This window comes from Ranitomeya variabilis, chromosome 4 (assembly GCF_051348905.1).
Source record: "Ranitomeya variabilis isolate aRanVar5 chromosome 4, aRanVar5.hap1, whole genome shotgun sequence".
Classification (NCBI taxonomy): Eukaryota; Metazoa; Chordata; class Amphibia; order Anura; family Dendrobatidae; genus Ranitomeya; species Ranitomeya variabilis.
The window spans coordinates 649,147,329-649,291,507 of NC_135235.1; the positions used below are offsets into that span (position 1 = coordinate 649,147,329).

Consider the following 144,179-nt stretch of genomic DNA (forward strand, 5'->3'; position numbering starts at 1 on the left):
CAATGACTCCTTGGTCCATAGGCTGTATTAGGGCAGTGGTATTAGGTGGAAGGTAAACCACCTTGACATTACGGTTAAAGTCATCCAGACGGGCAGGGTGTCCAGGGGCATTGTCCAGAATTAGCAACACCTTAAAGGGGATATCCTTGGAGGTACAATACCGCTCCACGCCTGGCACAAAATGGTGGGTGAACCAGTCATCAAACACTGCGAGTGTCACCCATGCCTTCCTATTAGACTTCCAGATGACTGGTAGTTGACTCTTTGAAATGCCCTTGAGTGCCCTTGGATTCTCAGCCTGATACACCAGCATGGGCTTCAGTTTGTAGTCGCCAGCAGCATTGCCCCCAAGAAGCAAAGTCAGTCTCTCCTTGCCGACTTTATGACCTGGTGCTGACCTCTCCTCCTTGGCGATGTACGTACGGTTAGGCAAACGTTTCCAAAACAAGCCTGTCTCATCCACGTTGAACACTTGTTGAGCACAGTAACCACCCTCCTCAATTATCTCAGCCAATGCTTTAGGAAACTCAGTTGCTGCTTTCTCATCAGCACTAGCAGCTTCACCTTGCACTTTAATGTTATGGAAATTGGCACGATCCTTAAACCTCATAAACCAACCCCTACTCGCCACAAATTCTTCACTTTCACTTTCTTCCCCCTTATCTCTTTTCAACGCCTCAAACAGTCGCCTAGCCTTCTCCTGAATAACCATAAGGCTCACAGGGATACGGCGTTGATTTTGGTCTTCCAACCAAAGCACCAATAATCTTTCCATCTCAATAATAAGCCCACTCCGCTGCTTTGTTATCACTGTCGCTTTCATAGGAGCAGATCCTTTCACATGTTCAAGGATACGATCTTTATCCTTGATAATTGTAGCAACAGTCGAACGACTAAAGGTACCTTCACACGAAGCGACGCTGCAGCGATAGCGACAACGATGCCGATCGCTGCAGCGTCGCTGTTTGATCGCTGGAGAGCTGTCACACAGACCGCTCTCCAGCGACCAACGATGCCGAGGTCCCCGGGTAACCAGGGTAAACATCGGGTTGCTAAGCGCAGGGCCGCGCTTAGTAACCCGATGTTTACCCTGGTTACCAGCGTAAAAGTAAAAAAAACAAACAGTACATACTCACCTGCGCGTCCCCCAGCGTCTGCTTCCTGACACTGACTGAGCTCCGGCCCTAACAGCACAGCGGTGACGTCACCGCTGTGCTTTCACTTTCACTTTAGGGCCGGCGCTCAGTAAGTGTCAGGAAGCAGATGGCAGGGGACGCGCAGGTGAGCATGTACTGTTTGTTTTTTTTACTTTTACGCTGGTAACCAGGGTAAACATCGGGTTACTAAGCGCGGCCCTGCGCTTGGTAACCCGATGTTTACCCTGGTTACCAGTGTAAAACATCGCTGGTATCGTTGCTTTTTCTTTCAAACACAACGATACACAGCGATCGGACGACCAAATAAAGTTCTGGACTTTATTCAGCGACCAGCGACATCACAGCAGGATCCTGATCGCTGCTGCGTGTCAAACGAAACGATATCGCTAGCCAGGACGCTGCAACGTCACGGATCGCTAGCGATGTCGTTTCGTGTGAAGGTACCTTAAGTCCTAATGACCTGCCAATTTCTGTTGGTGTTTCCCCCTTATCAGATCGCCTTAGGATATCCACTTTCACCTCCATGGTGATGGCCTTCCTTTTCTTTGATTCACTGCTGGTGTCAGATGAGTCTACCTTGCATTTGGGAGCCATAATGAAGTGTGTTATGGTGTGCAGGAGGCTCAGTTTCCTCTGTAACCGGGTACAGTGTACAGTAGTTCCGCCCCTGCACGTAGTTCGACTTACGACGCAAAACGTCGTAAGTCGGAATGAGGCGTCGTATAAAGCGTCGTAAACACGAAACGACGTAACCCGAGACCGTCGTAAACCGAGGACTACCTGTATATTATTGTAGATACAGACTGTATGGGCTCCTGTCAGGTATATATTATTGTAGATATAGACTGTACGGACTCCTGCCAGGTATATAGTATTGTAAATACAGACTGTACGGGCTCCTGTCAGGTATATATTATTGTAGATACAGACGGTACGGGCTCCTGTCAGGTATATATTATTGTAGATACAGACTGTACGGGCTCCTGTCAGGTATATATTACTGTAGATACAGACTGTATGGGCTCCTGTCAGGTATATATTATTGTAGATACAGGTTGTACGGGTTCCTGTCAGGTATATACTATTGTAGATATAGACTGTACAGGCTCCTGTCAGGTATATATTATTGTAGATACAGACTGTACGGGCTCCTGTCAGGTATATATTATTGTAGATACAGACTGTGCAGGCTCCTGTCAGGTATATATTACTGATGATATCAGAATGTATGGGCCCCTGTCAGGTGTATATTAGTGAAGGCACGTTTCTGCTTTTTAGACCATGGAAGAAAGTTGTCAGTCAGAAACTCTATTTACTTTGCTGAGGTCATTTTCACACCTGCAGGAACCTTAAAGGGTCCTACCAGCTGGTTCCCCATGATTCCAGCCCAAAACATGACTCCTCCACCTCCTTGCTGACGTCGCAGCCTTGTTGGGACATGGTGGCCATCCACCAACCATCCACTACTCCATCCATCTAGACTGTCCAGGGTTGCTCGACACTCATCAGTAAACAAGACTGTTTGAAAATTAGTCTTCATGTATGTCTGGGCCCACTGCAACCGTTTCTGTTTGTGAACACTGTTTAGGAGTGGCCGAATAGTAAGTTTATGCACCACAGCAAGCCTTTGAAGGATCCTACACCTTGAGGTTCTGGGGACTCCAGACGCACCAGCAGCTTCAAATAACTGTTTGCTGCTTTGTAATGGTATTTTGGCAGCTGCTCTCTTAATCCAATGAATTTGTCTGGCAGAAACCTTCCTCATTATGCCTTTATCTGCATGAACTCTGTCTGTGCTCTGTTTCAGTCACAAATCTCATCAGAGTATGATGATCACTCTTAAGTTTTCGTGAAATATCTAATTTTTTCATACCTTGTCCAGGGCATTGCACTATTTAATGCTTTTCAGCAGCAGAGATCCTTTTTATTTCTCATATTGCATGAAACCTGTGACCTACTTAATAATGTGGAACATCATTTTTAAGTAGTTTTCCTTTAATTAGAATCACCTGGAAAACTACTTATCACATGTGTTTAAGATTGATTTCAGTGATTCATTGAGCCCTGAGACACAATACCATCCACAAGTTTATTTGAAAAAACAAAACAATTAAACCTTTATGACACTTAAATCCAATTTGCATAATAATTTGGAACACAGTGTATACCTGCATGTCATCTCCCCTGTAAATAGTATATACCTGCTGTATGTCATCTCTTCCTGTATATTGTGTATACCTATGTGTCATCTCCTCCTGTATATAGTATATACCTGTATGTCATCTCTTCTGTATATAGTATATACCTATATGTCATCTCCTCCTATATATAGTATATACCTGTCATCTCCTGTATATAGTATATACCTGTATGTCATCTCCCCTGTATATAGTATGTGTGTCATCTCTCCTGCATATAGTATATATCTGTGTCATATAGTCATCTCCTCCTCTATATACCTGAGTCATCTTTTATATAGTATATACCTGCTGTATGTCATCTCCTCCTGTATATACAGTGGGGCAAAAAAGTATTTAGTCAGTCAGCAATAGTGCAAGTTCCACCACTTAAAAAGATGAGAGACGTCTGTAATTTACATCATAGGTAGACCTCAACTATGGGAGACAAACTGAGAAAAAAAAATCCAGAAAATCACATTGTCTGTTTTTTTATCATTTTATTTGCATATTATGGTGGAAAATAAGTATTTGGTCAGAAACAAACAATCAAGATTTCTGGCTCTCACAGACCTGTAACTTCTTCTTTAAGAGTCTCCTCTTTCCTCCACTCATTACCTGTAGTAATGCCACCTGTTTAAACTTGTTATCAGTATAAAAAGACACCTGTGCACACCCTCAAACAGTCTGACTCCAAACTCCACTATGGTGAAGACCAAAGAGCTGTCAAAGGACACCAGAAACAAAATTGTAGCCCTGCACCAGGCTGGGAAGACTGAATCTGCAATAGCCAACCAGCTTGGAGTGAAGAAATCAACAGTGGGAGCAATAATTAGAAAATGGAAGACATTCAAGACCACTGATAATCTCCCTCGATCTGGGGCTCTACGCAAAATCCCACCCCGTGGGGTCAGAATGATCACAAGAACGGTGAGCAAAAATCCCAGAACCACGCGGGGGGACCTAGTGAATGAACTGCAGAGAGCTGGGACCAATGTAACAAGGCCTACCATAAGTAACACACTACGCCACCATGGACTCAGATCCTGCAGTGCCAGACGTGTCCCACTGCTTAAGCCAGTACATGTCCGGGCCCATCTGAAGTTTGCTAGAGAGCATTTGGATGATCCAGAGGAGTTTTGGGAGAATATCCTATGGTCTGATGAAACCAAACTGGAACTGTTTGGTAGAAACACAACTTGTCGTGTTTGGAGGAAAAAGAATACTGAGTTGCATCCATCAAACACCATACCTACTGTAAAGCATGGTGGTGGAAACATCATGCTTTGGGGCTGTTTCTCTGCAAAGGGGCCAGGACGACTGATCCGGGTACATGAAAGAATGAATGGGGCCATGTATCGTGAGATTTTGAGTGCAAACCTCCTTCCATCAGCAAGGGCATTAAAGATGAAACGTGGCTGGGTCTTTCAACATGACAATGATCCAAAGCACACCGCCAGGGCAACAAAGGAGTGGCTTCGTAAGAAGCATTTCAAGGTCCTGGAGTGGCCTAGCCAGTCTCCAGATCTCAACCCTATAGAAAACCTTTGGAGGGAGTTGAAAGTCCGTGTTGCCAAGCAAAAAGCCAAAAACATCACTGCTCTAGAGGAGATCTGCATGGAGGAATGGGCCAACATACCAACAACAGTGTGTGGCAACCTTGTGAAGACTTACAGAAAACGTTTGACCTCTGTCATTGCCAACAAAGGATATATTACAAAGTATTGAGATGAAATTTTGTTTCTGACCAAATACTTATTTTCCACCATAATATGCAAATAAAATGATAAAAAAACAGACAATGTGATTTTCTGGATTTTTTTTTCTCAGTTTGTCTCCCATAGTTGAGGTCTACCTATGATGTAAATTACAGACGCCTCTCATCTTTTTAAGTGGTGGAACTTGCACTATTGCTGACTGACTAAATACTTTTTTGCCCCACTGTACGTGTGTCATCTCCTGTATATAGTATATACCTGTATGTCATCTCCTCCTGTATATAGTATATACCTGTATGTCATCTCCTCCTGTATATAGTATATACCTATATGTCATCTCCTCCTGTATATACCTGTATGTCATCTCCTGTATATAGTATATACCTGTATGTCATCTCCTCCTGTATACAGTATATACCTGTATGTCATCTCCTCCTGTATATAGTATATATGTGTGTGTCATCTCCCCTGTATATACCTGTATGTCATCTCCTCCTGTATATAGTATATACCTGTGTCATCATATACACATACACACACACACACACACACACAGTACAGACCAAATGTTTGGACACACCTCATTTAAAGATTTTTCTGTACATTCACACTGAAGGCATCAAAACTATGTGGAATTATATACCTAACAAAAAAAGTGTAAGACAACTGAAAATATGTCTTATATTCTAGGTTTTTCAAAGTAGCCACCTTTTGCTTTGATGGCTGCTTTGCACACTCTTGGCATTCTCTTAATGAGCTTCAAGAGGTAGTCACCGGCAGGGCCGGCGTCAGCGGACGGCAGGGTCGGGCAGATGCCGGGGCCCCCTGACTTCTGGGGGCCCCCCTAGGATCCGACGGCAATTTTTTTTTATTTTTTTTTTCTTACTTGGGACTGGCCGCCGACTCGCCGATCCAGAGACAGAGGGGACGGAGGAGACGGAGTCCCCGCTGAAAGCCCCGCCCACAGGGGTGGGATTCAGGCTGAATCTTACTAAGTTGCTGTGTGGTCGCTGGGGAGCTGTCACACAGACAGCTCTCTCCAGCGACCAAGCGACTTCGGCATCGCTGAAACTGTCTTCAGCGATGCCGAAGTCCCCATGTAAAAAAAAAAAAAACACTACATACGCACCTTCTGTCGTCCTTCATGTCCCTCGGCGCTTGCCGCACTGACTGTGTCTCAGCACCGGCCGGCCGTAACAGCGGTGCCCAGCGGTGAACCGCTGTTACTGCAGGTTCACCGCTGGGCTCTGCTTTACGGCCGGACGGCGCTGACACAGTCAGTACGGCAAGCTCCAGGGGACGTGACGGGCAACAGACGGTGAGTATGTAGTGTTTTTTTTTTTTTACTTTTAGGAGGGGGCAGAACGCTGGACACAGGAGGGGGCAGAACGCTGGACACAGGAGGGGGCAGAACGCTGGACACAGGAGGGGGCAGAACGCTGGACACAGGAGGGGGCAGAACGCTGGACACAGGAGGGGGCAGAGCGCTGGACACAGGAGGGGGCAGAACGCTGGACACAGGAGGGGGCAGAACGCTGGACACAGGAGGGGGCAGAACGCTGGACACAGGAGGGGGCAGAACGCTGGACACAGGAGGGGGCAGAACGCTGGACACAGGAGGGGGCAGAACGCTGGACACAGGAGGGGGCAGAACGCTGGACACAGGAGGGGGCAGAACGCTGGACACAGGAGGGGGCAGAACGCTGGACACAGGAGGGGGCAGAACGCTGGACACAGGAGGGGGCAGAACGCTGGACACAGGAGGGGGCAGAACGCTGGACACAGGAGGGGGCAGAACGCTGGACACAGGAGGGGGCAGAACGCTGGACACAGGAGAGGGCAGAACGCTGGACACAGGAGGGGGCAGAACGCTGGACACAGGAGGGGGCAGAACGCTGGACACAGGAGGGGGCAGAGCGCTGGACACAGGAGGGGGCAGAGCGCTGGACACAGGAGGGGGCAGAGCGCTGGACACAGGAGGGGGCAGAGCGCTGGACACAGGAGGGGGCAGAGCGCTGGACACAGGAGGGGGCAGAGCGCTGGACACAGGAGGGGGCAGAGCGCTGGACACGGGGGCAGAAAGCTGGACACGGGGGCAGAAAGGAGAAACGGCATGATTGGAGACAAGGGGCAGGATGACAGACATGGCGGCATGACTGGAGACACTGGGGCATGACTGGAGACACTGGGGCAGGAATGGAAACAGATGGGGCAGAATTGAGACACAGGGGGCATGATTGCAGAAATGGGGGCCTGATTGGAGACGGGGCAGAATGGTGATACGGGCATGATTGGAGACACTGGAGGCAGGATTGGAGACAGATGGGGCAGGATCATGGGGCAGGATGGATACGATGGAGACAGATGGGGCAGGATGGGGAGATCATATGGTGCAGAAAGGATACTCATGAGGGCAGGATGGGAGAACATATGGCTGACGCCAGGAATGAGACACACGGGGGCCAGGATGGGGAATATTATTACCATAGGGACTAATTAAGGGATATTATTACTGCAGTGATGTATTTATTTTTTGAGGACACTGTTTTAAATGAGGGGGCGGTCCTGTTACTGTGTAGAGTGACACTATGTCGCCTCTTTTTCTTTATGCGGTGTAATGTAGAAGTTCGGAAAAATTAAGTAATGTGTTCTACAAGCGGAGCGCGAGATAACTCTGTTATTTCCTGCAGAGACGAGTCCTGGCTGGAAGACATGATGGCGGTCTGTGCTGGATGAAAGATGAAGGACTTAACCTAGAGACGTCACTGGTAAGTCAGTGTTACCTATACACTGACACTATACACTGTATACTATATACAGAGCTCCTGTGTATAATCTCACTAGTGATCACTGTATTACCTCTACACAGACACTGCATACTAAGTACAGATCTCCTGTGTATAATGGCACTGATGGTGATAGTGTGGTGCTTTTTTTTTATTACTGATCAGAATTGTAGTATTCAGTCACTATGTGGTGGTAATATGTGGTCTGGACATGGTGTTGCGGTATTTGTCCCTTGTATGTGATATTATTCGATCACTGTGGTGGTAATATGTCATCTGGTCATGGTGTAGCGGTATTTGTTCTTTGTATGTGATATTATTCGATCACTGTGGTGGTAATATGTCATCTGGTCATGGTGTAGCGGTATTTGTTCTTTTTATGTGATATTATTGGTCATTTTAAAAATTGAAAAATAAATAAAAATATACCTAAATTGTATTGCATATTTTAACAAATATTTAATAGGTTACAGCAGAGTAGGGCCTCACCAAAAGAGTCTACCGTGTTATGGTGGCGGCTTACAAAATCTTTTGGCCAAAACAAAAGCTGCCGGCTAGATGTGTGATCTGGTGATGGGAACGGTTAGGGTATGTGTCCACGTTAAGTAAACGCTGCGTGTTTGACGCTGCGTGGGGCCACAGCGTCAAACACGCAGCGTCCAGATGTTCCAGCATAGTGAAGGGGATTTTATGAAATCCCGTCTCCGCTATGCGTGGTAACACGCACCCGGCGGCCCTGCGACTCCGGACATGTGGCGCTTCTTTTAAGATCGCAGCATGTCCGTGTTCCTTGCGGCAGTCTTTGAATGTCTTTTACAAAAAAGTCAAAAAAGTCTTTTACAACTTACAGAGAAGCAAATTTATCAAAAGTTTCCCTGATATATTGCACTTTCTCTATTTTGCACTAGTGTTTTTATAAAGTTTACATAGTTTTTTTCTAAATAAAATATTTGGGTCTCTGTGGTCCCTGCTGTTTTACTGTCGCCACATGATTTGCTCCACAAGGGGGCCCACTGAGGTTCTGTCGCCCAAGGGCCCATGAAAACCTGGAGCCGGCCCTGGTCACCGGAAATGGTCTTCCAACAATCTTGAAGGAGTTCCCAGAGATGCTTAGCATTTGTTGGCCCTTTTTGCCTTCACTCTGCGGTCCAGCTCACCCCAAACCATGTCGATTGGGTTCAGGTCTGGTGACTGTGGAGGCCAGGACATCTGGCGTAGCACCCCATCACTCTCCTTCTTGGTCAAATAGCCCTTACACAGCCTGGAGGTGTGTTTGGGGTCATTGTCCTATTGAAAAATAAATGATGGTCCAACTAAACTCAAACCAGATGGAATAGCAAGCCGCTGCAAGATGCTGTGGTAGCCATGCTGGTTCAGTATGCCTTCAATTTTGAATAAATCCCCAACGGTGTCACCAGCAAAGCACCCCCACACCATCACACCTCCTCCTCCATGCTTCACGGTGGGAACCAGGCATGTAGAGTCCATCCGTTCACCTTTTCTGCGTCGCCCAAAGATGCGGTGATTGGAACCAAAGATCTCAATTTGGACTCATCAGACCAAAGCACAGAACTTTTGGTCTGTAGTGTATCTCTCTAGATTTTATATACACCTATACTGTGTGTATATATCTAATCTATTGTAACCTGTCAGTGTGATATTACTGTACACTGCACCTGAATTGACGGCCTTTCAAAGGACACCGTTGTGTATTTCTCGCAAGTCACACTGATGGCCCGTGTGGTGCGAGTTTTTCTTGCACAAATAGACTTTCATTGGCGAGTCTCGGCTGATATACGGTGCAAATCGCAGCATACTGCAATTTCACTCACACATATAATACGGCCGTGAAAAAAAAAAAAAGTGATGGGAGATTAACATTGGTCCGAGTGCTATGCGATTTTTTTTTCTCGCATAGCACTCGTCCGTATTCCTCTCTAGTGTGACTCCGGCCTTAAAGGGAAAATCATTCAAAATTTCTATGTTTTAAATTTGTAAAATTTCTGATTTTTTTACAAATTAAAGCAAAACATATCAACACAAGTTTACCATTATCATAAAGTCTAATATGTCCCGAAAAAAAAAATTAATCTCAAAATCAATGGGATGTTGAAGCATTCCAGAGTTATTACTATATAAAGTGACACTGGTCAGATTTTAAAAAATTGGCCCCGCCACTAAGGGGGTAAGAGCTTGTACAAGTGAACATTGTTTCAAAAGTGGTTTACCTGTCTCAGGCAGGTTTCACTTCAGCGTTTGGCAGCCTTCTTCCTCCGTTAAGCCCTGTCCACTGCTGCACCTCTTCCTTCAGCTCCGCCTAAGTCTGCATGCGTCCCCTATCTTTAACATTGGGTACGCAGGCATGCCTCATTTTAACGATGCGTTGAACTGCGTCGAACACAACATGTTGCATTTTATTGCGGTCGGCGCAGCGTTAAAACAACGCATGCGGAGGCATCCGCTTGGCCTGCGTACCCAATATTAACGATAGGGTGTGCAGGACGCATGCAGACATAGGCGGAACTGAAGGAAGAGGTGTGGCAGTGAGCGGGGCTTAGGCTACTTTCACACTAGTCCGTCGGTACAGGCCGTCGCAAACCGTCAGCCCGACGTACTGTGTGTTTTATGTAGCACAAAGTGGGCAGCGGAGGCAGTTTTACAACGCATCTGTGGCCCATTGTGAGTTCCGGGGAGGAGGGGGCGGAGTTTCGGTCGCGCATGCACTGTTGAAAATGGCGGACTCGGCGCACCAAAAAAGTTACATGGAACTTTTTTTTGTGCCGACAGTCCGCCAAAACACGACGGATGCGACGTGTGGCAATCCGTCCCAATGCGTCGCTAATGAAAGTCTATGGAGAAAAAAACGCATCCTGCGGGCAACTTTGCAGGATGCGCTTTTTCTCCAAAACAATGCAGTGAGACGTGCGTCACACAACGCTAATGTGAAAGTAGCCTTAACGGAGGAAGAAGGCTGACTTCCGCAGCTCTGCCGAATGCTGGTGTGAAACCAGCCTTAGGCCGGAGACACACTGCTGCGAGATACGGCCGAGTCTCGCTGGTTAAAAGCAAGCTGTGGCACCTGCACTCCGGAGCGGAGCGTGCAGCTCCATGTATTGCTATGCAGCAGCACGCTCCGCTCCGGAGTGCAGGTGCCACAGCTTGCTTTTAACCAGCGAGACTCGGCCGTATCTCGCAGCAGTGTGTCTTCGGCCTAAGGCTGTTATTATAGCACCTTCCATGTGTTACACAGATACATCATGGGCTTGTCCTGCTCTACACATGAAATGAAAGGCTAAAATACAATGTGGAGACTTAATCAGAGCAATGTTTTATTTACATTCAGAACTGGTTTAAGAGGAACAAATTACCATTTCCCACAGAAATCTCAGACTTTTACTTATAGAAATACTGGATAAATATCATTTTAACAGTCGATCTGGAAACATTTCTAATTTTATAAAACTGCATTTTTTTGCATTGAATAACTTTATGTCTTTGCTTGTTTCATTGTATGCATTTCTACAGTATTGTAAAACTGTAATATGCTGTTGGTGCATGCGGGCAGAACTGTCGGTAGGGTATGTGGATCTACCCCCCCCCCCCAGGCCTGCCTCCGGTGTCCGAGGTTTCGGTGTCTGGGACCAGAGACCATAATACCGGCCTTGAATAGTGAAGGACACGGCAGCCAACCCTGAGAAACATCTAAGGTGGGAAAGCCCCATCATGTCGAAGAGAGTCTGCTAGATCCAGGCCTAGCAGACCAGTGCTGGTGGGTTCATGGATGCCAGGAGGGGGCTGGCCTAAAGGAAGGTCTCTTCTTTTCCTGGCGGGTCGGAGAGTTGTCCCGTCGGTTTTTTGGACAGAACATTTCCAAAACAACCAAGCAGATCTCTTGGGAGGCAGACTTTAGTCCTCTGTTGCAGAAGTGAAGTACTCTTAAACTGATAGGCGAAGAGTAGGAGGCACTAGAAAGTTGGCGTGCATGATTGTTCAGGGCACTGGCGGTGTGGACCGGTCACCAGAGAAGGCCTAGACCGAAGCCTGGATATTTTAAGAGCAGGGTCACAGGAGCCTCTGGAAAACATGGAGGCTGCATGAGTAGGAAGGTTTCCCCAGGAGACGTCCATATTGCTCTGGGGAAAACTAGGACATATTTGTCCTGTCCTTTCCATTTTTTTTTTAAAGTAGCCCCCTCACTGCCTGGTAGGATATACCTGTCCTGAAGATCACACATCATTCTTCGCAGACCGATGATGAAGATGGGCATGGAATAACCTGGACGCAGACCTTTCGGCGGCTGGCACACAACGGATTCATCTTCCCTCCCTACTCTATCTGGCTCTGGGGGGGCGAGAGGGTAGGGGGATTTGTGGCATGGACCGTCCTCTGGGGAACCACAAACACTTGATGTGTTAGGGCCTTGCCTCGTAGACCACAGATGATATGGTAGTGACAATTCTAGGTGGGAGATTAGAGTGACAATTCCACTGTCGCCCTCAAAAGCCATATCTGAAAAAAACAATTAAAGAGAAAAAGGAAAGCCGTTAATAAAAAAAACCCCAAAACCTAAGTCAGAAACTGGGCTGGGCGGTCCAGACCCATGTCTGCCTCCTACTGACATTAAGCTAAAACGGATTAGCTTCGTGCCAGTTGGTGGTGTAGTGTTGTGGATTCTGTTTTTGGGCTCCCTCTGGTGGTTACAACTGGTACTGGGTGACTTTGGTGGGTTGCGGCCTCTGGTTTCCACCTGTCCATCAGAGGCTGGGTGTTTCCTATTTAACCTGGCTTTCCTGTCATTCCCTTGCCGGCTATCAATGTATCAGTGTGTCTCTGTTACCTTTGCTACCTGCTCCTAAAGCCTTCAGGACAAGCTAAGTCTGATTCCCCTGTTTCATGTTTGCTTTCATGCTTTTAGTCCAGCTTGCAGATATGTAATTCTCTGTTGCTGGTTGCTCTAGTGGGCTGAAATTACCACTCATGTACCATGAGTTGGCACATGAGTTCAAGTAATTTCAGGATGGTATTTTGCAGGATTTTTAGCTGACCGCGCAGTTCACCTTTTGTATCCTCCGCTATCTAGCTTAAGCGGGCCTCATTTTGCTGAATCTGTTTTCATAACTACGTTTGTGCCTTCCTCTCATTTCACCGTCATTATATGTGGGGGGCTGCTATTTCTGTGGGAATATTTATCTGGAGGCAAGACAGGTCTATTATTCTTCTGATAGGGGTAGCTAGATCTCCGGCTGGCGCGAGACGTCTAGAGTCCTCCCAGGAATGTTCCCCGGCTGCTGTTAGATGAGTGTTGAGGTTCAGGATCGCGGTCAGCTCAGGTTCCATCACCCTAGAGCTCGTCCTGTATTTTCCCGTGTTATGTGTTTAATTCCCTGCCATTGGGAATCATGACAGTATAGCCGGCCCACAAAGTGTTAATTGTTTGGGCTGAAGCAGGAGAAAAAGAAGTGTTGAGGGGAATTTTTTTTTTTTTTTCCCTCAGAGTTTTGCTGCCTAGCCCTTAATTGCTGTCTAGCTGCTTCTTACCTCCTCTTAACCCTTGAATGGCTCTGACCTTAGCTGTTTAACATGGATGTCCAGAGTTTGGCTTCCAGCCTGAATAATCTTGCTGCAAAAGTTCAAAATATACAGGATTTTGTTGTTCACACTCCTATGTCTGAACCTAGAATTCCTATCCCAGAGTTTTTTTCTGGAGATAGATCTACCTTCCTGAATTTCAGGAACAATTGCAAATTGTTTCTTTCTTTGAAATCTCGCTCCTCTGGAGACCCTGCTCAGCAGGTCAAGATTGTAATATCTTTCCTGTGGGGCGACCCTCAGAATTGGGCATTTGCATTGGCTCCAGGGGATCCTGCATTGCTCAGTGTGGATGCGTTTTTTCTGGCACTGGGATTGCTCTATGAGGAACCTAATCTGGAGATTCAGGCTGAAAAGGCTTTATTAGCCCTCTCTCAGGGGCAAGATGAAGCGGAAGTATATTGTCAAAAATTTCGGAAATGGTCGGTGCTTACTCAGTGGAATGAGTGCGCCCTGGCTGCAAACTTCAGAGATGGTCTTTCTGAGGCCATTAAGGATATTATGGTGGGGTTCCCTGCGCCTACAGGTCTGAATGAGTCTATGGCTATGGCCATTCAGATTGATCGGCGTTTACGGGAGCGCAAACCTGTGCACCAGTTGGCGGTGTCTTCTGAACAGGCACCTGAGACTATGCAATGTGATAGAATTCAGTCCAGAAGTGAACGGCAAAATTATAGGCGGAAAAATGGATTGTGTTTTTATTGTGGTGATTCAGCTCATGTTATATCAGCATGCTCTAAACGCGCAAAAAAGGTTGATAAATCTTTTGCCATTAGTACTCTGCAGTCTAAGTTCATTTTGTCTGTAACTCTGATTTGTTCACTTTCATCCATTTCCGTCGATGCCTATGTGGATTCGGGCGCTGCCCTGAGTCTTATGGATTGGTCATTTGCCAAACGCTGCGGTTTTAGTCTGGAGCCTCTGGAAGTTCCTATTCCTTTGAAGGGAATTGACTCTACACCATTGGCTATGAATAAACCGCAGTACTGGACACAAGTGACCATGCGCATGACTCCCGTTCATCAGGAGGTGATTCGCTTCCTTGTACTGTATAATTTACATGATGTACTAGTGCTTGGTCTGCCATGGTTACAAACTCATAATCCAGTCCTGGATTGGAAAACAATGTCTGTGTTAAGCTGGGGATGTCAGGGGGTTCATGATAATGCACCTCTGATTTCAATCGCTTCATCTACTCCTTCTGAGGTCCCTGCGTTTTTGTCTGACTATCGGGATGTGTTTGAGGAGCCTAAGCTCAATTCGCTCCCTCCTCATAGGGATTGTGACTGTGCTATAGAATTAATTCCTGGCAGTAAGTTCCCTAAGGGTCGTTTATTTAATCTGTCAGTACCAGAGCATACTGCTATGCGGAATTATATTAAGGAGTCCTTGGAAAAGGGACATATTCGTCCATCTTCGTCCCCTCTGGGAGCAGGGTTTTTTTTCGTGGCTAAAAAAGACGGTTCCCTGAGGCCTTGTATAGATTATCGCCTTGTGAATAAGATTACAGTCAAATATCAGTATCCATTGCCATTATTGACTGATTTGTTTGCTCGCATTAAGGGGGCTAGGTGGTTCACTAAGATAGATCTTCGCGGTGCGTATAATCTTGTGCGGATAAAGCAGGGTGATGAGTGGAAAACCGCATTTAATACGCCTGAGGGCCATTTTGAGTATTTGCTAATGCCTTTTGGACTTTCTAATGCTCCTTCAGTCTTTCAGTCCTTTATGCACAATATTTTCCGTGAATATCTGGATAAGTTTATGATTGTGTATTTGGATGATATTTTGGTGTTTTCTGATGACTGGGAGTCTTATGTTCTACAGGTCAGGAAGGTGTTTCAAGTCCTGCGGGCCAATTCTCTGTTTGTGAAGGGCTCAAAGTGTCTCTTCGGAGTCCAGAAGATTTCTTTTTTGGGGTACATTTTTTCTCCTTCTACTATTGAGATGGGTCCCGTCAAGGTTCAGGCGATTTGTGACTGGACACAACCTACATCTGTTAAGAGTCTTCAGAAGTTTTTGGGTTTTGCTAATTTTTATCGTCGGTTCATTACTAATTTTTCCAGTGTTGTTAAACCTTTGACTGATTTGACTAAAAAGGGTGCTGATGTTGCTAATTGGTCTCCTACGGCTGTGGAGGCCTTTCAGGAACTTAAGCGCCGGTTTTCTTCTGCTCCTGTGTTATGTCAACCAGATGTTTCACTTCCTTTTCAGGTTGAGGTTGATGCTTCCGAGATTGGAGCGGGGGCGGTTTTGTCACAGAGAAGTTCCGATGGTTCGGTGATGAAGCCATGTGCGTTCTTTTCTAGAAAATTCTCGCCCGCCGAGCGCAATTATGATGTGGGTAATCGGGAGCTTTTGGCCATGAAGTGGGCATTTGAGGAGTGGCGTCATTGGCTTGAGGGTGCTAGACATCGTGTGGTGGTCTTGACTGATCACAAAAATCTGATTTACCTTGAGTCTGCCAGGCGTCTGAATCCTAGACAGGCTCGTTGGTCGTTATTCTTTTCTCGTTTCAATTTTGTGGTTTCATACCTGCCAGGTTCAAAGAATGTGAAGGCGGATGCTCTTTCCAGGAGTTTTGTGCCTGACTCTCCTGGAGACTCTGGGCCTACTGGTATCCTTAGGGATGGGGTAATATTGTCCGCCGTCTCCCCAGACTTGCGACGTGCATTGCAGGAGTTTCAGGCGGATAAACCTGATCGTTGTCCACCAGAAAGACTGTTTGTTCCGGATGATTGGACCAGTAGAGTCATCTCCGAGGTCCATTCTTCTGTGTTGGCTGGTCATCCTGGAATATTTGGTACTAGAGACTTGGTGGCCAGGTCTTTTTGGTGGCCTTCCTTGTCAAGGGATGTGCGCACCTTTGTGCAGTCTTGTGAAGTGTGTGCTCGGGCTAAGCCTTGCTGTTCTCGGGCCAGTGGGTTGTTGTTATCCTTGCCTATCCCGTAGAGGCCTTGGACGCACATTTCCATGGATTTTATTTCAGATCTCCCTGTCTCACAGAAAATGTCCGTTATCTGGGTTGTGTGTGACCGCTTTTCTAAGATGGTTCATTTGGTACCCTTGCCTAAGTTGCCTTCCTCCTCTGAGTTGGTTCCTTTATTTTTTCAGAACGTGGTTCGTTTGCATGGGATTCCGGAGAATATCGTTTCTGACAGAGGATCCCAGTTTGTGTCTAGATTTTGGCGGACGTTTTGTGCTAAGATGGGCATTAGTTTGTCTTTCTCGTCTGCATTCCATCCTCAGACGAATGGCCAGACAGAGCGAACTAATCAGACCTTGGAAACTTATTTAAGGTGTTTTGTTTCTGCTGATCAAGATGATTGGGTTGCCTTTTTGCCACTGGACGAATTTGCCCTTAATAATCGGGCTAGTTCTGCTACTTTGGTTTCTCCTTTCTTTTGTAATTCGGGGTTTCATCCTCGTTTTTCCTCTGGTCAGGTGGAGCCTTCAGATTGTCCTGGAGTGGACGTGGTGGTGGACAGGCTACATCAGATTTGGAATCAGGTGGTGGACAATTTGAAGTTGTCTCAGGAGAAGGCTCAGCAGTTTGCTAATCGCCGTCGCCGCGTGGGTCCCCGGCTTCGTGTTGGGGACTTGGTGTGGTTGTCTTCTCCTTTTGTCCCTATGAAGGTATCTTCTCCTAAGTTCAAGCCTCGGTTCATCGGTCCTTATAAGATCTTGGAGATTCTTAACCCTGTATCTTTTCGTTTGGATCTCCCAGCATCGTTTGCTATTCATAATGTGTTCCATCGGTCGTTATTGCGGAGGTATGAGGTGCCCGTTGTTCCTTCGGTTGAGCCTCCTGCTCCGGTGCTGGTGGAGGGAGAATTGGAGTATGTTGTTGAGAAGATCTTGGATTCTCGTGTTTCCAGACGTAAACTCCAGTATTTGGTTAAGTGGAAGGGTTATGGTCAGGAGGATAATTCCTGGGTGGTCGCCTCTGATGTTCATGCGACTGATTTGGTCCGCGCCTTCCATAGAGCTCTTCCTGATCGCCCTGGGGGTTCTCGTGAGGGTTCGGTGACCCCTCCTCAAGGGGGGGGGTACTGTTGTGGATTCTGTTTTTGGGCTCCCTCTGGTGGTTACAACTGGTACTGGGTGACTTTGGTGGGTTGCGGCCTCTGGTTTCCACCTGTCCATCAGAGGCTGGGTGTTTCCTATTTAACCTGGCTTTCCTGTCATTCCCTTGCCGGCTATCAATGTATCAGTGTGTCTCTGTTACCTTTGCTACCTGCTCCTAAAGCCTTCAGGACAAGCTAAGTCTGATTCCCCTGTTTCATGTTTGCTTTCATGCTTTTAGTCCAGCTTGCAGATATGTAATTCTCTGTTGCTGGTTGCTCTAGTGGGCTGAAATTACCACTCATGTACCATGAGTTGGCACATGAGTTCAAGTAATTTCAGGATGGTATTTTGCAGGATTTTTAGCTGACCGCGCAGTTCACCTTTTGTATCCTCTGCTATCTAGCTTAAGCGGGCCTCATTTTGCTGAATCTATTTTCATAACTACGTTTGTGCCTTCCTCTCATTTCACCGTCATTATATGTGGGGGGCTGCTATTTCTGTGGGAATATTTCTCTGGAGGCAAGACAGGTCTATTATTCTTCTGATAGGGGTAGCTAGATCTCCGGCTGGCGCGAGACGTCTAGAGTCCCCCCAGGAACGTTCCCCGGCTGCTGTTAGATGAGTGTTGAGGTTCAGGATCGCGGTCAGCTCAGGTTCCATCACCCTAGAGCTCGTCCTGTATTTTCCCGTGTTATGTGTTTAATTCCCTGCCATTGGGAATCATGACAGTGTAGCCTACTCTACAGGGAAATACCTAAATTTTTTTTTTTGCATAGCATAAGCAGCATACATCCATTTTTTTTTCTGTACCCCAATCAAGCATTAGCCCCCCCACATCAACCAGAGGGCCACACAGCATAACCTCGCTCCCCCAGTCAGAAACCTCCACCTCACATAAACCAGCGGACCCCACAGGATAAATCCAAAGCCCACCAGACATTCCCTCCCCTCAAGCGTAAATCCAAATATGACGCCCCCTGCCCCAACCATAAATCCCATCAGACACCCCCTAATCGAATGCCACCCCAGCTTAAACCCTCATCGGATGTCCAACCCCCACAAACCCCCATCGGATGTCCAGCCCCCATCGGACGTCAAACCCCCATCGGACGTCAAACCCCCATCGGACGTCAAACCCCCACAAACCGCCATCTGAAGTCCAACCCCCATCAGACGTCCAACCTCCACAAACCCCCATCGGACGCGGACCCCCCCACCCAGCACAAACCCCCAGATGTGGACCTCCACCCACACAAACCCCCAGATGCAGACCCCCCACCCAGCACAAAGCCCCATCGGACGTGGACCCCCCCACCCAGCACAAACCCCCATCGGACGTGGACCCCCCCACCCAGCACACACCCCCGTTGGACGTCCAACCCCCCCACCCAGCACACACCCCCTTCATATGTCCACTCCCCACCCAGCTTAAACCCTCTTCAGCCTCCCCCCCAAACCCAACCTATAAGCAGGTCGCCCCCCAATAAAAAGGATCCCCCAGTAAGCAGCAGGTCACCCCCCAATAAAAGGGTTCCATCCATAAGCAGCAGGTCGTCCCCAAATCCCACCACGGGATCCCCCCCAATAGCCAGAAGCAGGTCGCCTCCCCACATTCCACAACAAGCAGGTCGCCTCCCCACATTCCACGACAAGCAGGTTGCCTCCCCACATTCCACGACAAGCAGGTCGCCTCCCCACATTCCACGACAAGCAGGTCGCCTCCCCACATTCCACGACAAGCAGGTCGCCTCCCCACATTCCACGACAAGCAGGTCGCCTCCCCACATTCAACGACAAGCAGGTCACCTCCCCACATTCAACGACAAGCAGGTCGCACCCCACAAGCAGGTCGCCCTCAAATCTCACCACAGGGGTCCCCCCAATAGCCTGCAGCAGGTCACCCCTCACATGCAGGTCGCCTCCCCACATCCCACCACAAGCAGGTCACCCCCACATCCCACCACAGGGGTCCCCCAATAGCTTGCAGCAGGTTTCCCCCCCCCCCACAAGCAGGTCGCCCCCCCCACATCCCACCACAAGGGTCCCCCCAATAGACAGCAGGTCACGCCCTCCCAAAACACGACCACAAGCATGTCGCCCTCAAACCCCACCACAGGGGTCCCCCCAATAGCCAGCAGGTCGCCCCCACTAAAAGGGGTCCACCCTGTAAGCAGCACATCACCTCCAAACCCCACCACAGGGGTCCCCCCCAATAGCCAGCAGGTCACCCCCAAACTCCACCACAGGGGCCCATCAATAGCCATCAGCAGGTCACCCCTCCACAAGCAGGTCGACCCCACTAAAAGGGGTCCCCCGCAAGCAGGTCACCCCCAAATCAGACCACAGGGTTCCCACCATAGGGGTCACCCCAATAGCCAGCAGCTGGTCTCCCACCCCAAACAGGTCACCCCATAAGCAGCAGGTCACCCCCAAATCCCACCACAGGGGTCCCCCCAATTGCCAGCAGCAGGTTGCCCCCCACTAAAATGGGTCACCCCCAATAGCATGCAGCAGGTCGCCCCCCACAAGCAGATCAGGGGTCCCCCAATAGCCTGCAGCAGGTCGCCCCCCTCACACAAGCAGGTCGCCTACCACAGGGGTCCACCACAACAGCCAGCAGCAGTCCCTCCTCCAAAAAAAATCCCACAATAGCCAGCAGCAGCAGGTCTCCCCAAAATCTCACCACAGGGGTCTCCCACAATAGCCAGCAGCAGCGGAGCCCCCCAAAATGCCACCCCAGCAGTCCCCCACAATAGCCAGCAGCAGCGGAGCCCCCAAAATGCCACCCAGGGGTCCCCCACAATAGCCAGCAGCAGCGGCGCCCCCCAAAATCCCACCCCAGGGGTCCCCCACAATAGCCAGCAGCAGCGGAGCCCCCAAAATGCCACCCAGGGGTCCCCCACAATAGCCAGCAGCAGCGGCGCCCCCCAAAATCCCACCCCAGGGGTCCCCCACAATACCCAGCAGCAGCGGAGCCCCCCAAAATCCCACCCCAGGGGTCCCCCACAATAGCCAGCAGCAGCGGAGCCCCCCAAAATGCCACCCAGGGGCCCCCACAATAGCCAGCAGCAGAGGAGCCCCCAAAGTGCCACCCCAGGGGTCCCCCACAATAGCCAGCAGCAGCGGAGCCCCCCCAAATCCCACCCAGGGGTCCCCCACAATAGCCAGCAGCAGCGGAGCCCCCCAAAATGCCACCCAGGGGTCCCCCACAATAGCCAGCAGCAGCGGAGCCCCCCAAAATCCCACCCCAGGGGTCCCCCACAATAGCCAGCAGCAGTGGAGCCCCCCAAAATCCCACCCCAGGGGTCCCCCACAATAGCCAGCAGCAGCGGAGCCCCCCAAAATCCCACCCCAGGGGTCCCCCACAATAGCCAGCAGCAGCGGAGCCCCCAAAATCCCACCCCAGGGATCCCCCACAATAGCCAGCAGCAGCGGAGCCCCCCAAAATCCCACCACAGGGGTCCCCCACAATAGCCAGCAGCAGCGGAGCCCCCCAAAATCCCACCACAGGGGTCCCTCACAATAGCCAGCAGCAGCGGAGCCCCCCCAAATCCCACCACAGCGGTCCCCACAATAGCCAACAGCAGCGGAGCCCCCAAAATAGCCAGCAGCAGCGGAGCCCCCCAAAATCCCACCACAGGGGTCCCCCACAATAGCCAGCAGCAGCAGAGCCCCCCAAAATCCCACCACAGGGGTCCCCCACAATAGCCAGCAGCAGTGGAGCCCCCCAAAATCCCACCCCAGGGGTCTCCCACAATAGCCAGCAGCAGCGGAGCCCCCCAAAATCCCACCACAGGGGTCCCCCACAATAGCCAGCAGCAGCGGAGCGCCCCAAAATCCCTCCGCAGGGGTCCCCCACAATAGCCAGCAGCAGCGGAGATCCCCAAAATCCCACCACAGGTCACCCCACACACAGACAAGTAGGTCGACCACCGCAGGGCCTCCCCCAATAGCGATCAGCAAGTAGCATTTTTTCACCCTGAAACCACTAACCTCCATGGCGTCCACAAGCTGTCATCATGCTGCTTTCATTTGCCGCCTTGGTAAAAAGAATACGCCCATGATGTGAACTCAGAACACGCCCCCTCCCGATAGGACACCCCCCCGAAAATGACGTCACACCTGGAAGGAGCCCATACACTCTATCATTTACCGCCATATATGTGGTGTGCGGCTCTGCAGGTGGAGGTAGGTGCTGTAGATTCACCATTACTGGGCACAGGGGGCAGTAACCCCTCCATTCCCGGAGATAGTGCCCCCCCAGCTCTGCCATGTGTATATAGATATCTGTCAACTATAAAAGATGAGAGGGACAGATTGTGGTGAGTGCAGGAACAGGAAACAGCTGGGGCAGATTCATTATTAGACACACACCAGCTGAGTCTGGCTGTCCTCCCTGACTATAATGAGCTCCATTAACATTTTGTCAATATTCCCATCATATGTCACATCTAAGTTCTTTTTCTGATAAGTCCACACTCAGGCCTTCTCCTCAGTGTTCCTCTCTGACCTCAGGCCATCTCCTCAGTGTTCCTCTCTGACCTCAGGCCATCTCCTCAGTGTTCCTCTCTGACCGCAGGCCATCTCCTCAGTGTTCCTCTGTGACCTTAGGCCATCTCCTCAGTGTTCCTCTGTGACCTTAGGCCATCTCCTCAGCGTGCCTCTGTGACCTTAGGCCATCTCCTCAGCATGCCTCTGTGACCTTAGGCCATCTCCTCAGCGTGCCTCTGTGACCTTAGGCCTTCTCAGTGTTCCTCTGTGACCTCAGGCCATCTCCTCAGCGCTCCTCTCTGACCTCAGGCCATCTCCTCAGCATTCCTCTCTGACCTCAGGCCATCTCCTCAGCGTTCTTTTCTGTCCTGAGGCCATTTCCTCTGTGCTTCATTTCATCACACAGGAAATTGGAAATAATAGAATAGCTGTTAGATAATGTAGTTAGAGAATGGCCGGGAGTTTTTAATACAGGTATATTAGAAAATAGCTTAGATTACGGCACTAAATATATGAGGATTCAGTATGAAATTTATTTTGACTTCAGACCACCCTTCTAACTTTAATGATGTGCTCTGTCGGACAAAATTTTCAGAAATATCCGTCTTTTTCAGGTAGGAACTGCCTTCATATTATATTTCATGAGAAAAGAAACCTCTACATGTTGTATCTCCTCATTTGTTTCCCCTTATTATCTCTAGTAATTTTGTTATTACATGGGATCTTTATGACGTTACATCATCATCTTCTTCCCATTTAGGTCCCTACAATATCGGATCCTTTCGGGGAAGATCTTCTATAAGAATTTTCCTGACTGACCTGTCAAGCATGGATAGTGGCAGGAAAGAGATGGCAAAGAGGCTGTTAAACCTCACCCTAGAGATCCTCTTCCAGCTTACTGGAGAGGTGAGAGATCAAGGGAATAGCAGATGGACAAAACTGGAGAGGTGAGGACTCTGGAAATGTCTGTAGTGAGATTTATTAATGTGTCTCTCCATAAACAGGATTACACAGTAGTGAAGAAGACCTCTAGTGAGCGCTGTCAGGCCCCTGTGTCTGAGGGATTTGAAAGTCCCCTGAGCCCAATCACGGGGCCTTCACCTCACCCCCTGATACATGAGGACATCAATGATCTGAAAATCCTAGAACTCACCAACATCATGATTCAGCTGCTGACTGGAGAGGTGACGCTGCTGGGAATGATGGGACATATTACAGTAACGCTATGGAGGGATCGGGGTGATTATGTATCATTGTATGTGTCAGGTTCCTATAAGGTGTCAGGATGTCGCCGTCTATTTCTCCAAGGAGGAGTGGGAGTATTTAGAAGAACACAAAGATCTGTACAAGGATGTAATTGTGGAGGTTCCCCAGCGCCTCACATCACCAGGTAATTGATATGAATAAATTTACTTCTTTAATAATAAATGCTGAAGTAAAGCTAGTTTTACAGAATTTTCAAACACCCAGGTTCTCTAAACCTATATAATGAGTCTGTAAATTTGTTTACATCATTTTGTGATGGCTAAAATAATAATTATATTTTTTTTATTTCTATTGCACCAACATATTCCACAGTATTTTACAATTCATTAGGGGACTTGTACAGACAATAAAGATATGACAGAGTAACACATAATTCTACACACACCAAGAGAAGTGAGGGCCCTACTCACAGTCTTACAATCTATGAGGAAATAGATGAAACCACCAGAGGTTAATTTAACAAACATTAATTTGAAGGGTATTCAAATAACGCTGCATGAACTGGTCACCAGCACAGAGTGCTACTAAGTGTATGGAGGGTGTAAAAACAGATAAGACCAGTATCTGGGGAAAATGTAATAAGGACAAAGAGGAAATAGTTAGTTTGATACTGGTAATTAATCAAATTGTCTATAGTAGTTCACTCGAGACCTAGTGCAGCACAGGAGACGTTTTGGAGAAAGCAGAAGGAGGTTCAGATTGTTAAGGTTGTTAGTCTTAGGTCATTAGTGAAATAGAGAGCATAGCGAGGGTGGTAGACAGATGAGGCAGAAGATGTTGGATGGCGCTTAACTGTAAAGAGCTTAGAGAGTGAGGATAATAAGTTTATATTGTATCCAGTAGCGGAAGGTCAACCAGAGTAAAAAGTGATTTTGTGTTATACCATGCCTGATGAAGAGACCTGAGTCGTGTCAAAAACTGGCTATTTGTTACCTTTTAATGGCTAACCACTGAGGACTCTCAAATATTAATATTTTTCAATCTACTGGCTAACACGGTACAAAGATATATTTTTCTTGTATTATGAGCAACAATAAGAATTTTTGAACAGACAAATTGTAAGGAAATTTCAAATTTTAGAGATATTTTTGAGATACAGGTGACATGAGCAAGTGAATGATCGGATATAGGTAGTAAAAGAAAGATCTGAGTCAAATGTAACCTCAAGTGATCGGGCATTCTGCTTGGAAATTGTGGTGAAACCAGACATGGAAATGGTAATATTGGTTTAGATAGAGTAGTAGAGGGGGAAAATACAAGGAGTTCAGTTTGACAAATTCGGTGTTAGAGGAAAGACATAATTAAAGTTAGAGATGACAGATAATCGTTGATATTTTGTAGTAATGTTTGGGTGATGTAAAGAGAAGTGTATAATTTGGTATCATCAGCATCAGAGATGGTACTGAAAAGCGAATCTGCATATGGTTTGTCCAATAACGTCAGTGAGGTGAGGAGGAGGGGAAGAAAAGCCAGTAATTGGTACATCAAAGGAGCTGTCAGATTGGTAGGAGGAAAAACGAGAGCAGTATCATTGATGACAATAGCGCGGAGCATAGTGAGAAGGTGACTCACTGTATCAAATGCTGCAGAGAGAACCAGGAGAATCAGTAGAGAGTAGTGTCCATTAGATTTTTATTTTAGTAGATTATTAGAGACTTTAGTAAGTGCGGTTTCTGTAGACTGTAAAGGGCGGAAACTGAATTGTAAAGGGTCAGAGATATCTGAGATATAACACACTAGACGATAGTGGACCAAGCATTCCAGGAGTTTAGAAATAAAGAGGAGTTTAAAGATATGTCTGTAGTTAGCAGCGCAGATCTGGTCAAGGGATGTTTTTTGTAACTAATGTATGTATGCTGATGTGTTTGAAGGAGGGAAAGATAACGGATGAATCAGAGAGGTTACGTATTTTAGTTACGTTTTTGGTGACAGCCGGCGAGAGGCACTGAAGGAAGTGAGAGGGAATAGGGTCAGTGGTGCAGGTAGAAGGGTGAGAAGACGTGAGAAGCCTGATAACTTTGTCAGTTCACTGCAGTTCAGCCCGACTGGGAACGCAGCCTCACTGACCGGAGGTAACCACGAAGATGTCACTGCTGCTCAATTATGCTGCACTCGTAGCAGCTCATTCACCAGTAGTTCTCAGCCTGGACGGTCAAATCTTGGCACCGTCCAGGTTGAAAACTATATATCCCCCAGACACGAATTATAGCATGGGACAGAAAGATTTTTTATTTATTTATAGTAGTGTTCCCCAACTCCAGTCCTCAAAGCCCACCAACAGGTCATGTTTTAAGGATTTCTTTAGTAATGCCCAGGTGATAATTGCATTACATGTGCAATACAAAGGAAATCTTGAAAACATGATCTGTTGGTTGGCCGTAAGCACTGGAGTTGGGGAGCACTGATTTATAGCACAGGCAGCCACTCCTGATGTCACTTTTATTAGAGGCAACAGGTGTAGGCTGATGAGGTTAATAGTCCCATCAGCCGCCATCTGCTGTTATTGTTATCACTGGAATATAACTCTCATCATTCTCCTGTGATCACCGTCAGAGCAGGGAAGAATGATGAGAGCAGTCTCCAGCGCCTGAGAACAGTGCTTACTGTAACGCTTCTTCCCTGGGGCCGTACATGTGGTACTGATGAGGCACATGGTTGCCACACATGTGCTCCAAGTATTACACTCATGGACACTGTCGTCTCTGGTACAGTTTTTTTTCCAGTACCAGAGATATCAGGACGTATGAAACCGGCTTAACATGTATGAAACGTTTTTTGGATTTGTAAGGGTACGTTCCCACGGGCTGGACGCCCCGTACATCCGCAGCATCCAGATGTTACAGCATAGTGGATGGGATTAAGAAATCCCATCTCCACTATGCGGCCAGAGACACCTGCAGATCACCCACGGAGATGGACATGCGGTGGCATCTTTCCAGACTTCAGCATGTCAATTTATCTTGGGTACATGCGAGACTCCACAAGATAAATGTCACCCATATAATGTAATGGACTCGGTGATTCCGCACGGTTCAATTAACACATGCGGAATCACCTGCGTTCAAAAGCCGTCAGTGCTTTGGACATAGTGGACATGTGCTGCATCCAAAGCGCTGCCAATTCCTGACAATGTGCACATATCCTAAATGTTATTCCTTGCTGATGAATGAAAAAAACTAATGTCATATGGATGGAAAACTTAAGACGATAGAGATGAAAGTCTGTTTTTTACCCTTCGCCACGACAGCACCTACTGGAGAGATAGGGATCCGCCCCAAGGAACAGGAAACCTACAGAAGAATAAAAGGGGCGGTCCGCCTCTCCTCCTCAGTTTAGATTTCCTGTTCACCGGGGACAGGTTTCTCTGGATTCTCAGAAGATCATACCTGGGCCAGGGGCATCCGCCTGTGCGGTCTCTGCGGGAACGGCAGGGGATGCGGTCCAGATGCAGCGTCGGGGGAGTTTCCTTTAGACGGCTCCCCCCCTCGTCTGACCGGCACAGTGAGGGCTGGATCCAGGAGAGGCCACCCGGTCTCACTGAGGAGCGCTGCGGTGAGGTGCGGGCTAAAAAGAGCTCCGGGACGTCGGACGGCATATGGGGTTCCGGGGGCGGCCGCACGGTCGCCAGAAGCAGCAGCAGCCGGGAACACTGCTCCATAGCGTGGGCCGAGGTGAGACGCGGCCGCGCATTCGCAGTCCGATGAAAAGCTCCATTACCTGCCCGGAAGTGATCTTAGCACTTGCGGGGCATACAGCACAGCGGTGGGGAAAGCGCGGTTTCGCGCATGCGCAGTACACCACTAGAAAAAAAACCCCCGGATCTTATGCTTTAAAAATGGGGATGGTTGCGGGCGCACAGGCGATGCAACATGTCATCCTAAGGCAAGACGGTGGACCCAGCGGGTGATTCAGCCAGCAGGAAGTCCTTGGACGTCAGCCGTAAGAGTGATGCCACGGATTCAAGGTCCAGAACGGCGTTTCGGCCACCTGATCTGGTACCATACAGCTTCACTGGGTGAGTGTAAAAACCCTCTACCTGTTAAGCTGACACTCTTTTCCACAACATTTTTCCCCCAGGCCAAAAAGAAACAAAAATCCAAACATAAACAGTGTTCGTTGTGTGATCAACCTCCCCCAGATTCCTACCCTAAAAAACTGCAAGCAATGTATTAGTGAAACCATGCAGGGTCCATCTATGTCCGTTACGGATATACGGGCCATAATCAGGGAAGAGTTACAAGCCATCACCCAAGCCAACGTACCCCTTAAGAAAACTAGGAGGGAAAAAATAGCGTCCAGCTCTGAGTCCGATGATGATCATGCAATCAACTCGGACTCCTCACAAGCATCATCCTCATCTTCATTACCATCAGATATTGAAGGTCAGTCTTGTTTTCCCCTTGATGGGGTAGACAACCGAGTAAAATCAATTAGAAACACAATAGGTTGTGAAGATACAAAGGATGACCAGACGGCGCAAGATATCATGTTTGCAGGGTTAGCGGAGAGGAAAAGGAGAGCTTTCCCAGTAATCCCTGCGGTTAAAGCATTAGTAAAGAGAGAATGGGAAAAACAGGACCAGAGAGGTTTTCTCCCGTCAGCCTCCAAAAGGAAGTACCCCTTTAGTAATGATGAGCTTATATCATGGACTAAGATCCCTAAAGTGGACGCAGCTGTCGCCTCCACTTCAAAACAATCAGCTTTAATAGTTGAGGATTCAGGCCTACTCTCTGATCCCCTAGATCGGAAAGCGGAATCGTCATTAAAAAGATCATGGGAAGCTTCCACAGGCATATTTAAGCCAGCAATTGCCAGCACATGTACTGCTAGATCTATGCTCCTCTGGATTGATCAGTTAGATCAACAGATTGAACAAAGAGTCTCTAGACAGAAATTGCGGGATGCTATACCATTGATTAGAGGGGCAGCAGCCTTCATGGCCGATGCATCAGCTGACTCTCTACGCCTTGCAGCAAGATCAGCAGGTCTAGTAAATAATGCCAGTCGAGCCTTGTGGATGAAGAGTTGGAAGGGGGATACGCAGTCGAAGACCAAAATCTGTGCTATCCCGTGTGAGGGTGAGTTTCTCGTTGGGAAAGCTTTGGATGATATCCTTAAAAAAGGAAAAGAAAGGGAAAAAAGCCTTCCCTGACCCCTCAATTCCTTTCTAGAGGAAGACTTTCAGGAGGAGACCATTCGTGAAAAGGGGACAAAATGAAAAACCAACGCGGTGGGCCACAAAAGAAGAAAAACAAAAGGGTACTATGTTTAAAGGACCCGCCTCCCGCAGAGACAATAAATATTAGAACACCAGTCACCCCAGTAGATGGTAGAATAAAATTATTCCTCCCTAAATGGGAAATAATAACATCAAATCCGTTGATTCTAAATATCATTAAGGAAGGAATTAAGATTGAATCGTGGGGGATTTGGAGGAATTCTTTCATCATAACAACCCTTAGCTCACCGATACAACAAAGGGCCCTTAAGCTTGAGATACAGAGCCTGATAGATTAAGATGTTTTAGTAAAAGTACCAAAGGGATGAGGGTAGGGGGTTCTACTCTCCATTATTTCTAATCCCAAAGCCCGACGGTTCATTCAGAACAATTATAAATCTTAAAAAACTCAATACATTTATTAAAAATTATAAATTCAAAATGGAATCCATTAGATCCGCCATTAAGTTACTTTATCCAAACTGTAAAATGGGGGACATTGATTTAAAAGATGCTTACTACCATCTCCCTATCCATAACAGATATCAAAGGTACTTCAGAGTCGCAGTAATCCTCGAAGGGGAGGTTCATCATTTCCAGTACACGGCCATGCCCTTTGGCCTCTTCACGGCACCAACAATCTTCACCAAAGTAATGTTAGAGGTGATGGCCTACCTTCGTCAAAAGGACACTTTAATCATCTCCTATTTGGATGACTTTTTAGTTGTCGGAAATTCATCTCTTCAGTGTGCTCAACGCTTAGCTTACACTGTCTCATCTTTACAGGACCTGGGCTGGATCATCAACTCCGAAAAATCCAGACTTATTCCACTTTCCCTCCAGACATTTTTAGGGTTTCATCTAGATTCTACAAAATAAAGATGTCTACTCTCTCAGGTAAAAATATCACTAATAGAGAAAAAAGTAACTGCTGCAATTCATAAACCCCGAATGTCCCTGAGGGAAGGAATGTCCTTATTAGGATCCCTTTCTTCCTGTACTCCAGCTGTCCAGTGGGCACAATTCCATACCAAAACATTGCAACACCAAGTTCTTCAGGAACAGAAAAAACTCTTTGGCCACCTGAATCTAAGATAACCTTGTCGCAAGATGTTATAGCCTCCCTGATATGGTGGTTAGAAAGTAGACATTTATCGGAGGGGGTCCCTTGGGTAATTACACCATCCCACACTTTAACTACTGATGCTAGTCCCGACGGGTGGGGCGCACATATAAGAGATAGTTTCTGCCAGGGAATATGGAATGAAGAGGAAATTAAATATTCATCTAATCTGAAAGAACTAAATGCGGTAAACTATGCATTACGTCAATTTCTTCCACAGCTTCAGGGAAATCACGTCAGAATCTATTCAGACAACACTACGACAGTGGCTTACTTAAACAAACAAAGGGGGTACTCGATAGAAAGCTTTAATGTCTTCCGCAGAGGACACCTTGAACGTGGCCGAAAAACATCTGTTGTCTCTCTCTCTGCCCTCCACATCAGGGGAGAGAACAATCAACAGGCGGACTTCCTAAGTCAACACATTCTACATCAGGGAGAATGCTGCCTAAATACTTGCATCTTTTGCAAGATAACATTATTATGGGGCCATCCTCAGATAGACCTGTTTGCTAGGAGACAAAACAGACAAGTGGAGAAATTTGCATCTCGGTCCCGTGCAGATCACCCGGTCGTTCTAGATGCTCTTCAAATACCCTGGCAATTCAAGCTGGCATATGCCTTCCCTCCGATAATTCTGCTTCCACAAGTAATACGGAAAATCAGGGAAGAACAGGCCAGGATAATATTAATAGCACCATTTTGGCCCAACAGACCATGGTTCTCATGCCTGCAATCAATGTCAGTGACAGACCCATGGGTCCTTCCCTCAATCCCAGACCTACTCTCTCAGGGACCTTTCCACCCCCAAGTGGACAGCCTCCACTTGATGGCCTGGAATTTGAAAGGCAGATACTAAATTCTAGATGTTTTTCAAGAGGTCTAATTGATACACTCCTGCTTAGCAGGATACCATCCACTACAAAAATCTATACCAAAATATGGAAAAAATTTCTTCAGTTCCATACAGGTTCCGACCCCTCAGAAATTCCAATAAGACCTATCTTAGAATTCTTACAAAAAGGGAAAGGGTATGGACGTAATACAATTTCTTCTAGGGTCTTTCCTCCTCCCCCTCCCCCACTATCTCTTTTGTTTACTTGTTAGTACGTTAACTGGGTATATTCCCCTTTTCTTTGTTGTATACCGTAATATGTAAATATACCACAGTATTGTTTTTTTTCCCTCTGTACCATATTTGCAAATTTCAATAAAAATTTATTGATTAAAAAAAGAAAGGGAAAGAGTTAGGTCTTTCTGTTAATACGCTAAAAGTCCAAGTATCCGCTCTAGGCGCCCTCTATGGCCATAATGTTGCTGGGAATAAATGGGTGTCCCGTTTTATCACGGCCTGTGAACGAGTTACTCCTGTCTACATCCCTAGAGTATCTCCTTGGGATTTAAGCCTATTCCTAGACTCTCTTACAGAACCTCCGTTTGAGCCTATAGATACAGCGTCTCTAAAACACCTATCGTTAAAAACGGCCTTCTTAGTAGCACTAACATCGGCTAGAAGGGTCAGCGACATTCAGGCTCTGTCAATAGATCCACCTTTCCTTTTAACATATCAGGACAGGCTAATTTTAAAACCAGACCCTTTATACCTCCCTAAGGTAGCGGGAAAATTCCTTAGATCACAAGAGATACATCTTCCAACTTTCTTTAAAGACCCCTCCACTCCCGAAGAACAAAAATTTCACACTCGATGTCAGGAGAGTAGTTTTACAATATATTGAAAGAACTAGTAGTTGGAGGCAGTGTAGGGCTCTGTTCATATCCTTCCAGGGCAAAAAGAAAGGGTTTGGAGTCACAAGAGCCACATTTTCCCGATGGATTAGAGACGTTATCCGGCTGGCCTACTCCATGAAAAATAAGGAACCTCCAGAGGGTATTTAAGCACATTCCACCAGAGCTATGGCATCTTCCTGGGCTGAATGGGGAAACGTTCCAATAGAGGACATATGTAAAGCGGCAACGTGGTTGGCTCCTTCTACCTTCTACAACCACTATAGGCTTGATCTTTCATCAACTTCTGACCTACACTTTGGCAGGTCTATCCTCAGCACGGTGGTCCCCCCCTAGGTGTTGGTCTCTGGAAATCTCTCCAGTGGGTGCTGTCGTGGCGAAGGGTTAATAGCCGGATTACTTACCGGTAATGCTCTTTTAATAAGTCCACGACAGCACCCAGTCACATCCCTCCCTAATAAATTAAAACCAATTGAATTACTACTTTTATAGAGTAAATAAGTTTAAGATATATATTGTAAATATTTGCCTAATACTGGCAGTCCTATGGGCACTCTGAAAATTAAACTGCGGAGGAGAGGCGGACCGCCCCTTTTATTCTTCTGTAGGTTTCCTGTTCCTTGGGGTGGATCGCTATCTCTCCAGTGGGTGCTGTCGTGGACTCATTAAAAGAGCATTACCGTTAAGTAATCCGGCTATTCTGGTTATGTAGTTATGTAGGTTGAAAAAATGCAAAGGTCCATCCAGTCAAACTTTCTCCATCAGTTCTACATTCTCTATTATGATTACTTATAACCCACAATGCCACTTGTGACAAGCATCGAGCCCTTTTTTAAATGTTGTTGTAGTATTTGCCATTATTGTCTCCTACGGACAGCATTCCACTGTCTTACTGCTCGAACTGTGAAGACTTCTTTCACATTTAGCTGCCAGAATCGTCTTTCCTCCATCCGTAAGGAATGGTCCATGGTCTTTTGTACAGTCTTTGGAAGGAATAAGTAATGTGCCAGTCCTTTGTATTGCCCACACTATGTACTTATGCTTGAAAATCAGATTTTTTTTATACTGTTGTGTGAACTTGGTTTTATCGTGAGATTGTGATCTGTTTAAAACCACCGTTTTAAGTTGGACATGGTATTGCTATAATTTGAATGAAGATTTCCCAGTTTTTTTATGACAGAAGATGTCAGAAAAAGAGGAATTTAGCTGATAGTTTTCAACATACAGTACTTGATCGTTTTGTGTGGAAGGGTTAAACCTCCCATTCTCAGAGTGGTCAGTAGGTGTCAACCTAAAATGTGTGGTAAGACTTAGGCTACTTTCACACTAGCGTCGTGCACTGCACGTCGCTATGCGTCCTTTTGTAGAAAAAACGCATCCTGCAAAAGTGCTTCCTGGATGCGTTTTTTCTCCATAGACTTGCATGAGCGACGCAGTGCGACGCATTGCCACTAGGATTGAGCGACCTTTGCTTTTTTTAAATCGAGTTGGGTTTCGTGAAACCCGACCTTCTCGAAAGTCGGATCGCGTGAAATCGGACGATTCTAGTCAAAAGTCGGGTTCCGGATTGTAACACGAAACCCAATGCAAGTCATTGGGAATTATATTTTTAAATTCATCCTCTCTCTCTCTCTCTCGGAAAAGACGGTCTCGACGCACCAAAAAACGTTACATGCAACGTTTTTTGGTGGCGATGGACCAACACAACCGTCGCACGACTGTTGCGACGTGTGGCAATTAGGGTTGAGCGAAACGGATCGGTCATTTTCATAAGTCGACGACTTTTGGTAAAGTCGGCGTCTCATGAAACCCGACCCGATCCCTGTGTGAGGTCGGCCATGCGGTACGCGATCTTGGCACCAAAGTCGCGTTTCGCGCCATTTTTTCAGCCAATGAAGGAGTGTGGGCAGCGTGATGACATAGGTTCCGGCTTGGTTTCTGCGGCGTCATAGAGCCATATTACTGTTTGGGTGGGAGAGAGAGAGAGAGAGAGAGAGAGAGAGAGAGAGAGAGGGAGAATGAATTTAAAAATATAATTCGGTACATCGCAACAACGCAATTCGTGTTGCGTCGTACGACGCTAGTGTGAAAGTAGCCTTAATCTGTTAATTATTGAATTGTGCTATATGCTTTGCAAATCCGAATGTTTAAATGATATAACAAAAATAAAATAAAAAAATCTCTTTTATTTTTGCTAGGTGATCATATAAGAGGCTTGAAAAAATATGGTATATCTACAGATTTTACAGCAGATCACCGTGGTGTCCCACAAAATACATATGAACCGCAAGTCATTGCCCCATCTATACCCGCAGCCACTCAGAAGGTGTATAAATTATGTTACCCTGTCCAACTGGTCTTTGTTCCTAATTCACCACAGACTGTTAATCAAATTAAAAATGAAAATAAGGATGTTGAACATCAAAGAATTCAAACGGGAGAAACTTCATGTTCATTTTTTCAAATGACATGTGTTCCAGAGGAAAGTCATGTTAGAAATGAGAAAAGTCACACAGTGGGAAAGACATTCCAATGTTCCAAATGTGGGAAATGTTTTGCAGATCAATCAAGTCTTGTTTTACATGAGAAAATTCACATACGGAAGAAGCGCTTTTCATGTTCTGAATGTGGGAAATGTTTTAAACAGAAATGTGATCTTGCTAATCATCAGAGAATTCACACAGGGGAGAAGCCATATTCATGTTCAGAATGTGGAAAATCTTTCAGCCAGAAAACACATCTTAATAGACACATGAGTGTTCACACCGGAGTGAAGCCGTATCCATGCCTTAAATGTGGGAAATGTTTTGCTCAGAAATCAGTTCTTGAAATACATGAGAAGAGGCACACAGGGGAGAAACCGTTTTCATGTTTAGAATGTGGCAAATGTTTTCTCTTGAAAGTGCATCTTGTTAACCATCAGAAAATTCATGTAGGGAAGTAACCATTCTCCTTTTGGTACACATTTGTGTTATTGACAAGTAAAGTAATAAAGCATACAGCAATTATAGTCAAGTAATATTATGTGTTATACATTACAAATGGAGCGAAATGTCAGTCCCTAAATAATTATTAAAAATTATTTTCTGTTACCAATAAACAACTTAATTCCAAAATCTAAATAGCACCCAGGAAACACAGCTATATATCAGCCAGGTCTCTACAATTTACAACATTAGTTGATATAACTACAGTTGAAACTTCTGTTTGCCAATTATTATTAATTGTTTGTTAGAAAAATGTTGAGCTATCTTTTTTTTATAATTTACATGCATACCTCAGAGTCTGGAAATCAAATCACCTTAGAAAGAATATCTGTTATTACAGTCCAATAAGTGTGACTACACGAACAGTACCATACTTGACTCCATAAACTTTGTGTGCACCTGCAGTAGCATACATGACATTTTAATGCCCAAACTCTAACCACTTTGAAAGGCCCCATTCAAATGTCTGGGGGGGGTTTGTCCCCTTTTAACCCCTTAATGACCATCAATACGTCTTTTTACTGACCTGAGATATAAGAGAATATGGGATTTGGATGTTTCACACTCAGCAGTTCGCCCCGGGTACATTTACTTCACCTGTGGGACGTTATACCATCCAGCTGCCATACAATCACCCCAGAGGACCCTTTTAAGCAGCATCGGTCCCTACTGACCGAATACCACAGGTTGCGTCATGAACAAACTTAATTCTTAAACTCCCTTTAAAGACCTTTCCCTTTACTTGGGCGCCCAGGGCCTCGTCCCGGGTCACAGCCACCGTGACATCCCCTTCATGTACCGGACCTGGTACCGAGTACCCCACTGCTCTGGCGGGCGACTCAACTTGGCATCACGAACAGGATGTACCCGTGGGGGGGGGCGAACTGCTGGGGGTGAAACATCCTATAACCAGAGAATAGCATCCCCATACAGGTGACAATCCAGTAGCTGTCGGCAATACACTATAGCTGACAACTTGCTGCATTAGTCATGATCAGTGTTGGCACCATTCATATCTGTTTAACCTTATAGATGCTGCTGTCAGTAGTGACCTTATCATATAAATGGTTAACACAAGGTGGGGGCTTCCTCTTTATCTCCATTGGCACTCTGAGATCCTGATTGTGTGGTCCTGATGTTTGCCATGGCAATTCATGACCAAATAGTGGCCTTAGAGTCTGCCGGCTACAGAAGCTTGTTCAGAAGTTAGCAGCATTTAGGTGGCAAAAATACACTTTTTCTTTCCTGTCATGTCACTTTGCATTAATTACTGAAAATCACGTGAAGGGTAAATAAACTGCCCGACAGCAGTTTTCAATATGTCACGGGGTGCTGTTTATAAAATGGTATCACTTTGAGGGGTTTTCCAATATATAAGACCCTCAAAGTTACTTCAAGCCTGGATAGGTCACTAAAAGAATAAATTTTGTAAATTTCCTTAACAAAATAAAAGAACATTTTACAAATGGTGCTGATGTAAAGCAGACATGAGGGAAATGTTATTTATTTTTATTTTTTTCTGTGGTATGACTATCTGGATTAAAGGGATAATCATTCAAAGTTTGAAAATTGCACATTTTTTCACATTTTTGTCAAATTTCTGATTTTTTTTTTATAAATAAACACAAAACCTATCGACCTGAATTTCCCATCATCATAAATTATAATGTGCGACGAAAAAACAGTCTCAAAGTCACTGGGATTTGTTGAAGGTTTCCGGAGTTATTACCACATAAAGTGACACCTGGTCAGATTTAAGAAATTTGGCCCGGTCACTAAGGGGGTTAACAAGTAGGATGTGTGTCCATGATAGTTTGTGGGCGCATTTTCATGGATTTTTTGTATTGCAGCCCATTGGTCCGTCATAGTGATAACCGGACGTAATGACCAAGTTTCGTTTGATTCTTGAACCAAAGTCTAGGGCAAAGAATGGGTTAAGGAAATAGTCGACAGTACATTGATGTCATCTGTATTACATCAATGTGCTGTCCGTTAAAACCTTACAAAGGACCTATTGCCAATCAGGGATTGCCCTTTTTATTTAATAAAAGAGTGGGTAGCCCCAGATTGGTGATTATATTGAATATAAATTAATGTAATAAGGGCTACTAATGTCCCCCAAAAGAATTATTATTATTTTTTTTAACAAAGTCAGGCTCGAATTTCCAGGCTGTGGGATCCAGGCATGCAGTCCTCGATCCTACAGGCCATCTTGCAGGGAAAGAGTGATATCTCGCTCTTTCCACTAACTCAGTTCCGCATGTACTTTGATGTTTTAAATTTTCAAATATTCACATACTATGGGTAAGGACGAATATGACGAAACTAAACTTATATTGTTGTTTTTTGTTTTTTTTTTAAACTGTTTTTTATTTTAACATGAATGAACATACAGGGGGAGCGTGGCCTGGCAATGGACTAGTGAAGATACACAACCTTCTTGCTCCCGGTCCTGGATCGCTTATCAGCATGATCACAAGCGTTCAGACCAACATACACCGGAGTATGAGCAGCAAGAGACCAGGGAAACTATGGAGGCCCTCTTTACAGGTCCTCAGGGGCCCTAAAACCTCTATTCGACAGTTCTTTTCTGAGCAGAAGCAGGAGCCTTCTAGCACAGGGAGATCAAGGATGGCCACGGTGTCCAGGAGAGGAGCGAGGAAAGAGCCTTCCACAGCAGCTGCAGAGTCATCACCTCTGAAAGAGAGCGGAGTAAGCACACACAGTAAAGCTTAACCCATTCCAGACATTCCGGAGTCTCAACCAAGGGCTCCAGAAGTCATCCAGCAGATCAGGAGGAAGCCGGTCATAACAGGTACCTGGAAGCTGCAGACAGCCCTCCCATGTTGCTCCCTCAGAGGGCAGCTGCTGGAGCAGGGGGGGAGGAGTGGTATACCCCCGACCAGACCACAGTAGATTGCCCTGGTGGGTCCTGCAGGGATCATGAGCGTAGCAGGGGCTGGAGAGGTGGTGGGAGAGCCCCTTACTGACTTTGCTTCATGTGGAATTATAATGACACCTGTGGGGGGACAACCAGCAGGCCCCCTCATGAGCTCCCAGTCTGCTCTCCATGACCATTTAACACCCTCTTGGGCAGCCTGCAGCCCTCTGGGGTCATCCCAGCAGGGACAAGGAGTTTTGGCTGAACTTGCTGACCTGGGGGCACGCATGGCCTCTATGCCCACGAGGGAGGATTTATGGAGTCTTATAATAAAGGACTAGAGCTCGCCTACCGCAGTGAACTATCCAGCCTAAGAGGTGAAGTAGAGAGAGTAGATACTCGGGGTCAGGACCACTCCAGCAGAATGCTAGCCATGGAGGAGGCAAGCAGGTCTCAAAAACAACAAATAGACAAACAATCATGTCAAATCCAATATCCCGTAGACGCCAGGGATGATGGCGAAAATAGAGGCGGCAGGAGCAACATCAGGGTGAGAGGCCTGCCAGAGTCCTTTGAGTCAAAGGACCTCCCCCGGGTGCTGCAGACTTAATTCAACGAGATCCTGGGTGACCCCCCTAGAAACACAATTGAGATGGACAGAGCACATAGGGCTTTGGGCCCTAAACCCAGAGACCCCGAGAGGCCAAGGGAAGTAATTTGCAGAGTCCACCATTATGTCCTGAAGAATGCCATTATGAACAAGATCCGTAATGGGGTGACCAGTAAATTTCATGATAAGATCATCAATACTTCCGGACTGACTCTGCAAGAGTGACCAAGACATGCCTTATAACTGGGGCTCCCCGTTTAGGCTCCAGGTGCATGCTGATGGTTGCACCCATGTCCTTCAGAACCCGGGGGATATTCCTGCATTCACAGCTGCCTTGGGTCTTCCCCCAGTACTTATTGAACAGTGTCCAGATCTCCACTTGGGATCCCTGGAGGGTCTATCCCAGATGCCTTGGGGTTCCCTCCGTTCGGGAGAGGTGAGGAATAGGGGAAGAACCCCCCTGAAGCCATCCAGCTATTGCTATTGTAGATGGTTAAGGGCATTGGCTCTCGCTCACTGTTAAACGGGACATCCTAGTGTAGATTTACAACTGAGACTCTCAAAAAGGGAGGATGGTGTTCTCCCTGGGTTCCTTCTGATAACCCGTATGGTCCAACAGTCTTTTTACCTGTTATGTTGTGATAAGTTATATTGTTCTCTTGCTCCCCCCTTCCTTCCCTCCCTCCCTTCTCCATCCCCCTCCACCCCTTCCCTTCCTCCTCTTTCCTCCCTCTCCCCTCTTAATGCTGTATACTATAACTTGTTATATATACAGGTCCTTCTCAAAAAATTAGCATATAGTGTTAAATTTCATTATTTACCATAATGTAATGATTACAATTAAACTTTCATATATTATAGATTCATTATCCACCAACTGAAATTTGTCAGGTCTTTTATTGTTTTAATACTGATGATTTTGGCATACAACTCCTGATAACCCAAAAAACCTGTCTCAATAAATTAGCATATTTCACCCGTCCAATCAAATAAAAGTGTTTTTTAATAACAAACAAAAAAACCATCAAATAATAATGTTCAGTTATGCACTCAATACTTGGTCGGGAATCCTTTGGCATAAATGACTGCTTCAATGCGGCGTGGCATGGAGGCAATCAGCCTGTGACACTGCTGAGATGTTATGGAGGCCCAGGATGCTTCAATAGCGGCCTTAAGCTCATCCAGAGTGTTGGGTCTTGCGTCTCTCAACTTTCTCTTCACAATATCCCACAGATTCTCTATGGGGTTCAGGTCAGTAGAGTTGGCAGGCCAATTGAGCACAGTAATACCATGGTCAGTAAACCATTTCAGTGGTTTTGGCACTGTGAGCAGGTGCCAGGTCGTGCTGAAAAATGAAATCTTCATCTCCATAAAGCATTTCAGCCGATGGAAGCATGAAGTGCTCCAAAATCTCCTGATAGCTAGCTGCATTGACCCTGCCCTTGATGAAACACAGTGGACCAACACCATCACTGATTGTGGGTACTTGACACTGGACTTCAGGCATTTTGGCATTTCCTTCTCCCCAGTCTTCCTCCAGACTCTGGCACCTTGATTTCCGAATGACATGCAAAATTTGCTTTCATCAGAAAAAAGTACTTGGGACCACTTAGCAACAGTCCAGTGCTGCTTCTCTGTAGCCCAGGTCAGGCGCTTCTGCCGCTGTTTATGGTTCAAAAGTGGCTTTACCTGGGGAATGCGGCACCTGTAGCCCATTTCCTGCACACGCCTGTGCACGGTGGCTCTGGATGTTTCCACACCAGACTCAGTCCACTGCTTCCTCAGGTTCCCCAAGGTCTGGAATCAGTCCTTCTCCACAATCTTCCTCAGGGTCCGGTCACCTCTTCTCGTTGTACAGCGTTTTCTGCCACATTGTTTCCTTCCAACAGACTTACCATTGAGGTGCCTTGATACAGCACTCTGGGAACAGCCTATTTGTTGAGAAATTTCTTTCTGGGTCTTACCCTCTTGCTTGAGGGTGTCAATGATGGCCTTCTTGACATCTGTCAGGTCGCTAGTCTTACCCATGATGGGGGTTTTGAGTAATGAACCAGGCAGGGAGTTTTTAAAAGCCTCAGGTATCTTTTGCATGTGTTTAGAGTTAATTAGTTGATTCAGAAGATTAGGGTAATAGGTCGTTTAGAGAACCTTTTCTTGATATGCTAATTTATTGAGACAGTTTTTTTGGGTTATCAGGAGTTGTAGGCCAAAATCATCAGTATTAAAACAATAAAAGACCTGACAAATTTCAGTTGGTGGATAATGAATCTATAATATATGAAAGTTTAATTGTAATCATTACATTATGGTAAATAATGAAATTTAACACTATATGCTAATTTTTTGAGAAGGACCTGTATCTATCTGTTTTCTGGTTTAATAGTCTTTGATATGGTCCTGGACGGGAGGTTTCTCGGTAGAAAGCCCCTTCCCTACTTGGGACTTCCGACTGCACTAGCGTGTTGGTTGGTTTCTTTTCCCACTGAATTTAGATATTCGCTAACACTACAATTAACCAGAGTTTCCTTTGTAATCCTTAGGACACAGGTTACCAGACACCTCTTCTCTTTTCTTATTCTTTCTGCTCTATTCCCCCCCCCCCTTTTTTTTTTTTCCTCTACATACCTTATCCTTCTGAGTCGCCTTATTCCTTCCCTTTCCCTTGTTTCTTCCTACAGGTCATGACTACAGTTTGCGGGAAACGCAATTGCACTAATATTTCCTACTAGAAAGGGTTTCTCCAGGTCCGAATCACTCTATCAGTCGTTTTTACACTCCAGATAGACTGGCCGCTTTCATAAGTTTGTTCGGGAATTCTTCTTCTTAGAGATGTCCCTGGTTAAGTGGGATTCCCTAAATGTAAGGGGGCTTAACACCCCCAAAAAAGAAAACAGATACTCTAAGATATGCACAAGCATAGGGTTCGTATTCTACTTTGCAAGAGACCCACTTCAAGCTGGAGCACATCCCTGGCATCAATGATCGCCACTACACTACATGGTTCCATAGCCCTAATCCAGAGACTAGATTAGGGGAGTGTCAATAGTATTCCATAGATCCCTGACACATTCAGTCTTAGACACACTTACAGACTCAGAGGGCAGATACATCTTCCTAAATATCAGGGTGAACTCTGTGGTCTTTACAATAGCTAATTGGTATCTGCCCAATAGAGAACCGATATCCGTATGTATCTCTTTCCTCTCCTCCCTTGTGGGACATGGTATCGAACGCATGCATACGCATGTTCTTGTGTACCAATGCGTTCCCATAGACAGTAATGCGTTTTTTGGATGCAATCATCCACAATCGTCCACATGCGGAAGATTGCAAAATAATTGACGCCTCAAAAAATGCAACATGTTGAGTTTGCAGGATCCCGCCGCACACCTCAAAATGACGTATGCGTATGCATCCGCATGTCAACGCATGCAAAAACATGTCACTGCATACATAATGTTAAAGATATGTATGCATGATGCATGCGGATCATACGCTGTGCACACAGAAGCAAATGTGAACCTGGCCTTAGCCAGGATGCTCCATCCCATGGGAAATCCAGGACATATTCCCCAACTTAGAAAGCCAGGTGAGGTACTAACTCAAAACCCTGATTAGATTCTGGATGTTTTCCAAAAATTCTGTAGTAACCTTTATAACATCACAGGCCAATATAATGACATGGATCCCCGACTGGTTCAGGACAAGATCAGGACATATGCAAATGATACGTCATTGTCGGTCCTTGACCCTTTGGATGCTGACTCTTTAGAAGCTGAGTTTTCTGAGGCAGAGGTCTTGGGCCCCATTATGGGTTCTCCAGGTGGGAAATGCCCAGGACCAAATGACTTTACCTTTAAATTCTTTAAGCAATTTGACCCCCAGATTGCGCCTTTTTGATGAGGGTTTTCAATGCGATTTCGCTTGAATCCTTATGGACTCCCCAATCATTGGAGACTCATATTAGTGTTGTCCCTAAGCCAGGAAAAGATCACACAGAGGCTGCTAACTATAGACCTATATCTTTAATTAACATTGATATCAAATTATTTTCTAAAATCCTAGCAAATAGGTTGGCAGTCCTCCTTCCTGGAATTATCCATAATGACCAGGTGGGATTTGTTAAAGGTAGAGAGGCTAGGGACAACACTAATAAACTACAACTTCTCATGGCTCGGTTGAGGGCCCAATCAACTCCCATGTGCTTACTTTCAGTGGACGCAGATAAGACATTTGACCGGGTCAGCCAGAGATTTATGAAGGCCTCGTTTGAGCAGATCGGTCTGGGGACTAGATTCCTAAATTGGATAGCCTCTCTATACACTTACCCCTTGGCAAGGGTTAGAGCAAATGGCTCCCGTTCTCCCGCTTTTTCTATACATAATGGCACATGCAAGGGGGTGTCTTCTATCCCATTTGCTATACATTATCATAATGTAACACCTTGCAGTTGCCATAAGGCGAAATCCCAATATAGGGGAGGGGGGGGGGGGCGAGTCGGACACATTACAAGACTGCCTTATTTGCTATTTACTTTTGTTTGTGTCTCAGGCTTGTACTACCTTCCCCAATTTGATTAACGAGTTTGAAGAATTTGGAAGTCTTAGTAACTTTAAGGTTAATTTCACTACGTCTGAGGCATTGAATATCTCCCTTCCTTCTGATTAACAATTGCACTTAGCAGATACTTTTTCATTTAAATGGCAGAATTCAGCCTTGAAATATTTGGGAATTGTAGTTCCTAGGAACCTCACCCAACTGTTTGGTCTTAATTTTCTCCCTCTGCTTCAGAGAACACTTTGAGATCTGAAAACGTACGATAAACGGAAGTTTTGTGGTTTGGTCGCATTGATTCGATAAAAATGGACGTGCTTTATCGGTTCTTGCTCCTGTTCCAGTCAATCCCTATAGGTATCCCTGACTCAATCTTTGTTAAACTCCAATCGGCTATTTCAGACTTTATTTGGGGAAATCATAGACCCATGATTGGAATCAAAACCTTATATAGACATAAACACCTTGGAGGGTCGGGCCTCCCTAACTTTAAAAAATACCATAAAGCGGCCATCCTGTTACAGTTGTTGGACTGGAAACACCATCGAGAATCCAAACAATGGTTTGTATTGGAGCAGTTAGATGTGGCGACCCCCTTGTGGTGCTTGCCCTGGATCTCCGGTGGCAGGGACATGACTGGCTTTGAGACAGGTATGTTGGCAACAACCTTGAGGCTCTGGGATAGAGCGGTAAGGATGGGCAACATATCCTCAGGCATAGGCCCCCTTACACCACTTTCCCATAATCTGGACTCCCCACCCCCCTTGAATTGGCTGAGAGGCTTATTTACAGACTAGTTTTAATAAGTTTAACAGATACGGAAGACTTCCTAAATACCTTAAGTGTAATTGTAATAATAACGGAGTCCTGTATCCAGCTACTGACGGTTTTGCTTCAAAACATCGTGAACTCTTGAGTGAAATCGTGAAAATACTCTATCAGGATTCATATTAGAATTCTATAGTTGTTCACTTCCTCTAAGTTGACAGGGATAAGGAAATCGAAAAGTTGCACTGTTGGTATGCCTATAACTTGTAATGTTCTCTACGGTTTATGACGGTATGAATGTTCCCCTTTTATTCTCTGTTATGTTTAATAAAGAATAAATGATAAATGAATATACAGAATCACAATATGCTTGCGATGCTAAGCTAAGTATCATAACAGTACACTAAAATGCTATAGTATAGCCTGTAATTAAACTTCCATTAACATCTTTTATCCAGTGGCGTAGGAAGGGGGGTGCGGGGGGGGCAGTCCGCCCCGGGCGGCACAATGCGGGGGGGCGGCACAATGCGGGGGTGAGTCAGTGGCGTATCTAGGGGGGAGCAGCCGGCAGGGGGGCGCAGTCGGGCCACCTAAAGCGGCGGTCCGCAGTGTCTCCCCCGGCGGCTGCATTCTGTCACCCCCCGCACTGGGAGTCAGCTGTTCTCTGTGCCGACTGTCAAGCTGACAGCCGGCACAGAGAAGCTGCAGAGCACCGGCTCCCAGTGTTCAATTGTACTCGTATCTGTGATGCGAGTACAATTGAAGCTCTGACTGCCGGGTCAGAGCGACGCCAGCAGCGTGATCAGGTCATGTGATCACGCTGCTGACGTCACTCACCTGCGCGGCAGAGCAGGAGCTGCAGATCGACCAGGAGACACAGAGCGGTGGTAAGTGCTCCAGTGGAGCTGAAGACACCGAAGGTGCAGGGGGGGGGATTTACTGTGAGTGGGGATGGGGGAAAATATTGTGGGGGGGATTTACTGTGAGTGGAGCTGAAGACACCGAAGGTGCAGGGGGGGGATTTACTGTGAGTGGGGATGGGGGCATATATTGTGGGGGGGGGATTTACTGTGAGTGGGGATGGGGGCATATATTGTGGGGGGGATTTACTGTAAGGGGATGGGGGCATATATTGTGGGGGGGATTTACTGTGAGTGGGGATGGGGGCATATATTGTGGGGGGGATTTACTGTGAGTGGGGATGGGGGCATATATTGTGGGGGGGATTTACTGTGAGTGGAGCTGAAGACACCGAAGGTGCAGGGGGGGATTTACTGTGAGTGGGGATGGGGGCATATATTGTGGGGGGGATTTACTGTGTGGGGATGGGGGCATATATTGTGGGGGGGATTTACTGTGAGTGGAGCTGAAGACACCGAAGGTGCAGGGGGGGATTTACTGTGAGTGGGCATGGGGGAAAATATTGTGGGGGGGATTTAATGTGAGTGGGGATGGGGGGCATATATTGTGGGGGGGATTTACTGTGAGTGGGGATAGTGGGATATATTATTGGATTGGGGATATTTTATATGAGTGGAGATGGGGGGATTTATTGTGGGGGGAGATTTAAAGGGGTTGTCCACTACTTTCAATTAACCCCCCAATGTATCCCCCCGGGGCCCCTGATGAATTGTGCAAATACCTTTTGTTGCCGTTTTTGCCTGTGAGCGGCGCTGTAGCGGCGGCTGAGTCCGGGTCACGTGACCCCCAGGCTGCAGCCGCCGCTTATTTCCGCGGACATCACGTCAATTTCCAGGCTCTGGAAATTGACGTGACGTCAGCAGCAGGTGTGTCCCAGCCGCACAGTCAGCAGTCACTCATCAAGAGTGACTGGGCTGTGGGCGGGGCTGGTGGGTGCCTGCGGGGCTGTGCTGGGGGCGGGGGGGGGCTAGGCAGGGATGATGAAGGTGCGGGCGCTGGGGTCTGTATGTTCGTGCCGGCGCCAGTGCTCTGCGTGCCAGCGCCGGTGTAGGTACGGCGCCGGGGCTCTGCGCCGGCATGTGGGGGTGGGGGCCGGCGCCGGTGCCCTGCGTGCCAGCGCCGGTATGTGGGTACAGCGCCGGGGCTCTGCTGCCGGTGCCGGTATGTGCTGGGTCTGCTGCGGGGGGTGGGGTGGTCTTTGGTGTGTGTGTGTGTCTCTCTGTGTGCAGGCATTGTCCGATGAGACTACAAGTCCCATCGGGCTCTGCCTGCTACAGTAACAGTCAGTGACACATTAGCCAATGATGGGACAGTAGTAGTCCCATCATCCGGCTAATGTGTTGAATGTAAAAAAAACCACACATATACAGTACATACACACATACAGAACATGCGACAACATGCGCCATGCGACGACATGCACCATGCAACAACATGCAGCATGCGATGACATGCTCCATGCGACGACATGCGCCAACATGCAGCATGCGACGACATGCAGCATGCTCCATGCGACGACATGCTCCATGCGACGACATGCGCCATGCAACGACATGCAGCATGCGCCGACATGCTGCATGCGACGACATGCTGCATGCGACGACATGCTGCATGCGACGACATGCGCCATGCGACGACATGCTGCATGCGACGACATGCGCATACAGTACATACATACAGTACATACAGACATACAGACATACAGTACATATAACATAGATTACATACTCGCCATCACTTGTCACTTTGATCCCCGAAGCCATTGTCATCTGTAAAAAATATTAAAATAATAAACAAACAATATACTCCCTGATCCGCAGAAATCCAATTAAAACGAGTGTCCCACGACGATCTCCCGTGGAGAGCAGGAGCCTCTGCTGATGCAACCACTCTCCAGGGGCTCCAGGAACACAATGAGGGGAGGAAGGCATCCTTCCACAATGTATTCCCCACAATGTATTCCTACGCCCCTGTGAGAAAATAGTCCCTAGTCTCACTTTATGGCATGCTGTATGAGAAAGTTCCCACGCAGCTTTTTGCCATAAAGTGAGACCAGTGAACTTTAGTAACCTCAGTGATACACTGCAGGAGCCATTGCCTCCTGTCAGTGTCACTGAGGGTCCTATAGAGCGGTGACATCAACCCTAACCCTAACCGTAAACGTGACTGACATACGTGGCACTGACATACGTGGCACTGAAATACGTGGCACTGAAATACGTGGCACGTGGCACTTCCATACGTGGCACTTAAATCCGTGGCACTTAAATCCGTGGCACTGAAATACGTGGCACTGAAATACGTGGCACTTACATAGGTGGCACTGAAATACGTGGCACTGAAATACGTGGCACTGAAATACGTGGCACTGAAATACGTGGCACGTGGCACGTGGCACTTCCATACGTGGCACTTAAATCCGTGGCACTGAAATATGTGGCACGTGGCACTTAAATACGTGGCACTGAAATACGTGGCACTTACATAGGTGGCACTGAAATACATGGCACTGAAATCCGTGGCACTGAAATCCGTGGCACTGAAATCCGTGGCACTGAAATACGTGTCGCGTGGCACTTAAATACGTGGCACTTACATACGTGGCACTTACATACGTGGCACTTACATACGTGGCCCGTGGCACTTACATACGTGGCACTTATATGCGTGGCACTGAAATATCGTGGCACTGTCATAAAATGTTCATTAAACGGTTAGGGGTGAGGTTAGGGGTAGGGTTAGGGTTTGGATCCCTTTATCACCCTGATGGGGGTGGGTGGTTTTTCAGTGTTTTTTCTGTTTTTTTTCTATAAAAACGCATGCGTTTTTAACGCAAACAAACGCGCGCGTTCAAAAACGCATGCGTTGCCGAAAACGCGTCAAAACGCATGCGAAAAACGCATGCGTTTTTAATGTTAAGTATAGGAAAAAAACGCATGCGTTTTTTAGCGCTAAAACGCAGCGTCCAAAAACGCAAGTGCCGGAATTGGCGCATCTAAGGCTACGTTCACATTTGCGTTGTGCGCCGCAGCGTCGGAGACGCAACGCACAACGCAAACAAAAACGCAACAAACGCACGCTAAAACGCTGCGTTTTGCGACGCATGCGTCCTTTTTGGCCGAAAGTTGGACGCAAAAAAAATGCAACTTGCAGCGTCCTCTGCGCCCAACGCTTGCGGCCAAAAAAACCCATGCGTCGCAAAACGCAGCACAATGCATGTCCATGCGCCCCCATGTTAAATATAGGGGAGCATGACGCATGCGGCGACGCTGCGGCGCCGAACGCTAATGTGAACGTAGACTTACAGATGCGCCATTTCTGGGGTGGCTGCGGACTGGTATTTGTAGCCGGGGGGGACCAATATCCATGGCCCATCTCTAGGCTATTAATATCAGCCCGCAGCTGTCTGCGTAGCCTTTCTGGCTATAAAATATAGGGGGACCCCACGTCATTTTTTTTGGGGGGTCCCTCTATTTTAATAGCCAGTAAAGGCTACGCAGACAGCTGCGGGCTGATATTCATAGCAGGCTACAAATATTGGCCTCGGCCGTCGGCTTTCCCCCTCTGGCGCAGAAAATTGCGCGGGAGCCCACGCCGTTTTTTTCAGTTTTTTATTAAATTAAACGCTCATTAAGCCTTGCGTGTGCACGGGTCCATCGCTATGCGTTGGGCCGACGTACCGACGCACGTTGTGAAATTTGTGCACGTCGTGGGCAGCGGATGCAGTTTTTCAACGCATCCGCTGCCCATTCTGAAGTCCGGGGAGGAGGGGGCGGAGTTTTGGCCGCGCATGCGTGGTAGAAAATGGCAGACGTGACGGATGTGCCAACGGTCCGCCAAAACACGACGCATCCGTTGCACGATGGACGCGACGTGTGGCCATCCGTCGCGATCCTTCAGTAATACACGTCTATGGGTAAAAAACGCATCCTGCGAGCACATTTGCAGGATCTGTTTTTTTTCCCAAAAAGACGGATTGCGAAAAACGCAAGTGTGAAAGTAGCCTTATAGAAACATCGGCCTTTCTATTATATATCTATGGATCTATCTATCTATAGATATATTTATCTATAGATATATCTATAGATACATAGATGTATCTATCCATATATTTGGGTGCTTTCACACATCAGGTTTTTGCCGTGAGGCACAATCCGGCGAGTTTTGAAAAAAACGGATCCATTTTTTTCCGACGGATCCGTCTTTTTCTCATAGAGTTTCATCCTTTTTTTGCCGGATCCGTCAAAAAAGCTGTTTCAGCCGGATGGAAAACACATACAGAGGAACGTTTTTTCTGTCTGGCGAAAAAACGCACAGCGACGGATCCGGCAAAAAAAGTATGAAACTGAGCTGTGAAATGATGAATCCGGCCTTGGAATCCGTTTTTTTCATGCATGTTTCCATTCAAATCATGCACATTTTCCGTTTATTTACTTATTTCCAAAAACGGCATTAAAACCGCGCATAAACCGCACCAAAAAAAAGCATAAAAACTGCACCAAAAACTGCATCAAAACTGCACCAAAAACTGCACCAAAACCTGGTGCAGTTTCGCAGTTTTGGTGCGGTTTTGATACAGTTTTTGGTGCGGTTTTGATGCAGTTCTTGGTGCGGTTTCGGTGCGGCCTTTTCCGCAGCATGTGCACAAGTCTGCGGCTCCCATAGACTTACATTGGTTGTACACTACACTGCGGATTTGATGCAATTCAGTGCAGCAAAAAACGCTGCGGATCTGCAATCAGATCCGCAACGTGTGCACAGCCTTAGCATTTAGTGAACCTAGCCAAAAAGCCAAGCAAAAAACAAACGTGGGATTGCACTTTTTTTGCCATTTCATTGCACTTTGAATTTTTTTCACATTTTCTGCTACACGACATGGTAAAACCAATTATGGCGTTCAAAAGTAGAACTTGTTCCGCAAAAGATAAGCCCTCACTTGGCCGTATTGACGGAAAAATTATGGCTCTGGAAAGAAGGGGAGCGATAAACGAAAACAAAAAAGCTCCAGGGGGTGAAGGGGTTTAGAAACATGGATATGGACATATCTATGGAAATAGACACAGATATATATCTGTATCTATCTATCTATCTATCCCATATCTATCTATCTATCTATGTATGTATGTATGTATCTATCTATCTATCTATCTATCTATCTACTATCTATCTATCTATACATCCCATATCTATCTATCTATCTATCTATCTATCTATCTATCTATCTATCTATCTATCCCTCTATCTGTGTGTAATGGAGTGTGGGTTGGACAAATGTAAAAGAGGAGGTCGGACAGAAATGACATCACAAATCTTTCTGAAGCTAGAGGAGGGAGAGGAGGGAGGGGTTGGGGTGTGTTTTGGAGTGGGTGTGCTAGGTTCAGGCTTAGTAGCAGTGCAATGCATCATGGAACTTGTAGTATTAGAGCACAATGACTCAGGAGAAAGGAAGTTGTCGATTAACCCCATGAGAGCTGAATCCAGCACTAAAATGTGCTGCTACAGCATGATAAAAGGTAATATTGCTAAAATAAACACAGTAGATGTTTTCAGTGGCCCATAATAGCAAGATTTATGAAAAAAAAAAAAAAAAAGGTTATAGTAGTGGACAACTTCTTTAATGTGAGTGGAGATGGGGTATTTATTGTGTGTGGGGAGAGATTTGTCATGGGGATGGGGGGATTTAATGTGTGGGGGAGATCTGAGGACACAAAATGAAGAGCAAAGGGGGAGATGGGGGGGCATATATGAGGAAACAGTATGGGGGATGGGTGCAGACAGCTTGGGGTCAAACGGGGGAATATATGCGGACACAGTATGAGTAGCGATGTGAAAAACGTATGTGGACAGAGTACAGGGAGTGAGGGTGTTGGGATGTGTGCATGCGTAGTATGGGGGACAGTGTAAGGGCACAGCCAGGAGGGGACAGTATACAAAGGAGGGGGAGTGTGATGAGAGTACAGTATAAATACTGGGCCCTATAGGGGGGACACAGTGTGAGAGGTCAGTGTGAAGAGGGGTCCGGTATGGAAAGGGGAGGTCCGTGTAAAGAGCGTGTACCATAAGAGGGACAGTGTGGGGGTCATATTTTATGCAGACAATATAGTGAGGGGAAATTTTTTATTCAGGAGCATTATAATGACACTTGTATCTTTAAGGGCGTCATGTGGAGATTTTCTGCAAAAGAGCGGAGAAGATGGAAGTCTGCAGAGACGGCTGTGGATGAGAAAACTCGTCATGGGATCTGGACAAGATGAAGAAAAGAAGAACGGCTCCAGAGGCGACGTCATCTATAAGGTACCTGGATGTAAATGTTATTTGTGATACTGACTAACTCATGTTTTTATTTATGTTAGGAGCATTAAAGGGGATGTCCAGGTTTGTAATGAGTCTGCAGTCATTCTTTGTGACTGCAGACTTCTGACTTCTCACAGTGCGCCCTGCACACTGTCAGGATTCTCTCGTGCTGGCGATTCACATACATGCGGTCACATGCTGACTAGACATGTGTGGCCTCACTCTATGAAAATGAACTGAGCGAGGCCAGGCACGTCTAGTCGGAATGTGGTCAGAAGTATACAAATCGCATACTTGTGCTGACATGACCGTCCACCGGCAAGGGAGAATCCTAAAAGTGTGCAGTGCATGCGTTGTGAGAATTCAGAAGCATGCGATGTCAGGATTCAGCTCTGCAGGTTCCAGTCGCCGACACATGGACACGTCACTCATATGCGATTTTCATACTCATGGTCCTGTAACAACGAGCTTCTCTTCTGCTTCTCTCAGTTTTTCACTGAACATTGGGAGCTTAAGGGAGAGGAGCTCGTCGGTACATGACTAAGTGTGAAAATCGCATACGTTCTGGGGGGGGGGGGGGGCGCCAAACTCGGGAACAGCCCCGGGCGGCAAAAGCTCTAGCTACACCCCTGCTTTTATCCCTCCCTCTCTGCAGGCATCACTACTCAAACAATTCTTATTAAATTGGCGTATGTCCACCAATACATTGTAATACATTTCAAATTGCTTTTTAAGTCTGTTCTTAGGCTCTAAATCAAGAGTGGGAATAAAAGACGACTATCTTGTAAAAATTTCTCAGTCGATTTTTCTTTGTCAAAGTCTCCAACCAGTGCATCCTAAACAGATAATGAATCTTTGTTAGTATTAATAATCTCGATGGTGCATCCAAATTAACCACTGATGCAATATACTTTTCCTGACCGCAGAGGCCCAAATCACCAGTATGGCCTTCAAATGTGTAGGTAGTGATCTCTGAGACTCCTCCAAGACACTGAAAATTGCCCACTGTGGGGAGAGGGGAATCTCAACCCTGCAAATATGTTGCAATTCAGAGTGGATATCATGCCATAAGTTTTGAATTTTAGTAAAGCTCCACATTTGATGAAATATATCAGTATTATGTTGGTCACATTTTGCACATTGATATGAATTCATGGGGGACATCTTGAACTGTATATAAGGGGTGATATAAGCCCTGTGCATAAGTAATAAAGCCATATCAGTATAGCTACTGTATGGAATAACTTTTCTTTGTGTCATAGTAGCTTCAAAGATAGCCCGTACCTCCAACCCCCAATGTCTTTTGTCCATCTCGCCGGGCCTATATCCTTTGCATTCCATGACCACTCTCTGTGTAAAACAGAATATATGTTACTTGTTGATTTCAACTGTGTTCTGCCTTTTCTAAAGGCCCCGTCTCACATAGCGATTTACCAACGATCACGACAGCGATACAACCTGGCCGTGATCGTTGGTAAGTCGTTGTGTGGTCGCTGGGGAGCTGTCACACAGACAGCTCTCTCCAGCGACCAACGTACAGGGGAACGACTTCGGCATCGTTGAAACTGTCTTCAACGATGCCGAAGTCCCCCTGCAGCACCCGGGTAACCAGGGTAAACATCGGGTTACTAAGCGCAGGGCCGCGCTTAGTAACCCGATGTTTACCCTGGTTACCAAAAAAAACAAACAGTACATACTCACCATCTGATGTCCGTCAGGTCCCTTGCCGTCTGCTTCCTGCTCTGACTGACTGCCGCCGTACAGTGAAAGCACAGCACAGCGGTGACGTCACCGCTGCGCTCTGCTCTCACTGTACGGCAGTCAGTCAGAGCAGGAAGCAGACGGCAAGGGACCTGACGGACATCAGATGGTGAGTATGTACTGTTTGTTTTTTTTGGTAACCAGGGTAAACATCGGGTTACTAAGCGCGGCACTGTGCTTAGTAACCCGATGTTTACCCTGGTTACCAGTGAAGACATCGCTGGATCGGTGTCACACACACCGATTCAGTGATGTCAGCGGGACCTCAACGACCAAAAAAAGGTCCAGGCCATTCCGACACGACCAGCGATCTCACAGCAGGGGCCTGATCGCTGGTATGTGTCACACATAGCGAGATCGCTACTGAGGTCGCTGTTGCGTCACAAAACTTGTGACTCAGCAGCGATCTCGCTAGCGATCTCGCTATGTGAGACGGGGGCTTAAGAATGATGTCTAGCCTGTTTCCCCAACCATGCCTTTGTCTACTATTAACATACTTAAGGGCCAGGCTGCGTGCCTGAAGAAAAAGAAACGGTCTGCCTCTGAATAAGGGAACTGCCTCCTCAAAAGTGAGCATAGAAAAGCAATGGTTCAATAGATCTATCTATCTGGTTACTTTTTAAAAATAGGGGGTTGTCTAAAAAAGGTTGGAAGGGCGACACTCCACTCTTCAATTGACACATTCTCCTTCCTCTTCTCCATGATAAAATAGTTTACCATAATATCGGATGGTCTTTAATATCCTTAGGAAGATCCTCATTTTTCAAATGCACCAAGGCCATCAGTGAAACATGAGGATAAATTTGCCTCTCTAGATGAACATTAGCAAAGTGAGAGGACCCCGGAACCAGTTAATTACATACCAAAGGTTAGCTGCAATATTATATTTACTAATATCAGGAAAGTTAATACCCCCCTCATTCCTTGGTAACTGCAGTTTACATAGCCCAATACGTGATCGGCCTCTTAATTCCCCAAATAAACTGCCAGAAGGCTTTGTTCAATAGATTGATGTCAGAATGGGGTAATAATAATGGGAGTGTTTGAAATAAATGTAATAACTTCAGGAACACTATCATTTTGAGTAGGTGACACCTTCCCGAGATGACAAAGTAAAGTGTTTCCAAGAGTAAATTAGTGATGAGCGAGTATACTCTTTGCTCGGGTTTTCCCAAGCACGCTCGGGTGGTCTCCGAGTATATGTTAGTGCTCGGAGATTTAGTTTTTTGTTGATGCAGCTGCATGATTTACATCTGTTAGCCAGCCTGAGTACATGTGTGGGTTGCCTGGTTGCTAGGGAATCCCCACATCTATTCAAGCTGTCTAGCAGCCGTAAATCATGCAGCTGAGGTGACGAAAACTAAATCTCCACGCACTAACAAATACTTGGAGACCACCCGAGCAACGAGTATACTCGCTCATCACTATTAAGGAGGTTAGTTATTTTAAGAATAAGGGGTTTATAATTAAATCTATATAAAGCGTGGGGATCCGCTGGGAGCCGTATACCCAAATATCCAATAGATATCATCCTCCACTGGAAAGGAAAGGCGCCATCAGATATCCCACCCAATCTACATACTGCCAAAGCTTCTGACTTGTTATAATAGAGTTTAAACCCGGTAAGATCTCCAAAAATGTTTAATGTCGACACTATGACTGGGATAGCCTGGGTCGGGATGGCAGCAAATAGTAGAATATCATCAGCGAAAGCTAGTAATTTAGTCTCCACGTTCCCGGAGTGTATCCCTTGAAACTCTGATAAATTTTGAAGAGTTCTTAACAGGGGATCTAACACCGAATTAAATAGTAGTGGAGATAGCGGACATCCCTGTCTGGTAACTCATTAGATTTCAAGAGACAATTATAATGTATTGATTATAAAAAGCCTGGACGTGGGATCTCTATATATCAACCTGATTGCAGTGCAAAACCATGAGCCAAACCCCCTTATTTCTAGTAATTTATGTAGATAATTCCACTAAACCCTATCAAAAGCATTGTCTGCATCTAGAACAACAACTATGTTCTTTTTACAATTACTACGTTTACTACAAGATATTGTGCCTATCGCTGTTCTGATATTATAGGTTATTGACTTCCCGTGCACAAACCCCGTCTGGTGTGGTGAAATTAATTCAGGACGGATTTGCTGAACCGTGTTTGCTAATATTTTTGTGGGAAGCTTAAAGTCAGAATTAAGTAACGAAATTGGACACTAACCCTCTACCTGTATGTGATCCTTTCGAGGTTCCCAATAATACAGGCTTCGTTGAATCTATCTGGAATATACCCCTTCTCAATAATTCAATTAAACACCCCACACAAATGTGGACCCACCGAAGGACCCTAAATTTTATAATATTTGCCACTAAACCCATCTGGACCCTGTGCTTTATAACTCTTAATTGTAGAGATGGCCTGTAACATCTCTGTGGTAGTAATGGGCACATTAAGCAAACTTTTATTGTCCTCCGTAATAGTAGGAGACACCTCGCTCTGAATGAAACACGAGTCCCCAGTGGTCTCTACTCCCCCGGCTCCATACAGAGAGCTAAAAAATTGTCTAAACTCATCTATTATCTCTTCATTATCTGTTATAATTTTACCATCTTGTTTACATTATTTCATTAATTCTAGTCGCATTTCTATACGGTTTAGTGAGAGAGGCACGTAACTTCCCCGGCCTGTTCCCCCATTTAAAATATCTGCTGCACATAGAAAATTAGAGAATAAGGGCACTCACCATCCAACGCCTTTTTCAGTCCTTTATTGTGGCTTAAAAAATTGTTGTAGCAAGGTCTTACGGGAGAACGACAGGTGTCATGAGACGACGGACCGTTTCGCGCTTGTGCGCTTCTACAGGTCTGAAGTAAGACTGGAGGGGAGAGGACTCATAACAGCTGGAACGCCGCGATGCCTCCGCCCCTACCCCAGTATTAGAACCACCTGAGCTTACTACTGAATAAAAGAACAAACAGTAAAAACAATGATTTACAGACTCACAAACACTTCTCTACTTATAATGACTATAGTACATATGTATAATGCAATGAACTTCACAGAAACATAGACATGTCTGTCCTCTCGTTTAAACCTGTAGGGCCTGTGGCGTTAACTCTTAGTATCCATCTACCTTCTCTTTGAAGCAGCAATTTGTTGTGATCTCCTCCTCGTGGTGGGAGTATAACTCGTTCTAAACCGGCAAAACGCATGACTTCTGCGTTACCGTCATGATGGACACGCAGGTGATTTATCAGGCGGGGGACCCCTTTGCCTGTTCTAATCGAGTTGAAGTGTTCTCTAAATCTTACAAACAGGGGGCGGATAGTCTTGCCCACATAATAAAAACCACAAGGGCAAAACACTACATAGACTATGTGCGTTGTTCTACAAGATATAAAATCTCTGACTGTATGGTAAACCGGCCCTATATGTATTGTCTTGTCAACTAAATGGTAATCACAAAAATTACAGTGTCCACATTTGAAGTTTCCTCGTGGAATGCCTGCTTGTAACCAATTTTGATTTTGGGTGACTACTCTGTTTTGTACCAAAATGTCTTTTAAATTCTTGCTTCTACGGCAAGAGAACAAGGGCCCCCGACTGGTTAATTCTGTAAGAACAGGATCTCTTTCTAAGATATGCCAGCTTTTTCTGATGGCCGATCTAATGCAGTTATCCATGGGGCTGAATTTAAAGCTAAAAACAAACCTTTTATGTGCAGCATTGCTTTTTGTAACATTTATACTTTCATGTGCCTCCGCTCTTGTTTTTGCTTTATTTGATACAGACTGAGGATAATCTCGTGCTCTAAATCTATCATAGAGTTCTTTCGATTGCCTGATGTAACCTTCTTTTTTGCTATTTAGCCTCTTGACCCTTAAAAATTGACTAAAAGGAAGGGAATTTTTTGTGTAATGAGGATGTGCACTTTTATAATGTAGGAGGGAATTAGTTGAGGACGATTTTCTATAAACCTCGGTTTGTATAGAACCATCACTGATCCAAAGTTTTACATCTAGAAATTCTAAATTTAACCCTCCAAAAACGGAAGTAAATTTCATGTTCATAATATTAACTTGTTCTAGATAATTTACAAATCCCTGGAACTCCTCCTTTGACCCATCCCAAACAATAAAAATGTCATCCACAAATCTTAGAAATAATTTTATGTTGCCCAAAAACGGATTAGTATCCGCATACACATAACGATTTTCAAAGACCGCCAAAAAAAGGTTGGCTAGGGTACATGCAACGGGCGTACCCATTGCAGTCCCTTCTATTTGCCAAAACCAAGTAGAATCAAATTGAAAGGCGTTGTGTGTTAAAATGAATTTTAATCCATCACAGATGAAATTTACTGTTTTTATTTCCGTTGCAGTGTGAGACAAAATTTCACGAACTGCTTCCACTCCTAGTCTTTGTGGTATACGTGTGTAGAGGCTTTCGATGTCCGAGGTGGCAGAAAACACAGAGTCCGACAATCAACGCAAAAGGAAAACAGTCTCGTGGAAATGACAGCGATTACATCACTAACCTGCGCCGGCTGTCAGGAGATGAGTGGGTGCTCAGAGCTGCAGAGGAACCAGGAAGAAGGTGAGAATTTATTTGTTTTTGGGGGGCTGCCTTATACTACAGGGTCTGCCTATAGGGGTGCTGTCTTATACTAACAGGGTCTGTCAATGGGGTGCTGCTTTATACTACAGGGTCTGCCTATGGGGGTGCTGTCTTATACTATAGTGTCTGCCTGTGGGGTGCTGCCTTATACTACAGAATCTGCCTATGGGTGCTGCCTTGTGCTATAGAGTCTGCCTAAGGGTGCTGCCTTGTGCTATAGAGCCTGCCTATAGGGGTGCATTATACAATATAGAGTTTTCCTATGGGTGCTGCCTTGTGCTATAGAGTCTGCCTAGGGGGGTGCATTATACAATATAGAGTAGGTCAATGGGGAGTTCATTATACTATATGGAGGCTTATGGGGAGCGCATTACACTATATGGATGCTTATGGGAGTGCGTTATACTACATTTAGGATGATCTGTGTTATGACCCCAATGGCAAGGGGTCTCAGAGAAATATGCAAGTCTGCAAAACACAAAAATCCAGCTCATAGGGCAGTGGTAACTGGATTGACCATATAACTACTCCTAACGCCAACCCTAAAAGTAGCCGGGGAACATGCCTACGTTGATCGCTAGATGTCTCGCGCCAGCCGGAGGACTAACTAACCCTAGAAGGGAAAAACAAAGACCTCTCTTGCCTCCAGAGAAAGGACCCCAAAAGTAGGATACAAGCCCCCCACAAATAATAACGGTGAGGTAAGAGGAAATGACAAACGTAGAAATGAGCTAGGTTTTAGCAAAGAGAGGCCCAATAACTAATAGCAGAAGATAGAAAGGTAACTTATATGGTCAACAAAAACCCTATAAAAATCCACGCTGGAAATTCAAGAACCCCCGAACCGTCTAACGGCCCGGGGGGAGAACACCAGCCCCCCTAGAGCTTCCAGCAAGGTAAGAATACAAATTGAGTACAAGCTGGACAAAAATGCAAAAACAAACAGATAGCAAAAAGCAAAAAAGCAGACTTAGCTTAATCTAGCAGGAACCAGGATCAGTAGACAAGAGCACAACAGATTAGCTCTGATTACAACGATGCCAGGCATAGAACTGAAGGTCCAGGGAGCTTATATAGCAACGCCCCTGAACTAAGGGCCCAGGTGAGCATACAAGGAAGACAGACACTTCCAGAGTCAAATCACTAGTAACCACCAGAGGGAGCCAAAAAGCAAATTCACAACAGATCAGGTGCATTATACTATATAGAGGCTATCTAGGGGGGCATCATACAGTGTGAAAATTACTGTGAGGGGGACATCGTACAGTGTGGGGATTACAGTGTTGGAGCCATCAAACAGTTTGGGGGCTACTAAGGGGTCAGTATACTGTGTGTGTGGTACTATACATTGAGGAGGCATCATGTTATGTATAAGAGAGCATCATACTGTGTATAGGGGAGCTGTACAGGGGGAGACTCGGGACATTATTAAATGTAAAGTGAGCACTTATTGTTATAGGGGAACTCGGGTTACTGTAACTATCGAAGAGGCACACAGGGCATTATTACTTTCTATGGGGCACTGTTTTCTAGGGCACTTGCATCCGGCATTACTATATTAAAGAGGGTTGCTTTAGAATTTAGAAGGCACATAGTAACACACAGCAGGTGCAGTAATAGGGACACATACCGCAGCAGCGGCTCAGTATTGGAATATCGGCAGGATGAGGAGTTTGTGCAGGTTGGGAATAGATGGTGCTGGCTGGAATGTGAGAAGTGAAATGGGTCTTTGTTGTATTCTCTGCAGCTGAGTCCTGGGTGGAAGAAATTGTCATGTCGGTCTGGGCCAGATGGAAAAGACGGGAAAATGAACGATTCCATCAGAAAGAACGTCAGCGGTAAGTCATTATCTGTAACTGTGCTGTAATCTCTTATATGTTCTGTAGGAGTGGTATTAACCACTGACCATATGGCGGCAATATCCCTGTTGGTCTTTATATAGAGATTATATTCAGTAACAGCATGGTCATCTGCTGTGGTACTCCTCCACTATTAGGGAGCGTCACCCAGTTGTAATCAAGGTTACCTGGCTAGGAGCCCACTCAGAAGCTTCGCCCTTCCCTGAACCAAAACCCTAGCTACGCCTCTGATTGATAATCAACCCGGCTTGGACTGGCTCTGTTGGGCCCCTGTAGGAATGGGCAAAAAAAAGCTGGTATAAAGCATCTCATGGTTCTCATTAATATAATAGATGATTACCGTAATTACCAAACAGGATCAGACAGGCTGACCAAGTAACAGCTGATGCTCCCAGGCTGCTCCTGTGCAGGAGTGAATGTGACCCCTAACATGAGCAGTGTTTGGCACAGCCAGCTCCAGTTTATTTATTATATAGAAGCACAGGCAAATTTGTGAACCAGGGTCAGTGACCACGGGTGTACATAGAAAACATGGGGTCCCAGAGCAAAAGTCTATTTGGGCCCTTCCCCCAACAAGAAAAAAATAATAATCACCGGGGCCACAGAAGACCATATCCCAAAACTTTACAGGACTTACAAAGTAAATATGTACCTATATGTTCCCACACACTAAGATACCCTTTTCACTGTGCTCCACAAAGTATGATGCAAATGTGCCCCCCACCAAACACAATGTGACGATATTGGGTGTGGACGCATATGTAGCAGATGGTGCCAGCTTAGAAAACGGTGAATCCTTGCAGAGCACAGTGCGCTTGAGTTATTCAGTTACACAGAGTGATTGCAGACTTATCAGTTTAGGCCGGACAACCTCTTTTAATGGTGATTTTGTTAAGGTCCCAATAATCAATACAGGGATGTAGGAAACTATCTTCTTAGTCACGAAGAAGCTGGCACTAGTAGGAGAAGAGGACTTAAGGTTGAATTGGAGCGCCCCAGAGTCCTGGTCGTTGCAGTACTGTCGCTCCGCCACTAAGGGGAGTGATGGTACGTCTGATGGCACTAAAGGAGTTCACCTGACCAGGTATCACAGTCACACATAACACTTCAGACTCTGGCCACCAGGGGGAGCAAAGGATTCTATGTATTAGGCCACTCCTCACACTCTGGTAAAACTGGAGGTTGGATAGGAAGTTAGGGAGAAGCTGGCTGGGTTTTGCCCAGGTAACATCTAGTGAGAGGAGAGTGTTGCTTGGGAAGATTCAGGGGGGTTACAGTCAGGGGTTGGATCCTGGCAGAGGCCTTGCAAAAGGACAGATTGTTACGGAGCAGCACCTGCACTTCATTGCGGCGGCATCTTAAGAAAGGACACGAAGTGAAGTATATTGTGGAGAAGTGAGAAACGAGATCACAGCACAAAGGCGATAGAACCAGAAGGAGTCGTGCCCCGAGATCGGCAATATCCTTCTGAGGCGCATAGCCGGTGGCTGGAACGCCGAGGAAGTATTAGGCTCTACGCATTACTTCAAGCCAACGGCAGGGCAGTTAACTTTAGGTTGGCTGTCTCACCTTTTACACCTAATGAAGACAACGGAGGCAATTGTGGGAGAGGGGCGTCTCTGGGGTCCCAGAATAACTCCAGGCCTACCCCGTCATACATATCATCTGGGGGACGGAGAGAAAGAACATCAGAAACAGATACGACAGTTGTGAGGACTATCCCGTGGTGCTCAGCAGGGAAGTACTACAACACCCAGGTGCTAGTAGGTAGGCTACTGATTTCCACCTGCGAAGGAAACTCTGGATGTGCCTTCGGACCGGCCGGTCTCAGCCAGCCCTGTTAGCAGTGCTCTGGATTGCGGATGCCGAAGCCTTCAGTAAAGAGGTAAAGAGACTGCAACCCTGTGTCATTTACTGCGACCTACACCTGCACCTACATCTTTAATTGGGCACCCCTTAGCAGGGCCACGGACCGGGTCAGGCCACCGTGACATCCCCAGAACCGAGAGAAAGACCCGGTACCAAGTACCCCGCTGCCCTGCGTCTGGGGGCCGCTCTAGAATCCCTTGGCTAAGTTTTGTTGGATATATTCCAACACGGCACGGCAATGTAGTGGAGGAGTGCCTGACTGAAGATTGATGGAACAATCGGAAGGTGTATAGGGTGGCAAAATCTATTCCTTTTCACAAAAGATGTCTACTAAGTAATGATAATAGGTGGGCAGGGAAGAAATGTTCGACGGCATGGAAGGTGAGCCTTGAGCAAGACCTTGACAAAGCAGTTGATAACACAAAAAGGTCCCCACAGAAGCTTCTGGCCACTGGACCACTTTACAACCAGCATGTGTAAACGCAACCATGGAAGGACCAGAAGAACAGAGTTTACTAATTGATGGATGATATTAGCAGTGGAGCCAAAGTCTAAATAAGATTCCGTAGAGAGACATGTCTCTCCCCAGACCAGGGTGACCTCAGTCAAGAGTTTTTGAGAGCAATACTTCTCACCTAGGGTCATCTCTCCGGCGCACCCTAGGTGCTAGAGTTTTACGGCCTCATTGTGCACTGACTAACATAATGCCATTTGCGTCCACAGTACATGCATTTGTTCTCTCTATACCTTCGCTGTCTTTCATAAACAGAAAGTTTGGCCCTTTAAAATTGGCTCTATAACAGGAGGTGTGGCTTGCGGCAGCAAGGTGTACTGGAAAGTGGGTGCCTGCCTGAGTTATCTGCCACTAGAGGAAACTTGAGGTTGCTCCAGAGCTCACTCATGGAAATGGAGATCATTGCTAGTAGCCAGATGTATAAGAGCATCCAGGAAGGATGGAAGATCTCTGCCTGCCAATTTATCCTTGGTACGACTGGACAGACCCTGCCAGAAGGTCACCACCAGAGCCTCTTCATTCCAAGCCAACTCTGCAACCAGGGTATAGAAATGTAAAGCATAGTAAGCCAAGGTGTTGGTGCCATGTCTGTTATGATCTGGTGGCCTAGGAGCAGCATGAGACGTACTCTGGAGAAGGTGGTACCTGTACTGACCGCGGACCCTGAACTTAACACCGCAACTAGAAGTAGCCGTGGGATGTACCTGACACTCCCTAGACAGCTCGTCACAGCCGGAGGACTAAATACCCCTAGAGAAAGAAACGGAAAAACTATCTTGCCTCAGAGAAAATCCCCAATGGATAGACAGCCCCCCACAAATATTGACTGTGAGAGGAGAGGGAATTAACATACACAGACTGAAATCAGGATTTAGCAAAGGAGGCCATTCTAGCTAAACAGAAAGGATAGGACAGAATACTATGCTGTCAATATTTAAACACTAGAAAATATCCACCACAGAAAATACAAAATCTCCACATCTAACTAAAGATATAGAGGGTATATCTGCATCTCCAGAGATACCAGCTTGGATGAGCAAGTCCTTATACAGACCAAGCTGGACAAGACAAAACATAGAAATGCACTGAACTATAAGGCCCACAGCATGTGGACTGCAAAAACAAAGCCAGAACTTATCTTTGTTGAAATGAACAGCAAAGCAGGAGAGACCAGGCAGAGATGTGAATCCTCCAGGAACAATGGACAACTGGTACTGACTAAAGGGTCAAGCAAAACTAAATAGCCCAGTGGATTGCATTAAGTGAACACACCTGATGAAATGCTGCGATCGAAAACAGCAGCGCTACCACTTATAACCACCAGAGGGAGCCCAAGAGCAGAATTCACAACACATGTCTTAGAGTCAAAAGGGATGAGGCCACCGACGAGGTATGGCCTGGTACATTGAATACCGCTCGGAAGCTCCCTAAGACGGGTATCTCTGAACCCCATGCTCCCAAATGGGATTTAACGAAGCGTGTTCACACAGAAGAGACCATAAGTGCAATCTTGGTTTTGTCTCCTGGAAACAGATGGGTATGGAGCATGAAGTGGCAAAGTTGCAATGCTCCTTTGGGTCTCCATGGTAACAGGACAGAAACGAAAGATGGAGTTTAGCTGCTCCACCCGAAGGTGAAGCTTACAGATGTGCCTTTTCTGGGGTGGCTGGGGGCAGATGTTTTTAGCCAGGAGGGGTCCTATAACCATGGTCCCTCTCTAGGCTATTAATATCTGCCCTCAGTCACTGGCTTTCCCACTCTGGCAGAGAAAACTGCACGGGAGCCCACGCCAATTTTATTCTGGGATTTAACCCTTTAGTTTAATAGCTAGAGACCCCAAATTTTTCATAGAGACAATGGTTACATTAGTAAAGAGGAATATGTAATAAAAGAAGGGATATGAGATGGTTTACTGTATGTAAACCATGTCTCATATCCTGTCGGGTTTGTGAAGGAGATAGGAAAAGCCGGCAATTAAATTACCGGCTTTTCTGCTATCTAGCGCTGAATTAAATATATATATATATATGTCTCACTGACATGCCGGCTTTTCTAGAGAACACCGCTGCGTATTTCTCGTAAGTCACACGCATGGTCCGTGTGTAATCCGTAATTTTCTCGCCCCTATAGACTTTCATTGGCGGATTTTTTGCGCAGTACGCTGACAAACGCAACGTGCTGTGATTTTCTACGGCCATACAAGACTGTATAATACGGATCCGTAAAATACGGCAGATAGGAGCTGGGCCATAGAGAATCATGGTACCATATGCAATCCGTATTTTCTGCGCCTCTCATACGTCCGTAAAACACGCTAGTGTGACGCCGACCTTAGTAATGGAGAGGTGTTAATAAGACGCCCCCATTACTAACCCCATAGTCAAATGTAATAAATACACATACAGAGTAAAGTTAATTGAAAGAAACACAGTGTTTTATTTGAAATAAACACTCCCCACCCTCTTTTACCCATTTATTAATGTAAAAATACAAAATAATAAAACACCATATGCCTCACCTATCCATTGATAACCCCTATCTGATGGTGTTCCTGGAAAAGCTCCAGCTCTGCTACATCTGGGTGGTTTGTAGAGCGGTGGTTTGACGCGATCACTCAGCAAGCCAGCGAGAACACATTGGGACTACAGTAGTGATGAGCGAATATACTCATTACTCGAGATTTCTCGAGCACGCTTGGGGATCCTCCGAGTATTTTTTAGTGCTCGGAGATTTAGTTTTCATCGCCACAGCTGAATGATTTACATCTGTTAGCCAGCATAAGTACCTGTGGGGGTTGCCTGGTTGCTAGGGAATCCCCACATGTAATCAAGCTGGTTAACAGATGTAAATCATTTAGCTGTGGCAATGAAAACTAAATCTCCGAGCACTAAAAAATACTCAGACACCAGAGCGTGCTCGGGAAATCTCGTGTAACGAGTATATTCGCTCATCACTAATTGAGACATGAGAGTGAGAACGCCCCCCCCCGGCAGTGTTTAGTGCTGACGTAAGGTCACCGGATGTCAGATGGATGGTAGGTGAGGAAAACCACATTGTACTCGAATGACACTCGTCCTACTTTTCAGGAACAACATCGGACCTATTTATGCTGATGAGTGTGAGCTCTAAGGGGAAAACTCTGATATCATAGAAACAACAGCAACTAAAAATTGTCATTGTCAGAATTGAATTCATGAAGTCAAAATCATTAAGAAATGGCTCATTTCATGACTTATTATGTAGAACAGTGTGCTCAATTTCTCACAGTACACATCATACACACACGGCTCCACTAGGTACACAAATGGCACCACCCTGTACATGTCGTATACACGGCTCCGCTCCGCATAAGTTGTACCCACACACGGCTCCGCTCCGTACACCTCGTACACACGCGGCTCCGCTCCGTACACCTCGTACACACGCGGCTCCGCTCCGTACACCTCGTACACACTCGGCTCCGCTCCGTACACCTCGTACACACACGGCTCCGCTCCGTACACCTCGTACACACACGGCTCCGCTCCGTACACCTCGTACACACACGGCTCCGCTCCGTACACCTCGTACACACACGGCTGCTCTCCGTACACCTCGTACACACACAGCTCCGCTCCGTACACCTCGTACACACACGGCTCCGCTCCGTACACCTCGTACACACACGGCTCCGCTCCGTACACCTCGTACACACACGGCTGCTCTCCGTACACCTCGTACACACATCGCTCCGCTCCGTACACCTCGTACACACACGGCTCCGCTCCGTACACCTCGTACACACACGGCTCCGCTCTGTACACCTCGCACACACCGCTCTGCTACATCCACCCTGTAAACCCCTCCTGACCCCACACAGAAACTTCCCCTCATCCAGCACCATGACAACCAGCACAGCAGAGTCCTGCATACACTGAGGCCCCTGATCATGTGACCCCTGACTCCTCCCCTCTTGTGACCTCATCACAGGTCCTGTGCGCACAGAACAGCCATATATGTGGTGTGCGGCTCTGCAGGTGGAGGTAGGTGCTGGAGATTCCCCATTACTGGGCGGGGGCAGGGGGCAGTAACCCCTCCATTCCCGGAGATAGTGCCCCCTGCGCCCAGGTCTGCAATATGTAGATAGATATCTGCCAACTCCAAGAGCAGGGACAGATTGTGGTGAGTGCAGGAACAGGAAACAGCTGGGGCAGACTCATTATTAGACACACACCAGCTGAGTCTGGCTGTCCTCACTGACTATAATGAGCTCCACTAACATTTTGTCAAGTTTCTCATCATATGTCACATCTAAGTTCTTTTTCTGGTAAGTCCTCACCCAGGCCTTCTCCTCAGTGTTCCTCTCTGACCTCAGGCCATCTCCTCAGTGCTCCTCTCTGACCTTAGGCCATCTCAGTGCTCCTCTCTGACCTCAGGCCATCTCCTCAGTGTTCCTCTCTGACCTCACACCATCTCCTCAGCGTTCCTCTCTGACCTCAGGCCATCTCCTCAGCATTCTTCTCTACCCTTAGGCCTTCTCCTCAGTGCTCCTCTCTGATCTCAGGCCATCTCCTCGGTGCTCCTTTCTGACCTCAGGCCATCTCCTCAGTGTTCCTCTCTGACCTCACGCCATCTCCTCAGCGTTCCTCTCTGACCTCACACCATCTCCTCAGCGTTCCTCTCTGACCTCAGGCCATCTCCTCAGCATTCCTCTCTGACCTCAGGCCATCTCCTCAGCATTCTTCTCTACCCTTAGGCCTTCTCCTCAGTGCTCCTCTCTGATCTCAGGCCATCTCCTCGGTGCTCCTTTCTGACCTCAGGCCATCTCCTCAGTGTTCCTCTCTGACCTCACGCCATCTCCTCAGCGTTCCTCTCTGACCTCACGCCATCTCCTCAGTGTTCCTCTCTGACCTCCGGCCATCTCCTCAGCGTTCTTTTCTGCCCTGAGGCCATCTCCTCGGTGCTTCGTTTCATCACACAGGAAATTGGAAAAGATAGAATAGCTGTTAGATAGTGTAGTTAGAGAATGGCCGGGAGTTTTTAATACAGGTATATTAGAAAACAGCTTAGATTACGGCACTAAATATATGAGGATTTAGTATGAAATTTAGTTTGACTTCAGACCACCCCTCTAACTTTAATGATGTGCTCTGTCAGACATAATTTTCAGAGAAATATCTGTCTTTTTCAGGTAGGAACTGCCTTCATGTTATATTTCATGAGAAAATAAACCTCTACATGACATAGCTCCTCACTTGTTTTCCCTTATTACCTCTAGTAATTTTGCTATTACATGGGATCTTTATGACGTTACATCATCATCTTCTTCCCATTCAGGTCCCTAAAATATTGGATCCTTTCCGTGAAGATCTTCTATAAGAGAACTTTCCTGATTGACCCGTCAATGATGGATAGTGGCAGGAAAGACATGGCAAAGAGGCTGTTAAACCTCACCCTAGAGATCCTCTTCCAGCTTACTGGAGAGGTGAGAGATTCTGATGACATCACATTACATCATTCTTATCTATGGGAATAACAGATGGACAGAACTGGAGAGGTGAGGACTCTGGAAATGTCTGTAGTGAGATTTATTAATGTGTCTCTCCATAACCAGGATTATACAGTGGTGAAGAAGACCTCTAGTGAGCGCTGTCAGGCCCCTGTGTCTGAGGGATGGGGAAGACCCCTGAGCCCAATCACAGGGCCTTCACCTCACCCCCTGATACATGATGACATAAATGATCAGAAAATCCTAGAACTCACCAACAAGATGATTGAGCTGCTGACTGGAGAGGTGACACTGCTGGGAATGCTGGGACATTATACAGTAATGCTATGAAGGGATCTGGTTGATGACGTTATCATTGTATGTGTCAGGTTCCTATAAGGTGTCAGGATGTCGCCATCTATTTATCCACGGAGGAGTGGGAGTATTTAGAAGAACACAAGGATCTATACAAGGACATCATGAAGGAGGAGTGGGAGTATTTAGAAGGACACAAGGATCTGTACAAGGATGTAATTGTGGAGGTTCCCCAGCGCCTCACATCACCAGGTAATTGATATGAATAAATTCACTTCTTTAATAATAAGTGCTGAAGTAAATCTAGTTTTACAGAATTTTCAAACACCCAGGTTCTCTAAACCTCATTAACCCCTTCCCGCCGTGGCCCTTTTTCGTTTTTGCGGTTTCGTTTTTCACTCCCCTCCTTCCCAGAGCCATAACTTTTTTATTTTTCCGTCAATATGGCCATGTGAGGGCTTATTTTTTGCGGGACGAGTTGTACTTTTGAACGACACCATTGGTTTTACCATTTCTTGTACTAGAAAATGGGAACAAAATTCCAAGTGCGGTGAAATTGCAAAAAAAGTGCAGTCCCACACTTGTTTTTTGTTTGGCTTTTTTGCTAGCTTCACTAAATGCTAAAACTAACCAGTTATTATTATTCTCCATGGCATTACGAGTTCATAGACACCTAACATGACTAGGTTATTTTTTTATCTAAGTGGTGAAAAAAAATTCAAAATTTTGCTAAAAAAAAAAAAAAAAAAAAGCACCATTTTCCAATACCCGTAGCGTCTCCTTTTTTCGTGATCTGGGGTCCGGTGAGGGCTTATTTTTTCTGTGAGCAGCGACCAAAAAACCGTAATTCTGGCGTTTCGATTTTTTTTTTCTCTCTACGCCGTTTAGCGATCAGGTTAAAGCTTTTTTTTTATTGATAGATCGGGCGATTCTGAACGCGGCGATACCAAATATGTGTAGGTTTGATTTTTTTTCTTATTGTTTTATTTTGGATGGGACAAAAGTGGGGTGATTTAAACTTTTATATATATATATTTTTTTATTTTTTTTCATATTTTTAAAACCATTTTTTTTTTTTTTTACTTTTGCAAAGCTTCAATTGCCTCCATGGGAGGCTAGAAGCTGGCATATCCTGATCGGCTTTGCTACATAGCAGCGATCATCAGATCGCTGCTATGTAGCTGAAATGCAGGCTTGCTATGAGCGCCGACGACAGGGTGGCGCTCACAGCAGGCCGGCCTCAGTAACCATAGAGGTCTTAAGGACCTCTATTATGATTACCATTAATCATACTGTCAGCGTTTGACAGTGGCATTTAACAGGTTAATAGCGGCGGGTGAATTGCGATTTCACCCGCCGCTATTGCGTCCACATGTCAGCTGTACAAAACAGCTGACATGTCGTGACTTTGATGTGGGCTCACCGCCGGAGCCCACATCAAAGCAGGAGACCCGACATGCGCCGTACTAGTACGGGGGGGCATGTCGGGAAGGGGTTAAAGGGTTGATTGTGACTTGTAGGATCGCTATTTCCAACAGGGGGCGCCATAGAGTTCAAGTCCTATTTTTCTTTGAAAAGGCAATTTGAATATTAAATTTCCCAGAGGAGCATTGGACGGCAAATAAGCCTCCTTACCTTGACAAGCCAGAGCTGGTATGTCACCCTCCACAAGGAGAAACGATACCCCTTAGACCCCAGTCCAGAGCCTCTCACCTAGCCAAATCAGTTCTCATGCTTCGCACTGACGAGGGCCAACAGCCCGAAACACCGTGTCTGCGAATTGAGATACTGATTTGGCTTTTATCTTAAGTCATATTGCACGACTCGTTAAAGGGTTGATTGTGACTTGTAGGATCGCTACTTCCAATAGGTGGCGCTATAGAGTTCAAGTCCTCTTTGTCTTTGAAGAGGCAATTTGCGTAAACCTATATAATGAGTCTGTAAATATGTTTACATCATTTTGTGATGGCTATGATAATAATTGTATTTTTTTATTTCTATTGCGCCAACATATTCCACAGTATTTTACAATTCATAGGGGACTTGTACAGAAAATAAAGATATGACAGAGTAACACATAATTCTACACATACCAAGAGAAGTGAGGGCCCTACTCACAATCTTACAATCTATGAGGAAATAGATGAAATCACCAAAGGTGAATGGTAAAAAGTGTGGTTAAGTCATCAATTTAACAAACATTAATTTGAAGGGTATTCAAATAACGCTGCATGAACTGGTCACCAGCACAGAGTGCTACTAAGTGTATGGAGGGTGTATAAACAGATAATGCCAGATTCTGAGGAAAATGTAATAAGGACAAAGAGGAAATAGTTTGATACTGGTAATTAATCAAATTGTCTATAGTAGTTCACTCGAGAACTAGCGCAGCACAGGAGACGTTTTTGGAGAAAGCAGAAGGAGGTTCAGATTGTTAAGGTTGTTAGTCTTAGGTCATTAGTGAAATAGCAGAGTGAGGGTGGTAGACAGAGATGACGCAGAAGATGTTGGATGGCGCAAAACTGTGGCAAGCTTAGAGCGTTAGAATAATACGTTTATATTGTATTCAATAGCGGAAGGTCAACCAGTGTAAAGAGTGACACAGGGCGAAGGAATCATTGTAGCCTTTTCTTATTTACTGCATTATTCCCATGTCCTGTTGCCTATAAATATATACTGTACCTCTTCAGATTTTGTGTTATACTATGCCTGATGAGGAGACCTGAGTCATCTCGAAAACTGGTTATTTGTTACTGCAGTGCCCCAGAGTCCTGGTCATTGCAGTGATGTAATTCTTCCACCAGGGGGAGTGATATTACGTCTGATGGCAATAAAGGAGATCTTCCTACCAGGTATCACAAACCATACACTACACTTAATACTCCAGTCCACCAGGGGGACTCATGCTCCTATCTACTAGGGCACTCCTCACAGAAGGGTAAAACTGGTGGGCTGGATAGAAAGTTAGAAGAAGGCTTTGCCCAGGCAACACCTGTCAGGCAGACAGGGGGAAAGGAGGAACATCGGAGCTGCAGACAGCATCCTAAGAAAGGACACGAAGAGAACTGTGTTGTAGAGGGTGAGAAACGAAGTCATAGCACAAGGAGATAACACCAGAGGGAGTTCTGCCTTGTAATAGGCTGCCTCCTTCTGAGGCGCGAAGCCGGTGGCTGGAACACCGAGGGAGCAACCGTCTCCAAGCCTTGCTCCAGAGATCGGCAGGGCAGTCAATTCCAAGTTGGCTGCCCGACCTTAATACCTAGGAGACACGGTGGCAACTTGTGTGGGTCGGGGCGTCTCTAGGGTCCCTGTAAAAAAACCTCAGGCCATCAGTCATACGGGTTTGTCCTATCCATACCATCTGGGGGACAGAGAGGAAGAAATAACATCTAGAACATCTACAATAGTTGAGAGGACCTTACCGAGAAGCTCAGCAGGGAGGTACTACAACACACAGGCGCTAGAGGAAAGCTACTGATTTCCACCTGGAAAAGGGGACTCTGGATGTGCCTTCAGACCGGCTGGACTCTGCCTACCCTGTGGTCCGTACCCTGGACTGTGGATGCTGAAGCCTCCAGTAAAGGTAAAGAGACTGCAACCTTGTATCCTCGTTATTCACTGCGTCCTACATCATCCACCATCACCAGCTACACATTTTGGGAAGCCCTGGGGATACACTTCACCTGTGGGAAGGTGTACCATCTAGCGGTGGCGTCACGAACATTATACAAACTTTCCCTTTTATTGGACGTCCCTCAAAGGGCCACGGACCGGGTCGGGCCACCGTGACATCCCCTGAACCGAAGGACCCGGTACCGAGTACCCCATTGCCCTTGTGTGGGGGCGCTCCATTACTTTTTAATGGCTAACCACTGAGGACTCTCAAATATTAATATTTTTCAATCTACTGACTAACACGGTACAAAAATATATTTTTCTTGTGTTATGAGCAACAGTAAGAATTTTTGAACAGACAAAAGTAAGAAAATGTCAAATTCTAGAGATGTTTTTGAGATACAGGTGACATGAGCAAGTGAATGATCGGATATAGGTAGTAAAAGAAAGATCTGAGTCAAATGTAACCTCAAGTGATCGGGCATTCTGCTTGGAAATTGTGGTGAAACCAGACATGGAAATGGTAATATTGGTTTAGGTACAGTAGTAGAGGGGGAAAATACAAGGAGTTCTGTTTTTGACAAATTTAGCATTAGATAGAGGATAGACATACCATATATACTCGAGTATAAGCCAAGATTTTCAGACCAAATTTTTGGGCTGAAAGTGCCCCTCTCGGCTTATACTCGAGGCAGGGTAGGCGGGTGAGGGGGAGAGAGGTCTGAGGCATTCTTACCTGCTTCCGGCGCTCCCCCTGCCTGTCCCACGGTCTTCGGGTGCCGCAGCTCTTCCCCTGTTCAGCGGTCACGTGGGACCGCTCATTAAAGTCATGAATATGGACTCCACTCCCATAGGGGTCGAGCCGCATATTCATTTCTCTAATGAGTGGTAACGGTGACCGCTGAAAGAGGAAGAGGCTGCGGCACCCGAAGACCATCTGTCCGGGAGAAGGAGCCAGGGATGCCGGGAGCAGGTAAGTATTACATATTCACCTGTCCGCGTTCCAACCGCCGGGCGCCGCTCTGTCTTCCCGTCCTCTTGCACTGACTGTTCAGGTCAGAGGGCGCGTACTAGTACTAGTGTGCGCGCCGCCCTCTGCCTGAACAGTCACTGCGGAGAGACGCCGAGACGGGACGCTGAGGAGCAGCGGGCAGCAAGAGAGGTGAGTATGTCATTTTTTTTATTGCAGCAGCAGCAGCAGCATTATAGATGGGGCACAGCTTTCTATGGCACATCTATGGGGCAATAATGAACGGTGCAGAGCATTGTATATGGGGCACAGCTTTATAAGGAGCATCTATGGGGCAACAATGAACGGTGCAGAGCATTGTATATGGGGCACAGCTTTCTATGGCACATCTATGGGGCAACAATGAACGGTGCAGAGCATTGTATATGGGGCACAGCTTTCTATGGCACATCTATGGGGCAACAATGAACGGTGCAGAGCATTGTATATGGGGCACAGCTTTCTATGGCACATCTATGGGGCAACAATGAACGGTGCAGAGCATTGTATATGGGGCACAGCTTTCTATGGCACATCTATGGGGCAACAATGAATGGTGCAGAGCATTGTATATGGGGCACAGCTTTCTATGGCACATCTATGGGGCTATGATGAACGGTGCAGAGCATTCTATATGGGGCACAGCTTTCTATGGCACATCTACGGGACAATAATGAACGGTGCAGAGCATTCTATATGGGGCACAGCTTTCTATGGCACATCTATGGGGCAATAATGATTGGTGCAGAGCATTGTATATGGGGCACAGCTTTCTATGTCACATCTATGGGGCTATAATGAACAGTGCAGAGCATTCTATATGGCACAGCTATACATGGATCATCTATGGGGCAATAATCAACGGTATGGAGTATTATATATGGCACAGCTTTATATGGAGCATCTTATGGGGAAATAATGAACAGTATGGAGCATTATATGTGGCACAGTTTTATGTGGAGCATCTATGGGGCAATAATGAACAGTATGAAGCATTCTATATGGCACAGTTTTATGTAGAGCATCTGTGGGGCCATAATGAAATGTATGGAGCATTATATGTGGCACAGCTTTATATGGAGCATCTTATGGGGCAATAATGAACAGTATGCAGCATTATATGTGGCACAGTTTTATATGGAGCATCTATGGGGCCATAATGAAATGTATGGAGCATTATATGCGGCACAGCTTTCTATGGCACATCTATGGGGCAATAATGATTGGTGCAGAGCATTGTATATGGGGCACAGCTTTCTATGGCACATCTATGGGGCCATAATGAACGGTGCAGAGCATTCTATATGGCACAGCTATATATGGATCATCTATGGGGCAATAATCAACGGTATGGAGTATTATATATGGCACAGCTTTATATGGAGCATCTTATGGGGCAATAATGAACAGTATGAAGCATTATATGTGGCACAGTTTTATGTGGAGCATCTATGGGGCAGTAATGAACAGTATGAAGCATTCTATATAATTCTATATAATGCTCCATACATTTCATTATGGCCCCATAGATGCTCCATATAAAACTGTGCCATAATGAACAGTATGAAGCATTCTATATGGCACAGTGTTATATGGAGCATCTATGGGGCCATAATGAAATGTATGGAGCATTATATGTGGCACAGCTTTATATGGAGCATCTTATGGGGCAATAATGAACGGTATGGAGCATCTATTTTTATTTTTGAAATTCACCGGTAGCTGCTGCATTTCCTACCCTAGGCTTATACTCGAGTCAATAAGTTTTCCCATTTTTTTGTGGCAAAATTAGGGGGGTCAGCTTATACTCGGGTAATTAAAGTTAGAGACGACAGATAATCATTGATATTTTGTAGTAATGTTTGGGTGATGTAAAGAGAAGTGTATAATTTGGTATCATCAGCATCAGAGATGGTACTGAAAAGCGAATTTGCTAATGGTCCGTCCAATAAGGAGATTAAAGATATGTCTGTAGTTAGCAGTGCAGGTCTGGCCAAGGGATGTTTCTTGTAACTAATGTATGTATGCTGATGTGTTTCAAGGAGGGAAAGATAACGGATGAAACAGAGAGGTTACATATTTTAGTTAAGTTTATGGTGACAGCCGGCGAGAGGGATTGAAGGAAGTGAGAGGGAATAGGGTCAGTGGTGCAGGTAGAAGGGTGAGAAGAAGTGAGAAGCCTGATAACTTTGTCGGTTCACAGCAGATCACCGTAATAATTTCTCAGCGTGATCTGCTGTGAAGTCACTGAGCTTGAACTGCGGTGACCTCATGACTGACTTTTTCCCACAGTGCTGATGTCACTGCAGTTCAGCCTGACTGGGAACGCAGCCTAAGGCTACTTTCACACTAGCGTCGGGGACCTCGGCCCGTCGCCGTGCGTCGGGCCGAGGTCCCCGACTCTAGCATTGTCCCCGCCGCACAACTGGGGCAGCGGATGCACTTTTCCCACGCATCCGCTGCCCCATTGTGATGTGCGGGGAAGTGCGGGGAGGTGGGGGCGGAGTTCCGGCCGCGCATGCGCGGTCGGAAAAAGCGGACCGTCGGGAGCAAAAAACGTTACATGTAACGTTTTTTTTTCTCCCGACGGTCCGCTACCACACGCCCAAGCGTCGCAAAACGGACGCAACGTTTGGCAATGCGTCGCAAATGCGTCGCTAATGTTAGTCTATGACGAAAAAACTTATCCAGCAAGAACTTTTGCTGGATGCGTATTTTCGGCAAAACGACGCATTTGCGACGTATTGCAGTTAACGCTAGTGTGAAAGTAGCCTAACTGACTGGAGGTAACCACGATGATGTCACTGCTGGTCAATTATGCTGCACTCGTAGCAGCTCATTCACCAGTAGTTCTCAGCCTGGACGGTCGAATCTTGGCACCGTCCAGGTTGAAAACTATATATCCCCCAGACACGGATTATAGCATGGGACAGAAAGATTTTTTATTATTTATTTATAGTAGTGTTCCCCAACTCCAGTCCTCAAGGCCCACCAACAGGTCGTGTTTTAAGGATTTCTTTAGTAATGCCAAGGTGATAATTGCATCACATGTGCAATACAAAGGAAATCATGAAAACATGATCTCTTGGTTGGCCTTAAGAACTGGAGTTGGGGAACACTGATTTATAGCACAGGCAGCCACTCCTGATGTCACTTTTATTAGAGGCAACAGGTGTAGGCTGATGAGATTAATAGTCCCATCAGCTGCCATCTGCTGTTATTGTTATCACTTGAATATAACTCTCATCATTCTCCTGTGATCACCGTCAGAGCAGGGAAGAATGATGAGAGCAGTCTCCAGCGCCTGGGAACAGCGCTTACTGTAACGCTTCTTCCTTGGGGCCGTACATGTGGTACTGATGAGGCACATGGTTGCCACATATGTGCTCCAAGTATTACACTCACGGACACTGTCATCTCCTGTACAGTTTTTTTCCAGTACCAGAGATATCAGGACGTGTGAAACCGGCTTAACATGTATGAAACGTTTTTTGGTTTTGTAAGGGTACGTTCCCACGGGTTGGACGACGCATACATCCGCAGCATCCAGATGTTACAGCATAGTGGATGGGATTACGAAATCCCATCTCCACTATGCGGCCAGAGACGCCTGCGGATCACCCGCGGAGATGGACATGCGGTGGCGTCTTTCCAGACTTCAGCATGTCAATTTATCTTGGGTACATGCGAGACTCCACAAGATAAATGTCACCCATATAGTGTAATGGCTTAGGTGATTCCGCACGGTTCAATGAACACATGCGGAATCACCTGCGTTCAAAAGCCGGCAGTGCTTTGGACTTTTGGACATGCGCTGCATCCAAAGCACTGCCGATTCCTGACAGTGTGCACATACCCTAAATGTTATTTCTTGCTGATGAATGGAAAAAAAACTATTGTCATATGGATGGCAAACTTAAGACGATAGAGATGAAAGTCTGTTTTTTACCCTTCGCCACGACAGCACCCACTGGAGAGATAGGGATTCGCCCCAAGGAACAGGAAATCTACAGAAGAATAAAAGGGGCGGTCCGCCTCTCCTCCTCAGTTTACGTTCCCTGTTCCCAGAGGACAGGTTTCTCTGGATTCTCAGAAGACCATACCTGGGCCAGGGGCATCCGCCTGTGCGGTCTCTGCAGGAACGGCAGGGGATGCGGTCCAGATGCAGCGTCGGGGGAGTTTCCATTAGACGGCTCCCCCCCTCGTCTGACCGGCACAGTGAGGGCTGGATACGGGAGAGGCCACCCGGTCTCACTGAGGAGCGATGCGGTGAGGTGCGGGCTAAAAAGAGCCGGGACGTCGGACGGCATATGAGGGTCCGGGGGCGGCCGCACGGTCGCCAGAAGCAGCAGCTGCCGGGGTCTGAGGTGAGACGCGGCCGCACATGTGCAGACCGGCGAAAAGCTCCATTACCTGCCCGGAAGTGATATTAGCACTTCCGGGGCATACAGCACAGCGGTGGGGGAAAGCGCGGTTTCGCATATACGCAGTACACCGCTAGAAAAAAAAAAAAAACCCGGATCTTCTGCTTAAAAAGGAGGATGGTTGCAGGTGCACGGGCGATGCAACATGTCATCCCCAGGCAAGATGGTGGACCCAGCAGGAGGTCCTCGGACGTCAGCCGTAAGAGTGATTCAAGGTCCAGAACGGCGCTTCGGCCACCTGATCCGGTACCATACAGCTTCACTGGGTGAGTGTAAAAACCATCTACCTATTAAGCTGACACTCTTTTCCACAACATTTTTCCCCCAGGCCAAAAAGAAACAAAAATCCAAACATAAACAGTATGCGTTGTGTGATCAACCTCTCCCAGACTCCTACCCTAAAAAACCATGAAACCATGCAGGATCCATCTATGTCCGTTTCGGATATACGGGCCATAATCAGGGAAGAGTTACAAGCATCACCCAAGCCAACGTACCCCTTAAGAAAACTAGGAGGGAAAAAATAGCGTCCAGCTCTGAGTCCGATAATGATCATGCAATTACCTCGGACTCCTCACACGCATCATTCTCATCTTCATTACCATCAGATATTGAAGGTCGGTCTTGTGTTCCCCTTGATGGGATAGACAACCGAGTAAAATCAATTAGAAACACAATAGGTTGTGAAGATAAAAAAGATGACCAGACGGCGCAAGATATCATGTTTGCAGGGTTAGCGGAGAGGAAAAGGAGAGCTTTCCCAGTAATCCCTGCGCTTAAAGCATTGATAAAGAGAGAATGGAAAAAACAGGACCAGAGAGGTTTTCTCCCGTCAGCCTCCAAAAGGAAGTACCCCTTTAGTGATGATGAGCTTATGTCATGGACTAAGATCCCTAAAGTGGACGCAGCGGTCGCCTCCACTTCAAAACAATCAGCTTTACTAGTTGAGGATGCAGGCCTACTCTCTGATCCCCTAGATCGGAAAGCGGAATCGTCATTAAAAAGATCATGGGAAGCTTCCACAGGCATATTTATGCCAGCAATTGCCAGCACATGTACTGCTAGATCCATGCTCGTGTGGATTGATCAATTAGATCAACAGATTGAACAAAGAGTCTCTAGACAGAAATTGCGGGATGCTATACCATTGATTAGAGGGGCAGCAGCCTTCATAGCCGATGCATCAGCTGACTCTCTACGCCTTGCAGCAAGATCAGCAGGTCTAGTAAATAATGCCATACGAGCCTTGTGGATGAAGAGTTGGAAGGGGGCTACGCAGTCGAAGACCAAAATCTGTGCTATCCCCTGTGAGGGTGAGTTTCTCTTTGGGAAAGCTTTGGATGATATCCTTAAAAAAGGAAAAGTAAGGAAAAAAGCCTTCCCTGACCCCTCAATTCCTTTCTATAGGAGACCATTCGGGAAAAGGAGACAAAATGAAAGATCAACGCGGTGGACCACAAAAGAAGAAAAACAAAGGGGTACTATGTTTAAAGGACCCCCCTTCCGCAGAGACAATAAATATTAGAACACCAGTCACCCCAGTAGGTGGTAGACTAAAATTATTCCTCCCTAAATGGGAAAAAATAACATCAAATCCGTGGATTCTAAATATCATTAAGGAAGGACTTAAGATAGAATTCCTCCAAATTCCCAACGATTCATTCATCATAACAACCCTTAGCTCACCGATACAACAAAGGGCCCTTGAGCTTGAGATACAGAGCCTGATAGATAAAAATGTTTTAGTAAAAGTACCAAAGGGACAAGAGGGTAGGGGGTTCTACTCTACATTATTTCTAATCCCAAAGCCCGACGGTTCATTCAGAACAATTATAAATCTTAAAAAATTCAATACATTTATTAAAAATTATAAATTCAAAATGGAATCCATTAGATCCGCCATTAAGTTACTTTATCCAAACTGTAAAATGGGGGGCATTGATTTATAAGATGCTTACTACCATCTCCCTATCCATAACAGATATCAAAGGTACTTCAGAGTCGCAGTAATCCTAGAAGGGGAGGCTCATCATTTCCAGTACACGGCCATGCCCTTTGGCCTCTCCACAGAACCAACAATCTTCACCAAGGGGCGTGGCCTAGCAGCATGTGAGGAGGACGTGTGCTTGCAGAGCTCCCACATGTCCTAGTGAATTACTGCTGCTAAATCCCCACAGCACAGCCAGTAATTATCTGTGGAGAGGGACTGGTGGAGGTCGTCGGGCCATCGAGGGAGCATTCCAGGCGTGCAACATGCTGAAAAAAGGTCAAAGGAGGATTACAGGAGAGATTGCCTCTGGTTCCCAAGATGGCGCTGCCGCTTCAGCACGTGCTCTGGCAGATGCAGAGACTGATAGTGCAGCCAGAAACAGAGAAGTAGCGGCTCGTCTGCAGCGATTTGCCCGAGTGGAGGAATTGGAGAAGGAATCTCCCCAAGCAGCTGGAAAAGATCCGGACACAGGAGGAGAAGGTACAGAGCGGGGGAGGAGGAGACTGAAAGTGCTGGAGGGCAGAGGAACCAGGAGGCTCTGGCTAGCTGGGGAGAGCTGGTGGAACAAAATAAGAAGCAGCTTACAGCGCTGAAGCTGCAGATTCCTGCTGAGCCCACTATAAAGGACGTGCTGGTGGCTGTTATGCAGTGTGGATCAGCCATTACTAATGTGCTCAATCAGTTGGGCTTTTTACAGGAATCAATGCAAAATGTAAAACATGATCTCCACACAATTAAGGACAGAACTGGGCAATTGGAAAAAAGAGTTGGTTTGGTTGAAAATACAGTTTCTGCGTCCGCGCAGCACAATAAGGAGATCACGAAAGATATTGCTGCGATTTGGAACAAAATGGATGATTTGGAGAACAGGTCCAGGCGCAATAATGTTCGCATTGTCAGTGTGCCAGAACGATGCGAGGGCAAAAATCCTACTACTTTTATTGAGGCCTGATAAAGGAGAAAGTTGGACCGGCCACTCTGACTCACTTGTACGCGGTGGAGCGCGCTCATAGGATTCCGGCCCGTCCCCCTCCCCCGGCCATCCACCAAGACCTATTTTGGCCAAAATACTTCACTACAGAGACAGAGACAACATTCTTCGGTTTTCAAGAGATCACCCTGAACTAACTATTGATGGTTCTAGAGTTTCTTTTTATCCGAATTTTTCGCCGACAGTGCAGAAAATGAGAGCAAAATTTGTTGATATTAAAAAACGGCTGAGGGCTCTTGGCCTGAAATACTCAATGATGTTCCCGGCTAAAATGCGGGTCGAGGCTGGGAATAAATCTCATTTTCTCTAGTAGCCTTCCACGACAGCCACCAGGAGGTTGTCTCCATACCGTAATGGGGGACAGGAAGCACGAAAGGTTAAAAGCCCCTCCCACCTCCCATTAACCAGTGTCTTTCCTGTCCCCCATGGGGCATGGAGAGGTTTCTGGTGCGCTGCAGCGGCGGCTCTGAGCAGTGTACCTGTTTTTTTCTTATAATGCCGGGCACTAATGGTCGGGTCCCTCGGGGCTTCCTCCTGCGCTGTGCCTCCCGTCTCCCATGTGATTCTGGGACCGCGTTCCCGGTCCTCCTGCGGCCTCTTGCGGGGACAAAGCTGGCCGGTGTGTGCCCATCCCGGAGGCCTCCCTGAGCTCTCCGGCGTCTCCCCCTCCTGACGCACGCTGTTCGGCGACCCGGAAGTCAGGTGATCCTCCACTTCCGGGTCGGCGCTCCTGCACAGGAGCGATACAGGCCAGATCTATGGATTACCGAACGGCGTGCGAGGCACGCTGCATCCTCGCACGCCTACCTGGGACTACGGAGGGGGAGGGGCGGCGAAATGCCTCGCGCTGGTGCAGACTTATTTTCTATATAAGCTGCGAAGACGTCTCAGGTAAGCTGCTGTAAGCATGGATTCGTCTTACCCTGCAGCTGCAGAGCCCAGCGCTCCTCAAGCCCTAGTAAGTGTGGCAGAGATGGGTCCCATTCAAAGGTAGTACCTTATACACCTTCTTACACCGCTATCCTCTCTCTTTGCAGGCAGTGAAGTCTGGCCCTAAAAACATTTCCAAGCGCAAATGTGCTACCTGTAATGTTAAAATGCCGCTAGATTGGGAGAAAAAGCTGTGCCAGCCTTGTACGGATAAAATTGTCCGGGCGGAACACCCTTCATTAATTGAGGAGATCCGCTCCCTGGTTAGGCAGGAGGTTCAGTCCTCTCTGGCCACGCACGCCCCACCTCCACTGCCGCCACCATCCTCACCTGGTCCATCACTCCCCAAAAAGAGGAAAATCCAGGAGTCAGTCTGAGGGATCTTATACGTCCTCTTCTGTCAAATGGGAGGATGTGTTACCCCATAAATCTGCGGAAATTAGAAAATATCTTTTTTCCTCTGAATACATTGAGGAATTGGTATCTGCAGTGAGGAACACGATGGGGCTAAAAGAGGAATCAGTTCCTCAGTCTATACAGGACAAACTTTTTGGTATACATACTGAAAAACATCCTGGGTTTCCCGTCCTTAAAAGCATAATAGACATGATCAATAGTGAATGGGAATTGCCGGAGAAACGTCTAATAACTCCACAGACAGAAAGAAAACTCTTCCTGAACAGAGGCCTCCCAGGAAGCGTTTTTTTCGAGCCTCCCAGTCCTAGCCCTCCCAAGGTAGAGGAAAAGGAAAAACCGGGAGGTGGTGTTATGCTAAGGGGAAGCCTAAAAACATCCTTATTCCCCAGCAAGCTCAACAAGAAAAGCAATGACTCCGATCCGGTGGGGGGGAGGCTTTCGAACTTCGCTCACAGTTGGCAGAATATCTCCAACAGCCCCTGGGTGGTCAGTGTTATACAACAGGGGCTTCTGATAGAGTTCGATGCACCTCCCCCCAGGATCGTAAGAGTCACCTCCCCGTCATCTCGGGAGACTCAGAAACTGATGATGGCTGGAATTCAGGACTTGCTAGACTCGAGAGCTATCTCCCCGGTCCCGGTGAACGAGCAAGGGAAAGGGCACTATTCCCGTATCTTCATAATAGAAAAGCCTTCCGGGCAATCCCGGATTATAATAAATCTGAAAGCTCTCAACAAAGTTATAACTTACCGCAAGTTCAAGATGGAGTCAGTAAAAACAGCCATCCCTCTAATAGCTCCTCAATCATATATGGCAACAATAGACCTCAAGGATGCCTATTTCCATATTCCAATGCATCCTTGTCACAGAAAATATCTAAGATTTGCGATCCAATTCAATCAAAAAATCTTACATTACCAATACAATGTTCTCCCCTTCGGGATCTCCTCAGCCCCAAGGGTGTTTTCCAGAGTCATGGCGGAAGCAGTAGCCCATATCAGGAGCCAAGACATCGCTATAGTGCCATACTTGGACGACCTTCTAATAATTGGTCCTTCCGCCGAAATTCTCAATCAGAATTTCCAAAACTCTAAACATTTTACAAGATTTGGGTTGGATACCAAATCTAAAAAAGTCCCAGCTGTCACCATCAAAGGTGAGGAAATTCCTCGGGGTCCTCTTGGATTCAGAGAATCAGAAATCTTTCCTACCAGAGGAACACCGAATAAACCTGATTTCCAAAGTCTCAGACTTCAGAAAACAACGTTCTCCGACTCTACGGACCGCAATGTCTCTCCTGGGGTCGATGACGGCCTGTATACAATCAGTCCAGTGGGCTCAGAGCCACTCAAGAGTACTACAGGCACACATCTTAGGGAACTGGAACGGGAATCCAAATTCCCTGAACAGGAGAGTGTACACTCCTGGGAAGGTAAAGGTCTCGTTAACCTGGTGGGCGATACAATCAAACCTGCTAAAGGGAGTAGACTGGGTACAAGATCCTTTAATCACGGTGACAACGGATGCCAGTCAGAAAGGTTGGGGAGCAGTTGTCTCGCAGATCCCATTCCAGGGTCACTGGAATCAAAGAGAAAGTTCCAGTTCCTCCAACTCCAGAGAATTGATGGCAGTGGAGAGGGCCCTCCTGGTGGCCAGCAGTCTCATTATAGGTCAACATGTCAGAATTTATTCGGACAATATAACGACTGTTGCACATCTAAAACACCAGGGAAGTCCAAAGTTCAACCAGCTGAGAGCAATATCAAACAGAATATTTTGCTGGGCAGAGAAACATCTCCTCTCACTATCGGCGATACACCTCAGAGGGTCAGTGAACATTCATGCAGATCTCCTAAGTCGTCACGACTTACATCCAGGAGAGTGGAGCCTGAAAGCGGACATTTTCAGAATGTTGACAGACAGATGGGGACTTCCCGATATAGACCTTCTAGCGTCAAGTCACAATGCACAGGTCGAGAACTACTTCTCCCTGAACCCCAAAGACAGGTCTCAAGGAGTAGACGCCTTCGCTCACGCATGGAGGTTTCATCTAGCGTACGCATTCCCTCCAATACCGTTACTGGCGAAGACCCTCCGGAAGATCCGGGACGATCAAGTCCAAACTATCTTAGTAGCGCCGACATGGCCGAAAAGAAGCTAGTACCACCTCATAAAAGAACTGAAGGTGGATGGTCCAGTTTTTCTTCAAGCAGAAGATCTTCTCCGCCAGGGCCCCTTTTATCATCCGGAACCACAAAGGTTCAATCTGGCAGCTTGGCTATTGAAGCCCAGGTACTAAGGGCTAAAGGCCTCTCGCAGTCGGTAATCTCTACCCTACAGAAGTCTAGAAAACCTATCACCAACGCCATATATGGAAGAATTTGGAATAGATTCTCATCGTGGTGTCACCCTCATAATCCTGACCCTTTCCATCCTAATATCTCCCAGATATTAGATTTTTTACAAAAAGGTTTGGAGTTAGGGCTGAAGCCAAGTACCTTGAAAGTCCAAGTGTCAGCCTTGAGCTCTGTCTTCGATCAAGACCTTGCAAGTCATCGTTGGATAAAGAGGTTTATGGTCGCAGCATCAAGGCATTGTCCAAGAAAACAAATTTTTGTACCATCATGGGACTTAAACATAGTTCTAAAGGGCCTTATGGCTCCTCCGTTTGAGCCATTGTCATCTTGTTCCTCGCAACTTCTGTCCTGCAAAACGGCCTTCTTGGTTGCAATTTCTACTGCAAGACGAGTGGGAGAAATACAAGCCCTTTCAGTTAGAGAGCCTTATCTTACCATAAGAGATGACTCCATTGTGTTCCGGCCTGATCCATGCTTTCTCCCGAAGGTAGTGTCAGAATTTCATCGATCACAGGATATAGTCCTCCCATCGTTCTGTCACAATCCTTCAAATCCGGAGAAACACAGATTTCATACTTTGGATGTACGACGTATAGTGTTGTACTATTTGGAACATACTAAATCGTTCAGGATTGACAAAAATCTCTTCGTTCATCTTTCTGGCAAAAACAAGGGCAAGAAGGTAGCGAAGAGTACCATCGCCAACTGGATAAAGAAAGCCATTACTGAAGCATACCTAACTCAGAATATTGCTATTCCTGCGGGCCTAAAAGCTCATTCCACCAGATCTACGTCTGTTTCTTGGGCTGAAAGGGCTGGTGCTTCAACAGAGCAGATTTGCAGGGCAGCAACATGGTCTTCCTTGCACACTTTTACTAAGCATTACAGATTGGACTTCTGGTCCAACCGGGATCTTGCCTTTGGCCGAAAGGTTCTTCAGGCTGTAGTCCCCCCCCCCCCCCAAATACAGAATTGGTTGGCATTCCTCCTGGTGGCTGTCGTGGAAGGCTACTAGAGAAAATAGAATTATTCTTACCATTAATTCGGTTTCTAGGAGCCTTCCACGACAGCATTAATTCCCTCCCGATGTTCTTGGATAAATTTTTTTCTGAGAACCTAAAAGGTAACCGGTGCTATGGGTTCAGTTGTAAGTCACTGGTTAATGGGAGGTGGGAGGGGCTTTTAACCTCTCGTGCTTCCTGTCCCCCATTAGGGTATGGAGACAACCTCCTGGTGGCTGTCGTGGAAGGCTCCTAGAAACCGAATTAATGGTAAGAATAATTCTATTTTTTTCTGGACGCTATGGAGGCAGCTGATTGGTTGGATCTGAATGAACAACATTTAAGAAGAGAGATGGAAGACCGCAGTGGGGAAAAGTGAACTTTTAGACATTTTATGTTGTCTCTCTGCTCAGATGGTCGCATTGTGCTGTGGGGTGTTATCCTGTAAAATGTGGGGGGCGAGATGGGAACTAAAACGCCTAGTGTTGGGGTTTTATCTATACCAGAGGGGAGAGTACGCTTCTTCTGTGGGATGAATCCAACACAATTTAAAGTTGTTGGGATGGGTTGTTAGGAGGGTGGGAGGGAATGGGGGGGTGTTGGGTCCTTTGATATGTGCACATATGTTAAAATAGGTTTGGCTAAGATTAACTGGATATTGTTGTGTATGACTGAAACTACTAGTTATGGGGGAGGTTAGGATTCTTAGTTGGAATATTAGAGGGATGAAATCCCCAGTAAAAAGACAGGCGATTTTTTTTCTTTTATTGCGGATCATAAGCCAACGGTAATCTGTCTGCAGGAGACACATCTTACCCGAGAGACACTCAATATTCTAGATAAGAGATGGATATTGGCGGGATATCACTCCACTTATTCCCAGTATTCCAGAGGGGTTAGTATACTAATTGGACGGGGTGCTCAGTTTTCATGTAATCAGGTGGTGGTGGACGAGGAGGGGCGGTTTGTTATTTTATGTTGTTCCTTGTCTGCAGTTACAATGACACTCATATCTTTATATATTCCTCCGCCATATAGTAGTAAGATCATATATCAAATTCTTACTATTTTGAGAGGTTTTCCAGGGGTCCCATATTTAGTGGTGGGTGATTTCAATAACATTTTAAATGCCCATTGGGATAGAGGTAATCACGCACCTATAAAACCGGGAGGTAATTGCACACCATTTGGGGCGCTCCTGCGAGAACTAGCTTTAACTGATCTGTGGAGATGCAGGAATCCCGAGGTGTATCAGTATTCATGTTTTTCCCCTACTTTTACTTCTCTATCTCGTATCGATCTGGCCTTGGGGGATGGTCTCATGCTGGGGAAAATTAAAAATGTTGAATATTTGCCAAGGACGGTGTCGGACCATTCACCCCTGTCCATTGTGATCAGGGAGGATGACGTGGTGTCACGGGGTAGGCCTTTGTGGCGCTTGAATCCATTTTGGTTGCAGCTAGTGGATAAGACTGATATGTTCACCTCAGAATTACAGGAATTCCTTCAGTTTAATGAGAACTCAGCCTCTAGTCTGGTGGTGTGGGAGACTCTGAAGGCATACTTGCGTGGTATGTTTATTCGCGAGATTTCAAAGTTTAAGTCTAGTTCAAGACAAAAATCTAAACTTGTACTTCAGGAGTTGGAGGCTGCAGAGCGGGCTTTCTCAATGCAGGTCACCCCTAACACACAGAGGAGACTTAGGGATGCTCAGTCACGAGTGACCAAAATGACTCTAGAGGTGGCCGCGCAGAAACGTATGTTCCAATCAACCCAATTCTTTGAAAGTGCAGAGAGTGTGGGGCACCTACTCTCGGTTATAACGTCAGCACAAAAAGGGTCCTCGTTCATACCTGGGCTCAGTGGTGGGGATGGGACACTTATTACGGATTCACCGGGAATTGTAAGGATTTTGAGGGCCTTTTACACTAACTTGTATTCCTCTCATTTTGGGGCTTCCACGGAAGAGCTTGCGGACTCTTTAGAAGCCGCCAGGCTCCCGCAACTTTCTGATGCGGATAGAGCTTTGTTAGATGAACCTTTGGGTTTAGATGAGCTTGAAGAGGCTCTGAACACTATATCTAATAACAAATCACCGGGGGTGGATGGCATACCAGTGGAGGTCTATAAAAAATATAAGTCGGTTCTACTCCCAATATTATTGACTACACTTAATGATAGCCTCGGGCTTGGGGTCCTTCCGCCTTCTATGAGGGAAGCTATTATTACTGTCTTACCAAAAAAAGATAGGGATCCTACCCTCCCGGCCTCGTATAGACCAATCTCCCTTCTGACAGTAGATGTTAAGCTATTAGCAAAGGTGTTGGCCATTCATCTTTCAAAAGTCGTGGAATCTCTAATACACTCGGATCAGACGGGATTCATGCCTCATAAGTCAACGGCCCTAAATGTTAGAAGACTATATCTCAATATGCAAGTGGGGGCAGACAATGTGGGGAGGAGGGCAGTTCTGTCCCTTGATGCCGCTAAGGCGTTTGACAGCGTGGAATGGAAATACCTGTTTGCTACGCTTCAGTGCATGGGTTTTGGTCCAGGCTTTATTGGTTGGATTAAGCTTTTGTACTCAGAACCGTCAGCAAGAATACGAGCGAATGGACTGCTGTCTGAGTCCTTCAATCTGTATAGGGGTACGAGGCAAGGTTGTCCTCTGTCTCCGCTGCTTTTTGCCCTGGCGGTGGAGCCTTTGGCTTCAAGGATAAGACTTAGCCCAGAAATTGAAGGATTTAGATACGGGACATTAGAGGAGAAAGTGGCTCTCTACGCCGATGACATTCTCCTGTTTTTGGCTGACTCTGACGAATCACTCAATGGAGTAATGTCTAAGGGGTAACGTTTCTCCTTATGGAGAGTGACATACCATCTCTGGCTTGTCAAGGTAAGGAGGCTTATTCGCCGTGCAATGCTCCTCTGGGAATTTAAATATGCAAATTGCCTCTTCTGAGAAAAAGAGGACTTTACTCTATAGCACCACTTATTGGAAGTAGCGATCCTACAAGTCACAATCAACCCTTTAACGAGTCGTGCAATATGACTTAGGATAAAAGCCAAATCAGTATCTCAATTCGCAGACACGGTGTTTCGGGCTATTGGCCCTCGTCAGTGCGAAGCATGAGAACTGATTTGGCTAGGTGAGAGGCTCTGGAGTGGGGTCTAAGGGGTAACGTTTCTCCTTATGGAGAGTGACATACCATCTCTGGCTTGTCAAGGTAAGGAGGCTTATTCGCCGTGCAATGCTCCTCTGGGAATTTAAATATGCAAATTGCCTCTTCTGAGAAAAAGAGGACTTTACTCTATAGCGCCACTTACCTCTCACCTAGCCAAATCAGTTCTCATGCTTCGCACTGACGAGGGCCAATAGCCCGAAACACCGTGTCTGCAAATTGAGATACTGATTTGGCTTTTATCCTAAGTCATATTGCACGACTCGTTAAAGGGTTGATTGTGACTTGTAGGATCGCTACTTCCAATAAGTGGCGCTATAGAGTAAAGTCCTCTTTTTCTCAGAAGAGGCAATTTGCATATTTAAATTCCCAGAGGAGCATTGCACGGCGAATAAGCCTCCTTACCTTGACAAGCCAGAGATGGTATGTCACTCTCCATAAGGAGAAACGTTACCCCTTAGACCCCACTCCAGAGCCTCTCACCTAGCCAAATCAGTTCTCATGCTTCGCACTGACGAGGGCCAATAGCCCGAAACACCGTGTCTGCGAATTGAGATACTGATTTGGCTTTTATCCTAAGTCATATTGCACGACTCGTTAAAGGGTTGATTGTGACTTGTAGGATCGCTACTTCCAATAAGTGGCGCTATAGAGTAAAGTCCTCTTTTTCTCAGAAGAGGCAATTTGCATATTCAATGGAGTAATGTCACTTTTTGCTGCGTTTGGGGCTATATCGGGTTTGCCCATAAATTGGGAAAAGTCTGCTATTTTACCATTAGACCCAACTGTGGTTAGAGCTCCACAGGTGCCAGTAGTGTCATGTTTTAAATACCTGGGTATTAATGTATCAAACAACATATTAGATTATGAACGCTTAAATCTTTCCCCACTTGTGGCTAGGATTAAACAGAAGATTAAGGCCTGGACTAAGTTACATTTGTCAATAGTTGGGAAAGTGAACCTGTTGAAAATGGTGATTATGCCTCAGCTTTTATATGTTCTTCATAACTCCCCAATTTGACTTCCCCCAAAATAGGTTCTTTAAAATTAATGCACTGTTTAGGGAACTTATATGGTTGAAAAAGGGTGCGAGAATTAAGTTAGAGCACTTACAAAGGAGGAAGGAGGGTTGGCATTGCCTAACCCTTGGCTATATTTTTTATCTTCCCAGTGTCAACATCTGGCAAGTAGAGTGGAGGACACATCTGTGGAAATAGGGGGAGGTCGAGGGATTCTTCAGTTTCTCGGGGGTCGAGGTCCCCTATTGTCTAAGAGGCGAATAAATTTAAACCGTGGGTGTCTAAATTTCCGACGGTAACGCTTATGGTCAAAGTGTGGGGTAAAATTAAAAGTTTAAGGGGAATTACTGGGTTCACAAGGTATACCCCTATATGGGATAATCCATGTCTGCCGCAATTGAGGACATTGAAGGGGTTTGCGCAATGGCGACGAGTGGGTATCTGGTGGCTCTCACAGCTGATAGATGGGGGTGTCTTTAAATCATTTGAGGACTTACGAAAGGAGTTCTCACTTCAGCATTCTATATTTTATCAGTATTTACAAGTAAGACACGCTTATATAATGCAGACTCATATACACCCTATTATTATACATCATGATACTGTTATTAATAGGCTCGGTTTACAGGCATCTACAAGGGGACTAATTTAATTCGTGTACGGGGAGCTCCTCTCGAGGGTGCTATTAGGTCACCCGATGACTGCATTAGCGAAATGGGAACATCAAGTGGGGGGGATTTCGGTAGATCAATGGGAGTCAATAATGCAAAAGATCCCTAAGTTGTCCCTCAGTGAGCCTAACCGTCTGTCTCAACTATATATTCTTTATAGGGTTTATAGGACTCCTAAGTGGCTGTTTGATTTAGGTCTAAGGCCAAATTCAAAATGTCCCAAGTGTACGCTCGATAATGCAGATATCCTACATATGTTCTGGACGTGTCCCTGTATACAAATATTCTGGATTATGGTTCTCAACTTAATATATATGGCCACAGAGCAGGATATTCCCAGAGATCCTATTGTCTGTGTGCTTGGATATGTTGAGGAGGTGGGAGGAGATGATCATTCACAAATAGCTGTTGCCAGAATGCTTTTTACTGCTAGAAAATTAATAGCATATCACTGGATCTCAGATAAAGTTCCCACGAGGAAAGAGTATGTAAATAAGCTAAACCTCATACTATGCAGAGAGAGAAGGCCATTTATCTTAAACGGGGTAGACCGGCAGTGTTTGAGAAAATTTGGGCAGCATGGTTGAATGTTCCAGGCTTACCGTCTGTAAGTTTATTCTCGTGATACCATGTTTATATCACCCTGAAAGTGATTTAGTTGTACTCCATGACTGGTGCCTTGGGATATCTGTCTTATCTATGTTTGTATTTTTCTTGTGATATATTTTATCATTGGACCAGGGTTGGGTAGGGGGGAGTTGTTGGGAATGGGAAAAGATTGTGGGGTATTTTGGAAAAAATTCTGTTATGTTCTGAAAACTTTAATAAAAAATATCTGATTAAAAAAAAAAAACAATCTTCACCAAAGTAACGTTAGAGGTGATGGCCTACCTTCGTCTAAAGGAAACTTTAATCATCCCCTATTTGGATGACTTTTTAGTTGTCAGAAATTCGTCTCTTCAGTGTGATAATCGCTTAGCTTACACTGTCTTATCTTTACAGGACCTGGGCTGGATCATCAACTCCGAAAAATCCAGACTTAGGGTACCGTCACACAGTGCAATTTTCATCGCTACGACGGCACGATTCGTGACGTCGCAGCGTCGTATGATTATCGCTCCAGCGTCGTAGACTGCGGTCACACTTTGCAATCACGGCGCTAGAGCGATGCCGAAGTCCCCGGGTAACCAGGGTAAACATCGGGTTACTAAGCGCAGGGCAGGAAGCGGACGGCAAGGGACCTGACGGACATCAGATGGTGAGTATGTACGGTTTGGTTTTTTTTACTTTTACGCTGGTAACCACGGTAAACATCGGGTTACTAAGCGCGGCCCTGCGCTTAGTAACCCGATGTTTACCCTGGTTACCAGCGAACGCATCGCTGGATCGCTGTCACACACAACGATCCAGCGATGACAGCGGGAGATCCAGCGACGAAAGAAAGTTTCAAACGATCTGCTACGACGTACGATTCTCAGCAGGGTCCCTGATCGCAGTAGCGCGTCAGACACTGCGAGATCGTAACGATATCGCTAGAACGTCACGAATCGTGCCGTCGTAGCGATCAAAATTGCACTGTGTGACGGTACCCTTATTCCACTTTCCCTCCAGACATTTTTAGGGCTTCATCTAGATTCTACAAAACAAAGATGTCTACTCCCTCAGGTAAAAATATCACTAATAGAGAAAAAAGTAACTGCTGCAATTCATAAACCCCAAATGTCCCTGAGGGAAGGAATGTCCTTATTAGGATCCCTTTCTTCCTGTACTCCAGCTGTCCAGTGGGCACAATTCCATACCAGAACATTGCAACACCAAATTCTTCGGGAACAGAAAAAACTCTTTGGCCACCTTGAATCTAAGATAGCCTTATCACAAGATGTTATAGCCTCCCTGATATGGTGGTTAGATAGTAGGCATTTATCGGAGGGGGTCCCTTGGGTAATTACACCATCCCACACTTTAACTACTGATGCTAGTCCCCACGGGTGGGGCGCACATATAGGAGATAGTTTCTGCCAGGGAATATGGAATGAAGAGGAAATTCAATATTCATCTAATCTGAAAGAACTAAATGTGGTAAACTATGCATTACGTCAATTTCTTCCACAGCTTCGAGGAAATCACGTCAGAGTCTGTTCAGACAACACTACGACAGTGGCTTACTTAAACAAACAAGGGGGTACTCGATCGGACGCTTTAATGTCTTCTGCAGAGGACACCTTGAACGTGGCCGAAAAGCATCTGTTGTCTCTCTCTCTCTGCCCTCCACATCAGGGGAGAGAACAATCAACAGGCAGACTTCCTAAGTCGACACATTCTACATCAGGGAGAATGGTGCCTAAATCCTTGCATCTTTCACAAGATAACATTATTATGGGGCCATCCTCAGATAGACCTGTTTTCTACGAGACAAAACAGACAAGTGGAGAAATTTGCATCTCGGTCCCGTGCAGATCACCCGGACGTTCTAGATGCTCTTCAAATACCCTGGCAATTCAATCTAGCATATGCCTTTCCTCCGATGATTCTATTACCTCAAATCATACGGAAAATCCGTGAGGAGCAGGCCAGGATAATATTAATAGCACCATTTTGGCCCAAGAGACCATGGTTCTCGTGCCTGCAATCAATGTCAGTGACAGACCCATGGGTCCTTCCCTCAGTCCCAGACCTACTCTCTCAGGGACCTTTCTTCCACCCCCAAGTAGACAGCCTCCACTAGACGGCCTGGAATTTGAAAGGCAGATACTAAATTCTAGAGGTTTTTCAAGAGGTCTAATTGATATACTCCTGCTTAGCAGGAAACCATCTACTACAAAAATCTATACCAAAATATGGAAAAAATTTCTTCAGTTCCATACAAGTTCCGACCCCTCAGAAATTCCAATAAGACCTATCTTAGAATTCTTACAAAAAGGGAAAGAGTTAGGTCTTTCTGTTAATATGCTAAAAGTCCAAGTATCCGCTCTATGTGCCCTCTATGGCCATAATATTGCAGGGAATAAATGGGTGTCCCATTTTATCACGGCCTGTGAACGAGTTATTCCTGTCCACATCCCTAGAGTATCTCCTTGGGATTTAAACCTAGTCCTAGACTCTCTTACAGAACCTCCGTTTGAGCCTATAGATACAGCGTCTCTAAAACACCTATAGTTAAAAACGCCCTTCTTAGTAACACTAACATCGGCTAGAAGGGTCAGCGACATTCACGCTCTGTCAATAGATCCACCTTTCCTTTTAACATTTCAGGACAAGCTAATTTTAAAACCAGACCCCTTATACCTCCCTAAGGTAGCGGGAAAATTCCATAGATCACAAGAGATACATCTTCCAACTTTCTTTAAAGACCCCTCCACTCCTGAAGAACAAAAATTTCACACTCTAGATGTCAGGAGAGTAGTTTTACATTATATTGAAAGAACTAGTAGTTGGAGGCAGTGTAGGCCTCTGTTCATATCCTTCCAGGGCAAAAAGAAAGGGTATGGAGTCACAAGAGCCACATTGTCCCGATGGATTAGAGACGCTATCCGGCTGGCCTACTCCATGAAAAATAAGGAACCTCCGGAGGGTATTAAAGCACATTCCACCAGAGCTATGGCATCTTCCTGGCCCGAATGGGGAAACGTTCCAATAGAGGACATATGTAAAGCGGCAACGTGGATGGCTCCTTCTACCTTCTATAACCACTCTAGGCTTGATCTTTCATCAACTTCTGACCTACACTTTGGCATGACTATCCTCAGCATGGTGGTGTCCCCCCCCCCCCCTCTAGGTGTTGGTCTCTGGAAATCTCTCCAGTGGGTGCTGCCGTCGAAAAGGGTAAATAGACGGATTACTTACCGGTAATGCTCTTTTAATGAGTCCACGACAGCACCCAGTCACATCCCTCACTAATAAATTAAAACCAATTGAATTATTTCTTTTATAGAGTAAATAAGTTTAAGATATATATTGTAAATATTTGCCTAATACTGGCGGTCCTCCGGGTACTCTGAAAATTAAACTGAGGAGGAGAGGCAGACCGCCCCTTTTGTTCTTCTATAGGTTTCCTGTTCCTTGGGGCGGATCCCTATCTATCCAGTGGGTGCTGTCGTGGACTCATTAATCCCTTCATGACCTTTGGGATTTTCCGTTTTTCCGTGTTCGTTTTTCACTCCCCTCCTTCCCAGAGCCATAACTTTTTTATTTTTCCGTCAATTTATTTTATATGTAAAATCGTCCTTAAAACCCTTCCTGCGTGGTAATATAGGTGAATTTAATGAAAATGTAGGGTCCCTGTGGGTGGAGATAAGGGGAGGGGGAAAAAATAATAAATTACTGATAGGGGTTTGTTATAAATCTCCAAAAATAATGGAAGTGGAGCGCCCCCACACCGCCGCTGGGCCGTGGGGTACCCGGTACCGGGCCTCTGGGTCTCTGCTCTGGGGGTTGTCACGGTGGCTAGACCCGGTCCATGGCCCTGCCGGTCAGTGGGGTCGTCCGGTGAAATAAGTCATGATAGTGGTGCAGTTGTGGGGTGCAGGTCGCGGTAAATAACGAGGACACCAGGTTGCAGTCTCTTTACCTCTTTACTGAAGGTTTCAGAGTCCTCAGTCCAGAGCGCTGTTAACGGGGTTGTCAGAGACCGACCGGTCCAAAAGCACATCAGGAGTTCTCTTTACAGGTGGGAATCAGTGTCTACCTTCTAGCGCTGGGTGTTGTAGTTCTTCTCTGCTGAGCTCCCGGGATAGTCCTCACAACTGTTTCTATCTGTCTCTCATGTTCGTTCTCTCCGTCCTCCAGAGTATATGGTAGGACGCACCCGTATGACGGGGTAGGCCTGGAGTTCTTCCGGGACCCTAGAGTCGCCCCTCTCCCACAGCTGCCTCCGTTGTCTGCTTGGGTGTTAAGTGAGACAGCCAACCTATAATTGGCTGTCCGGCCGTGGTTTGCAGTGTACTTAAAGTCTCTTACTTGCTCGGCGTTCCGGCCACCGACTGTTTGCGCCTCAGAAGGATGTTGCCTCAGTCTAACAGCAAGACTCCTTCTGGTCCCAATTCCTCTTACTGTATTCCCGTTGTGCACTGGTAGTTCTGCTCTGAGGAGTCTGCCAGGATCCCATCCCTGACAGGTCCTCTCACTAGCTCTGCCCAGCTACTTCTCTCCGTCTTCCTGTCCAACCCCCAGTTTTACCAGAGTGTGAGGAGTGGCCTACTAGATAGGACCACCCCCCCTGGTGGCCGGAGTGTGAAGTGTAGTGAGGTGTTACCTGGTCAGAGAGACTCCTTTAGTGCAATCAGACGTACCATAGCTCCCCATAGTGGCAGACCCACAGTACTGCAACGACCAGGACTCTGGAGCGCTGCACTCCCCCCCGGTTAAATCCAGTACTCCGGGACTGGGAAAACAAGAACAAAAATACATGTTAACAGAAAACACACAGAATTTTGAAATAGCATAACAATTAAACATAACAGTGCTTCCCTTTATGGGAGGTGAGGATTCTTGAACGTTGCGAAAGTTAGGTCATGCACAGTTTATGACTCTCAGTTCAGTGGTTGAAACAGCGGGGACCCCGGGTAAACAAAGGGGTCCCCCTTGTGAAAGTTTTTGAGCAATTCACCGTCCATTACTCTATTGTCCATTTAAAACCTGTAACAAAAGATATACACAAAAACATTCTCAACTAAAGATCAACCCTTATTAATACCTCCAAGTTTTGTAGCGGAGGGTGGGTTTGCTTTTGAGTGCTGCATGTGGACCTTCGCAGCGCAGGGGTTGCTATTGGCCTAACAGGGCCCGCTATGCTTGCTACCGCTGGTGTAGTGCACTGTCTTCTAGCTACACTTCTAGTGAGTCTGGGTAGCACTGGCAGGTTGGGGCTCTCAGAGCTGCTGCTATCAACAGTGGGTACAGCAGATTCACCGATAGCGGAGGGAGGATTTGCTGGTTCAACGGTTGGCATGGCATCTTCAGGTAAGGCTTGTTGAGGTAGCGGGGCCGGATGATCTGGTACCACCGTTGCCGCTGGTGGGTCCGGCTGTGGAAACATGAGAACAGGCACCACGATGGCTTGATTTATCTGAGTCCAGGACTGGGGAAAGTCACCAAGGACGGTATGGACCATCTTCTCTTTTTCCACCGGCGGGGAGATATCCAGGGCCGTGTCCCTCTCTTTCAACTTATCGGGGCAGACCTTAAGGTGATCCCTGGATACCGCTGTTGAGGTCTCCCCTCTGTCCTTGCTGATGAGACAGACCTTCGTGTTGTCGAAGTCGGAGGGCAGGATGGTATACGGTTCCGCTTCCCATTGGTCATCGAGCTTGTGTAATCTCCTCTTTCGTTTAAGTACTTGCTCGCCAGGTGACAGGGGAATCGCAGGAACGTGTTGGTTGTAGTCCCTTTCTTGTTTCTGCCTAGCCTGGGCGAGACTTCTTTCTACACACTCCTGTACTTCGCGGTACCTTCGCTGCCTTTCTGCATCCCAATCTGCATCCGGCGAGGTATCTTCGGGTACCAGGACCCCCATGTCCAGATCAACGGGTAACCGACTAGATCTTCCTCGCATCAGGTATGCTGGAGTACAGTTGGTGGAGCTTACTGGGATGTGATTGTACATATCCACCAAGTCAGGCAACTTTATCGGCCACAGGTTCCGTTCCTCCACGGGCAAGGTCTTCAATAAATCGATTACCACTTGGTTCATCTTCTCGCACATCCCGTTGGTTTGAGGATGGTACGGTGTAGTTCTGATCTTCTTACACCCGTACAGTTGGCAGAATTCTTGGAACACTTCCGCTTCAAATGCAGGTCCCTGATCGGTCAGTACCTTCTCCAGGTAGCCATGGGGCCTACAAAAGTGCTGCTGGAAGGCCCTGGCGGCAGTCCTGGCCGTTAGATCCTTGACAGGTACAACCACCAAAAACCTGGAGTAGTGGTCCACGATGGTAAGGGCGTAGATATAGCCCGACCGGCTAGGTGTCAGCTTCACATGATCCAGCGCGACCAGTTCGAGCGGCCGTTTGGTGGTGATAGGCCGCAGGGGAGCCCGTTGACTGTCACGGTCCTTCCTGCGCAGACTACATGGACCACACTCCCGACACCACTTCTCAATGGTTCTCTTCATGCCAATCCAATAGAACCTCCCTCGGAGTAGCCTTTCTAGCTTCCTCCATCCGAAGTGTCCGGCTCCATCATGGTAGGCTCCCAGAACCATGGGCGCATCTCGCCTTGGCACCACTATCTGCCATACCAATTCATGAGTACGTGGGTCGATGCTCCTCCTGCATAGCTTGCCATCATGGATAAACAGTTTGCTTCTCCCCTTCCACAGCTGTTGGGTTTCTTGTGGATCATCTGGGCCAGGGTGCAACCCTGCCTGCGTCAAGAGCTCTTTCACCCGACGGACCGCGGGGTCACTATCCTGAGTTTCTGCCCATCCGTGATGGGGCAGGGGATTCAGCGTGGCATCCGGTTGGTTCTTGTGCTTGTTCTTCACCTGATGAGAGTTCTGAGTGGCTTTGGGGCGATGGAATGCAGGCAGCTCCACCTCTTCTAGTGCCTCCGGGTCTTCTCCCGCTTCTGGCAAATTGGGCATTCGGGACAAGGCATCGGCATTGGCATTCTTGTGTCCTGCCCGGTACTTGATGGTGAAATCGTAGTTGGATAGCCGGGCAATCCACCGCTGTTCCAAGGCCCCGAGTTTGGCAGTATCCAGATGCGTTAGCGGATTGTTGTCCGTGAAGACGGTGAATTTCGCGGAGGCCAGGTAGTGTTTGAACCTCTCTGTCACTGCCCAGACAATGGCCAGGAATTCCAGCTTAAAGGAACTGTAGTTGTCAGGGTTCCTTTCCGTGGGACGGAGTTTCCTGCTGGCGTAAGCGATCACCCTCTCTTTGCCTTTCTGGACCTGGGACAGCACGGCTCCTAATCCCACATTGCTATCATCTGTGTACAGCACAAACGGTTGGTCGTATTCAGGGTAAGCCAGTACCTCTTCTCCCGTCAGTGCCGACTTCAAACAGGTGAAGGATTCTTCCAACTCCTCGTTCCAATCAAAGGGGGTGTTCCTCCCCTTGGTCTTCTTTGGTTGGCCCACCAACAGGTTTTGCAAGGGTGCGGCCTTCTTGGTGAAGTCCTTAATGAACCTCCGGTAATAGCCTACCAGCCCGAGGAACTGCCGGACTTCGTGGAGGTCACTGGGCTTTGGCCAGTCCTTGATCACTGTGACCTTGTCGGGGTCTGGGGCCACTCCTTCAGCGCTCACCACATGGCCCAGGTACTGCACTTTAGGTTTCAGCAGATGACACTTGGACGGTTTCACCTTTAAGCCGAAGTTAGATAGGGCTTCAAACACCTCAGCCAGGTGCTTCAGATGGTCTTCGTAGGTCTTAGAGAAGACAATGACATCATCCAAATACAGCAGCACGGTTTCAAAGTTCATGTGTCCCAGGCAGCACTCCATCATCCTCTGGAACGTCCCGGGAGCATTGCACAATCCGAAGGGCATGTAGTTGAACTCGCAGAGACCCATTGGTGTCGTGAAGGCCGTCTTCTCTTTGTCCGCCTCCGCTACAGGAACCTGCCAGTACCCACTGGTGAGATCTAAGGTAGAGAAGTAGTTAGCAGATTTTAAGGCAGCCAGAGACTCCTCTATCCTGGGCAGTGGGTATGCGTCCTTATGTGTAATGCGATTCAACTGCCTGTAATCAACACACATCCTCATTGTACCATCTTTCTTTTTAACAAGGACTAACGGAGCTGCCCAGGGGCTACAGCTGTCTCTCACCACCCCAGCCTCCTTCATTTCCCGCAACATGTCCTTGGCACACTGGTAATGAGCTGGGGGTACAGGGCGATATCTCTCTTTTATGGGTCGGTGATCTCCCGTGGGGATATGATGTTGGATCCCTTTCACCTGCCCAAAATCTAAGGGGTGTTTGCTGAATACCTGCTCGTACTCGTGTACCACCCTGTAGGCCCCTTGCTTTTGATGGGATGGGGTAGAGTCAGTGCCCACATGCAACTCCCGACACCAGTCTTCCGAGTGCTCTGCAGAACCTTTGTTCTCCGCCACGTTCGACGGGACCAAGGGCTCAGGTGTCTGTATCACACTATTATTGACAGTGAACAGTTTGGCGAGCGTGGTATACTTGGTAAGGTGAACCTCTTCCTCCCCACAATTGAGGACACGTACGGGCACTCTCCCCTGGCGGACGTCGACCACCCCCCGTGCTGTCAGAACAGTAGGCCTATTATCTGAATGTACGGGTTCTACCAAGGCCTGGTAGTCCCTACCCCTGAGGCCTATGGCTGCCCGGCACCATATTAACATCTCACTCCTGGGGGGTATCGCGATGGGGTTTGAATCACTCACAGTGACACGACCAATCTCACCACCAGTCAGCTCTACCTGCTGTCTCTGCATCAGAGCTCTGATTTCCTTCTGCAGGGCACGTTGCTCACTGTGGCCAGCGGTTTCTGCCACCTGTTGCAATAAGACAATAACTTCTGCAAGACAATTTTCTATAACATTAGTACCAAGAGTCATCATGGGATTACATTCTCGACGATCAATATCAACAATCACAATCCCTTGGGCTTTCAATTCCACCCGCCCCACCTTGATGGTGACCTCCTTATACCCCACTTGTGGCAACGGCTGACCATTACTGGCTATTATGGTGAAATCATCGTCAGGGCCACGAGTAATATCAGTGTCCTCCCAATACCGTTTGTAAAGCACGTAAGGTATAGTCGTCACCTGAGAACCGGTGTCCAGCAAAGCGTTCAAGGGGATTCCATCAATCACTACAGGGAGAACTGGTCATCCTCCAATATACTTGGTTCTCCAATGCTGCGGGCCTGACCGTCCTACTCCTGGGGGTTGGCCCTTTGCCCCTAGGGGTTGCTCGTTTAAAGGACAGTACCTTGCAATGTGGCCCACTTGGTGACAGCGGCGGCAGATGGGTCGTCCGTCCTGATGGAAGCGATCGCTGTCCCGGCCTCTGGTCGGTGGGGTCCTCTTCTGTCGCATCCAGGGGACATCTTCTGGTCTGGAGGCTAGCTGGATCTTTTCTTTGGGGGCCTCCTGTAGGGACTGCACCGTCCGGGCTAGGGCAGCAACGCTCTTGGTCAACTCCTGCATCTGAGTCCTGCGGGGGAGTCGTCCTCGAAGCTCTGGGCATCGGCCTCCGCGGCAACTGGGGTGTCCGATGCCACCTCCTGGTGGTATGTGAGAGCGGGGCGCCTGGGTGGTATTGCGCGGCTGGGCTGTCGCTCCTGCAAGGCCTGGATAGCTTTATCTTTGAATTGCGCAAAAGTCAAGTCTGGGTTTTGCATGGCCAGGAAGTGCAATTGGCCCCGCTGGTGACTGCACAGGAGCCCCTCAATGAACCGTTCCTTCAGCAGTTTATCCTCATCCTGCATGCTGCCGGGGTCATTCTGCTTAATGGCCCGCATCGCCTCCTGGAGATTAAGGGCATAGTCCCGTAAGCTATCCTGCGGCCTCTGTTTGCATCCATAGAAAGTCAGTTTAATTTCTGTAGCAGTGCGGGTATCAAAGGTGGCTTTAAGCTTTGCAAAAATCTGTTGCGCAGTTCCCTTATCCTCGGCGGGCCAGGACTTCAATTCTCTCAGAGCCGCCCCAAAGAGTTGGCCGGTTATCATATGAACCTTCTGAGGCTCTGTCAGGGGATAGAACTCAAGCAGGCTGCAGAGCCCTTCCTTAAAGTCAGTGAATGTATGCGACTCCCCAGAGTATCGAGGGAGCCAGGCCGCTCCGGGCAGGTACGGCATAGAGAAGGGCATTATGGCTTTTGTGTTAGTGGCAGTGTCCGACTGGCTGAGGGGAACAGCGGGTTCTGCGGCAACCGGTGGTGGTATCAGGGCCGCGGCTTCGCCCGCTGCAGGGCCCGGAGGTGCCCCTGCGTCCCCGGCTGCGGCCGCCACCTCCTCTCCTCCCGACTCGGACATGGCTGTCCCTTCCTCCCACTAACCTGCTGGAGGTCGGAGTTCCTCTTCCGGGATTGGCGCGTTACTGCGCTTTCCGTTCCGCGCTTCTTTTGGCTGGTTCCGCCCACGTAGCTAAGGCTCCTCCCTCCGTGCGCGGCAATGGCGAATTTTTGGCGGTAAATGGCAATACACAGTCCAAGCACAATAAATCACAGTTCCAAGGCACACATGACCTGATTCCTCAGGCTTAAGTAGATCCTGTTCGTGACGCCAAGTTGGAGCGCCCCCACACCGCCGCTGGGCCGTGGGGTACCCGGTACCGGGCCTCTGGGTCTCTGCTCTGGGGGTTGTCACGGTGGCTAGACCCGGTCCGTGGCCCTGCCGGTCAGTGGGGGACGTCCGGTGAAATAAGTCATGATAGTGGTGCAGTTGTGGGGTGCAGGTCGCGGTAAATAACGAGGACACCAGGTTGCAGTCTCTTTACCTCTTTACTGAAGGTTTCAGAGTCCTCAGTCCAGAGCGCTGTTAACGGGGTTGTCAGAGACCGGCCGGTCCAAAAGCACATCAGGAGTTCTCTTTACAGGTGGGAATCAGTGTCTACCTTCTAGCGCTGGGTGTTGTAGTTCTTCCCTGCTGAGCTCCCGGGATAGTCCTCACAACTGTTTCTATCTGTCTCTCATGTTCGTTCTCTCCGTCCTCCAGAGTATATGGTAGGACGCACCCGTATGACGGGGTAGGCCTGGAGTTCTTCCGGGACCCTAGAGTCGCCCCTCTCCCACAGCTGCCTCCGTTGTCTGCTTGGGTGTTAAGTGAGACAGCCAACCTATAATTGGCTGTCCGGCCGTGGTTTGCAGTGTACTTAAAGTCTCTTACTTGCTCGGCGTTCCGGCCACCGACTGTTTGCGCCTCAGAAGGATGTTGCCTCAGTCTAACAGCAAGACTCCTTCTGGTCCCAATTCCTCTTACTGTGTTCCCGTTGTGCACTGGTAGTTCTGCTCTGAGGAGTCTGCCAAGATCCCATCCCTGACAGGTCCTCTCACTAGCTCTGCCCAGCTACTTCTCTCCGTCTTCCTGTCCAACCCCCAGTTTTACCAGAGTGTGAGGAGTGGCCTACTAGATAGGACCACCCCCCCCTGGTGGCCGGAGTGTGAAGTGTAGTGAGGTGTTACCTGGTCAGAGAGACTCCTTTAGTGCAATCAGACGTACCATAGCTCCCCATAGTGGCGGAGCCACAGTACTGCAACGACCATGACTCTGGGGCGCTGCAGAAGCAATGGAGAATATCCTCGTAAAGCAAATAGATGAAGCTGCGACTCAAGGAGAAGTCATTATTATGGGGGACTTCAACTAACCTGAAATAGATTGGGGAACAGAAACCTGCAGTTCCAGCAAAGGTAATCGGTTTTTGACAACTATGAGAGACAATTACCTTTCACAACTGGTTCAGGACCCAACAAGAAGCAGGGCACTGCTAGACCTAATATTAACCAACAGGCCAGACCGCATATGAAATATAAGGGTTGGGGGTCACTTGGGGAATAGTGATCACAAAATAATAAGTTTTCGTGTATCCTTCAATAAGATGTGTAGTAGGAGGGTTACAAGGACACTAAACTTCAGGAGGGCAAATTTCCAACGGATGAGAGAGGATCTTGGTGCAATTAACTGGGACGATATCCTGAGACACAAAAATACACAAAGAAAATGGGAGACGTTTATTAGCATCCTGGATAGGACTTGTGCACAGTATATACCGTATGGGAATAAACATACTAGAAATAGGAGGAAACCAATATGGCTAAATAGAGCTGTAATTAAAGGAAATAGGTAGTGATGATGCATTAAATAAATACAGAAAATTAAATAAATTCTGCAAAAAGTAAATTAAGGCTGCACAGATTGAGACAGAGAGACTCATTGCCAGAGAGAGTAAAAATAATCCCAAAATATTCTCTAAATACATAAATAGTAAGAAACTAAAAAATGATAGTGTTGGACCCCTTAAAAATAGTCTGGGGGAAATGGTGGATGAGGATGAGGAAAAAGCCAATATGCTAAATTACTTTTTTTCATCAGTATTTAAAAAAGAAAATCCCATGGCAGACAAAATGACTAGTGATAAAAATTTCCAATTAAATGTCACCTGCTTAACCCAGCAGGAAGTACAACGGCGTCTAAAAGTCACTAAAATTGACAAATCTCTGGGCCCGAATGGGATACACCCCCGAGTACAGCAGGAATTAAGCTGCCACACAAAAGGTTGTTACATAAAATGAGAATAATGGGGATAGGGGAAAATATGTGTAAGTGGGTTGAGAGCTGGCTCAGGGATAGGAAACAAAGGTTGATTATTAATGGAGCACACTCGGACTGGGTCACGGTTAGCAGTGGGGTACCACAGGGGTCAGTATTGGGCCCTCTTCTTTTTAACATATTTATTAATGACCTTGTAGGGGGCATTCAGAGTAGAATTTCAATATTTGCAAATGACACTAAACTCTGCAGGGTAATCAATACAGGGGAGGACAATTTTATATTACAGGATGATTTATGTAAACTAGAAGCTTGGGCTGATAAATGGCAAATGAGCTTTAATGGGGATAAATGTAAGGTCATGCACTTGGGTAGAAGTAATAACATGTATAACTATGTGCTTAATTCTAAAACTCTGGGTAAAACCGTCAATGAAAAAGACCTGGGTGTATGGGTGGATGACAAACTCATATTCAGTGGCCAGTGTCAGGCAGCTTTACCTCTATACAAGTCACTAGTTCGACCACACTTAGAATACTGTGCACAGTTCTCGTCTCCGGTGTATAAGAAAGACATAGCTGAACTGGAGCGGGTGCAGAGAAGAGCGACCAAGGTTATTAGAGGACTGGGGGGTCTGCAATACCAAGATAGGTTATTACACTTGGGGCTGTTCAGTTTGGAAAAACGAAGACTAAGGGGTGATCTTATTTTAATGTATAAATATATGAGGGGACAGTACAAAGACCTTTCTGATGATCTTTTTAATCGTAGACCTGAGACAGGGACAAGGGGGCATCCTCTACGTCTGGAGGAAAAAAGGTTTAAGCATAATAACAGACGCGGATTCTTTACTGTAAGAGCAGTGAGACTATGGAACTTTCTGCTGCATGATGTTGTAATGAGTGATTCATTACTTAAATTTAAGAGGGGACTGGATACCTTTCTGGAAAAGTATAAGGTTACAGGGTATATACACTAGATTCCTTGATAGGGCGTTAATCCAGGGAACTAGTCTGATTGCCGTATGTGGAGTCGGGAAGGAATTTTTTTCCCCAAGGTGGAGCTTACTCTTTGCCACATGGGTTTTTTTTGCCTTCCTCTGGATCAACATGTTAGGGCATGTTAGGTTAGGCTATGGGTTGAACTAGATGGACTTAGTCTTCCTTCAACCTTAATAACTATGTAACTATGTAACTAATATGGCCATGTGAGAGCTTATTTTTTGCGGGACGAGTTGTACTTTTGAACGACATCATTGGTTTTACCATGTCGTGTACTAGAAAACTGGAAAAAAATTCCAAGTGCGGTGAAATTGCAAAAAAGTGCAGTCCCACACTTGTTTTTTGTTTGGCTTTTTTGCTAGCTTCACTAAATGCTAAAACTGACCTGCCATTATGATTCTCCAGGTCAGTACGAGTTCATAGACACCTAACATGACTAGATTATTTTTTATCTAAGTGGTGAAATAAAATTCCAAACTTTGCTAACAAAAAAAATTGCTCCATTTTCCGATACTCGTTGCGTCTCCATTTTTCACGATCTGGGGTCGGTTGAGGGCTTATTTTTTGCATGCCGAGCTGGCGTTTTTAAAGATACCATTTCGGTGCAGATACGTTCTTTTGACCCCCCGTTATTGCATTTTAATGCAATGTCGCAGCGACCAAAAAAACATAATTCTGGCTTTTAAAATTTTTTTCTCGCTACGCTGTTTAGCGATCAGGTTAATGTTTTTTTTTTTATTGATAGATCGGGCGATTCTGAATGCGGCGATAACAAATATGTGTAGGTTTGATTTTTTTTTTTTTTTTTTTTATTGATTTATTTTGATTGGGGCAAAAGGGGGGTGATTTAAACTTTTATATTTTTTTTTATTTTTTTCACCTTTTTTTTTTTACTTTTGCCATGCTTCTATAGCCTCCATGGGAGGCTAGAAGCAGGCACAACGCGATCGCCTCTGCTACATAGCAGCGATCTGATGTTCGCTGTTAGGTAGCAGAAATGCAGGTTTGCTGTGAGCGCCGACCACAGGGTGGTGCTCACAGCTATCCAGGATCAGTAACCATAGAGGTCTCAAGAACCTCTATGGTTACAATGTAGAAGCATCACCGTCCTCCGATCATGTGACGGGGGTCGGCGATGCCCTCATTTCCGGCTGGAAGCGCCAGTTAAATGCCGCTGTCTGCGTTTGACAGCGGCATTTAACTAGTTAATAGGCGCTGGCAGATCGCGATTCTGCCCGCGCCTATTACGGGCACATGACAGCTGTTCAAAACAGCTGACATGTCTCGGCTTTGATGCGGGCTCACCGCCGGTGCCCGCATCAAAGCGGGGCTTCTGACCTCGGACGTACTATCCAGTCCGAGGTCAGAAAGGGGTTAAAAGAGCATTACCGGTAAGTAATCTGGCTATGTAGATATGTAGGTTGAAAAAAATGCAAAGGTCCATCCAGTCAAACTTTCTCCATCAGTTCTACATTCTCTATTATGATTACTTATAACCCACAATGCCACTTGTGACAAGCCCTGTTTTACATGTTGTTGTAGTATTTGCCATTATTGTCTCCTACAGACAGCATTCCACTGTCTTACTGCTCTAACTGTGAAGACTTCTTTCACATTTAGCTGCCAGAATCGCCTTTCCTCCATCCGTAAGGAATGGTCCATGGTCTTTTGTACAGTCTTTGGAAGGAATAAGTCATGTGCCAGTCCTTTGTATTGCCCACACAATGTACTTATGGTTGAAAATCAGATCTTTTTTTATACTGTTGTGTGAACTTGGTTTTATCGTGAGATTGTGATCTGTTTAAAACCACCGTTTTAAGTTGGACATGGTATTGGTATAATGTGAATGAAGATTTCCCAGTTTTTTATGACAGAAGATGTCAGGAAAAAGAGGAATTTAGCTGATAGTTTTCAACATACAGTACTTGATCGTTTTGTGTGGAAGGGTTAAACCTCCCATTCTCAGAGTGGTCAGTAGGGGCCAACCTAAAGCGTGTGGTAAGACTTAATCTGTTAATTATTGAATTGTGCTATATGCTTTGCAACTTGTATGACTTTTTTGTACATAAATGTTATAAAATACAAATCTTTAAATTATATAACAAAAATTAAAAAAAAATCTCTCTTTTATTTTTGCTAGGTGATCATATAAGAAGCTTGAAAAAATATGGGATATCTACAGATTTTACAGCAGATCACCGTGGTATCACACAAAATACAAATCAACAGCAAGTCATTGCCCCATCTATACCTAAAGCGTGTGGTAAGACTTAATCTGTTAATTATTGAATTGTGCTATATGCTTTGCAACTTGTATGACTTTTTTGTACATAAATGTTATAAAATACAAATCTTTAAATTATATAACAAAAATTAAAAAAAAATCTCTTTTATTTTTGCTAGGTGATCATATAAGAAGCTTGAAAAAATATGGGATATCTACAGATTTTACAGCAGATCACCGTGGTATCACACAAAATACAAATCAACAGCAAGTCATTGCCCCATCTATACCTAAAGCGTGTGGTAAGACTTAATCTGTTAATTATTGAATTGTGCTATATGCTTTGCAACTTGTATGACTTTTTTGTACATAAATGTTATAAAATACAAATCTTTAAATTATATAAGAAAAATTAAAAAAAAATCTCTTTTATTTTTGCTAGGTGATCATATAAGAAGCTTGAAAAAATATGGGATATCTACAGATTTTACAGCAGATCACCGTGGTATCAAACAAAATACAAATCAACAGCGAGTCATTGCCCCATCTCTACCTGCAGCCACTCACAACATGTATAAATTATGTTACCCTGTCCAACTGGTCTTTGTTCCCAATTCACTACATACTGTTAATCAAATTAAAAATGAAAATAAGCTTATTTTACCCCAAAAAAATGAAAATAAGCTTATTTTACCCAAAAATAATGAAAATAAGCTTATTTTACCCAAAAAAAATGAAAATAAGGTTGTTGAATATCCAAGAATTCAACCGGGAGAGACTTCACGTTTATTTTTTCAAAGGATATGTGACACAGGGGGCAAGAGAAAAATATGTTTGAAATGTGGGAAATGTTTTGCAGATCAATCAAGTCTTGTTTTACACCAGAAAATTCACATACGGTAGAAGCGCTTTTCATGTTCTGAATGTGGGAAATGTTTTATACAGAAATGTGATCTTGCTAATCATCAGAGAATTCACACAGGGGAGAAGCCATATACATGTTCAGAATGTGGAAAATCTTTCAGCCAGAAAACACATCTTAGAAGGCACCTAAGTGTTCACACCGGAGTGAAGCCGTATTCATGCCTTCAATGTGGGAAAAGTTTTGCTCAGAAATCAGGTATTAAAATACATGAGAGGAAGCACACAGGGGAGAAACCGTTTTCATGTTTAGAATGTGGCAAATGTTTTCTCACAAAAACGCATCTTACTAACCATCTGAAAATTCATGTAGGGAGGTAACAATTCTCCTTTTGGTACACATTTGTGTTATTGACAAGTAAAGTAATAAAGCATACAGCAATTATAGTCAAGTAATGTTACGTTTCATACATTACAAATGGAGCGAAATGTCAGTCCCTAAATAATTATTAAAAATTATTTGAAGTTACCAATAAACCACTTAATTCCAAAATCTAAATAGCACCCAGGAAACACAGCTATATATCAGTCAGGTCTCTACAATTTATAACATTAGTTGATATAACTACAGTTCAAACTTCTGTTTGCTAATAATTGTTAGAAAAATGTTGAGCTCTCTTTTTTTTTATAATTTACATGCATACCTCAGAGTCTGGAAATCAAATCACCTTAGAAAGAATATCTGTTATTACAGTCCAATAAGTGTGACTACACGAACAGTACCATACTTGACTCCATTAACTTTGTGTGCACCTGCAGTAGCATACATGACATTTTAATGCCCAAACTCTAACCACTTTGAAAGGCCCCATTCAAATGTCTGGGGGGGGGTTTGTCCCCTTTTAACCCCTTAATGACCCCCAATACGTCTTTTTACTGACCTGAGATATAAGAAAATATGGGATTTGGATGTTTCTTATTTACTCCTTCCTATATTTGTATTTATTTTGCCTCGCACATTTATAGTGTATTCCTGAGTGACTGCGGCGTGGTGTATATTTTCCTTTATCCTTGTCTGTGCTAACTGTGGGTATTGGTGAATTACATCTTCACTGGGTGGTGGGCGGAGGTTTTCAGCCTAGGGTTGAAACAGGAGACAGGGCGAGGGTCGAGGCCTGGACATGCACACCATCAGTGTAAACTCCAGGTAGAGGGTCAGTCAGGATTTCCCTAGTCTGAGGGAAATTGCAGGGGCCCGGGTTATTAGCTCTCGCTCACCTAGTCTCCCCGTGACAGTTTCACCCTCAGCAGTTTGCCCCCGGGTACATTTACTTCACCTGTGGGACGTTATACCATCCAGCTGCCATGCAATCACCCCAGAGGACCCTTTTAAGCAGCATCGGTCCCTACTGACCGAATACCACAGGTTGCGTCACGAACAAACTTAATTCTTAAACTCCCTTTAAAGACCTTTCCCTTTATTTGGGCTCCCAGGGACTCGGACCGGGTCACAGCCACCGTGACATCCCCTTCAAGTACCGGACCTGGTACCGAGTACCCCACTGCCCTGGCGGGAGACTCAACTTGGCGTCACGAACAGGATGTACCCGGGGGGCAAACTGCTGGGGGTGAAACATTCTATAACCAGAGAATAGCATCCCCATACAGGTGACAATCCAGTAGCTGTCGGCAATACTGACAACTTGCTGCATTAGTCATGATCAGTGTTGGCACCATTCATATCTGTTTAACCTTATAGATGCTGCTGTCAGTAGTGACCTTATCTTATAAATGGTTAACAGAAGGTGGAGGCTTCCTCTTTATCTCCATTGGCCTCTGAGATCCTGATTATGTGGTTCTGATGTTTGCCATGGCAATTCATGATCAAATAGCGGCCTTAGAGTCTGCCGGCTACAGAAGCTTGTTCAGAAGTTAGCAGCATTTAGGTGGCAAAAATACACTTTTTCTTTCCTGTCATGTCACTTTGCGTTAATTCCTGAAAATCACGTGAAGGGTAAATAAACTGCCCGACAGCAGTTTTCAATATATCACGGGGTGCTATTTATAAAATGGTATCACTTTTGGGGGTTTTCCAACATATAAGACCCTCAAAGTTACTTCAAGCCTGGATAGGTCACTAAAAAATAAATTTTATAAATTTCCTTTAACAAAATAAAAGAATTTTACAAATGGTGCTGATGTAAAGCAGACATGAGGGAAATGTTATTTATTAATTTTTTTCTATGGTATGACTATCTGGATTAAAGGGATAATCATTCAAAGTTTGAAAATTGCAAATTTGTTCACATTTTTGACAAATTTCTGAATTTTTTTCATAAATAAGCACAAAACCTATCGACCTGAATTTCCCATCATCATAAATTATAATGTGCGACGAAAAAACAATCTCAAAATCACTGGGATTTGTTGAAGGTTTCTGGAGTTATTACCACATAAAGTGACACTGGTCAGATTTAAGAAATTTGGCCCAGTCACTAAGGGGTTAACAAATAGGATGTGTGTCCATGATTTTTTGTGGGCGCATTTTCATGGCTTTTTTTTATTGCAGCTCATAGGTCCGTCATAGTGATAACCGGACATAATGACCAAGTTTGGTTTGATACTTTAACCAAAGTCTAATGTCAAAGAATGGGTTAATGAAATAGTCAACAGTACATTGATGTCATCTGTATTACATCAATGTGCTGTCCGTTAAAACCTTACAAAGGACCTATTGCCAATCAGGGGTTGCCATTTTTATTTAATAGAAGAGTGGGTAGCCCCAGATTGGTGATTATATTGAATATAAATTAATGTAATAAGGGCTACTAATGTCCCCCAAAAGAACTCTATTTTTTTTATTATTTTTATTTAACAAAGTCAGGCTCGAATTTCCAGGCTGTGGGATCCAGGCATGCAGTCCTCGATCCTACAGGCCATCTTGCAGGGAAAGAGTGATATCTCGATCTTTCCACTAACTCAGTTCCGCATGTACTTTGATGTTTTAAATTTTCAAATATTCACATACTATGGGTAAGGACGAATATGACGATACTAAACTTCTATTGTTGTTTTGTTTTTTGTTTTTTAAACTGGTTTTTATTTTAACATCAATGAACATACAGGGGGAGCGTGGCCTGGCAATGGACTAGTGAAGCCACACGACCTTCTTGCTCCCGGGCCTAGATCGCTTATCAGCACGATCACAAGCGTTCAGACCAACATACACCGGAGTATGAGCAGCAAGAGACCAGGGAAACTACAGAGGCCCTCTTTACAGGTTCCCAGGGGCCCTAAAACCTCTATTCGACAGTTCTTTTCTGAGCAGAAGCAGGAGCCTTCTAGCACAGGGAGATCAAGGATGGCCACGGTGTCCATGAGAGGAGTCGGGAAAGAGCCCTCCACAGCAGCTGCGGAGTCATCACCTCTGAAAGAGAGCGGAGTAAGCACACACAGTAAAGCTTAACCCATTCCAGACATTCCGGAGTGTCAACCAAGGGCTCCAGAAGTCATCCAGCAGATCAGGAGGAAGCCGGTGATAACAGGTAACTGGAAGCTGCAGACAGCCCTCCCATGTTGCTCCCTCAGAGGGCAGCTGCTGGAGCAGGGGGGGAGGAGTGGTATACCCCTGACCACACCACAGTAGATTGCCCTGGTGGGTCCTGCAGGGATCATGAGCATAGCAGGGGCTGGAGAGGTGGTGGGAGAGCCCCTTACTGACTTTGCTTCATGTGGAATTATAATGACACCTGTGGGGGGACAACCAGCAGGCCCCCTCATGAGCTCCCAGTCTGCTCTCCATGTCCATTTAACACCCTCTTGGGCAGCTTGCAGCTCTCTGAGGTCGTCCCGGCAGGGACAAGGAGTTTTGGCTGAACTTGCTGATCTGCGGCCATGCATGACCTCTATCCAGACGAGGGAAGATATGGAGTCTTATATTAAAAGGACTAGAGCTCGCCTACCACAGTGAACTATCCAGCCTAACAGGTGAAGTAGAAGGAGTAGATACTCAGGGTCAGGACCACTCCAGCAGAATCCTAGCCCTAGAGGAGGCAAGCAGGTCTCAAAAACAACAAATAGACAATCATGTCAAATCCAATATATCATAAACGACATGGATGATGGCGAAAATAGGCAACAGGAACAACATCAGGGTGAGAGGCCTGCCAGAGTCCTTTGAGTCAAGGGACCTCCCCCGGGTGCTGCAGACTTTATTCAACGAGATCCTGGGTGACCCCCCTAGAAACACAATTGAGATGGACAGAGCACATAGGGCTTTGGGCCCTAAACCCAGAGACCCCGAGAGGCCAAGGGAAGTAATTTGCAGAGTCCACCATTATGTCCTGAAGAATGCCATTATGAACAAGATCCGTAATGGGGTGACCAGTAAATTTCATGATAAGATCATCAATACTTCCGGACTGACTCTGCAAGAGTGACCAAGACATGCCTTATAGCTGGGGCTCCCCGTTTAGGCTCCAGGTGCATGCTGATGGTTGCACCCATGTCCTTCAGAACCCGGGGGATATTCCTGCATTCACAGCTGCATTGGGTCTTCCCCCAGTACTTATTGAACAGTGGCCAGATCTCCACTTGGGAGTTCTGGAGGGTCTATCCCAGATGCCTTGGGGTTCCCTCCTTCGGGGAGAGGTGAGGAATAGGGGAAGAACCCCCCCTGAAGCCATCCAGCTATTGCTATTGTAGATGGTTAAGGGCATTGGCTCTCGCTCACTGTTAAACGGGACGTCCTAGTGTAGATTTACAACTGAGACTCTCAAAAAGGGAGGATGGTGTTCTCCCTGGGTTCCTTCTGATAACCCGTATGGTCCAACAGTCTTTTTACCTGTTATGTTTTGATAAGTTATATTGTTCTCTTGCTCCCCCCTTCCTTCCCTCCCTCCCTTCTCCCATCCCCCTCCACCCCTTCCATTCCTCCTCTTTCCTCCCTCTCCCCTCTTAATGCTGTATACTATAACTTGTTATATATATATATATATCTGTTTTCTGGTTTAATAGTCTTTGATACGGTCCTGGACGGGAGGTTTCTCGGTACAAAGCCCCTTCCCTACTTGGGACTTCCGACTGCACTAGCGTGTTGGTTGGTTTCTTTTCCCACTGAGTTTAGATATTCGCTAACACTACAATTAACCAGAGTTTCCTTTGTAATCCTTAGGACACAGGTTACCAGACACCTCTTCTCTTTTCTTATTCTTTCTGCTCTATCCCCCCCCCTTTTTTTTAATCTTCCTCTACATACCTTATCCTTCTGAGTCGCCTTATTCCTTCCCTTTCCCTTGTTTCTTCCTACAGGTCATGACTACAGTTTGCGGGAAACGCAATTGCACTAATATTTCCTACTAGAAAGGGTTTCTCCAGGTCCGAATCACTCTATCAGTCGTTTTTACACTCCAGATAGACTGGCCGCTTTCATAAGTTTGTTCGGGAATTCTTCTTCTTAGAGATGTCCCTGGTTAAGTGGGATTCCCTAAATGTAAGGGGGCTTAACACCCCCAAAAAAGAAAACAGATACTCTAAGATATGCACAAGCATAGGGTTCGTATTCTACTTTGCAAGAGACCCACTTCAAGCTGGAGCACATCCCTGGCATCAATGATCGCCACTACACTACATGGTTCCATAGCCCTAATCCAGAGACTAGATTAGGGGAGTGTCAATAGTATTGCATAGATCCCTGACACATTCAGTCTTAGACACACTTACAGACTCAGAGGGCAGATACATCTTCCTAAATATCAGCGTGAACTCTGTGGTCTTTACAATAGCTAATTGGTATCTGCCCAATAGAGAACTGATATCCGTATGTATCTCTTTCCTCTCCTCCCTTGCGGGACATGGTGGGAACGGTGACATCATTTTCTGGACATGCGCAGTCTAAAGTATGCATGCGTATCGAACGCATGCGTACGCATGTTCTTGTGTACCAATGCGTTCCCATAGACAGTAATGCGTTTTTTGGATGCAATCATCCACAATCGTCCACATGCGGAAGATTGCAAAATAATTGACGCCTCAAAAAATGCAACATGTTGAGTTCGCAGGATCCAGCCACACACCTCAAAATGACGTATGCGTATGCATTCGCATGTCAACGCATGCAAAAACATGTCACTGCATACATAATGTTAAAGATATGTACGCATGACGCATGCGGATCGTACGCTGTGCACACAGACGCAAATGTGAACCTAGCCAGGATGCTCCATCCCAGGGGAAATCCAGGACATATTCCCCAACTTAGAAAGCCAGGTGGGGTACTAACTCAAAACCCTGATTAGATTCTGGATGTTTTCCAAAAATTCTATAGTAACCTTTATAACATCACAGGCCGATATGATGACATGGATCCCCGACTGGTTCAGGACAAGATCAGGACATATGTAAATGATACGTCATTGCCGGTCCTTGACCCTTTGGATGCTGACTCTTTAGAAGCTGAGTTTTCTGAGGCATAGGTCTTGGGCCCCAATAAGGGTTCTCCAGGTGGGAAATGCCCAGGACCAGATGACTTTACCTCTAAATTCTTTTAGCAATTTGACCTCCAGATTGCGCCTTTTTTGACGAGGGTTTTCAACGCGATTTCGCTTGAATCCTTATGGACTCCCCAATCATTGGAGACTCATATTAGTGTTGTCCCTAAGCCAGGAAAAGATCACACAGAGGCTACTAACTATAGACCTATATCTTTAATTAACATTGATATCAAATTATTTTCTAAAATCCTAGCAAATAGGTTGGCAGTCCTCCTTCCTGGAATTATCCATAATAGCCAGGTGGGATTTGTTAAAGGTAGAGAGGCTAGGGACAACACTAATAAACTACAACTTCTCATGGCTCAGTTGAGGGCCCAATCGACTCCCATGTGCTTACTGTCAGTGGACGCAGATAAGACATTTGACCGGGTCAGCCAGAGATTTATGAAGGCCTCGTTTGAGGAGATCGGTCTGGGGACAAGATTCCTAAATTGGATAGCCTCCCTATACACCTACCCCTCGGCAAGGGTTAGAGCAAATGGCTCCCGTTCTCCCGCTTTTTCTATACATAATGGCACACGCAAGGGGGTGTCCTCTATCCCATTTGCTATGCATTATCATAATGTAACACCTTGCAGTTGCCACAAGGCGAAATCCCAATATAAGGGGGTGGGGGGCGAGTCGGACACATTACAAGACTGCCTTATTTGCTATTTACTTTTGTCTGTGTCTCGGGCTCGTACTACCTTCCCCAATTTGATTAGCGAATTTGAAGAGTTTGGAAGTCTTAGTAACTTTAAGGTTAATTTCACTACGTCTGAGGCATTGAATATCTCCCTTCCTTCTGATTAACAATTGCACTTAGCAGATAGTTTTTCATTTAAATGGCAGAATTCAGCCTTGAAATATTTGGGAATTGTAGTTCCTAGGGACCTCACCCAACTGTTTGGTCTTAATTTTCTCCCTCTGCTTCAGAGAACACTTCGAGATCTCAAAACGTACGATAAACGGAAGTTTCGTGGTGTGGTCGCATAATGCGATAAAAATGGACGTGATTTATCGGTTTTTGCTCCTGTTCCAGTCAATCCCTGTAGGTATCCCTGACTCAATCTTTGTTAAACTCCAATCGGCTATTTCAGGCATTATTTGGGAAAATCATAGACCCATGATTGGAAACAAAACCTTATATAGACATAAACACCTTGGAGGGTCGGGCCTCCCTAACTTTAAAAAATACCATAAAGCGGCCATCCTGTTACAGTTGTTGGACTGGAAAAACCATCAAGAATCCAAACAATGGGTTGCATTGGAGCAGTTAGATGTGGCGACCCCCTTGTGGTGCTTGCCCTGGATCTCCTCCGGTGGCAGGGACATGACTGGCTTTGAGACAGGTATGTTGGCAACAACCTTGAGGATCTGGGATAGAGTGGTAAGGACGGGCAACATATCCTCAGGCATAGGCCCCCCTACGCCACTTTTCCACAATCTGGACTCCCAACCCCCCCCCCCCCCCCCCGGACTTGGCTGAGAGGCTTATTTCCAGACTTTTTTTAATACGTTTAACAGATACGGAGGACTTCCTAAATACCTTAAGTGCAATTGGAATAGTAACGGAGTCCTGTATCCAGCTACTGATGGTTTTGCTTCAAAAAGTCGTGGACTCTTGAGTGAAATCGTGAAAATACTCTATCATATTATAATTCTATAGTTGTTCACTTCCTCTAAGTTGACGGGGATCAGGAAATCGAAAAGTTGCACTGTTGGTATGTCTATAACTTGTAATGTTCTCTACGGTTTATGACGGTATGAATGTTCCCTTTTATTATCTGTTAGGTTTAATAAAGAATGAACGATAAATGAATATACAGAATCACAATATGCTGGCGATACTAAGCTAAGTATCATAACAGTACACTAAAATGCTATAGTATAGCCTGTAATTAAACTTCCATTAATATCTTTTATCCCTCCCTCTCTGCATGTGAAGCGCCCCCACTGCCGCAGGGCTGAGGGGTACCCGGTACCGGGCCTCTGAGTCTCTGCTCTGGGGTTGTCACGGTGGCTAGGCCCGGTCCGTGACCCTGCCGAGGGGCGTACGGTGATAGATAAGTATGAATGAGGCTGTGGTGCGATGCAGTAAATAACGAGGACACCAGGTTGCAGTCTCTTTACCTCTTTACTGAAGATCTCTGGGTCCTCAGTCCGGAATCCGGATAACCAGGCTACGCAAGTCCGGCCGGTCCAATGGCACCTCCAGAGTTCTCTTAGCAGGTGGAAATCTGTGCCTTCCTTCTAGCGCTATGTGTTGCGGTCCTTCCCTGCTGTGCTTACAGAAAGTCCCCACAACTGTTGTGTCTGTTTCTTAAGTTCCCTCACAACTCGATTAGATGATGTTCTGCTAATCCTCCGTCCCTCCCTGGTGTTCTGGTTGGGACGGCACCCGTTTGACGGGTAGGCTCGGAGCTCTTCCGGGACCCTAGAGTCGCCCCTCTCCACAAGTTGCCCCCCAAGACTGCATAGGTGATTTAAGTTAGACAGCCCGCCTTAGACTGACTGCCCTGCCGCTGTTTAGAGTATTGCTTGAAGCTGGATGTTGAAATACCCTCTCGGCGTTCCGGCCACCGGTAGTGCGCCTCAGTAGGGTGTTGCTTCGGTCTTACAGCACGACCCCTACTGGTATTCTCCTATTGCTTGATCTCGTTTCTCACTCAGCACAATCTATCTCGCTTCTGGTCCTTCCTTGGGCACCGCCGCTATCCTGAGCAGGCACGGTCCCGTTACGTTCGTTCAAGTTGCCAAGCCTCTGTCAGGATCCCACCCCTGACAGAGACCCTACTGTATCTTCCCCCCACAACACCCTCTGCAACAAGGTGTTGCCTGGTTCCAACCCAGTCAGCTTTCTGATCTAACTTCCTGCCTGACCCCCAGTTTACCCATTATGGTGGGGAGTGGCCTAGTGAATAGAACCCTTAGCTCCCCCCGGAGGCCCGACTGTGAAATGTATTGGTGTCTGTGATACCTGATCAGATGAACTCCTTCAGTGCCATCGGACGCACCATAGCTCCCCTTAGTGGCGGAGCCACAGTACTGCAACGACCAGGACTCTGGGGCGCTGCACTCCCCCCTGGTTAAACACAGTACTCCGGGACTGAGAAGAAAACAACAATACAAGTTAGCAAAAAGACATACAGTTTTGTTGAGTGCAATAACAATAAGTATACTTAAACAGAGCTTCCCTTTATGGGAGGTGAGGACACTTGAACGTTACAAACATAGTTAAATGTCATAGCAACATGCTATAAATAACTTGCTTTTACCCAACCGGGTATTCTACTAAGTGCAAAATTGTTGAACAATAATTTAACATTGCCTTTAAGGACATACACTCTGAATCCACTAAAGACCTTATAATCACATTATAAGGCAATTTAACTTTTTCATTCTCCTACTTTAAATCTGCAGGACCGCCTGTCCTAACGGCACCAGACCTTCTGCCTCTCCTTTCTGTTACAGGACCGCCCCGTTCAGCCCGGGCCTACTGCCTTTTCAACTACTATACACAGTATAGAGCATAACATTACTTTCAGTTTAAGAGTACTGAGCCATTTCTATATGGCTCCTAGGAGGACTCAGGGTTCACCTTCTATCCTCATTGTCTATCAACATTATCAGCATTTCTTTACAATTAACTAGTTGGATACATATAACTTTCTCATGTAAACATTATCATCACTTTCTTTCATCAAACATTATTGCCACCTGTCTTAAAGCAATATCACCATTTAAGTGCAACAAATGAACATCCCCTTTAAGAGGGGACCAAGTCTCTATGAGGTAGCATATCTTCTCAAGCTACCAGTCCATACTCGGCAAAGGTTCCAGTGTGGTATCTTCACAAAGAGTCCTTTTTGAAGTAAAACCAGTAGGGAGCACCTTTAATAAGGTGCAAACTATTTACAAAAAGTTTGTATCATGCACTGTTCATGATTGCGGCAGTTCTGGAAACTTGTGCAAAAACTTAGAAGAACAAACAAAACAATAGGGATCCCGGGTCAACAAAGAGATCCCTTTAAGAGTTAACCCTGGACGGGTTTTAGCAGCAACATAATAGAACAGTAACTATTTACATTTATAAAGCATTCATGCTTACTCATTTTTCGGTAGAGAAGGTAGTTTCCTTCCGGGCCTCACCAGACCAACGGGTCGTGCCGCCGATCCAGGAAGCGGTTCTGGTCCCAGCAATGACAGGATCCCTCGTCGCGATGCTCTTTTCACTGATGATCCGGCACGCCCCCAAGGTACATGGTGGGTCCGGGTTCCCTGCTGCTCCGCAGGGACAGGTTCCATGGCCTTTTCGGCAGGAGGTTCATCTTTGGATGTTTCAGCGGCGGCCTGGAGCGCGATGCACCGCTGGATGCCCCGCGCCATCCAGCCAGCTTCGCCTGTTTCCCTCCTCCACCTGGTGTAGGGTACAGCGTCACCTGGCTCCAGGTCGCGAGCGAACCTTCCTCCGCAGGGCTCTACCTCCTCCCGGTCTACGCGGACTTGTAGCGGCTCCCCGATCTCCTGTATAACCCCTCTTCCATGTCGGGGGTTAAAGGACACCACCACACCCCAGTGTGACGTCGGGATTTCTTCCACGCTGGTCAGGTCAATCCGGGCTGCAGGCTGGGGCCGGTTCCGCCACGCTGTCGTCAGGCGCCGCAGGTGTTCGGCCTCCGGCAGAAGTTTCATGCCCTGCGCCCGCAGCGTACCTTCAGCCGCGGCCGGGTTGGGAGGAGCAGGGGACACCGGAGACAAACGGACCTCCGTGGGCTGGCCCAGCCGAGCGAGCACGCGAGCATCGGCCTCCAAGCGGTGTGCTATCTGGCGGGCCTCGGCTGCAGCTACACACTCCTCAGACGGTGGCAAGGGGGGTCGGCCCATCGGTAGCTCCGTGAGGGTCAGTTCCCGCAACGTTGGCGCATCTGGGGCTGTGTCGGGTGGCGCAGCCTCAGGCTGGATCAGGTCAGTCCCACGCGGTGTTCCCGGCGTCGCCATCTTTTCTCCTTCTCCAGTGTCTTCTTCCCACGGTCTCTTTCGTGGGCGGCCCCGTCTCCATGGTCTCCACCCTCCAAACAGGATCAGGAGGCGGACCTCAGCTGTTGACGGACACGTCCTCAGGACAGAAATATTTAGACTGGGCGGCCATTGTTGTTCGCGCTCTCCAGCTTGTCTACGCCCACTCCACGCCCCTCTTCTTCTCCTGCGCTCTCCTCAGCGCTATAATGGCGGCAGATTTTGGCGGTAAATGGCGCAGCACAGTCTTTGCAATAAAGTACAGTCCATGATAGATAGCCGTAGGCACTACTATTTAGGGGTGGTGCACAAGTAGGTGCCCAAACCATATATACTTGTAGATCAACTTGGCACACACGTGATCAGATGCAAAATGTGATTTTTAATTGAAGAGAGTACATACATAGGACGTTTCGGTCATAGACCTTCTTCAATGTACTAGACAAAATAATAAATGATAACAAAAATAAATAAAATAAAATAAAGTATATACAATAAATTTATACAATTCATGGTCTCGTGCATATTGCAGAGTAAATGATTCATATAGCTGCTATGTAATAGGCCAAATACAGTAGTAAGTCGGTCCCTTATGTAAAAGCAGTATAAGAAGAAACGTCCAAATATAGGGGCACAAGTGATGTTAAGGGTGAGGGCTATTAAGTGGTGATTATGGTAGTGAGGCATTGTGCATTAAGTGGAAACAGCGAGAGAATGGAAGACCTACCCTCTCTTTTGGAGAAGCTGGTATACGTATTTTGTGGGCGGCTTCACCTGTAATATGTACAGGATGTCAAAAGCTATTCAATTGTGCCGTGGCTACAATAGCATACATATGGGTGAACATACCCTTAAGAAAAATCCTATGGTCCTTGGTTCAGGTACAGTCAGTGTGCTTGTATTGCACTCTGGGAATGAAAAAGAAAGCCATGAGGGCCCCGCAGAAATGATCCCATATGATGCGGCGTGTCCCTAGGGTAGTGAGTGCCTGACTTACCTGGTGAGCTCACGTTCCGGACGCGGTGTCCACCGCTTGTCCTGAGTGTGAAGGAGCTCACCGGTCTGTGTCCTTAAATAAGCGCGATATCGCGCCGCATAAACCGGAAGTGCCGGACCGGAAGTGACCTAAAGCGGAGGGGCGGTGCGGACATGGTGTGTTCCACCAGTGCTGGAGGGGGTGGGACTATGCGTTCCACCTCGAGCATGCGTTCTATATGTTGCTCACAGGCACTGTGATGCGTTTCTCCAAGGTGATGTAGGTGCTGGGATTCGTGATAGGTGATCATCCGTGGTGACTACATTCAGTGAGTTTAGCAGAGGCGATATAGGTTCTAGGCATTCTTAGTACAGGCGATTCTGCAAAGAGAAATATCAGTATTAGCAGGAATCTTGGAGATACAATGTCATTCAAAGACAATAATCATATTATCAACATATGAGGCTCCCATGATGGGCGTAATATTTTGTAACCACAATCGGTGAGCCGATCACTGTTCAGTAGAGGAATGCCTGGATATCATAGTCTCTATTCAGGCCCCTAGGGGCTAAAGTCTGCAGTTCATGTATCCAGTAGGCCTCCCTCTTCTTCAGGAGGCTTATTCTGTCACCCCCTCTGCGTAGCGGTGTCACCTGCTCAATCACTTGAAATCTGAGTTGGGCAATGGAATGGCCTTGGGTGACGAAATGATACGGAATGGGTAATAAGGTGTTTTTGCACCTTATGGTAGATTTATGTTTAGAGATTCTCTGTTTGATGGATTGTGTTGTTTCGCCAACATAGTACAGTCCACAGGGGCACTTGATAACATAGATGACATACGCCGAGTTACATGTGAAGAATCCTTTAATGGGATATTCTTTACCATTGTGTGGATGATATAAGGTTGTGCCTCTCTGTATGTTATTGCACTGCATGCACTGTAGGCAGGGAAATGTGCCTGTCCTTGGATTCGAAAGAAAGCGCTGTCTGGATGTAGGTTGTAGACTGCCTATATCCGCTCTCACCAGTTTGTCACGTATGTTACGTGGTCTCCGGAAGCAAGGGAGAAAGGGTTCATTAAATTTTTAGGACGTGGCAGGAGACAAGCACGAAGAAGAGGACCCGTCGAGGGAGGGGACAGTCAAAGAAACACAGACTTCACGCGGATAACCCGCTCCCAGGTACGAACCCGCTGGTAATCAATATTTCTTCCAAATCTCTTAGCATTGCAGAACACCAGGTATTACAGAAAGGCCTATCCTTCTGTCCCAGCTACAGACTAAGTACTTTCAATTTAGAAATGGATCTACAGAAATTTTATAGATCACTTAGACTAAAATTACATTTTGCTGATTTAAACACCAATGACCCACCTCCCAACCCTCAAGAGGGACGACTCCTTACTGCAAGGAGCCTAGGATTAAGGAACAAAAGTAACTACAGACCACCAATAGGTTCCCCGGCCTTAGAGGCATTTATTTCATTTGTGAATGATTCTTTTCACAAACTGAGGGAGGATTTTGACAGAGGCAGGTTACATGCCCCATCAAATCTCACGGCCTTGGACCAACAGGCACTTAATTCCCTACAAACCGACAAAGATATAATAATTAAACCAGCAGACAAAGGGGGAGCAACAGTCGTACTTGATAAAATCACCTACAAACAAGAAGTCTATCGCCAGCTAAACGACACTTCTATCTATACACCCCTAGAGAGAGACCCAACTAATAACATCAGAGAACTAATTCAGGAAACACTTACCAAATACAGAGAACTTAGAATACTTGATCAAAAAACATGCGATTTCCTCACAAAACAGAACCCCATCACGCCAGTATTCTACATACTACCTAAAATTCATAAGAGCCTAGTTAATCCACCAGGGAGACCCATAGTGGCTTCAACAGAGTCTATTCTGTCACCCATCTCGAAATATCTAGAAAAAATTCTCACACCAATAATCAAACGAACCCGATCATTTCTATTGGATACAGGAGCCTTCCTGCAACTCTTAGAAGAGTTGAAAACTGTCCCAGTAGAGGCCTATTTGGTCACACTTGATGTAAAGGACTTGTATACGTCCATACCGCATGAGGAAGGTATTAATTCAGTTAGGAGATTACTCCTCACCTCAGATCTTGACCCAGACCAAATTAATCTCTGCTGCGAATTACTCTCTCTAGTACTCACAAAGAATTTTTTCCTTTTTGAGGACAAGTATTACTTGCAGAGGAGGGGTACCGCGATGGGTAGCAACGCAGCACCACCGTATGCTAACTCATATATGGCGGACTTTGAGGAGAGTACCATATACGTGAATGACCTCTTCCACACACACGCTCTGGTGTGGAAGAGGTACATAGACGATATATTCTGCATCTGGAATGGCCCCCAGACAACATTAGAATCGTTTTTCGAATTCCTTAATACCTCCTGGCCTGGTCTAAATTTCACCATTACTTATGATCAAAATAAAGCAAACTTCCTGGATACCACAATCCTCAAAAACGAAATGGGCGATCTTTCTACAGATCTATATACCAAACCTACAGACCGAAACAGCCTCTTGCACTATGACAGCTTTCATCCGCAAAAAATGAAAGACTCCATCCCGAAATCCCAACTACAAAGGGTCAACAAAATAGTCTCTGATAAGAACGTACAGGCAACACGTCTAGAGGAGATGCGGAAGAAATTTCTAGAGAGGGGCTATCCCCCCCATACCCTTGAAGTCACTAGAACAAACCTCTCCCCGAATAGGAGGATAGACACCAGAGACCGCATCCCCTTCGTTCACAACTATCATCCCCTGGCCTATCTACTGCACAAATCTATACGACGCCATTGGGGTATTTTAGGAAAGGCACATCCAGGGGTTAAAGAATTTAATGAACCCTTTCTCCCTTGCTTCCGGAGACCACGTAACATACGTGACAAACTGGTGAGAGCGGATATAGGCAGTCTACAACCTACATCCAGACAGCGCTTTCTTTCGAATCCAAGGACAGGCACATTTCCCTGCCTACAGTGCATGCAGTGCAATAACATACAGAGAGGCACAACCTTATATCATCCACACAATGGTAAAGAATATCCCATTAAAGGATTCTTCACATGTAACTCGGCGTATGTCATCTATGTTATCAAGTGCCCCTGTGGACTGTACTATGTTGGCGAAACAACACAATCCATCAAAAAGAGAATCTCTAGGGGGCGTGGCGAAGACGCTGAGGAGAGAGGTCGCACGCTGCTGAGCTCCTGCCAATAACGGCACAAATTCCGGCGTTTTCTCACACCGAACTGACCGTTGGAGGCTGGAGTGGTGTGAGAAGCACCCCCGGAGAAGCATAGACCGCGTCTGGTCCAGGCTACAAAGCAACTGCAGAGCTGTGACAGCGGCAGGCTCAGCATGCTGGAAGCCAACAGACACCAGATCTGCACAACCGATGACTCACCTGCAGTTCGGCTACTCGGTGAGTTGAAGACAGCGGTGGGGCTGAGGGGAGCGTCTGGAGGCTGAACGCTAGGTCCGGATCCCCTGAGGCGGTGGAGGGTCTGTGGTGGGAGATAAGCAGAGGAACAGCGGCCATCTTGGGAGCCCTCAACACGTGGAGTAGGTGGGGAGATTAAGTGTGCCGGAGCCCTGGATCTGGACTTCTGCAGCGGCCAGAGAGCTGGGTGTGCCTGGCTAGAACGGGAGCTGTTGTCTATAGAGGTTAAATATTCTTTCCTTCCCCCTGCTGTTGTTTACTGATGCGATCTGATTTTCCCGGCCAGCGTGTACAGATTCAGTGAACTTGCAGATCGCAGCTCTCTGCTGCCACCTTGTGCCCTTTTCATGTATTGTGCTAAATCCATATACACCTGAACCATCTGTGAGAGATTTGGGCCTCGGACACAGAGGAAGTTGCTGCCCCCCCCCCCCCGGCGGAGGGGCTGGCGCCGCAGTGGTCTCCCGGCTCCCATAAGTAGCCTTCGGCTCCGCCAGTCCTGCAGGCTCCAGCCGGTATTCATCCGGGTCCCGGAGGCCCCCCGCACAACAGGGTCATACTGAGCGGAGGAGGGGGGGCTGGTGAGCGATCTCCTAACCGCCTGGGCTTTCTGTGAGAGGGTCTCGACAGTGACATTAAGGCCCACTGCCTTCCCTGACTGGGCGCTGCAGAGCTGTCTGAAACCTGAGTCGGGACAGTGGACCGACCCCTGCTGAGGCTCCCCTGACTTAGGCTGGCTATTTACCATCATACCAACCCTCCCATTGCAGTTGATATTTATCTCTGACATTCCTCCGCCACGCCTCCACCCCAAATAGGCCCAGCTGATAATACACCTTAAGACTCTTGTAATGCTTTAAAGTGCCCCCCCCTATATCCGCTAGGGGTCGCTCTGCAATATGCCCTCCTTCTGACCCTCTTTCCTTAAAAAGGAAAAGCACCACGGAGACCCTTTCCTACTCAACTCGCCCTCATGCCTAAAGCACGCAGAGCTAGCTCAAAACAACCCAGCAACAGATTTGCCGCTTTAACAGATCTGGACGGCGATATGTCCTCGGGCCTCCTCTCCCAGTCAGAATCCTCTAATTCGTCTATACCTGAGGGTGCGGACTCTGAAATGATTCCAGCTTTAACAACCAAGACCCCTAATACTTCAACCTCAGATCAATCTGCCTTACTATCACAGTTTCAATCAATCTTACACTCCGAATTACTCAAAATGTCAGAAAAATTGACCAAGGATTTAACTAAGGAGATCAGAGAACTTGGTTCCCGTACCTCTGACCTAGAGGACAAAATGGACGCTACCCATTCAACCCTTGCTACTCACGAGAAAGACATCGAGATGCTACATGACGAAATTCACACCCTTAACAACAGACTGGAGGATTTCGAAAATCGAGCCCGCAGGTGTAACATCAGAATCAGGGGCATACCCGAAACAATCACCGATCTCCAGTCCACGGCGACGTCTCTCTTTCAGGAACTATCTCCAGGAATCCCTATAGAACGCCTAGAAATGGACCGAATTCATAGAGCCCTGAGCAAACGCAAACCGGAAGGTCCACCAAGGGATATCATCCTTAAATTACATCATTACAAAACCAAGGAACAGCTCTTACAAGCAGCTAGAAATTCGCCACCGCTGGTATTTCAAGGCCACTCATACGAGCTGTTCTCCGACTTGGCCCCCTCTACCATCGCCAAAAGACGTGCTATGAAACCATACCTGGAGGTCCTACGCTCCAATAATATCAAGTACCGCTGGGGCTTCCCATTTAAACTGATCTTCTCTCATCTCGATATGGTCCATACAGTTCTCTCCCCTGAAGGAGCGAGCCGCTGCTTGTCTAAACTACAACTCATGGACCTCCCATCATCCCCCCGCCTTCTTCCTCGAGGCCCCAACCTGCGACCCTCTGTCCCAGACCACGTGATCCTCCGGCTCCCCCATGACGTGCTGGATATCCACTAATTTTAGCTCGTGCCTATACTACTCTACAGGCTTCTCTTCAGGACAATCTCATAGCGTAGTCCCGGATACAACACGCTATACCTTATAATGTTCATTGGAACAAACAGTTCATATGTGGTTTTTTTTCAGTTTATTGTTACAGGTGTTCTTGGAGCGTTCAGCTCCACTACCTACCCTACAGAAGCCGTTGCAGCTTCCGCTTCAACCGAACTTCCAGACTGTCAACGCCATTTGACTTGCTCTTCACTTCAGACAAGTGACTATGTTTATTACACGAGTTTTCACAGTGTTCTTCTTTGTTTTTTTTTCTCTTTTCTCCTCTTTATAACGTGTTAAGTTGTAGAATTTTATCACGCCTTTTAAATGGGCAGCCAGGTTTCAATTATCTCACTAGACCATATTAAGTCGTTAATTAACTATGTTTAATATAATGGTTATTTTCAGGTCTCGCATTACGTCCCCTATCCCTAATTCCCACGGCGCTATGAAAAGCCCACTCCTAGCCTGCGAAATTGAATTTCCAGTTTAACTTAACCCACTACCTAGCTTTCACTCCCGTTCTTCACGACATTTAAATATGTTTCATTGCGCCCCCTAGCGGACCCTCATGACCCTACAGTGTCCTTGTACACTGATGCTTTGCACTATGTGCTTAGCCAACAACAGTCCCACCCCCCCCTCCCCAAAGAGTTCTTCCTACCCAGTCCTAATCATAGTTATTGTTCAACCTACCCTCCCTTCCATCCATACTACTCGCCCGAGTACACTCTACCAATTTGGTCCACCTAACAATAATTTCTCTAACTCTGCCAACAACCCAAAACTTACTGCCAACATAAGCAAATTCAACAACCATTTATCATGCCATTAAAGATCCTATCACACAATGTGAGGGGCCTAAATTCCCCTCACAAACGCACTAAGGCCTTTCGTTACTATAGATCCCAACAGGTAGACGTGGTTTGCCTCCAAGAGACGCACTTCTCAACCAGCTCCTACCCCAAATTTATGTCCACTTCTTATCCACTTTTCTACATGGCGAACGCCTCAAATAAAACCAAAGGAGTCGCGGTCTGTTTTAAAAAATCTGTCCCCTTCGTTTTTAAGTCGTCAGTAGCTGATAAGGAAGGACGCTATATTATGGTGACAGGTTCGATATCAGATGAACTGGTCACTTTTGTCTCGTATTATGCTCCCAACTCCCACCAGGCTGCCTTCTTTTCCCAGTTATTGGAATTAGTCTCCGAACATGCCCAAGGCACCACAATACTATGTGGAGACTCCAATTGCATACTGAAAGCTAGCCTCGATAAATCCTTGAACCCCCATTCCTCTAATCCCCCGCAGCCTTACTCTTCTGCGGATTCAACCGCTCTTAATAAGCTTCTCGCCCAACACCACTGGGTGGACTTATGGAGGGAGATCCACCCCTCCAATAGAGACTACACGTACTTCTCCGCACGCCACTTAGTGTACACTAGAATCGACCACATATTCGCTAACCCATCCTTTCTCCCAAACATCTCTAATATATCCATTCTTTCTACACCCTGGTCGGATCACTCCCCAAATCTCCTCACATGCTCGACGCTCCACCCACGGCCCCGTTCATTCAACTGGACTCTGAATGACTCACTGCTCTCCTATCCCGATATTTCTCAAAGGCTGAAAAATCACATTGACGATTATTTCTCCTTGAATCAACATTCAGCTTCATCGCCAATCTCCCTTTGGGAAGCACATAAAGCTGTGCTAAGAGGTCTCTGCATTCAAGAGGCCTCTCGCAAGAAAAAAGACAGGAACGCGAAGATAGCTGAACTGGAGGGCAGGGTGTTAGCCTTAGAGTCTCAGATGAAAAATAACCCTTCACCAACTGCGTATCGCGACCTTCTCCATGCTCGCACTGAATTAGATCTCAGTCTTTCTGAGATAGCAGACCGGGCCATACGATGGTCACAGCAACGCTTCTATGCTCTCAATAATAAAAATAACTCTAATTTAGCCCGACGCTTAAAATGCCTACCCTTACCCAGGCCCCCTATTCGAATACGTACACCTACAGGTATCACATCTAACCCACAACAAATTTCCCACTTCTTCCAACAAAAACTCAAACAGCTGTACAGGGCCCCAACTACCTCGAACTCAGAAACGATAGAGAAATTTTTAGATTCTATTCCCCTGCCGGCTCTCGGCTCTGATTTGATTGAACTCCTCAACCAACCCGTAACGTCAAGTGAAATTGAACTAGCCATTCAACAACTGAAAACCAACAAAAAACCTGGCCCCGATGGTTTCACGGCCCTCTATTATAAGAAATATGCTCCAATTCTGATCCCCCACCTCACTAAATATTTCAACTCCCTGAGAGAAGGTAATAAGCCAGGTGCAGCTTCTCTAATTGCAGCAATATCTATGATACCTAAACCCAATACAGACCACCTACTCTGGTCTAACTATAGACCAATATCCCTTATCAATATAGATCTCAAACTTTTAGCCAAAATACTATCCCAAAGACTGAACTCTGGCCTAGGTACCCTAATCTACAAAGATCAAGTGGGTTTTGTCCCTCGGAGACAAGCTTCAGACAACGTACGGAGGGTCTCCCATCTGTTGCACCTCTGCAAACATCGTGACATACCAAGTATGCTACTGTCATTAGACTTCAAGAAAGCCTTTGACTCTATCTCATGGCCATATTTGTTTGCTGTGCTGCGGAGATGGAAGTTTCCCGACCACTTTCTTTCTTGGATTCACGCCCTTTATAGCTCCCCTTCGGCCTATGTACGTTACAATGGCTTTTCCTCTACATACTTCCCTATTGGTAGGGGGACCAGGCAGGGATGTCCCCTTTCACCCCTGTTGTTTCTTTTGGCGCTTGAACCTTTAGCTATTCATATGCGCCTTAATTCTGAGATTCAGGGAGTGGAAGTGGCGTCAGTTTCTCACAAACTTCTGTTATTTGCTGACGACATGCTATTACTTTTGTCGTCCCCTAAGACATCCTTGCCGGCCCTCTTACTTACTCTAGAAAGCTTCGAAACTATATCAGGCCTCCACTTAAACACCAGCAAATCCTACGCTATGAACATATCCCTTTCGTGACCTACTGTATCATTTCTTCAACACAACTTTCCGTTCCAATGGGCCACTGACCACCTGGACTATTTGGGGATTAAACTAACAGCTAACCTAGACTCCCTTTATGCGGCTAATTATCCTCCTATGCTTCGGAAACTTCGCCTCCTGCTCCAATCATGGGAGAAATTGCATCTCTCTTGGTTGGGCCGTGTACGTGCGCTAAAAATGACAATCCTCCCCAAACTGCTCTATTTATTTCGCGTTCTGCCTGTACCTATCCCCTCACACTTTCTCAAAATGGCCCAAAGATCTATAGACACCTTCGTATGGAGGGGAGGCATCCCGAGGGTTAACAAGGCTACTTTATACCGTCACCGCCTGAAAGGGGGTTTGGGAGTCCCCAACCAGGGCCGGCCTTTGCCCTGTGCGACCTGTGCGGCCGCACAGGGCGCCAAGCAGTGGCGTAGGAAGGGGGGGCGGGGGGGGGGCGGGCCGCCCCGGGCGGCACAATGCGGGGGGCGGCACAATGCGGGGAGCGGGTCGCCGGCGGCGCAGAATTTACCTGTTCGCATGTCGGCTTCAGAAAAATGGCCGCCGCGATCTCCATCTGCGCATGCGCGGCATCCCGCGGCCATTTTCCTGAAGCCCCAGGCAGCAGAGCACTCCACCTGCGCACGCGCGGCCTCAGGAAGATGGCCGCCCCCACCGATAACCAGACAGAGCAGGATCGCGGTCAGGTAAGCAGAACTTGTTTTGTTTTTTTTTTTATTGAGAGCGGCGATCGGGGGGGGGGGCCCAGGGCAGAAAGCTGGACACAGGGGGGTAGAAAGCTGGACACTGGGGGGCAGAAAGCTGGACACTGGGGGGCAGAAAGCTGGACACAGGGGGGCAGAAAGCTGGACACAGGGGGGCAGAAAGCTGGACACTGGGGCAGAACGCTGGACACAGGGGGGGGCAGAAAGCTGGACACTGGGGGGCAGAAAGCTGGACACAGGGGGGCAGAAAGGACATTGGGGCAGAACGCTGCACACGAGGGCAGAACGCTGGACACGGGGGGCAGAACGCTGGACACTGGGGCAGAAAGCTGGACACTGGGGCAGAAAGCTGGACACTGGGGCAGAAAGCTGGACACTGGGGGGCAGAAAGCTGGACACTGGGGGGCAGAAAGCTGGACACTGGGGGGCAGAAAGCTGGACACGGGGGCAGAAAGCTGGACACAGGGGGGCAGAAAGCTGGACACGGGGGCAGAAAGCTGGACACGGGGGCAGAACGCTGGACACAGGGGGGGCAGAAAGCTGGACACTGGGGGGGCAGAAAGCTGGACACTGGGGCAGAACGCTGGACACAGGGGGGGGCAGAAAGCTGGACACTGGGGGGCAGAAAGCTGGACACAGGGGGGGGCAGAAAGCTGGACACTGGGGGGCAGAAAGCTGGACACTGGGGCAGAACGCTGGACACAGGGGGGGGGCAGAAAGCTGGACACAGGGGGGGGCAGAAAGCTGGACACAGGGGGGCAGAAAGGACATTGGGGCAGAACGCTGCACACGAGGGCAGAACGCTGGACACGGGGGGCAGAACGCTGGACACTGGGGCAGAACGCTGGACACGGGGGCAGAACGCTGGACACTGGGGGGCAGAACGCTGGACACTGGGGGGCAGAAAGCTGGACACTGGGGGGCAGAAAGCTGGACACTGGGGGGCAGAAAGCTGGACACTGGGGGGCAGAAAGCTGGACACAGGAGGGCAGAAAGCTGGACACAGGGGGGCAGAAAGCTGGACACAGGGGGGCAGAAAGCTGGACACTGGGGCAGAACGCTGGACACAGGGGGGGGCAGAAAGCTGGACACTGGGGGGCAGAAAGCTGGACACTGGGGCAGAACGCTGGACACAGGGGGGGGGGCAGAAAGCTGGACACTGGGGGGCAGAAAGCTGGACACGGGGGGGCAGAAAGCTGGACACAGGGGGGCAGAAAGGACATTGGGGCAGAACGCTGCACACGAGGGCAGAACGCTGGACACGGGGGGCAGAATGCTGGACACTGGGGCAGAACGCTGGACACGGGGGCAGAAAGCTGGACACTGGGGCAGAAAGCTGGACACTGGGGCAGAAAGCTGGACACTGGGGCAGAAAGCTGGACACTGGGGCAGAAAGCTGGACACTGGGGCAGAAAGCTGGACACTGGGGCAGAAAGCTGGACACTGGGGCAGAACGCTGGACATTGGGGCAGAACGCTGGACACTGATGCAGAAAGCTGGACATTGGGGCAGAACGCTGGACTTTGGAGCAGAACGCTGGACATTGGGGCAGAAAGCTGGACACAGGAGCAGAAAACTGGACACAGGGGCAGAAAGCTGGACACTGGCAGAAAGCTGGACACAGGGGCAGAAAGCTGGACACAGGGGCAGAAAGCTGGACACAGGGGCAGAAAGCTGGACACAGGGGCAGAAAGCTGGACACAGGGGCAGAAAGCTGGACACAGGGGCAGAATGCTTGACACAGGGGCAGAATAGAGAAACGGGGCATGATTGGAGACACGGGGCAGGATGACAGACATGGCGTCATGACTGGAGACACTGGAGGCAGGATTGGAGACAGATGGGGCAGGATCATGGGGCAGGATGGATACGATGGAGACAGATGGGGCAGGATGGGAAGATCATATGGGGCAGGATGGATACTCATGAGGGCAGGATGGGAGAACATATGGCTGGAGCCAGGAATGAGACACACGGGGGCCAGGATGGCGAATATTATTACCACAGGGGCTAATTAAGGCTACGTTCACATTTGCGGTCCTCGCCGCAGCGTCGGGCGCCGCATGCATCATGCGCCCCTATATTTAACATGGGGGCGCATGTACATGCGGTGCACTTGCGTTTGGCGCCGCATGCGTCCCTGCGGCGCCCACGTCGGGGCGCAGAGGACGCAGCAAGTTGCATTTTTGCTGCGTCCGAAATCAATGGAAAAAAGGACGCATGCGGCGCAAAACGCAGCGTTGTGCATGCGTTTTGCCGCGTTTTTGTTTGCGTTGTGCGCTGCGGCGCCGACGCTGCGGCGCACAACGCAAATGTGAACGTAGCCTAAGGGATATTATTACTGCAGTGATGTATTTATTTTATTTTTTGAGTATACTGTTTTAAATGGAGGGGCAGTCCTATTACTGTGAGAGTGACACTATGTCGCCTTCTTCATGTGGTGTAATGTAGAAGTTGGGAAAATTAAGTAATGTGTTCTGCAAGTGGAACTCGTGATAACTGTGTTATTTCCTGCAGAGACGAGTCCTGGCTGGATGAAGTGATGGCGGTCTGTGCGGGTTGAAAGATGAAGGACTTCACCTAGAGATGTCACTGGTGAGTCAGTGTGTTACCTATACACTGACACTATACACTGTATACTATATACTGAGGTCCTGTGTATGTCACCGGTGATCACTGTATTACCTATACACAGACGCTGCATACTAAGTACAGATCTCCTGTGTATAATGGCACTTATGGTGATAGTATTGTGGTTTTTTTTTATTATTGATCAGTATTGTAGTATTCAGTCACTAAGTGGTGGTAATATGTGGTCTGGTCATGATGTTGTGGTATTTGTTCCTTGTATTTGATATTATTCGATCACTGTGGTGGTAATATGTCATCTGGTCATGGTGTGGCGGTATTTGTGCCTTGTAGATAGTATTATAGGTCACTGCGGTGATATGGTGTCTGGTCTGTCTATTGAACATCAGCTGAGTGAAGAAATAGACTTGTTGTCCTGACTATTTTTGGTAACCTTTGTGTGTATTGAGCCCGGGGGGGGGAGGGGGGGGGGGCGCCGTCCTGCAGTCTCGCACAGGGCGCCTTTTGGGCTAAGTCCGGCCCTGTCCCCAACCTTTTGAAATATTACCGCGCAGCACAATTAGGCCAACTGACTTTATACCATGCTTATAACGAACCCCCACTATGGCTATCCCTGGAAGCATTCGAAATGCAACCTAGTACGCTTGACACAGTACTATGGATCCTCCCAATTCAACGCAAACACATCTCGAACCCCATTATAAAGCATTCTCTTACAATCTGGGACACTCTAAAATATTCCTCACAACTGATGTCACCCTTTTTACCCCTAGCTCCCATTTGGGGTAATACCCTATTCCCCCCAGGCGTGGGATCTATCAAAAGTTTTTATAGATGGATCGAAGCCGGCATATCTAAGGTACACCAACTGTTCAATATCGACGGGATAATCCCATTCCCGGCCTTACAGGAAAAATACCACTTCCCCCCCGGAGAAATCTTTCGTTACTTACAATTAAAGAATTTTGTCAACTCCTTACTAAAAAATTCTACCCCTCCTTACTCCATGACCCCATTTGAACAAAAGTGTCGCCAAAACCCACATGCCTCGGGGATTATTTCTCTCCTCTACTCATACATTAATGCCCCTTCCCATAGGCACAGTTTGAAATATACCGTTCGTTGGGAGTCGGACATCGGATCTACCCTGACTGATTCGGAGTGGTCTCAAATTTGGTCCTCTTCTACTGGAGGAATGTTAAATACACTCATGCTGGAAACCAACTACAAAGTGCTAACCCGATGGTATCTGACCCCTGCTAGAATAGCTAAAGCTGTGGCTAACCACTCCCCAAGTTGCTTCAGGGGATGCAATTCTACAGGAGACATGTTCCACATATGGTGGCTTTGCCCGATTGTCAGAAGGTTCTGGATTAGGATATACCATTTGGTTTTTTCCATAGCGAACATCAACCTTAAAAAAAACCCATGGGAGGCGCTACTCAATAAACGCATCCCCAATATCCCTAATCATACCCGATCCCTTATCTCATTTATATTTTTGGCGGCAAAACAAATCATTGCTTTGGCATGGAGAAAACCAAACTTAGACTTTTCCGCGGTCAAAACACGCCTCACCTGGTACATGATCAACGAGAAATTGTCGGCTATTTTAATGGACAAAGTTGGCAAATTCGAGAAAATATGGCTCCCCTGGGCGGAATACACCAACCATACCCCTTTTGCCACACCGGTACTATACCTAACTAACTACACCCAGTCGGATTCAGAATAACCTACCATACCCCTCAGACGCTATACATTCCTTCACTCGGGCTCCCCTCCCCTACTCCCCCTTCCCCTTACTTTGGTTAGGTTGTATGATTGCATGTCAGTTAACCACATGCATTATTGTTCAGATTGTATGTAAAGACTTATTCTGATTTTTTTTTTGATTACCTTAATTATATCTTATATGTAAACCGAAAACTTTCAATAAAAATTTATTGTTTAAAAAAAAAGAGAATCTCTAAACATAAATCTACCATAAGGTGCAAAAACACCTTATTACCCATTCCGTATCATTTCGTCACCCAAGGCCATTCCATTGCCCAACTCAGATTTCAAGTGATTGAGCAGGTGACACCGCTACGCAGAGGGGGTGACAGAATAAGCCTCCTGAAGAAGAGGGAGGCCTACTGGATACATGAACTGCAGACTTTAGCCCCTAGGGGCCTGAATAGAGACTATGATATCCAGGCATTCCTCTACTGAACAGTGATCGGCTCACCGATTGTGGTTACAAAATATTACGCCCATCATGGGAGCCTCATATGTTGATAATATGATTATTGTCTTTGAATGACATTGTATCTCCAAGATTCCTGCTAATACTGATATTTCTCTTTGCAGAATCGCCTGTACTAAGAATGCCTAGAACCTATATCGCCTCTGCTAAACTCACTGAATGTAGTCACCACGGATGATCACCTATCACGAATCCCAGCACCTACATCACCTTGGAGAAACGCATCACAGTGCCTGTGAGCAACATATAGAACGCATGCTCGAGGTGGAACGCATAGTCCTACCCCCTCCAGCACTGGTGGAACACACCATGTCCGCACCGCCCCTCCGCTTTAGGTCACTTCCGGTCCGGCACTTCCGATTTATGCGGCGCGATATCGCGCTTATTTAAGGACACAGACCGGTGAGCTCCTTCACAGTCAGGACAAGCGGTGGACACCGCGTCCGGAACGTGAGCTCACCAGGTAAGTCAGGCACTCACTACCCTAGGGACACGCCGCATCATATGGGATCATTTCTGCGGGGCCCTCATGGCTTTCTTTTTCATTCCCAGAGTACAATACAAGCACACTGACTGTACCTGAACCAAGGACCATAGGATTTTTCTTAAGGGTATGTTCACCCATATGTATGCTATTGTAGCCACAGCACAATTGAATAGCTTTAGACATCCTGTACATATTACAGGTGAAGCCGCCCACAAAATACGTATACCAGCTTCTCCAAAAGAGAGGGTAGGTCTTCCATTCTCTCGCTTTTTCCACTTAATGCACAATGCCTCACTACCATAATCACCACTTAATAGCCCTCACCCTTAACATCACTTGTGCCCCTATATTTGGACGTTTCTTCTTATACTGCTTTTACATAAGGGACCGACTTACTACTGTATTTGGCCTATTACATAGCAGCTATATGAATCATTTACTCTGCAATATGCACGAGACCATGAATTGTATAAATTTATTGTATATACTTTATTTTATTTTATTTATTTTTGTTATCATTTATTATTCTGTCTAGTACATTGAAGAAGGTCTATGACCGAAACGTCCTATGTATGTACTCTCTTCAATTAAAAATCACATTTTGCATCTAAAGTACAGTCCAAGCACAACAAATCACAGTTCCAAGGCACACATGACCTGATTCTTGAGGCTTAAGTAGATCCTGTTCGTGACGCCAAGTTTGAAGCGCCCCCACTGCCGCAGGGCCGAGGGGTACCCGGTACCGGGCCTCTGAGTCTCTGCTCTGGGGTTGTCACGGTGGCTAGGCCCGGTCCGTGACCCTGCCGAGGGGCGTACGGTGATAGATAAGTATGAATGAGGCTGTGGTGCGATGCAGTAAATAACGAGGACACCAGGTTGCAGTCTCTTTACCTCTTTACTGAAGATCTCTGGGTCCTCAGTCCGGAATCCGGATAACCAGGCTACGCAAGTCCGGCCGGTCCAATGGCACCTCCAGAGTTCTCTTAGCAGGTGGAAATCTGTGCCTTCCTTCTAGCGCTATGTGTTGCGGTCCTTCCCTGCTGTGCTTACAGAAAGTCCCCACAACTGTTGTGTCTGTTTCTTAAGTTCCCTCACAACTCGATTAGATGATGTTCTGCTAATCCTCCGTCCCTCCCTGGTGTTCTGGTTGGGACGGCACCCGTTTGACGGGTAGGCTCGGAGCTCTTCCGGGACCCTAGAGTCGCCCCTCTCCACAAGTTGCCCCCCAAGACTGCATAGGTGATTTAAGTTAGACAGCCCGCCTTAGACTGACTGCCCTGCCGCTGTTTAGAGTATTGCTTGAAGCTGGATGTTGAAATACCCTCTCGGCGTTCCGGCCAGTGCGCCTCAGTAGGGTGTTGCTTCGGTCTTACAGCACGACCCCTACTGGTATTCTCCTATTGCTTGATCTCGTTTCTCACTCAGCACAATCTATCTCGCTTCTGGTCCTTCCTTGGGCACCGCCGCTATCCTGAGCAGGCACGGTCCCGTTACGTTCGTTCAAGTTGCCAAGCCTCTGTCAGGATCCCACCCCTGACAGAGACCCTACTGTATCTTCCCCCCACAACACCCTCTGCCACAAGGTGTTGCCTGGTTCCAACCCAGTCAGCTTTCTGATCTAACTTCCTGCCTGACCCCCAGTTTACCCACTATGGTGGGGAGTGGCCTAGTGAATAGAACCCTTAGCTCCCCCCGGAGGCCCGACTGTGACATGTATTGGTGTCTGTGATACCTGATCAGATGAACTCCTTCAGTGCCATCGGACGCACCATAGCTCCCCTTAGTGGCGGAGCCACAGTACTGCAACGACCAGGACTCTGGGGCGCTGCACTTGCATCATTACTCAAACAATTCTTATTAAATTGGCGTATGTCCACCAATACATTGTAATACATTTGAAATTGCTTCTTAAGTCTGTTCTTAGACTCTAAATCAAGAGTGGGAATAAAAGACGACTATCTTGTAAAAAAATTCTCAGTCAATTTTTCTTTGTTTGTCAAAGTCTCCAACCAGTCCATCCTAAACAGATAAAGAATCCTTGTTAGTATTAATAATCGCGATGGTGCATCCAAATTAACCACTGATGCAATATACTTTTCCTGACCGCTGAGGCCCAAATCACCTTTGGCCTTCAAATGTGTAGGTAGTGATCTCTGAGACTCCTCCAAGACACTGAAAATTGCCCACTGTGGGGAGAGGGGAATCTCAACCCTGCAAATATGTTGCAATTCAGAGTGGCTATCATGCCATAAGTTTTGAATTTTAATACGGTTCCACATTTGATGAAATATCAGTATTACGTTGGTCACATTTTGCACGTTGATATGAATTAATGGGGGACATATTGAACTGTATCTAAGGGGTGATATAAGCCCTGTGCATAAGTAATAAAGCCATATCAGTATAGCTACTATATGGAATAACTTTTCTTTGTGTCATAGTAGCTTCCAAGATAGCCCGTACCTCCCATGACCACTCTCTGCATAAAACAGAATATATGTTACTTGTTGATATCAACTGTGTTCTGCCTGTTCTAAGAATGATGTCTAGCCTGCCTTTGTCTACTATTAACATACTTAAGGTGCCTGAAGAAACAGAAACGGTCTGCCTCTGAATAAGGGAAAACGATGTACTGCCTCCTCAAAGGTGAGCATAGAAAAGCAAAGGTTCGATAGATCTATCACTAAAACACATTTCTGCTGTGCAAGAATCTTATATTCTTTGGGCGGGTTACTTTTTAAAAATAGGGGGTTGTCTAAAAAAGGTTGGAAGGGCGACACTCCACTCTTCAATTGACACATTCTCCTTCCTCTTCTCCATAATAAAATAGTTTGCCATAATATCGGATGGTCTTTAATATCCTTAGGAAGATCCTCATTTTTCAAATGCACCAAGGCCATCAGTGAAACATGAGGATAAATTTTCCTCTCTAGATGAACATTGGCAAAGTGAGAGGACCCCCGGAACCAGTCAATTACATACCAAAGGTTAGCTGCAATATTATATCTACTAATATCAGGAACGTTAATACCCCCCTCATTCCTTGGTAATTGCAGTTTACATAGCTAAATACGTGATCGGCCTCTTAATTGCCCAAATAAACTGCTGGAAGGCTTTGTTCAATAGATTGATGTCAGACTGGGGTAATAATAATGGGAGTGTTTGAAATAAATATAATAACTTCAGGAACACTATCATTTTGAGTAGGTGACACCTTTTTGAGAATGACAAAGTAAAGTGTTTCCAAGAGTTAAGGAGCAGTGATGAGCGAGTATACTAGTTGCTCGGGTTTTCCCAAGCACGCTCGGGTGGTCTCCGAGTATATGTTAGTGCTCGGAGATTTAGTTTTTGTTGATGCAGCTGCATGATTTACAGCTGCTAGCCAGCCTGAGTACACGTGGGGGTTGCCTGGTTGCTAGGGAATCCCCACATGTATTCAAGCTGTCTACCAGCTGAAAATCATGCAGCTGAGGTGACAAAAACTAAATCTCCACGCACTAACAAATACTTGGAGACCACCCGAGCGTACTCGGGAAAACCCGAGCAACGAGTATACTCACTCATCACTATTAAGGAGGTTTGTTATTTTAAGAATAAGGGGTTTATATTTAAATCTATATAAAGCGTGGGGATCCGCTGGGAGCCGTATACACAAATATCCAATAGATTTCATCCTCCACTGGAAAGGAAAGGAGCCATCAGATATCTTACCCAATCTAAATACTGCCAAAGCTTCTGACTTGTTATAATTGACTTTAAGTCCGGTAAGATCTCCAAAAATTTTTAATGTCGACACTATGACTGGGATAGCCTGGGTCGGGATGGCAGCAAATAGTAGAATATCATCAGCGAAAGCTAGTAATTTAGTCTCCACATTTCCGGAGCGTATCCCTTGAAACTCTGATAAATTTTGAAGAGTTCTTAACAGGGGATCTAATGCCAAATTAAATAGTAGTGGAGATAGCGGACATCCCTGTCTGGTACCTCGTTGGATTTCAAGAGACAATTATAATGTATTGATTATAAAAAGCCTGGACATGGGATCTCTATATATCAACCTGATTGCAGTACAAAACCATGAGCCAAACCCCCTTATTTCCAGTAATTTATGTAGATAATTCCACGAAACCGATCAAAAGCCTTGTCTGCGTCTAGACCAACCACTATATTCTTTTTACAATTATTACGTTTACTACAAGATATTGTGCCTATCACTGATATTATAGGTTATTGACTTCCAGTGTACAAACCCCGTCTGGTGTGGTGAAATTAATTCAGAACGGATTTGCTGAACCCTGTTTGCTAATATTTTTGTGAGAAGCTTAAAGTCGGAATTAAGCAACAAAATTGGACACTAACCCTCTATCTGCATCAAATTGTTCCCAGGATTTGGAAGCACAATAATACAGGCTTCGTTGAATCTATCTGGAATTTACCACTTCTCAATAATTCCATTAAACACCCCACACAAATGTGGACCCACCGAAGGACCCCAAATTTTATAATGTTCGCCACTAAGCCCATCTGGACCTTGTGCTTTAGAACTCTTAAGGTACCGTCACATTAAGCGACGCTGCAGCGATATCGACAACGATGCCGATCGCTGCAGCGTCGCTGTGTGGTCGCTGGAGAGCTGTCACACAAACAGCTCTCCAGCGAACAACGATGCCGAAGTCCCCGGGTAACCAGGATAAACATCGGATTACTAAGCACAGGGCCGCGCTTAGTAACCCAACGTTTACCCTGGTTACCATTGTAAATGTAAAAAAAAAAAAAAACAGTACATACTCACCTTCTGATGTCCGTCAGGTCCCTGGCCCTCTGCTTCCCGCACTGACTGTGAGCGCCGGCAGGCCGTAAAGTAAAAGCAGAGCACAGCGGTGATGTCACCGCTGTGCTGTGCTTTATGGCCGGCCGGCGCTCACAGTCAGTGCGGGAAGCAGACGGCCAGGGACCTGACGGACATCAAAAGGTGAGTATGTACTGTTTTTCTTTTACATTTATAATGGTAACCAGGGTAAACATCGGGTTACTAAGCGCGGCTCTGCGCTTAGTAACCCGATATTTACCCTGGTTACCATTGTAAAACATTGCTGGCATCGTTGCTTTTGCTGTCAAACACGACGATACACGCCGATCTGACGACCAAATAAAGTTCTGGACTTTCAGCAACGACCAGCGATATCACAGCAGGATCCAGATCGCTGCTGCGTGTCAAACACAACGATATCGCTATCCAGGATGCTGCAACGTCACGGATCGCTATCGTTATAGTTGCAAAGTCATTTAGTGTGAAGGTACCTTTAATTGTAAAGATGGCCTGTAACATCTCTGTGGTAGTAATGGGCCCATTAATCAAACTTTTATGGTCCTCCGTAATAGTAGGAGCCACTTCGCTCTGAAGGAAACACGAGTCCCCAGTGGTCTCTTCTCCCCCGGCTTCATACAGAGAGCTAAAAAATTGTCTAAACTCATCTATTATCTCTCTTATTATCTGTTATAATTTTACCATCTTGTTTTCATATTTTATTAATTCTAGTCGCATTTCTATACGGTTTACTGAGAGAGGCAAGTAACTTCCCCGGCCTGTTCCCCCACTTAAAATATCTGTATTTCTGATAATCTAGACTATACAGCGCTCTTTCATGTTCTATGCTCTCAGCAGCCTCCTTAGCTTCCAAAATTTTTTGTCTATTTATGGGAGAATTAGATAATTTGAAGTTCTTATAAGCCTGAGTTAGCTTTCTGTGTCGCTAATGTCACCTCTAGCAATTTTTTCCATTTATTCCCAACATATGAGAATTTGTCCCCTTAGTACAGCCAGAGAGGCTGCCCAGAAATAAATGTGGATCTCTACAATGTACTTTATTATCCTCTTTATATGCATCTCAAGATATTTGCTGAAAAGCCTTCAAATCATCAGACGAGTATAAATAAGAGGAAAATCTCCACCTCCTCTCCTTACATACTGGGTTTGTCAATCTAGATTTCAAGACCACCGGGGCATGATTAGACACATGAACATTCAAAATATCTGTCGAAAGGAAGTGACACCATCGACAGGCCCATCAACTAGTAGTCCAATCTTGCATGGGATTCATGGACATGAGAATAGTGGTAACAGTCCCTTTCAGTGGGGTGCTGCCATCTCTACACATCTGTCTGCCCCAGGTGGTCTATCGGTTTCTGTAAAAGACCTCCATGCATCGCAGTGCCAGGCCTATTTGAACCTGACCTGTCAAGAGACGAGTTGTGGGCCTCAATAATGTCACCCCCCACTATCAGATTAGATGTATCACATCCTACTAGTTTAGAAACCAATCGGGATTGAAACTGGGTGTCTGGGGTATTTACTAAGAAATATGAGACCCCTCCTATGTTGATGTGTGCTATCAAGAACCTCCCCATTGGTCTTTCTAGGTCTCTAAAATGTCATAATTAATACATTTATTGACTAGTATAGCCACCCCTCTCTGCTTTTTAGAATGACGCCATCTGCACATAAAACATACTTTTTACTAAATAAAGATGGATGCTTATCCCTCACCCAATGAGTCTCCTGCAAAAAAAACTACATTAAATAGGGCAAAACCTTTTTCCTCTTAACTGAGGAATTAAGCCCATTCACATTCCAAGAACACCAATATAGTGAATGCACTGTGGACATAGTAAAATTTCCAGTGTCTGCCATTTAACCTACACCTGAACGTGGTGCAGTCAACAAAGTAGTATCAAGTATGTGTAGACCCCCCACACATCCCAGCGAGTGGGCTTAAAGGTCGTATCTAAAGAATGAAATGAATGCACACAGGGACCCCCCAACATTAACAACTTTATCCCACTAATAATCATTCCCAAGGCAAAAATGAGCTTGAACCTGTACAAAAAGGAAAGATCAATGTCTCAAGAAAGATAAAACATGAAGGATGACGTCACCCTACTAGGCAAAAAGGGTAAAAGAAAAAAAACAAAATGATCCGTGACCTCAGGTCTCCTCCGAGGCCTGCATTGTTGATTGGGTATTTGCCCGAAGATGTTGCAGTATTTTTTACCGGATCATTAATGACCCAGTTTTTCCCATTCATGGAAAAGTGTTTAGTTGCAACAGCGGCCGAGTAATCTTGGAAAAAAAACAGCTTATGGTGATCATATGATAATGGTTGTTTCTTCCTGTATGCCGACAATAGGCTAACTTTATCTTGAAAATCTAAGACCCGAAATATTACTGAGCATGGTCTAGAGACTGCATCATTCCTAGGAGAACCCAAACAATGCACTCTTTCGATTTTCAAGGCCCCCGAAGGTGGCTTTAAATTTAATGTTTTTGTGAGGCACTCTGAGACTACCTCCATTAAATTGTCCAATTTGATGAATACAGGGAGTCCCACCAATTTCAGGGTCGCCTGAAACGCCACCAGTCAGGAGTCTATTTTTGGCATTAGTATATCAGTATTGGCCTGAGTGACAGATTGTGTATCCTCCTGCTCCATATCTGTAGTTATCTTAGGTGGAGAGTTGTATTTGTTGTCGATTCGAGGGCCGATTTGTTTTTCCAGATTTGGCCACGTACATTTCCTTCTACTATATGATTGTCTAAGGGTCACTTCCATCTGTCTGGCTGTCACGGATATTCAGTGGTCGTGGCCTCTGTCTGTCATGGAAATCCAAGTCGCTGATTGGTCGTGGTGTTGAGGGAGGATCTAAATTGATCCTTCACGGTTGACCCAGTGATTTCCAAATTAATCTACAGGGCGTTGCCGGCAATGGAAAATGACCAGACGGAGACGTGTGTCTCTGTATGGGGGATCGAGCAGATCTCTGGCCCCCGTTTTATTGTGTATTGCTTTTCATAATCATAGAAATTATACTTCAACCAATCAGCATAAGAACACGCTCACAGTTCTTAACCTATAAGAATGCAGGAAAAACTTAACCCATGAGTATACAGAAAAACCGGAAACTACATATATGGTCATATCTTCTTGGCATTGAAAAAACATACTCACAGGTGCCTCAAAGTCTTATCTAGCAATACACCCCCGAGTCCCTTCCCTGGCTTGAGTCAGAAGACTCAAGGTCTTTTTACCAATTATAAACCATAGCCTAGTTGAATACCAGGCTTGTGAACAACAAGATAAAGTTACTTCATGGCAGCTATAACCTTTTACCTAATTAACAGAATTTATCTTTAAGCAACAGGAAAATGGAGTCAAAAAGCACAAAATGGAGAATCTTTCTTAATTTCTTCCTTCACAGTGGCAAAACGCCCACGACCATTGCCACAACCAATCAGTGACAGGCACAGTCCGGTGGCAAAATGGCCGCTCTTTCCTCCCTGCAGTCAGTGCCCGCTCCATGCTCCCTTCCAGTCAGCCCTCACACAGGGTTAATGCCAGCGTTACCGGAGCGCGGTGTAACACACTCCGGTAACCCTGTGTGACCAACTTTTTACTATTGATGCTGCGTTTGCAGCATCAACAGTAAAAAGATCTAATGTTACAAATAAGAATAATAAAAAAAAAAGGTTATTCACCCTCCGACGTCACCCGCTGTCCTCGGCAGTGCAAGCGACAGGTTCCGGTGCCAAGGAAGCTATGCGAGAAGAACCTTCCATGTAGTATATAGCAGACAAATACTACGTGGCCTGTGCAATATACTATGTGGCTGCTATATACATACATACTGTAGCGTGGCTAAAGGGTGTCTAATCGACGGGAGATATGTGTCGCATAGATGGCTTGCCACTGTGATGTAACCATAGCTACCTATATGTCTGTCAGGACCTGTGGTGATGTCAGACCACATGGCTAATCATGTGATGGGTTATTGGGTGTGGTTAGCTCTATATAAGACAGGCTAATGTTTAACACAGGGGATATGTGGGGAGGTGCTAGCCTCCAGTGTGTGTTCTTGGGAGCAGCACAGAGGCTGATGGAGCCTGAAGGACTGGACACTTTGTTTTTCTTTTTCCTGAACTAAAGGCTATTTGTTTGCTGTTATCTTTCCATGTGGTTTATGAGGTAATAAACCCTGAGAACTTTTAAAGAAACATGCCTCCTGAGTGTCAGCCATCGCACCTGAGTGAGTGAAATCCCTACAATTGGTGGTAGACGTGCGGGCAGCGTTCCCAGCGGAGACGAAAAGTCTGTTATTGAATGTCCTGGGTCAAGTCTGTTGTAAGCCAGCCGGGGAAAATGGAGGAACTGCTGAAACACTTAGTCCAGTTGCAGTCACAGCAGGAGCAACGGCAGCAAGAGACCAACAGACTGTTGATGCAGCAGATACAAAAGAGCCAGCAGCAGATACAACAGAGCCAGCAGGAGCAACGGCAGAGCCAGCAGGAGCAACGGCAGCAGATGCAACAGAACCAGCAGGAGCAACGGCAGCAGATGCAGCTTCTGGCAACCGCCATCCAGGGCAAGACGAGTGCCCCCACCCCAGGTTTGGCTGATGACACCCACGTCCGGAAGACGGTAAGACGCGCATTGCAGAAAATGACCCCCGGGGATGATGTTGAGGCCTTCCTGACGGTGTTTGAGAGGGTCGCTGAGAGGGAAAAACTCCCGCCAGAGCAGTGGGCAGAGGTACTGGCGCCATACCTGACGGGAGAACCCCAGAAGGCGTACTATGATTTGACCTTGCAGGATGCCAAAGAGTATCACAAATTGAAAGTCGAGATTCTCGCACGTTTGGGGGTGACACTGACTGTCAGGGCACAGTGAGTTCACAGCTGGGCCTATCACCGGGACAAACCGCCTCGCTCTCAAATGTTTGATCTGTTGCACCTGGTCCAGAAATGGCTGCAGCCAGAGTCATGTACACCTGCACAGATGGTGGAACGAGTAATGATGGATCGGTTTGTGCATTCCCTCCCGAGGTCCATACAGACTTGGGTTGCCCAGGGTGATCCCCAGAATGCCGACGAACTGATCGGACTGGTCGAGAGATACCAAGGGATGGAAGGCTCCTTTGGGAGGCAACCTATGCCGTACTGGGGGTCCCAGAAAGCTGCTGAGTCCCAAAAAGAGGTGGCGCATCCAAGGTCACAAAGGGCGGGGGAGGTGGTGCCCAAGGTCGCTATGGGTGATATTATTTGCTGGAAGTGCCACGGGCCAGGACATATAGCTGCCCGTTGTTCCCAGACCACTGAGCAGATGGACTGCAGCATGGGACGCCGTTGTTCATACTATGCATATCCAGCCTGCAGTGTGAACTCTCCGCCCAACGAGGGACCTCAAGCGTGTCCCGTAAGGGTGAACAGTCGAGCAGCAACGGCGCTGTTAGACTCAGGGAGCTTAGTGACCCTGGTGAGGGCCACTTTCCCTCTCCACCTGCTCCCGGGAAAGAAGGTCGGCGTGCGGTGCATACATGGTGATGCCAAAGACTACCCTTTGGCTAGGGTGGACATTGAAACGGCATGTGGCACTGAGTCCCACATAGTCGGCGTCGTGCAGGACTTGTTGCACCCTATAATTATTGGCCGGGATTTCTGTCTGTTTTGGGATTTGTGGGGAAAAGGTTCTGAGCTCCCTAGCAAGAGTAGGGAACCAGTGAACCCTGGAAGGGTGTCACCACACCCAGAGACAGACAGGTTTCCTTTTTGTGTGCTGGTTGGGGATGAGGAGGAAGTGTCCCCTGCATCTGACACTATGGAGTTAGAGGTAACCGGTGAAATTTTTGGGACTGCCCAACATAGGGACCCCACTCTGAGGGAAGCCTTTAATAATGTCACAGTTATTGACGGGGTGGTACAGGAGCCGGGGGCAGACACAAGGTTTCCCCATTTTCTGATGAGTGGGGAGTTGTTGTACCGGGTCACGAAAATAAGGGAGGAGTTGGTAGAGCAGTTGGTAGTGCCGGGTCCATATAGACGGAAGGTGTTGGACATGGCCCATTCACACATCTTGGGTGGACACCTAGGGGTGGAAAAAATGCAGGAACGGGTTGTGCAGAGATTCTATTGGCCTGGGTGTCACCGAGAAATAGTGAACTATTGCAGGTCCTGCCCTACATGTCAGCTAACTGCTCCCACTCCTCATTTCCGGAACCCCCTTGTGCCACTGCCCATTATTGAGTTACCGTTCGAGAGAATTGCCATGGACTTGGTTGGTCCCTTAGTTAAATCAGCCCGGGGCCATCAGTATATATTAGTCATCCTGGACTATGCCACACTCTATCCTGAGGCAATTCCCTTGAGAAATTCTTCCTCGAAGAGTATAGCCTGCGAGTTGGTCCATGTCTTTTCCCGGACAGGTCTGCCGAAAGAGATCCTGACTGACCAGGGGACACCTTTCATGAGCAAGGTGATGAGGGAGTTATGCAAAGCCCTGAAAATCTCCCAGTTGAGGACCTCGGTGTACCATCCCCAGTCAGATGGCCT

The 144,179-nt window shown here is 46.6% G+C and overlaps 2 protein-coding genes and 1 long non-coding RNA gene across 3 annotated transcripts in view; 2 read left to right on the forward strand and 1 right to left on the reverse strand.

The window, feature by feature from the left end:
* LOC143766157 (gastrula zinc finger protein XlCGF66.1-like) overlaps positions 1 to 35,169 on the forward strand; it is an 82,015-nt gene extending 46,846 nt beyond the window's left edge. The window contains exons 2-5 of the mRNA XM_077253623.1: positions 22,747 to 22,892; positions 22,991 to 23,170; positions 23,253 to 23,376; positions 33,538 to 35,169. Coding sequence (XP_077109738.1) covers positions 22,815 to 22,892; positions 22,991 to 23,170; positions 23,253 to 23,376; positions 33,538 to 34,283 — 1,128 coding nt within the window. The 5' untranslated portion in view covers positions 22,747 to 22,814 and the 3' untranslated portion in view covers positions 34,284 to 35,169. The remainder of the gene's footprint in view (positions 1 to 22,746; positions 22,893 to 22,990; positions 23,171 to 23,252; positions 23,377 to 33,537) is intronic.
* LOC143766159 (uncharacterized) lies at positions 11,155 to 21,580 on the reverse strand. Its single transcript, XR_013213542.1, has 2 exons — positions 21,489 to 21,580; positions 11,155 to 12,347 (listed from the first exon to the last, which is right to left on the reverse strand). It is a non-coding gene; the product is annotated as an uncharacterized LOC143766159 (long non-coding RNA).
* A 30,019-nt stretch (positions 35,170 to 65,188) lies between the features above and the next one.
* Positions 65,189 to 108,192, forward strand: LOC143766161 (uncharacterized). The gene is made up of 7 exons (XM_077253625.1): positions 65,189 to 65,283; positions 66,294 to 66,441; positions 66,571 to 66,750; positions 66,834 to 67,011; positions 104,695 to 104,817; positions 104,958 to 105,080; positions 105,221 to 108,192. The coding sequence occupies exons 1-7, from the start codon at positions 65,222 to 65,224 to the stop codon at positions 105,679 to 105,681; spliced, it is 1,275 nt and encodes a 424-aa protein (XP_077109740.1). The 5' UTR covers positions 65,189 to 65,221; the 3' UTR covers positions 105,682 to 108,192.
* The last annotated feature ends 35,987 nt before the right edge of the window (positions 108,193 to 144,179 follow it).

Excerpts from the sequence above, each read along its gene's own strand:
- LOC143766161 (XM_077253625.1), top strand. The coding sequence starts at position 65,222 with ATGAGCTCCACTAACATTTTGTCAAGTTTCTCATCATATGTCACATCT. Across the intron at positions 66,442-66,570 it reads TCTTCCAGCTTACTGGAGAG|GATTATACAGTGGTGAAGAA; the intron begins GTGAGAGATTCT and ends CTCCATAACCAG. Across the intron at positions 104,818-104,957 it reads ATCTATACCTAAAGCGTGTG|GTGATCATATAAGAAGCTTG; the intron begins GTAAGACTTAAT and ends TATTTTTGCTAG.